At 38.5% G+C, this 133,029-nt stretch overlaps 6 protein-coding genes and 1 long non-coding RNA gene across 9 annotated transcripts; 2 read left to right on the top strand and 5 right to left on the bottom strand.

Moving 5' to 3' along the window:
• Positions 1-10,560: 10,560 nt before the first annotated feature.
• Positions 10,561-14,723, bottom strand: c19orf25.L (chromosome 19 open reading frame 25 L homeolog). 2 transcript variants are annotated; one of them, XM_041581379.1, is made up of 3 exons: positions 14,593-14,723; positions 11,991-12,157; positions 10,561-11,894 (listed from the first exon to the last, which is right to left on the bottom strand). In XM_041581379.1, the coding sequence occupies exons 2-3, from the start codon at positions 12,118-12,120 to the stop codon at positions 11,704-11,706; spliced, it is 321 nt and encodes a 106-aa protein (XP_041437313.1). In that variant the 5' UTR covers positions 12,121-12,157; positions 14,593-14,723; the 3' UTR covers positions 10,561-11,703.
• A 14,042-nt stretch (positions 14,724-28,765) lies between these two features.
• reep6.L (receptor accessory protein 6 L homeolog) lies at positions 28,766-36,069 on the bottom strand. 2 transcript variants are annotated; one of them, XM_018248251.2, is made up of 6 exons: positions 35,849-36,069; positions 34,244-34,337; positions 33,942-34,080; positions 31,520-31,688; positions 31,365-31,438; positions 28,766-29,170 (listed from the first exon to the last, which is right to left on the bottom strand). In XM_018248251.2, exons 1-6 carry the CDS (start codon positions 35,961-35,963, stop codon positions 29,153-29,155), a joined length of 609 nt encoding a protein of 202 aa, XP_018103740.1. In that variant the 5' UTR covers positions 35,964-36,069; the 3' UTR covers positions 28,766-29,152. The 2 variants fall into 2 exon arrangements, with proteins under 2 accessions (XP_018103740.1, NP_001088158.1); NM_001094689.1 differs by lacking the exon at positions 31,365-31,438 and having other exon boundaries at positions 28,776-29,170; positions 35,849-35,971.
• A 1-nt stretch (position 36,070) lies between these two features.
• On the top strand, positions 36,071-66,961 carry pcsk4.L (proprotein convertase subtilisin/kexin type 4 L homeolog). Its single transcript, NM_001095554.1, is given in 18 exon segments — positions 36,071-36,130; positions 38,114-38,384; positions 39,588-39,692; positions 44,300-44,395; positions 45,369-45,497; positions 46,407-46,483; positions 53,635-53,723; positions 53,976-54,148; positions 55,017-55,229; positions 58,928-59,028; positions 60,042-60,145; positions 64,266-64,303; positions 64,306-64,313; positions 64,315-64,383; positions 64,658-64,837; positions 64,912-65,036; positions 65,963-66,082; positions 66,284-66,961. Coding segments are annotated over 17 exon segments (2,280 nt in total). The 5' UTR covers positions 36,071-36,130; positions 38,114-38,201; the 3' UTR covers positions 66,754-66,961.
• Positions 57,767-64,758, bottom strand: LOC108712461. Its single transcript, XR_001934983.2, has 3 exons — positions 64,629-64,758; positions 64,050-64,098; positions 57,767-59,624 (listed from the first exon to the last, which is right to left on the bottom strand). It is a non-coding gene; the product is annotated as an uncharacterized LOC108712461 (long non-coding RNA).
• Positions 66,962-69,596: 2,635 nt separating the features above from the next.
• LOC121393362 lies at positions 69,597-73,905 on the top strand. The gene is made up of 2 exons (XM_041561704.1): positions 69,597-70,889; positions 73,267-73,905. The coding sequence occupies exons 1-2, from the start codon at positions 69,994-69,996 to the stop codon at positions 73,268-73,270; spliced, it is 900 nt and encodes a 299-aa protein (XP_041417638.1). The 5' UTR covers positions 69,597-69,993; the 3' UTR covers positions 73,271-73,905.
• Positions 73,906-79,508: 5,603 nt separating this feature from the next.
• Positions 79,509-96,265, bottom strand: XB5962940.L (provisional ortholog of CTD small phosphatase like 2 L homeolog). The gene is made up of 11 exons (XM_018254662.2): positions 95,954-96,265; positions 93,153-93,249; positions 91,516-91,653; positions 90,713-90,791; positions 90,194-90,305; positions 89,583-89,669; positions 87,877-87,939; positions 81,965-82,044; positions 80,892-81,018; positions 80,715-80,810; positions 79,509-79,758 (listed from the first exon to the last, which is right to left on the bottom strand). The coding sequence occupies exons 1-11, from the start codon at positions 96,071-96,073 to the stop codon at positions 79,696-79,698; spliced, it is 1,062 nt and encodes a 353-aa protein (XP_018110151.1). The 5' UTR covers positions 96,074-96,265; the 3' UTR covers positions 79,509-79,695.
• An 11,527-nt stretch (positions 96,266-107,792) lies between these two features.
• On the bottom strand, positions 107,793-129,682 carry LOC108719882 (ADAMTS-like protein 5). Its single transcript, XM_041561695.1, has 12 exons — positions 129,469-129,682; positions 126,981-127,047; positions 122,005-122,132; positions 119,463-119,523; positions 118,271-118,379; positions 117,985-118,112; positions 116,033-116,156; positions 111,338-111,421; positions 110,734-110,897; positions 109,898-110,108; positions 109,364-109,435; positions 107,793-108,413 (listed from the first exon to the last, which is right to left on the bottom strand). Exons 1-12 carry the CDS (start codon positions 129,483-129,485, stop codon positions 108,106-108,108), a joined length of 1,473 nt encoding a protein of 490 aa, XP_041417629.1. The 5' UTR covers positions 129,486-129,682; the 3' UTR covers positions 107,793-108,105.
• Between the last annotated feature and the right edge of the window lie 3,347 nt (positions 129,683-133,029).

Here is a 133,029-nt window from a genome sequence, read left to right as displayed (position 1 = left end):
TTTTCCGCACTAAGTCTGCATTTTCCAGTGTTGTTTTTCACTTAAAAATTCAAATGTCATTTGAGTTAATTGTATGTATTAAATGTAAAAAGTAATAAAATCCACCATTTATGAAACAGTAGTTTTATGATTTAATAGGAAATACAACTGCCAGCTGCATACACTCCGCAAGAGACCCTATGCCCAACACATAACAATAAAAAAGTTAATATGGTGATGCAAAACACAATCCAAAGGTAAATATGGTGATTTCATAAAGAAATATAATTTCATTCTTGTGCATGCACAGTGCAGTCCACTTGGCTCGTAGATTGCAAAGTGCATGCCATAAAATCTTGAATAATTCATTACAAGTAATTATGCACCATAGGAACTAAGTAGGTTTTAAGCAACAAAGGAAAATCCCCCCCCCACCCTTCTTTTGCCCCTTAAAAATATTGCTTACAAAAACATTGTTGACAAAACCAAGGTTTATTGTAAACAGATATAGGGACTAACTACCTAAGTGGGGCTAAAACTTTGCTGTACAGAGCAAGCCATGTGCTGCCAGTCTGCTACTCTCTTGAAGGGCGCACATAGCAAATCAGTATATACAATGAACACTGTGTTTTTTTTTATTAGTGTACCAAGCAGCCATACAGAATGAGAATCTCAAATATGATAAGAAGAGGGTTGTCTGCCTGGGTCAGTGATCCATATTTAAAAGCAGCAAAGAGGCAGAAGAGGAAGGCAAATAATTGAAAAAATATAAAAAATAAATAAATATGAAGACCATTTGCAAAGTTAATAGGGCATTCTGTAACCCTAGATTTAATATTTGGTAACACACCCTTTGGAAAAAATGACTAAAATCCAGCACTTCCTATAGCAATGAATGAGCTTTCTACATCTCTCTACTGTAGAATTACTCTAGTTCTTCCAGATTTGAAAAATGCCTTCTCACAACTCATTGCTATCTACCTCACAACAGTTCATCAGTTTGCTGCAGACACCTCCTCCACCACCAGTCAATTAAAACCCTTATTTTGTTTCCATCTTACTTTTATTCTAGATCCCTTGCATAGACTTATGTTTGGGTTTGCACATGCCCACAAAAGCACTGTACAAAAACAAGGTAAGCAACAGGAACGTCAGATGGTGTTGCAACGTTCGTCCGACACGACTGTCGGATCCAGACGCTGCATGCTGCTTCTGCATCCGATAGTCGTGTTGCGTCGGATGAACTCTGCAACACCATCTGACATTTGTATTTCTTACCTTGTTTTCCGTTGCATCCGACTTGACACCTGCATTTTGGCTCAGCGTGTCGAATCCGGCAGAATCGCGTGGAAAACATTTGTCTAGTTCTACCCCATGAAATACAAATGTCGGATGGTGTCGCAGAGTTCATCCGACGCAACACGACCGTCGTATGCAGACGCAGCATGCAGCGTCTGCATCCGACGGTTGTGTTGCGTCGGTCGAACGCTGCGGCACCATCTGAAGTCCCTGTTGCTTACCTTGTTTTCCGTCGCATCCAACTCGACGCCTGCGGTTTGGCGCAGCGCGTCGGATCCGGCACAAATGCACAGGAATCGTCCATGTAGTTGTACCCTTAGATCTTCAAACACACAGGTCCATTGTATCCTGGATATTCAGTCTATGAGGATAAAAAATACATATTTACACTGTGCAACTGTAAATGTGATGTGCTAAAATGAAAGAGACAAACTGCCTTTTTTTATTAGTGTGCTAAGGTGATATTGAGTTGAATTAAAAAATCCATAGGTAGTGGGATAAATACAAATGTTGTATTGCTTGCTATATCTTGTTTGGTACTATCAATTTTCACTAGTCTTATACCCTAGGACTTTTTGGTCAGCTTGTAGATATGCCTTCACTTGTCTTGCCTGCTCTAATATTTACTAAGGAAAATGTATTAAAGTTAACTATAAATATGATAGCAAGCAAAAAACTATCATTTGTACTCTGCCTACCAATTATGAAAAGGGCTTTCGGTTTTAAACCTCATTTGGTCACATGCAACCCTTACTGTGCAGTCTCTTAAAGGAACAGTTCAGTGTAAAAATAAAAACTTGATGAATAGATAAAAAATGTTTCTAATATAGTTAGTTATCCAAAGATGTAATTTATAAAGGCTGGAGTAACCTGATGTCTAATAGAACAGAACCCAACTTCCTGCTTTTCAGCTCTCTAACTCTGAGTTAGTCAGCGACTTGAAGGGGGGCCACATGGGACATAACTGTTCAGTGAGTTTGCAATTGATCCTTGCATTCAGCTCAGATTCAAAAGCAACAGGTATGACCCATTTGGCCCCCCTCAAGTCTCTGATTGGTTACTGCCTAGTAACCAGGTTCACTCTAGTCTAGTCCATTTACTAAGGGTCGAAGTGCATTTTCAAATTCAAAAACTTCGAATTTCAAAGTAATTTTTGGGTACTTCGACCATCGAATATTCCAAAATTCGATTTGAATTCAAAAACTTTGACTTCGAAAATCGAAGTACTGTGCCTTTAAAAAACTGACATTCGACACTTTGCCACCTTAAACCTGCCGAATTGCTGTTTAGCCTATGGGGGACCTCCTTTTAACTTTGGCTAAGTTTTGAGTAGTCTAAGTATTTTTTTGTAAAATCGTTTGAATCATTCGATTCGAACGATTTAATCGATCGAACGTTTTTTACTTCGATCGAAAACGCCCCTTTTCGATCAAGCAAATACTTTGACTATCAAGTATCAGATGGTCGATGGACCCTTAGTAAATGTGCCCCAAAGTGTTAAGTAGGTGCTAAAAACCAAAATCATAATAAAAAAGTGATATACAGCAGTAAGTAACTGATGTGAGAAGGCAATGTGAGCCTTGTCACAAGCAGTTTTGGACTAGCCATTCCAAGAAACATTTGTCTGTGATAGATGTTGGAATGCCTTTTGGAATCTGAATTGCAGAATCTAACAGGACAGCTTACAACATTGAGGGGCACTGCAAGCCTGGGGAGATTAGGTTGCTCACTGAGCATTGGCTGGGACAGTGGGGGTGGTAATACAACCACTGGAGTAAATGAGGGAGAGAGGTTTGTTAAATAAACAAAAATGGCATGTATGTAGGGTTGCCATCTGGCCGGTATTTTACCGGCCTGGCCGGTAAAAATGATGGCTGATCCCAATCTTATTAATAGGGAAAAAAGATAAATATATAGGAAGGCCGGTATTTTTTTCAGAAAAGGTGGCAACCCTACATGTATGTCAGCTCCTAAGGAGTAAGTATTCAAAAACCAAAAAATGTGTCACCATGCAGTCTCATCACAAAAAACTGAAAATAGATGAAGACCCACAAATAGTAAATGCAGTAGCAAAGGTAGTTGTAAAATGTAAAAAGATATTTATTAGGACATGTGTAATCCAACGTGTTTCATGCTAAAAGGGGACCAACTCATAGGGGTTGTGGCAGTTAAAAGGGGAAGTAGGGGACCGAATGGTAAGTGGGTAGGGCCACACCAACAAATTTGCTATTTTGAGTGAGGATGTTGGGTAAGATAGCTCTGATCTGGCATGTATAATGCCAATTAACTCTCAGAGCACCCTGGGGGCAGATGCTCCAGTACATGAGATAGACTTCAGGTTGATAAAACCAGGTTTCCACAATTTCTTGTTTGGGAGCCATCAAACAATGAGGGCTGACCACTGTCTTTGTTGATGATTTTCAATTTTGCTGGAAACAGGAGGTAGAATTTGTAGCTTGAGGCAAATATAGATTTACAAATCGGTAACTGATGCTGAAAAGTCCTAAAACAGCACGATGCAGCAAGTTTCATAAGTCTTTGGTCTTTCTGTAAGCTAATATTAGGGATGCACCAAATCCAGAATTCAGTTCGGGATTCGGCCTTTTTCAGCAGGATTCGGATTCGCCGAATCCTTCTGCCCAGCCGAACCGAATTTGCATATGCATATTAGGGTCCGGGAGGAAAATCACGTGACTTTTTGTCACAAAACAAGGAAGTAAAACATTTTTCCTCTTCCCACCCCTAATTTGCATATGCAAATTATGATTCAGATTTGGTTCAGTATTCGGCCGAATCTTTCATGAAGGATTCGGGGGTTAGGCCGAATAAAAAATAGTGGATTCGGTGCATCCCTAGTTAATATGTTCATCTAGTCCGCATAGTTTAGGAGTTTGAATATACAGTAACTTGTCTTGGTGTTCTGATGGAGGTCCGACTCTGGCAAAATGTTCTATATGAAAAGGAAGGTCTGCTGTGACCATTTTAAGCAACTCAGAAAGTTTCTGTTTTAATATCAGTTCTAGATCTTTGCTGTGTACTGATTTCAGAATGTCCACTATTCCAAGGTTGTTTCACCTGTTCCAGTTTTATAACTAATCCAGTTGTTGTGTTTCTATAGCTGTGTGACCCTTATCTAGCTAATCCTCTACTCGAGCTTGGTGCAACAGCGGAGAACTTGGGTTTTATTTCAGCTGACCTTTGGGGCAACATGGAATATCGGCCCAAGTATTTTTCCATGCCTGTCTGGGTGGAGTGTAGGAAAGTACTTGGTTTTGTGTTGAGCATGCAGAGCGGATTCTCTTTTGCCTTTGGTTCAAAGTTATGCCATATGTGGCAATAGTTTAGGGCATTATATTAGCGGTATAAGCCAAAATAGTTTCCTTTGCTTGGTCAAGATTACATGATGTCAAGATGGTTGTTGTTATATAGGAGGAGGGGTCTCTTTGTTGGTATCTATGGGCTATGTTCTCAGTATGTTGGTATCTATGGGCTAAATTCCACACAAGATGTTGTGTCTTAGATCTGGTCTTGCCATGCAACATCTGGTCTTGCCATGCAACACCACAAGATTTGCTTTTGATTAAAATATTATCATTGCTGCCTTGCATGTTTTATCACATTGCATTGCAGCACAATTGGAAATAGTGAAGGTCTTTATCATGCAGCATCATTTAAACATGAAAAAGGCTCCTGGAAAAATTGCCCTCACTTGTCTAACCTTTCAGGATTTGTCTTTCAGGATCATGTCACAACTTGGGGGGAAGCCGGGTGTTGGTATTACCTTCTTTACCCTCTATTATACTTGGGCAAAACTCAACCCAAATGCAAATTTGTTAGTGTTTAATGGCAAGTGAGCTTTAGAGCATGATTATAAGGCCATCGAGTAGGACAGCCCCCTGAAAGACCTAAATATCCCCAATAAGATGACAGCTAATTTCGATGGGCTTATATAAATAAAGGTGCATAAAATTGTTTAATAGTTCACACACTAGTTATAAAAGGTAAGTCATCATAGCTCTGTTCTCAAACTAGCCTTGGTCACTAGTACTCTATTTTTGAAAATTATTTTCTTTATCTCTATCTATACTAATAAAAATTACATTGTACTTGAACAGTCAGAAGAAGGCAAATAATTCAAAAACAATAAAAAATAAGGAAGACCAATTGAAAAGTTGCTTAAAACTGGCCATTTTATAACATACTAAAAGTTAACTTAAAGATGAACCACCCTCTAATGCTTTTTATTTCATAGATTCAATTATTTTGATTACTCAAGGTATGCCAAGCCAAATCACGGAAATATCTTTTATCTGAAATCCCTCAGGTCCTAAGAATTTTGCACAATAGACCTCATGCTTGTGTTGATACAGTACTATAATTATTCAACTTACTTTGCAATAAACAGCTATGCAAAGGGGACAGCTAGTACATGTTAAGGGGCAGATTTATCAAGGGTCGAAGTGAGGGAATTTTCGAAGTAAAAAAATTCAAAATTCAAGGTAATTTCTTGGATACTTCAATCATCAAATAGGATACTACGACTTCGAATTTACTTAATCGAAGTACTGCCTCTTTAAAAAAACTTTGACTTCAATAGTTCGCCAAACTAAACCTGCTGAAGTGCTATTTTAGTCTATGGGGACCTTCTAAACCATTTTTCAAAGTCTTTACTCATCGAAGTAAAATCGTTCAATCGTGCTCTAAAATCGTTCGATTCGAACAATTTAATCGTTCGTTCCAACGATTGTACTTTGATCGTTCGATGGCCAAATTCGGTGAAAAATCCTTCGACTACGATATTCGAAGTATTTTAATTCGATGGTCGAATTTCGAAGTATTTTTTACTTCGAAATTCGACCCTTGATAAATCTGCCCCTAAGTGTATAGTGACAAGAGGTCACTGTCCACTGGCATAAATCTATTCAAACATACAATAAAAAGTATTTATGAATAAATATATATTTTTTGCCAGTAATGGGACTATCAAAACACAATCATAGCTAAATTTGTGCTACATGATATCCTAAATATATATATAGACAAATACAAGAGGTCCTCAATCCATTATCAATATATTTAAGACAGAGACATTTTGTGCATACTGCTACTAAAAAAAATGCCTTACCTAACAAAACAGGGATTGTTTGTCCATATATTGCAATATATTTAAGATGGCCAACTACGTCACATCCCATATCTGGCCAGTCCTACACTCAACTATCATCTGATTCATTAAGAATTCTATTGCTTCATTTTTTAGTAGCAGTATGCACAAAATGTCTCTGTCTTAAATATATTGATAATGGGTTGAGTGCAGAGGACTCTTGTATTTGTCTATATGTATTTTGTGGTCACAGCCTCATTGCACCCCCGCCTAATGTTTTTAAAAAATAGTGGTGAGCACAACTTTTCTTTGTTATATATATATATATATATATATATATATATATATATATATATATATATATATATATATATATATATATATATATTGTGACTTATACTATTATGACTGTAGTGGCCTCTGAAAAATACCAGGATTTTAATGTTTTGACTGCTGTATAGGTTTAAACAGAAATGGTAACAATTAAGTACATGTAGGGTACAATATATCAAAAAACAAGTTTGTTTTTTTCACGATTCGAGAAATAACTAATTAAAAAAAATCACTAGTATGAATATTCTTTGTAACCTCATATTCAGGGGCGATCCTGGCCCCTTCACCGCCTGAGGTAGCAGCAGTTGCTGCTGCCCCCCCTCCCCTGGAAATTCGCTCTTAAAGTACCAGGAGCAGCATTTTTGCTGCCCCTGGTACCTAGTGGGGCGCTGCCGCCTGAGGCGACAGCCTCAACCCGCCTCATTGTCGAAGCACCCCTGCTCGTATTGCACCATTTATTAAAGAATAAAACCATGGAAAGTCACCAGATAAAACTCAGCAAGTAAAAGCAGGCGAGGTTGTATAGAATATCCAAGAAAACACTGTAACAGCAGGGTTATACCCTTGCGTATTTATTCTACAAACGTGCAACGTTTCGGGGTCAGACCCCTTTGTATAGAAGTCAATAGGAATGTTCTCTGACAACTTTATTTATTTTCCCAATTTATTAATTCATGCGAGATTTTCAGCCTCATTGAAAATTAATATGATAATGAGATTCTTACTGGCATGCGACTTTTTTCTGCAAAAAATGAGTGGAAATATTTTGTCGTGTTTTTTTCTTATATAAGCCATCATTCCAGAAAAAAAATTACACGAGTTTTGTTGGCGTTTTATTTAGTCGTCTGCGTTTTTTTTTCTTTCTCAAACTCATATTTTGATAAATCTGCCCCATATGTCTTATACATATGCCAATATACAGTCTGTATTAATACTATAGAGAGAGAGAGAGAGAGAGAGAGAGAGAGAGAGAGAGAGAGAGAGAGAGAGAGAGAGAGAGAGAGAGACAAGTAACGTTTTATTTATAGCACCTACTTAAAGGGTATGTAAAGACAAAAAAATAAAATCCCATTTTTACTTTCTTTAAAGGGGTGGTTCACCATTAAGGTAACTTTTAGCGTGTTATAAAATGGCCAATTCTAAGCAACCTTTCAATTGGTTTTCATTATTTATTTTTTATAGTTATTTGCCTTTTTCTTCTGACTTTTTGCAGATTTCAAATGGGCATCGCTGACCCCTTCTAAGAAACAAATGCTCTGTAAGGCTACAAATGTATTGTTATTGCTACTTTTTATTACTCATCTTTCTATTTAGGCCTCTCCTATTCATGTCAGTCTCTTATTCAAATCATTGCATGGCTGCTAGGGTAATTTGGACCCTAGCAAATAGATTAAAATGCAAAATTGAAGAGCCGCTGAATAAAAAGCTAAATAACTCAAGAACTATTAATAATAAAAAATTAAAACCAATTGCAAACTGTCATAGAATATCACTCTACATCATACTAAAGGTAATCTCAAAGGTGAACAACCCCTTTAATCAAAAAGAAACATATCACCAATATACTTTAATTAAAAAATGTGTATGGTTTTTACAAGAAACCTGACTGTATGCAGTGAAATTCTGCCTTTAATTACTGCTGTGGATAGGAATTGTCAGACAAATCCTAACTGCTCTGCAGGGAAACAATCATACTTATAAACAGCAGGGGGGGCCCCGTCTTACTTCCCAGCCATGCAGAACTCAAGCAGCTTTGTTTGTTTCCCTGTAGAGCAGTCGATTTTATTTGCTGTTTTGATCATTTATGACAACCCCTAAGCAGCCCAGACCACACTGAGCATGTGCACAGTCTTGGTCTTGCAAAGATGTTTACAAAACGGTGACCACCTGTGGCTAACTTTGAAAGCAGAAATCATTTGTTTGATTAGCTTGTGGTGCAGTAAGTTCATGTTTATGTTTAGTATACAAAATACAGCATTTCTATCATTATTCTATTTTAGACATTACTTCCCCTTTAAATAATGTTCTGTATCCAAGATATGAGCCAAAGGAGTAGATAACTGTTATATGTGCATGAAGTGTACTTTACAGACATATGTGTGTCCCCTTTCAATTAGGTGGGGTAGTTATGCTGGGTTCCCCTTTTATTTTATTTATTGCATTTCAGCAGACTACCAGGTGGAGTAGCAGGAACCAATGGGTTTGGCAAATATGGTGAAAAGGACAATTCATGGAACAGCAGAAATATATATTATTATATACTGTATAATAACTTAAACTATCTCTCTTTTTTGTTTATACTGTGTTATAATTATTTGGAGGAAACGGCACAGTGGTCATAAGAAACACCTTGCGTACACTGCAAATGTTATGATGTGCCCATATTCTCAAAAGACCAGTAACATAAAAAAAATGTAAAAAAAAAAATGTTTCTACTTAATGGAAAAAAACACCAAGACACTTAACTTAAAATGAGCAAAGTCTTTATTTAAGAAATGACTTACCAATTCTCCACTTGTGCTCCTCTTCAGAAACGGCAACAGGGTGACGATCCATCGTGTGGCGCTCAATTTTTCCTCCCTGCCTTCAATAGGAGATAGCCAGAGAGAAGAAATCGATCGATGTACGATGGATCGTCGCCCTGTAGCAAAACAGTCAGGTTTAGGAAATTCAAGTGACAATTACTTACAAATGCAGAACTATAAGCGAAAAACAATCAACATGACCTATAGGTAACTTTTAGTGTAGATTAATTTTTTGAAAAATGTTTTCAGTGTCAGTATCACTTTTACTGACAGCAGAAATTGAACCTTGTATTACATCTGCCATACAATCGACTTTGCATGCTACTTATAATTTTGCCATAAAGTATTTACCCAGTGTTTTTACCTTACCTATCTGACTCCCTTTGATCGCTTATGAGGGGGCTGCCATACTTGTGCAGCAGGAGTCTATTAGCATTAGAAACTCTAACTAAGTTGTGAAGGGACACTCAGGTTGACAAAACAGTCAGGTTTAGGAACTTTAACTAACAATTACTTACAAATACAAACCTCTCAGCAAAAAACAACAGAATGACCTATAGGTAACTTTTAATGTACATTCATATTTTAAAAAGTATTTTTTTAGTGTCAGTATCACTTTAGGTCTGAGTAGCCACATGGGACATTTTGTTGCCCAGGTAAGAGGCAAATTCCATAGGCTACTTTGACATTGCCACTGATAGAAGCTTTCACTCTTGAAAATGCTCACTGCTACATAATTCCTGCAATAATATGATTATATTGCAGGCCTCAGAGGCGTTACAAGGTTAACCTATGTTCACTAGCATTTTGCCTCAAACCTGAAAAACTGCACGGCTGACAAAATCCCTGCTGTTAACTTGCCCTACAGTATCACTTTTTTGGTGTTTTTTTTCTCTGCCCTAGAATATGTGCAATGTGGTTCTTTTATTGCACTTTAATATAAAGGTATATTCTGCTTAGTCTAGAATCTATGACAACCTGAAGTTGCAAAGGACATAAATATAGTCCCTTGGTACAAAAAATGTTCTTATCCACAAGTATAAAAATGGCAGTAACATTTTCCCAAAGCATCCTACAACCACAAACTATCACAAGGTTTGTTTGGCCTAATGGTTTTGGAATACTATCACTACTTGGCAAGCCTATCATCAAATGGATCATTCAGTTTCTGGATTTCTAAGATGTGCAGGCTCATGTCCTTCCAATGGACCAAAGAAGATGAGTAAGACCAAATACTTCAGGACAATGGGGATCTGATTTATATTCTATTATGTGACCACTAGTGCTCTAGAAACAATAAGATATGTATGAATCACAATATAGCCAATCTCTATTTATTTAAAAATGATTTTTTAAATAATGGAACATGCTTCTATAAGTGGCCATGAAAGAAATAGCAACAGTACAAAAAAACATCCACAGTTGCAAAGTCAGTGATGGTTTCTCAGTTTCATGCTATTCAGAAGTTTCTTTTGAAAGTACTTGCAATCAAAGTTAAGACTAGTCAGAAAACGTAGTATTAGGGGTCTCTGTGATTCATCTATTCCCACATAAATTGGCACAACTTTAACAGCCTCTTGGTCTACAAAGTTCACTAGATTCCATTCAGAGACACGCTCGAACCAAGGGTCATGTAGGGAGGTAGCTGACACAATAAGGAATGATATTCGGCTGGACTGGATGACACGAGTTGTCCCAGTAATTGCCTGTGTCCCAGCAATTTTGTCACGGTGCTCATCATAGCCATTGTAGTTATTCTGCTCTAACGTGCTGATTATGTTAGTGGCCACATGTGCATCATTTAAGCAATACCACAAGGAGAAGTCATATAAGTATCGAGTGGCACACATGTCTGAGACCTAAATATAAATTATTGTGTATTCCACAGCATTGTCTTTTTAGTATAGGCAATGTTCCTATTCCTTTGCTTTGCATGTTTCAGAGCAATGGCCAATGAAGTATCAAAATTGAGTATAAAGTATATGGGTCCGAACAAATGTCCAATGTCAAGCAAAACTTTACTTAAAACTTGAAGAGAACATGAAGAATGCTAATACCACCTACTGATAAGTCTTTCCAAAAATCACTTTTTTTCAGTCAAAAGCAGAGATCCAGCAATTTAATTATGGTACTCATTGTGGTCAATGTAGTGAATCTGCACTCATATGTTGCTATCCGAGGTGACCAAATGTGCATTACCTAAAGATTAGTAAAGAAAATAGTCATATAAGCAAACAGAGGCACATATCTGAAACTAAAATGTAACATGCATCACACAGCAGTTTGTTAGCATGACCAATGACCCAGTCCCCTCAGTCTGCAAGTTTCAAATTATTGGCAATCATCAAAGGTATATTTGCAATGCAAGGCCAAACCAAATGCCAAGCAAAAATGAAAAAAATAACCAACATCCACCTATATATATTTTCCCAAAAACTTTGTGGAACTTTCCCTGGAGATATTTCACATGGTTGCTTCTCTCAAATTCTCAATGTCTTCTTCCAGTTTTTCCCCTGCACACTTCAACGCAACAGATTTTGTCTTCAATTGGATTAGAATTTCCTTTAGTTTGTTGTTCATATCCACATAATTACAGCTCTGACCATATTGCTTCTCCCTCTCACATACGGTAGCATTATTAGAAAGCAAGGAATCTGTAAGACAAATATGTTTTTAAGAAAAAAAAAAGGGGGGGGGGGCTGACTGAATCATCACCACAGATACTTTGGAAATAAACCAGCACTATTTACCATCACTGAAGTCGCAGATAAACACTGGGTCAGAAGCTAGAGCCCCATGGACATCTTGTAGAATTTGCTCAATGCTGGGTGGCTCGGGTCGGGTGGGTAGGACAATTCGCTTCTTGGTTCTGGAGGTCATAACCAAAAATGCTCACAGATGAAAGAAAGTTTATTACCTACATGAAAATGAAATAGCAATTTATATATGAAAACAAATATTGGCTCTCTTTTTGTTTGTATTTCATGATAATTATTCATAAAATATGCTTGCTTTTGAGAGGGACCGAGGAATAAATCATTTTTCGGGAGGGAGACCTGCAGCTGCCCCTATGAATATAGCACTGCCTACATCTGTAAGTGCTGTAATGAGGGGTTACTATTAAAGGCTGAGGTAGGCACCCACTCTTTCAATATTCCGACTCCTGCTAGGTGTATACAGATAGAGACAACAACACAACTGACTGCTCTTAATGGTTCACCAAATATTCAAACCTCAGCCTAGATCACTGCTAAGAAAAACCTGGAGGCAATTCATAAATGTATGAAGGTAATAGCAGCTGTTAGTTGATCAAAACTTGCAATAATAATAGCAATTGATGTAATAGTCTAGCTGTTTCAGGTTAAAAATGACTGTTCATCCAAAACAGCAGGTTAATCTACAACAGGGGTCAGCAACCTTTACTATCAAAAGAGCCATTTTGCCCCTCTCCCACTAAAGAAAAATAGTCTGGAGCCGCAAAACATAACACAGCTTATAAACTTTTTTTTTTAATTTTAACTGTTACAACAACAGAATACAACAAACAGAAGTGCATTGTGTATATGCAGGGCTACTTTGAAATAAATTAAACACTGAATAGCCCTATTAAATGCTGGTGTTCTCATCTGTTTAATGTGACTTCTGTTTCTGAAGCTCCATGCTGATCGTCTCTCTTTTGTCTTGAGTGTGTGACCGCGGTAAGGACCATGATGAATCATCTTGCTGTGGCTCAGTCTTGCCACTCCTGGGACTTCTATACAGCCCTTGCACCTGCTGGCGGCTTCTTGAGTGTGCTTACTGCAAGGGCTGTAAATACGACCTGACAGGCAAAGCCGCATGACTGAGCCGCAGCAAGCAGGATGAAGAGCCGCATGAGGCTCTGGAGCCGCAGGTTACCTACCCCTGATCTACAATATCAGTAGTAACCCCCTTCTTAGCTTTAGTGTAACCGCTATTGCATAGAAGAACTGCTGTTAAGAGCCAAACACTGCCACCAGAATAAATCTAGATCCTGTTTGTCCCTCACTTAAAACCTCCAGGACCTGACAGTCAAATGACACCATGTGAACAGACAGGAGCAGGCCAATGTCAAAACAGTGTGTGAGACACATGGTGAGTGGTTAGCGTACACCTAGATCGAGACAAGGAGAGTTTCTAATGGCTTATTTCCAATGCTGATATGGTGGTGCTTGCAGAAAGCAATGTGAGAAAAGTGAGAGTTGCTGAAATAGGCTGGCTAACACACTCCCTACAAACGGTTCCACGTAATATTTCAATATTCATATATGAATAAGTCATTGCCTTGACTTGGTATGGTACAACCCAAGAGTGGTGGGGGGTTGTGGTGTGGTCCACCCTACCCACGTAAAGTGGTAAAGACCGGCAAACTGCTTGATACCAAGGGGGGAAAATCTACTGTTACCACTTAACACCGAGGGGGGATAGACTTGATTCTGGAGGTATGCAATGTTCTATTTCAAAATGAAAAATGTAGCAATCGGCACAAGTGACGATTCAGTCTCCCCAGTGCAGGGCTCCCATCTCTTAAAGGAAAACTATAACCCTCAAACAATGTAGGTCTCTATAAAAACATATTGCATAAAACTTATCTAAACTGTGTTTTTGTGTCTCAAAATTGTTAAAAAATATCTTATTTGCACCTGTTAGCTGTTCTGGGCTCTCTGCTAAAAGCCAATTAAGTGAGAAACTTTGTTTCTTTTTCTGGCTGTTCAATGCAGAGAAAAGAGGGACTTTCCAGTACAAATGAGCAACTGCGGGTTGAACAGTCAAAAGAGGGACTGTCCCTCCGAAAAAGGGACAGTTGGGAGGAATGGTAAAAGGACAATATATACTTAAATATATATACCAGTCTGGGAAGATTCATTAATATGCCACTCAATTTGATATAATCTGTTGCTCAAATATTTATTTTGGAGATATAGTTTTCCTTTAATAAGCAATTAACCAAAAATGAAAGAGAAAAATGCTGTACTACCTAAGAGGGTGACAGATTGTGCCACTTGATGCATGGAGGGGGGGGGGGTTAGGTGATAGAATATACCAATATACAAAAAAAAGCACACACCAAAAAAAAAAACTCCACAAACAATAAAAATAATCAAAACGTCTCGTATCAACACCAAGGCAAAAGAACACCCCTACCTACAGGAGATATTGCATATCCATTACTATGTCGACCATTACTATGTCGAGACAGCACCTAGGCAGTCGGCACGAATAACTTAAATGCAACATTACATTAACATTTCCCTGAAGAAATAGAAAAGTCACATACAAAGTATTAGAGACATTAGTAAGTCATAACATACTTATCAATCACAAATGATGTACCGGCAGAGCAGGAGACACATTAACTGGATGTCACCACTTTACAGTATCCCCCACAACTAGAGCTTCGTCAGGAGTGACATCATCAGCAAGTGACCTGCATAACGAGGCACACTGAGTAGTAAGGCCAAATCCCATTGGTTATAACATACGTCAATCATTAGTTGGTTACGTCTTAAATCCTTGAAGCACAAACGTAATGTAAATGCGACCTCTAGTGGCCAAAATATGTAATTTGTAATATGTAAATAATACGTCTTTTCAACAGTCATGTGTGAAATAATAGTTCTGTATTTACGTTAGTTTATTTTACAATGTGCATACATAGGTTTTTCATCCCACCATGCAAGTTTGGACTTTTTGGGCCAGAATTACTTGTAGTAGCTAGCTGTGACAGGAAGTTAGCATTAAACAAAATGTCACTCTTATCACTGGTGTATTTCTGTTTAGGTCTGAGGTTAGTATAAGACATTGCATTAACACCATGGGTTCCCTATAGCCTTTTCACTTTACAATGATAACCCTAAGTGACCAATACCCAGCATTAGTGAATGTATGACAGGATATATTTTTGTTATTCTTAACAAAAACTATTGTGGTAGAACTATACAGTATGGGGGTTATTTATCAAAGGTTGATTTGTGTTTTTCCCAAAACATTTGAGTTTTTTTTAGGGTAGTTTCAATCTTTCGGGATTAAAAAAACTTGAATTTTTCTTGATTTATAATGCCCCGAAGCTGCAAAATGCTCGAATTAGAAAATACTCCAGCAAAAACCTGTCAAGGTCATGTAGAAGTCAATGGCAGAGGTCCCTTAAACCATCTGAAGATGTTTGTAGCCTTCATGATTTTCAGGGGTTTTTCAGTGGTTTGCGCTTGAAAACTCTATAAATTCAAATTATTCAAGGTTTTTTTTTTTGCCGATAACTTGATCCCCCCCATTGTTTTTACATTTGAGTTTTTCATAAAAAAACATACAGTGACACAGTGCTGGTGCCCGGTCAGCATTTTGTATAAGGTGTGAACAGGTGAACTATTTGGCCAGTTTCAGTTTGGGTCTCAGGTGTGAACAGTATGTGGCTTTAGTGTGTGAGCAATAGAGGTGTCACAAGTGTAATCAATGCAGGAGTATATAGTCTGAATTTGAGGTGTAAACAATGCAGGGGCCAGTTAATCTTTGTACTGATACATTTTAAATCTTGCACATGGTAAACAGACACAGCGGGCATACTTTCATGTGGAGGGCCACGCAAGGGGGGGGGGTCACAGGCCGCCATTTGGACAGCACGTCTCTACAGGGCCAGGTTGGCTGGATGCCTAAGGCAACCCTGCTGGCAACCCCCCCCCCCGTGTGCGCATACGCTCAACCGCAACAAAGGGGAGACCGACGGAGGGGAGGGATGAAGGGGTGAGCGATGGAGGGGAGAGTAGGAGGGTGACAGGAGGGAGGGGAGAACGAAAGAGGGAGTGGAGAGCGATGGAGGGGTGGGTGACAGAGGGAAGGAAGGGAAGTAAGACTAAGAGGCGCGAACACGGACTAGACAGAAGAGGTAGCTGCCCAGCGCCCCCCTTTCATTTCATCCTAGGCAGCTGCCTCTTCTGCCTACCCCTAGTTCTGGTGGACAACCCCTTTAAGAGAACCAGCCATCACAACATTATCTGTCAGGGACATTTCTCATCCTCTGTCCTCACATTGAAGAATCACCTATGCTGCTTCAGATGAAAGTTCTGTTCCTCTATTCTAAAGGGTTGGCCTCTGGTGCAGTGATCCTCTTTATGGTAAAAAAAAAAACCCGCTAATGTACTTGTAACTAGTAATCATGTCCCCTCACAAGCATCTTTTTTACATATAGAACAACTCCAACCATCTACTATCATAATTTAAATCTTCCGTTCCCTTAACCAGTTTAGTTGCACGTCTTGTTAGCTGCACTTTCTCCAGCTACTTTATATTCTTAAGGACTGGATCTTAAAACTGCACTGCATACTCCAGGTGAGGCCTTACCAGAGACTTATAAAGAGACAAAATTATGTTTTCATCCCATGAGTTTATGTCCTTTATTTAATGCAAGACAGTACTTTATTTGCTTTAGTAGCCACAGAATGACACTACCTGGAATTAGTATTGTAAAGGTTACACCGCACACCTGGAATTTTACTCACTTTATCTGCTTTAGTGGTGCTGGTTATCCTTCGGCCTGACGTGGCCTTCCAATGGCAGCAGTTTCAATTATGGATCCGCACACACCAATTTTCTGCAGTTTTCTTTTATTTGTGTTCACCACCAATATCAACGTTTCGGGGGGTACAACCTCCCTTCGTCAGGATATACATTCAAGTGTGACAAAAAACATCTTTATAGGCTTAGCTCCGCCTACATTGTTACATGTGATCTAATTAACATTTTACTTTGTTTTCCCATTTAATTTAAAAATTCTCATAGTGCATAGATATTTAGGTAGTTTTATCCTATAAAAAAAAATTTTTCTTTTATATAAAACCATAAAATATTAAATACTTCATATGTGATTGTGATTTCCCTTGATTCATTATAACCCTACAATTTACACCCATACCCTTTGTCTTCAGACAACAGTTCCTTAAAGTCAGTGAATCATTTTCTACCTTTGTTGATAATATTATTTTCTCTCTATCCCCTGACTGTTCATATCTGTGGAAAAACAGAGAGATGGAGAGTTGTGACAGTAAGTGAAAAGTGACCGTAAAATCTTGAGAATAAACATATTTTGGGAATATATACTTAGGAAGATGTATATTATAATCATAAAAAACAAGCCAAACTGAAATTTTCATTGAGACCCTTTGGTGTTAGCGTTTTGAGTTGCCATATCCAAAAGGCTTCACGTCTTAAAAGATTCCTTTTAAAATCATTGCCTTTATCCTTTTGCACCACTTCTAAAATTTGCCACCTTAGCTGCGATACGTTGTGTTTCATTTCGAAGAAATGTTTTGCTAATAGTGTCTCTTTCTTTTATTTCTCTTTTTCCTTCTCTTTTACCCCATCTGTTTCTGGTTTAAAGTTTCTTATGACACTTTTATGTTCATACATTCTTAATTTGAAAGATCTAGATGTTTGGCCCACATATCCTAATCCGCAGGGGCATTTTAATAAATAGATTACACCTTCCGTGTCACATGTGGAAAAGGATTTAAGTTTTATATCATGTCCTAAGCTCGGGTGTTTACATATATCTCCTTTGATCACCCCGCTGCAGTGTCCACAATTGTGACAAGGAAAGGTTCCATTTTTATTGGAATATGTGGATTAGGATATGTGGGCCAAACATCTAGATCTTTCAAATTAAGAATGTATGAACATAAAAGTGTCATAAGAAATTTTAAACCAGAAACAGATGGGGTAAAAGAGAAGGAAAAAGAGAAATATAAGAAAGAGACACTATTAGCAAAACATTTCTTCGAAATGAAACACAACGTATCGCAGCTAAGGTGGCAAATTTTAGAAGTGGTGCAAAAGGATAAAGGCAATGATTTTAAAAGGAATCTTTTAAGACGTGAAGCCTTTTGGATATGGCAACTCAAAACGCTAACACCAAAGGGTCTCAATGAAAATTTCAGTTTGGCTTGTTTTTTATGATTATAATATACATCTTCCTAAGTATATATTCCCAAAATATGTTTATTCTCAAGATTTTACGGTCACTTTTCACTTACTGTCACAACTCTCCATCTCTCTGTTTTTCCACAGATATGAACAGTCAGGGGATAGAGAGAAAATAATATTATCAACAAAGGTAGAAAATGATTCACTGACTTTAAGGAACTGTTGTCTGAAGACAAAGGGTATGGGTGTAAATTGTAGGGTTATAATGAATCAAGGGAAATCACAATCACATATTAAGTATTTAATATTTTATTGTTTTATATAAAAGAAATTTTTTTTTTTATAGGATAAAACTACCTAAATATCTATGCACTATGAGAATTTTTAAATTAAATGGGAAAACAAAGTAAAATGTTAATTAGATCACATGTAACAATGTAGGCGGAGCTAAGCCTATAAAGATGTTTTTTGTCACACTTGAATGTATATCCTGACGAAGGGAGGTTGTACCCCCCGAAACGTTGATATTGGTGGTGAACACAAATAAAAGAAAACTGCAGAAAATTGGTGTGTGAGGATCCATAATTGAAACTACTACCTGGAATTAGGCAATTTATTTACTAAAGTCCCCAGATCCTTCTCAAATAAGGGAACCCCCAACACACTGCCATGTAGTGTATAACTCACATTTATATTGTTTTCTGCATGTTGATAAGTGCCACTTATTTAAGTGGCACTTATCAACTCTGAACCTTTTTGCAGTTTGCTGCCCAGTATTCCAATGTAGTCAAATCACTCAAGGTGGCAGCATCCTGCGTGCAATTTATAGTTCTGCACAATTTACTTATAATCTTATGTTGCAATACTATATTGTTGCTACTTTAAATTCTTTCAACTGGAAGTGCTCAGTTTTTTATTTTTTAAAGTCCTGTTAACCTGGCCACATTGTTAGGGCTCTTACACATGAGCTTTTTGGGCTCTGCTCCCCTGCGTTCCCTTTCAACCCATTCAACCACAGGGGAGTGCAGGCCAAGACACACTCAATTCTTCTGTATGGGCACATCCTCAAGAGGACGCATGTAAGCGCTGAACACAGGTGGAACACCATGTTATTATACATGTGACTTGGTTGGTGAATTATGTTAAGCCACAGTGTTGGCCAGTTTTTAGAGGTTTACTTTTCCAAGTTACAGATTTGAATAAAATGCAAAGGGCAAAACCTGTTCCTATGTTGAGGTGGATTAAAGAAAGGTTTCAACCTTGGCCTATGGCTAACACAAGTATTCTGGGCTTTCATACCTTTACACTGCAGAATTCTTTAAGTAGAACAATACAATACACCTTCCTAGCTTTATTGACATTACACCAGCTAGGTGAGGCAACAGCTATTTGTGCTCTGACAAAGGTATTCACAATAAATTCCATGTTTCATTTTCTGTATAGCAAAATCAAAAAAGTACTATTATGGAAAGTATTAAGTGCCTTGTACCTGGCATTTCACTTTTGCACCTCTTAGTTTATATGAAATCTGTTTGCTGACAGTATTTGATCAAAGGTCAATTAATGTTGCAAAGAGATAAAAACATTCATGACATGTTTTTATTGTTGCAAATATCTTTGTGAACCATGATGTAACACAAATAGTTTTCAGCTACACCCAGACTGTCAAATGTCAAGAAAGCACTGTACTTAGAAAAATGCTTTGTAAATACATTGCCTTTTGTCCTGCTTTTAAAATGCATTGATAGGCATGGCATCCTCCCTTCAGTGCACATATGGACAGATTTTGTAATTAAAATGCATACTTCTGCGCCACAGTCCATCCCAGAGGATGACATACATGTCAATGTATTCTAAGACATAAGAAAACACAACACTAGCCTGTGAGCTAGCCCCAAACCCTTTCATTAGCCATGAGAAGAGGTATAGATAGTTAAGCCCCCATAGTAATCTACAACTTTGAAAAGAAAAGAATCTACAACACTAGTACTCTGAGGCAAGTATCAGCACTGAAGATTTTTTACCCTATGGTATATAAAAGGTAACATGGACTAAACACGGGTTTACATATGCTGATGTCAGCATATATCTCACGGGTGGAAAAAATACCTATATGCTTTGATGTGGCCTGTAATGCAGAATCCCCAAACTATACATTTTTGTACCGAAATAATATACGCACTGACAGGTGGATGCTATACCTTATAGTGCTTCTGCAACACAAAGCTGACAGGAGGTTTCTTTTCTGGTGTAAAAATGTTGTGTGTACCATTACCCTTATATACACACATACACACACACAGCAGAGTTTATAGCAGAGTGTTTCTTTACATTTTTCTTGCAAAATCAGCTTTGTGATAGAGTCCTGCAGTGGGTCGGGTACCCGCGGGTTACCAGCAAAAACCTGCGGTACCCTGTGGGTACCTGTGTGCAGGTATAGACGCGGGTTGGCGGTTCTGCGGGTTGGGCCGCGGGTCTTCTCAATAGCGATTTTTACTCCTTTTTTCTGATCACGTCTACTTCCGATGATGTCACTTCCAGTTTACAATGACATCACTTCCTTTTTTACTTCTTTTTTCCTGATCACACCTACTTCCGATGATGTCACATCCGGTTTACACTCTTTTCTAGCCCAAGGCAAACAGCCCTTTAGCAGCGAAGATCTGTGCCACTGAGGATTCCCTTATCAGGGTTGGATGTGAGAATCGTAAGAGCAAGAAGGCGCAGGTTCAGGTTGGGCACGTGTTCTAGACAAAGGCAACATTTTGCGTGTTAAGGGTGGGTACGGGTTGATTTTTCTTGACCCGCACATCACTAATGTGCAGTGCTATGGACAACTTAAACAAGACAAAATCCTGTGGACAATGTTGGATGATATCTCATGGAAAAATTTTAATGGATGAATGTCTGCTGAAGCCCTGGGGTGGTACAGAAAGTTCAGAATATAAAATACATTTTTAGCCATATTAATTTTTAGGCTTTTGTTTTTCTAACTCGTCTGGTGTGACAAGTGAAGAGTGAAGTAGTGTAGTATCAGCTTTGGTCATTTAGTTAAAAGATGCAGTAAGTATACTGCTGAGGCTAATAAGAATCTGTTCAGAGCAAGACAACATTTTCTCCATCTGACTTCATGGTTTAAAATAACACCATTGTGCCTTCCTTACTGGGCATGTCTTGGAGGTATGAGCAGACAGCAATTTTGCAACTTGGTAATAGATAGATAGATCGATTAGAGCTCAGCTTCTGTTGCAAATAGACTACAAGTTTGGGCCAAGTCTTATTAACAGGGAGGGGATTGAAGAGAGAATACTGCCAGCAAAGTTAATGGAAACAACTATATAAATGCTCTGCATGACAACTTCATGTCACATATTGTTAAGGGCCAAACCAGAAACCATACTATACATTGATTATGTATATTGATAATATATCGTTGTTAAAGGGGCGGTTCACCTTTAAGGTAACTTTTAGCATGTTATAGAACAGCCAATTCTAAGCAACTTTCTAATTGGCTTTCATTATTTATTTTTAATAGTTATTTGCCTTTTTTCGTCTGACTCTCTGCAGCTTTCAAATGGGCGTCACTGACCCCTTCTAAAAAGCAAATGCTCTGTAAGGCTACAAATGTATTGTTATTGCTACTTTTTTTTAATTGTCTTTCTATTCAGGCCCACTCATATTCATATTCCAGTCTCTTGTTCAAATTGATGCATGGTTGCTAGGGTAATGTGGATCCTAGCTACCGGATTGCTTAAAATGCTAATTGAAGAGCTGAATAAAAAGCTAATTAACTCAAAAAATTTAAATAATAAAAAATGAAACCAATTGCCAATTAGCTCAGAATATCACTCTCTACATCACACTAAAAGTTATCTCAAAGGTGAAAAACCCCTTAAAGAAGCCCCGAGTCCTGATAGAGTTCACCCCAGGGTACTTACAGAATTTTGTTTATCTTTAGCCAGACTTTCTTCAGGTATGGTCCATTGGATTGGGGAAAATCAAATATTATTCCAACATTTAAAAAGGGATTACATTCTCAGCCTGGAAGTTACTGTAAAGCTGGCCATACATACAGAGATCGTCTCGTTTGGGAAGCAGATCTCTCCCCAATATACACACCTTGAGGTGGGCCGTATCAGGCTGATCCGATCGTTGGGCTCTAGAGAATATGGGAGGATCGAGGACCACATCAACAAACCTGCACCATCAGGGAAGCCCGTCAGAGTGCCCCATAAATTGCTGACTTAATATGTCGGCTGCTTATATCTGCCTGTGTATGGGTACCTTGAAGGAGAAAAAAAAAACCTTGTTTTTTTTTTTTAAACTTGTTTTTATTTAAGTAACTTTACATAATAGTTATACAGTTACGACTATACATTAGGTTTCTGTATTGTTCCACTAACATTATGTATCTACTTTTTTAAAACATCATCATAACAATAATAACAATGTAAACTTGCAGCTCAAGTGACAACGTCCATGAGACCCTATTGAGGGTTCTGTGGATAGGAGGCCATTAACCTGTTAGTTAGGCAACTCCTGGGGGGGGGGCACGGCTTGGTTCTCGTTGATCTGGTACTTGGTCTCTGAGGTATCGGGACGATTCCATGGCTAACGGTTGTTCTGTCACTATCGCTGTATTATAACAGGTGGTGTATCTAAATGTATGTACTGTAAGGTGTCTGATTTGTTGTGGTAAGGATTCTATGTATTTTGTCCAGTTCTTAAAAAAACTTTGTTGTGTTTTGTTCCTTTCTAATTGTGGCTTCCAACCAATCCATATGGAAGAGGTAGTGTAGCTTTTGTTTTACTATCATTATGGTGGGAGGTTCTTTATTTAGTCAATGTTATTTAGTACTGTTTTCCGGGCAGCCGCTGCCAGTCTTCCAATGTTTCTTGTCTGATTTTGTTAACTGTGTAAAAGTTATGTCATTGCTAAACAGTGCCCATTCTAATTGTACCTGAAGAGGTTTTCCAGTCACCCCAGCACCATATTCTGCTACATCCTTCCAGAACTTTTGGGGTTTGGCATCTGAGGCAGCTATCAGAGGGCAAATTTCCCATTTTGTATCTCCTAATTGGAGTTAGATAAGAATTATGAAGTATTTGTAGAGCCATTTCCTAATATCTACTGACCGGTTGTAGCCTCATCACATTTGTGTGTTGTTTTAAAATTTAGTGAAGTGTGGTGTTTGGAATGTTTGTCGTCCATGCAAAGCCCGGCCTCTGGTCGTTTTCTATGTCAATTAATGTTCTGATTGTTTGATAGATTTGCGAAGTGGCTTTATCACTTGTCAGGTATTGTTTTGATTGTTCTTGTTACAAAATGGAGAAGTTGGAGAGTTAGGAATAGATGTTGTGTCATGAATGGGAATTTGTCCATCAATTGTTCCTGAGAATATACTGTGTAGTTGTCTATCATGCTATTTTCCCAAACCTTTGTATTAGCTGTAAGATTATGGGTATTTCTTTTTTAGGTTGGTGGAGAAAAAGCAAGCCACTTTCAGCTTTGTTTGACCTGTTTGTATCCCTTGTATTTGGTGATTTTTAAGTATGTGTCCTTGGCGTGTACCTCTATGAATTTGGAATCTGAGTTGGTGTTATTTATTGTTAAAAATGTACTGGGTGCTAAATATAGATTTTTAAAGAGGTTTAGCATATGTATGCCAAAGTGCTGGAATTTAAGTAACCGACGTAGTCTGCCATTATTTTGTTTAGAATTTTTAGTTCTTGATTTAAGAGTGAAATTGGTCTATATGATTTCGGATCAGTATAGTCTCTGCCATCTTTTGGTATTAATATGATTCTGGCCACATTTGCCTCATGCCAGAGTGGGTTTCCCTGTAAGGTGTCTGTGTATATAGTGTTTAGAATCAGTGTTATTTCTGGCAGTAGAAGTTTATACAATTCTGCTATGAGTCTGTCTGGTCCTGGTGTTTTCCCATTTTTTAAGTGCTTATTTGTATCTGATATTTCTGTTATAGGTGCATCCAGGATTTTGCAGTCTTGGACTGACAGTTTGGTGAGGTTAGCTTCCTGCAGGAATTTCAGACCATCACCTGGATTGTCTGCCGGGGCTTCATAAAGTTTTTTAAAATGTTCAGCTAATATGTTTCTCAGTTCCATCCTTCAACCGTTTTAAGTTTTTGTATGTAGGTGGTTCTTGTTTGTTTTTTTGCAGTGTATGCCAAAAGTTTTCCAGACCTGTTACCATACCTATAAAACTGATTTGCTGTGTGGCTTAGCGTATTGTAAGCCCTTTCAGTCAATAAAGCATCAAAAAGTGTTTTTGTCCCTTTTTATTTATTTTTGTCCCCTTTTGTGTTTGTTTTTTTAAATGTTTTATAATTTTCTGTTTATTGATTTTGTAGGAGTTTGTATTTTTCATTATATGATTTTTTTTTGTTTAATTAGGTATGAGATTATCTGCCCCCTTAGTACCGGTTTTGCCACTGCCCATAGCAGTTGTGGATTATCCCAGTGGTCAATGTTATCGTCTATATAATTTGCCCAACTAGTTTTAAGAAACAATTGAAAATCTTCGTTGGTGCTCAGATAAGCCAGAAATCTCCAGTTGTACGAACTTAACTGGGGTTTTTTCAACGTTAAACTTGCCTAAATTGGGGCATGGTCAGAAACATCTATGTTTCCTATTTTGATCTTAGTCAATGTCGGTAAGATCGCCTGTGAGACAAATATGTAGTCTAATCTCGAATGTGTTTTGTGTACTCGTGAGTAGAATGTGTAATCTTTGGTGATTGGGTGTATATGTCTATAGGTGTCATACAGTTGTAAGGTTTCACACAGTGTGTGTAAAGGTCTTGCTCTGTTTTGTGATTGAATAGTAGATTTACCTAACTTGTCCATGAAATCGTCCCAAACCACGTTGACGTCTCCTCCCAAGATAATGTTCTCCGCCCCCCAGGAGCTTACCTTCTGTAAGACAGTCATAAATAAATGTTTATTTTCATTGTTTGGTGCATATATGTTTACTATTGTATAAACTGTGCCATACAGGTCAAGATCTATAATTAGGAGACGGCCATTTTTGTCTTTGTAAGTTCTTAGAATGGAGCATTGAAGGTATCTGCTAATCAGTATTGCTACTCATCTTGATTTTGTATTGTTGGATGAATCAACTACTATTTGTAACCATTTACTTTTCAATGTTTGTTTGTCTTTTCTACGCCAGTGGGTCTCTTGTAACAGAATTATCTGGGCTTTTTCCCTTTAACCCACTCCTTTTTATGATGATTAACAATAGAGGTTTTTATGTTTGTGTGGACTGACCCGTCCCAGCGAGCAGGCCAGTATCCATGATATTTATCTATATAGGGTCTGTGTATGATTAGTGTCTTGCTTAGGTGTCTCATATCTGAGGCCATCTGAGCTGCTGCAAATAATTGGATTAAGAAAGAAAAACATGTCACATAACATATTAACATTTGTTACTCAAGGAAAGGGTAAAGATTAGAAGGAAAGAGAGAAGGAAAAAGGGTAGGAAGAAAAGAAGGGTAAGGAAAAGAAAAAAGGAGTCCGCGAATATCTCTTTCTATTGCCCTATCTGGTAGTTTCTTTTTAAGCGTTTTACTTATGGTAGGAAAACCTGAATTAGGGATATGGTCCGCTTACAGAGGTTTACCAAATGTCCCAGGTTTGAAAGAAGATGAAGAAGAAAAAGAAAGGGTCAGCACCATACTGAGTGTGGTAAATATAGGCCAAGGAGTTATGAATAGTTCAGGTTGAGTCCTTGTCTTTGGTTTTTCCTTCATAGTATTCCTTGGCTTTCGCCGGGGTTTCAAAGAAGAAAGTTTTCCCATTATCTTTTTCCACAATCTTTAGTTTTGCTGGAAATAATAGGGAGAAACGATATCCCGAGCTGAAAAGGGTGGACCAGACTGGCGAGAATTCTTTTCTTTTTGCTGTGACAGAAGCTGAAGCTCAATTTCTCGCCTCTTATAGGGTATTTATGTGGTATCATATTGTAGTGCTACTTAGCTATCTGAGCACTAGGTAGGTTGTGGGTTGATCATATTTATTTTAATATCTGGTAGACGTTCTCTCTGTTATATCACCGCCCTGTGATCCTTTTTTGCCTTTTATTTATTTTTCCAGCTGTTCAGAGTATACGTCTAGCTGAGTTTATCAGTCAAGTCTGATCAGACCTTTCACTCTGCTGTTGTTCTGAGAGAATAAGGCCAGACTGCAGGTCAGGCGTGCCTGTTATAAATGTTTTTCCAGAGTTGGGATGTAAGGGAGAGTATCCCTGGATACTGTTTATTTTGTGACCCCACCGCCCGTTATATTGCGAAATTTATATAGGCACTGCGCTACCTCTGTTATCTCCCGCCCTCTCATGACCGGCTGTAATTTTTGGCCTTTCTGAGTGTATTTTTTCTACTCACCGGCCTTGTATCTGCTGAGTTAACGGCCTGACCCGGGTCTGCGCGCGTGTTGTCTTTATAAGATGGATAGTGTCTGCGCGACCTTTTGCAGGATGGCTGGGATTTATAGCGATGTTTGCCGATGTGACTGCGCTGATCAGTTTTTGCCCTTCGTCGAGGCATCCAGGCTTAGTGGCAGTTCGGCTGAAGTACCTCGATCTAGTGAGATATTCGTCACTGTTATGGTATCGTTTTGCCTGCTTTACTGCAATCTGGTCTGGGCCCGTAGTGAAGCGTTCGGGCTGTCTTCCTGGGCTGCAGGTAGGGGATGAGCTCGATGCTGGTATCTATCGTTTCCCCCTCTTTATCCTGCCACTTAGGAGCTTTCTCAATGCTGTTTTTTCGTTTATGGAGCTCTTTGATGGTGCTCGATTACGGCTCTGTGTCGGGAGCTCTGCTAAAATGCGGCCATCTTTGGGTCCGCCCCCGGAAGTCTCCCACAAACTATATATATATCTATATATATATATGCCTATATATATATATCTATATATATATATGCCTATATATATATATCTATATATATGCCTATATCTATGCCTATATCTATCTATGCCTATATCTATCTATCTATCTATCTATCTATCTCTCTCTCTCTCTCTCTCATAAAAAAAAAAAACCCTAGCCTAGCTGCTACATCGGGCAAATGCCCCTAACTTAGTAATTAGTAATAGTACTTAGTAATAGGGATGGGCGAATTTGACCCATTTCGTTTCGCCAAAAATTCGCCCCCGACGAAATGTCACTGACGCCCATTTAAGTCTATGGGCGTCAAGAAAATGTCATGTGGCAAATTTTTTTCCCACACAACGCCATACAAGTCTACGGGCCTCAATTCTGCAGCGAAACAAAGTGAAAAAATTCGCCCATCCCTACTTAGTAAAGTTTCACTAATTCAACTTTTTCGGGATAAAAAAAAAACAACTTGGAATTGTTCAAGATTTATTATGACAATCCGAAAATACTCCAGCTAAAACCTGTTGAGGTCATGTAGAAGTCAACGGCAGAGGTCCCTTAAACCATTTGAAGATATTTTAGCCGACGTGATTTTCCGTGGTTTGCGTTTGAAATCAATGCGAGTCTTTTTTTGCCGATAACTTTATCAATTCGAGTTTTTTACCCAATTGCATGGATTCAAGTTTTTGATGTTCGGGTTTTTTCATATATAAGCAAACATTGTGAGTTTATTAGAGGTAGATAAAACTTCACAAACTTGACCTTTGATAAATAACCCCTTAAAAGTTCATTTAAAGGTGAACAACCCCTTTAAGGATCATGCAGAGAGGGTGGTTGACAATAAAACATTTTTTACTTGGAAAGGGGTTCTTAGTGGGGTGCTGCAGAGTTCTATATTGTGCACAATTTTACACACAAAACTATTCAGACCAATGAATTCCATCCAGGATGTGGCATCCTTGCAGGGAGATCTGGACAAACTGGCAGACATGACAGATGAGAGTCAGTGTTTATAAATTTAAGATTACACACAAAAAAATCCAAATTACTTATAGCTTTAAGGTGATAGCACAAGCATAGGTTTTCCCACAGGAGATTTACATTATTGTGAATGGTAAAGCATTTTCAGGAGATTAGTCTGGGCTATTACTCTAAAAATGTTTTACCACCCGCAATAATGTAAATCACCAGTGGGAAACCATACTCGTTGCTTTGTTTCTCCAAAAAAGCTTCACGTTTCCTCATGAGGCAACTAGACATTGTTTCAAGAAAGGGTTGGTTGCCTTGTTAGAAAATACCAGGATACGTAAATCACAGAGTTGATCTAGAGACTGGCTCGATTGCCCTCTTCGGACTCAGGAAGGAAATTTTTAACCCCTCTAAAACATATTGGAAAGCCTGCAGTTTTTTTTGCCTTCTTTTGAATCAACTACCAGTTTGGCAGGTTTTTTTCAACCTCAACTACTTCACCATGTTTTGATTGTGTTTTCAGAGAGACACATTTATATAACAAAGTGAACCAAATTTCACTTATCTGTTCTGACAAAATACTTCCTTTGAGAAGTAGGAAAATGTTAGTCCTAACTCAACTGCAAATACCAAGGAAATTAAACAAAGCACAACCTTAACCAGAGAGGAGTAATCCATTCACTGACGCACTCAAATATATACATTAATACATTACGGTCATTAGATCACAGTAAGAACATTTCTACTTTTATTGCCATGGCAAATTAACCAGTTCACAAACTAGTTCTGAATTTATGTGTTTCAAAATTTGTTGCTGCTTTGCTTGTTTTACAGAGGTAATAAATAAAGATCAGAACAAGTGCTGCTGTAGACTTGGAAATAAATAGGTGCTGTCTAAGAAAAGATTAACTTGATGCTTAACCTACAGCTTGCACATATGTACAATGTAAAAGAACAGTAGGAGTGGGTTAAAGTTTTGCAGAAATCCCGCTGCAGACTTTGGACTGAATAATGACAGATTTAGAAAGTGGATAACATCATTGTTACACTTGGGAACACGGTGTAGAGAGCAGAGTGCAATCATTTCAACTTTTCATTCTCCAAAGACTGGGTTACTGCTCCTTTGATTGCTGAGGGAGAAAACAAAAACATTTTAGAAATACACACTAGGTTACAGATAAATGTATGACAGGATTGCCATTTTTTTCCCCTGCAGGCAGGATCCCCACAAATCCCTGTGGGTGTAATCCCACAATCACTGTGCACAGGTCATAATGGATGAGTGTGTCTGAGAAAGCTGGTTGGAGGAGGACAAAAGCAGTAAGACACCGAACAGTGTATAAAAGACTAAGCAGATTATTTTTAAAAATGAAAAACATTCTTAAAGGGAACATATCAAAGTAACAAAAAAATATATCAATGTTATATATCAATATATATTAAATATAACATTTTGTATTTTATATATTTTTTCATATCATAAATTTAGATCAAGAATGCAGTTTATATGGTCTATTTAGAAGAGCAAGAAGAATTTCACCGGCACACAGGAATTGTAGTAGCAGGGCAAGCCCTTGCAATTTTATTATGCAGTATGCTTGACAAAGGGGCGTGACCCCGAAACGTTGCACTACTGCATAATAAAATTGCAAGGGCTTGCCCTGCTACTACAATTCCTGTGTGCCGGTGAAATTCTTCTTACCCTTGTTGTGAGGCTGCCGATTCCTCTATCACTGGGCACCAGGATAAGAACCTTTGGGAGTGTGTGGTGTGCGGCTTCTCCATATTCTATTGGACTATTTAGAAGAGCAACATCCATGAGCATGTATTTTTGTGCTAAAAGATGCAACAATTACAAGAAATGTGGAGTTTAATCTTGTAGTAAAAAAAAAAAAAAAAAAAAAAAAAAAATGTATCTGGTATTTGGATAGGTGAAGTAATCTTTTTTTTTTTGGGAGATGTATTTCATTCTTTTTTCTCTGGTTAACATTGTGGAGAGAAAGCAGCTTGGGGGTTTAATGGAATCTTTTAAATTGAGTATAGAGAAAAGAAGAGGGAGTATGGAGGAAGTCCAGTTAAATGAAAGGAGAAGGGCGGAGAGTGGATAGTGAAAGGTCAAAAAGTGATGGGGAGAGGGAGTAAAGTGCATAATGAGATCTACAAAGGGCACACAGAAAAGCATGTTTCAGCATGCTCCCCTCTCAGAACTGATAATTTTGCAAAAGATATCCATGGTTAGTTCGATCTGCATTATGTCCCCCAAAGGTATTCTGTGTATTGTGCTTGATTAAAATGGTTTATTTGATTTTTAGTTTATTTTTCTGTAGTAAAACAAACTCTTCCTATGAAGCAAACTGGGGCCTTATTTTTTGGCTACTGCAGTATTTAGCACAACACACACAGCCACATTTTGGAAAATATTTGATGATAGATTCCCTTTAAGAAATGCACAAGTTGAATATAACAGACTAACAGAAAAACTATTTAGTGGTTGCAGATTTTCTTTCATAAAACGAGTGCAACTACCTAACGCATGAGGTGTAAGGGATATGAACACCCAGAATCAGTAACTAAGATGTGCCAGCAGTGCTAGGGAAGGGAGCTCAGCTTGTGTCAACAATTCACACAGAATTTCTTCTAATATATTTTAAATTTAAAAAAAAAGCAAAGAGTTTATAGGAACAAATGTGAGGCAGTTTAAGATTTATTGAATTGCTCTGATCTTTCCATTAATTTTGAAGTAATACACAAAACACCACACCAGCTGTGCATTGTTCCAGAAGTCTTCTCTTCCCTAAAATATCCTACAGTAGGAAAAAAGTACCCAGCTCTAATCATTGTATGCATTATGTGATGTGGTGAAATATGCATATAGAAGCTTGAATACCCTTGGTGCTATAGGCAAAATGCCTGTCTGAAACCATGTCAGAACCATCATTGAGTATTGAAACCTGTTGTGGTTTTTAAGCATTCCCTTATAACTAATTAAAATAAGAAAATGTGATATTTTTCCCCACTGTACCTCTGATTGTTCTAGGATAAACGAGATGGATAGCTTCTGTAATGTTACAATTTAATACAGTAAAACAAAACAAAAACATTGGCTATTACCCTGGTCTCCCAAAACACTGCCAATTGTCATTTACTTGTAGAGCACAATTAACCTATAATCTTGACTCTTTATATATAAAATCCTATACAAAAGCGCACCTAATTTGAACCCTTTGAAAACTATGCTCCTTTCAGCAACACAGACTGTGAAACACAATAAACCACTATAAACCCAAGCTGAGCTCTCCTCCTGTCACTAGTTTGGTTACATACAGAGGTGCTGGGGAGAGCTTGTTGGCCTCCCTCACGTGCCAGGAGAGTTCTGCTGCTGGTCAGGGTATGCAGGACTGTGGCATTAATACAAGAAGAGAGAGAATGTGAAATAAAGGACCCTAGGATACCAAAACAGCAAGCAGTAGAATCTGTACCTCCTCTAGTGACTGATTCAGCCGTGTTTAGCGCCTGTCCTCCAAGGTCACTAACAACACTGTCCACTGTTCGATGGTGCTTCAGGAAGAATGGACGGATGAATCGTTCATATAGAATCTGAGAGCCATTCCATGAAAATGGAGCCATACACCAAACTAAGAAGCAACACTGCAGAGAAACCCATTGATACACCAATTAGAAGATGGCAAGGCAAATTTGATGAAGATGGTGTACAATATAAATAGTCCAGTCTCTGTACAGGTATGGGATCCGTTATCCAGTTTACTCAGGACAAGGTTTTCCGGATAAGGGGTCTTTCCGTAATATGGATCTCCATTCATTAAGTGGCAGATCTGTGAAAGATTGAGTTGCGTTTTCCACAAAAATTCGAGTTTTTGAGGTTATTTTTTAAGTCAGAAATCGAGATTTATTATACCCCCGACCCTGGAAATATCTTGAATCCAAAACCTGTCGAGGTCCTGTAGAATTAAATGGCAGATGTCCCTTTAACTATTTAAAGATGTTAAAGGAAAACTATACCCCCAAACAATGTAGGTCTCTAAAAATATATTGAATAAAACAGCTCATGTCAAACCCTGCTTTGTGTAAATAAGCCATTTTCATAATAATATACTTTTTTAGTACTATGTGCCATTGGGTAATCAAATAGATTCCATCTATGAAGGTTATGTGAAATAAAGTAGTTTAAAATACTAGCCAGATGTATATTTTGCCATGGTTCTGCATTTAAATGGTCATTACAATTAGTCTGCCCCCTACAGTCCTGCACCAATCTCTTATTTCTTTAATTTGAGTATGTGACTGGCATTAAAGCTGCAATGCTTAACCCTAGTTATTAACATACAGTAAATATTGTATCTCAAAGTAAAACGGACTCCCATGCTTATATCCTTTCAGTACTTGAAGAAAAAGTTTCTTTAACACAGTTCCATGACTTTAATTTTCCCTGATTTTGCTTAATTTTTTCCGGGTCCCCTGAAAAACTTAAAATGGGGGTTCTACTGTATATATTTGGTATAGTTTATAGCTTTAGTATGCCACTTAATGTAATATAAACTGCTGCTTAAGTATTCATTTTGGGGATTTTGTTCAAAAACGTGATCATTTCGAGTGATTTTTTGCCGAAAATCAGTCAATTTGAGGTTTCGGGTTGTTAATCAGAACTCCCAGATTAAAGTTTTTTTTTTTTTAATTAGAAACCATCAGAGTTCATTCGAGTTATAAAAAAAAACTCTATAATTCAACCTTTTATAAATAACCCCCAAATCATTTAAAATCATTTAAACATTAATGAAACCCAATAGGATTGTTTTGCCTCCAATAAGGATTAATTCATTGTGACATCATAATCACCTTTGACAACTTTGCTAATAAGAGTTTCTAAAAACAGATCTTGCATCCAAATAAAGGAGCAGAAAAACAAATATTACAAGATCATAAGAGACATACTGTTGGAATGATCAGCCATTATCATAACATGTTATATGGTTAGATCTGGTACAATAGTTAGATTTCATTGTTATTATTATTTACACTCCCCAAAGCAAGGCTGGAAGCTCCAGCATAAATAAAACATTGGTATTCAATGAAAGAACCACCAAGGCAGAGAGATGAGATAAACATGGAACTTTATAGGGAAATATATGAAAATTTAATCTGCAGCTCCTCTTCATTTGCTTATTGGCTGATGTACCATTCGCTCACCTATTTGAAATTTTCAAACATATCAGATTGTCTGTAATCAGAAAGGATTACAGGATGAGTCGTCCAAACAGCTCCCCTGACCTGGCATACTGGTCCTGCAGTATGGCTGCCATACAGTGCCTGAATAAATGTATATACTGCTATAGCTTATTTTGGTAACATGGTAAACTCATAGCTCCCAACATTTTGGAAATAAAAAAAAGAGGGACAAAAAAGTTGGGGGGGCAACATTTTTTTTGACCACACCCATTTTTGTGGCCACATCCCCTAATTACCATGTTCATTTTACAAAATTTGACAGGTTATGAAAGTCTGAACATATATCTGTGTTTTTTTTCAATTACAGTTTTGCTAATGAAGGTTAATTGCCCTTTAAGCTGTGAGTCACTTTTTCCAAGGGACCTGTTATCTTATATTGTTACAATTACGTATTTGCTTATCTAGAAGTATCTTATTTTCTGCTTTGGCTGTTTTGGGCTCTCTGCCAAAAACCAAGTTAGAAACGTTGTTTCTTTTTCTGGCTGTTCAGAGAAAAACTGGACTTTCCAGTACAAATGAGGGAATGCGGGTTGAGCTGTCAAAAGCTGACTAAAAACGTGACAGTTGGGAGGTATTAAGATTTTGTATCAAAAAAAGCAATTGACAAACTCAAATGCAGGCCTACATTTTTATCACTTTGACATGTGTTTAACTCACCTTGCCCAGATAGTAAAATGGAAACCAGAAGAATAATATGTCAGAGAAAAATTCAACTACACTGAACACACCATATACCACCCAGTATGTCAGCCATATCGTGTCATCTTTTTTATCTTGGCTTTCAATAGCTTTAATCCTACAAAACAAAATGAGAGATTGCAGATTTTACATTTGTACAGTTACTTTATATCAGAAACATTTATCCAGAAGATAGAAACACTGTAATCTGCTTCCCCCTTCCCCCAGCCAGAAAAGACTCTAATCTTATTCACTGCTAAGGAATAAATCCTGATACTTACGAAATATAGGCTGGGTACACAAAGCCAATCAGATTGCAGACAAGAGAAGCCCCATAGCCAAATATAAGGTACAGCCCCAGGGAGCAGATGGATCCTAGGAGGGAAAGCATTGTAAACAGGAGAAAAGGATGAGCATGTACATAGTTGGTGAGCTCCCTGGAAAACGCTGCTCTTTATTGTGGAGGCCTATTTAACAATAGTCTCATTTTAGAGGCTCACTTTCTCTAAAACCACAGATGCCATGAAATTAATTAAAATATACGAATTTAAAAAAAAAAAAGAGAAAAAAAAAAAAGTGTTGAAATGATCTGGAAAAAAAACATACAAATCCCTCTAAAAACGCTTAAAAGTCTACCTTTTCCGACAATTCCTAGAGAAAAAAAAAAAAAGTCTGAATTTAATTCAAAATGGTCCAATGGGATCAGCGTAGCTCCAATTCACTTCCGTAGGTCCATTTTGTATTTGTTTTTCGTGGTTTTTACACTTCATAAAGCTCGGATTTTTAGTTTTACGGGAATATAGAAAAACCACACATTTTTAGAGATTTGTGGGGAAAAAAAACAATTAGATTGTTAGTAAACAGGCACCTTAGTGTTCAAAAGGTGCCATGCTGTAAACCCCCACAATCACACACAGCATAGGAAAATTATAAAGAACACCATAGAACAGATATGTACAGGTAAGCAAATGTGACAGCACACAAAGCCCAATTACTTATTAACTTAATAATGATCCTGGGATAAGAATTACCTAAGCAAATGGATTTCTATAATCGGAAGGTATGATTTTGCACCAACATAAAAGAAGGAGCCACACATGGGTGTAACTACAGAGGAAGCAGACCCTGCGGCTGCAGGGGGGCACAAGATGAAAAGGGGCCCATGAGGTCCTGATACATATAAAATTTCAATAAATATAGGTAATACAGTTCAACCTCTAGATCTTTGGGGGCCTGAATAATAATTTGGTGAAGGGCCCAGTGATATCTCGTTACACCACATAGGAGAAACTACAGAGGAAGCGGATCCTGAGGCTGCAGGAGATACAAGGGGGGCCCATGAGACCAAATAATGCTCAATTTCAACATTCATTGGTAAAACAGGACAACTTCTGGACATGGTGGAGGCACTAAAATTAATTTGCTGTGGGCCCAGTAACATCGAGTTACGCCACTTTCAAGCACATGTGAGGCACCTTAAATCATTTTGCCCAGGGTTGCTCTAAATAGATTTGATCACAATGTATTGAACTATAAGGAAAAGGAGGAAGTGCAGCGCAGGAACAAACGTCTGGGACGTTGAGCTAATACAGCCACCTAATCTAATCCCCCTGTCCGGCATTAGCAGCTGCACCCGTTCTTATTACTGGCTTAGTGTCAGCAGACTATTTGCTCGTGTATCAGTATAGCCAAATGCGCCATGCCACACGCAATCACTACACTGGAACCATTTAATCGCTCGTGAAACAAATCTCTATATAAATATCCAGGAATGTTCTACCTCCTGGGCGGGAGGGGGGGGGGCAGAACGATCCGTGACGGCTAATTGCAAGTCTACCTGTTAGACACAAAGCTTCTATTACAGCCCTTACTGACAGCTGGCTCACCCGTAGCAAGATAATACTTTTTGATGCCAGTTTTCGCCTCAGCTTTCCCCAATAATCGAGATACGAAGTTGTCTCCGTTGAGAAAGTTCTGGAGGCGCTCCTTGAACGAAGGCATGGCTACAGATCAAGGTCCAGCTACAGCAGGCAAACTGAGAAGCTGAACGTTCTAGTCAAGATGCTAAACCACCGGGTGGGGGAGGGAGTGTCACATGCCCAAAACCCAATCATATTGAAGGGCGTGTCCTCTTCAAGCAGGTGAAGGCGGTTTAGGGAACAAGTGAAGTGAGTGCGCGTTTGCTTATAGATTTTGTGAATGTAGGTTAGGTTAATGTGCTTTTATATGCAGGACTGAGGAGTTCAAAGCAAACTTCCGTGGTGCTTTTATATTTCATAACTGGTAGTCGTAATCGTAAAAGTCGAACTACTGAGCATTATTATGACGTGCTTAATACAAATGATCCCACTAACAAGCAGAGAAGGCCACAAACTTTACAGTCGTTTTAATAGTATTGGGTTTTTATATAATTACTTATATCGTTACTTGGTACTTAACCAAAATATCCCATTGCAGACTGGCTTAAATATATGTTAAAGGGGGTGGTTCACCTTTACAACTTTTTTTTAATTTAATTAATGTTTAACTTTTATTTTGTTATAGAGTAGCTAATTCTAAGCACCTTTTCAGATGGTCTTCATTATTTCTTTTTTAGAGTTTTTGAATTATTTGCCTTCTGATTCTTTTCCCCTTTCAAATCGGGGTCACTGATAGCATCTAAAAAACAAATGCTCTGTAAGGCTACAACTTTATTGTTATTGGTACTTTCTATTACTGATCTTTCTACTAAGGCCCTCTCCTATTCATATTCCAGTTTCTCATTCAAATCAAGGTGTGGTTGCTAGGGTGATTTGGACTTTAGCGACCAGACTACTGAAAGTACAAAATGGAGAGCTGCTGAAAAAAAAGCTAAAATAACAAAAAACACTAATAATATAAAATGAAAACCCACTGCAAATTGCCTCAGAATATCACTCTTTATATCATACTAAAAGTTAATTTAAAGATAAACAACTCCTTTAAGAGTTGGTGCAATAGAGGGAGCACACCCAGACTCTGCAAATTTTAGTGCCTCAGATACAGGGGACACAGTCTGAAGGCCATCTAGGAAGACATTTGGGGTGGTATTCTTCTAATTATATTAAGTTTTTGACAATATTTTATAAACCTGATGGGAATTAAGGGGCTCTTAGGGGGATTTCATAAAAGTGTCCTTAAGAGCAAGTTGTCATTAAATTGGAGTCAAATAATTGACTACACAAGAAAATCATTGGTGGTGGAATGTAGCTTCAAATATGTAATCCCATTTTCCTGCATTTGATCTTATCAATGTAAGCAAATTTGTATTAATATTGCCAAAAAATACACAATTGTTCAACTGTCATAAGTTGTAGAGATAGATTTGTGTGATTTTGAAATTGTACTCCAAATGAATAAACTTGCACTCAGATCTACAATTCAGTGTCAAAGCACAAAAATAAATGATTGAGTAAGGCTCTTGTGAATTAAGCATTGTTGAAGTGATGACTTACTTTACTCCAATTGTCTAATGTTGCGTTCCATCTGTGTTTGGTGATTGGATGCACGCTCTATATTCCCTTGTATGCTACACTGTAAAGTGGCCTTGTTTAAAGTGATTAACCAATGTTCAGCCTGACTTAAATTGTCACTGTTTTAATCAAATCGATCAAAGATCTGGTACTTTAGAAGATCATTCTGTGTAGGGCCAGCTGACATATTTCTTGCACCATGTTATAATCTAACCAAGCCATATAATTTATTCTACATCATCCCTCTACCATTGGAGAGTTTTTTCCTTTTTCCAGTTGTTGAATCAATTTATAGCATGGCTTGACAGCTTTTGTCTGTGCGACGATGCTGGAATATTTAGTTACTTATCACCTGCAATGATGTAGGCTCAGAAATACTGTATTTCTGAATTCCTATTCTGTATATTTGAATTCCTCTGACAATTGATAATGCTGTTTTTCCTCTCAAGTTATTGTTTCTGTAGACCCCTTATATTCTTCCAAGGAGGTTCCTTTCACTGAAATTTCTCTGTACATTCCAAATCATTAACTACAGTGATAATATATTGTCCGAAGACTTATTTATTCACCTAAGATTGAGGTATTGGATTTCTTCTCTGCAGGTAATACCCGCTCCTTTTCAGTAACACTTTTTCTGCTTTTATCCCATCTCTTTCCAAGTACAAGGACATTTATTGATAGCGACAGTGTGGCCAGCAGGCTGTAATTGGTCAGTTTGTGCGACTGCACTGAGACAAGTACTACTCCCATGCCAGTTTGGGTAGTGCCAAGGAAGAGCATGATCACAGGGCCCATGGTGTTTGTAATTTTCGGACTTCACTGGGCCTCTTCGATAAAGATTTACACAAATAGCTGGGCGGTACATGTTCCTGCTGGTCCTGATGAGGTGGAGAGGATTACCAAGAAGCTGGGTTTCATCAATTTAGGGCAGGTAAGAAAATACTGGCCTCTTGTATGTGTCTCTTCCAATGGTTTTATCATCAATCTATTGCAGTAGGTTGTAATATTATTGTATGCTCCATCGATCATTTCCAGGAGTTCTATTTTTGAAACTTTGACACAGATATTATAACATTTGCCAGCAGCATAATTTTTTATATGCTCCAAATAATCTAGGTTTCTAATCGAATGTTTTAGCTTTTGTTTTTATATTTTATATATGCTATAAGTGCTTTGCCTGCCTAGCTATAATGTAGGTACGGCTGAACTTCACTCTTCCTCATTTTGTGGAAACATTTATATTACATATTGTACAGGTTTGCACCCTAATTATGATGTAGCCACTGGTCAAGACAGGATCCCTGGCCCGTTCTGGTACATGGTGGGAGCAATATCCCTGGGAAAGAAGTTTTCTATGGGAGTTACTGGGCTACTCTGTATGTGCTAGGAGGGCTGTCAATAGGTTAGTTTATGCAGACAGAAATTCATTGTCACTTGGATAATTAACCAGTGCTTGAATTAATGTTAATATGTAAAAACTATGTCTTATATGATATAGGAGGTAAATAACAATTGGAAAGGGTCATTTAAAGTAATTCAATGTAAGTAAATTGTAGTGGGTAGTTAGACAAGGCTACTTTATACTCTCTGTTTCACCAATGTCACTTTCTTTCTCTCCATCTGTAACTAAGAATACATGCAATGCACCGATTTGGGGTTCATGTTATATTTATTTAGCTTTCCTTGGCTGTAGTGCAGACAAACTCATGCATCTGCAGTAGAGTAAAATCAGAAAACTTGATGTTATGTATCACATTAATTATTAGTTGCTCTTGTAGTTAGTAGATAAATAAAAGTAGGGAATCTAAAATAGGGTTTGGCCCACCCCTGACTTTGAAGAAGAGATTGATATACATTAGATCTTTTCATTAATCTTTCTTATTCCTTTACGGAATTCACATTTTTTCTTTTTTATTCATGGTATAATGTAATAGAAGTTGCAAAGTTTGCATAGGACTGGTAACCCATGACAACCAGTCAGATTTTAAACAAGTGAATACTAGATGCCAACCTCTGATCGACTGCTATAGTTAACAATACCCAGTGCAAAGTATGTGATTTTTAAAATATTACAATTACAACCATAGTTGTGGAATCCTTCATTTGAATAGTTTAATTATCTTTATTCTGACAGGTTCTGCATGGCAGTGACTTATATCATTTGCAGCACCGCAGTGTGCAGAAGAGATCCTCCAGTCTGCACAGGAGTAAAGGGATCCAACTAAAAAAGGAACCTATGGTGATTTCTAAGAGTTTTTTCTTACACTATGTATATATATTTAATAAGAGCCCTGGTGAATTTTTGTGATGTTGCCTAATATACACACATGTGTATATATATATATTTATATATATATATCTATATATATCTATATATATATAATATATATATATATATATATATATATATATAGCTATATATATATATATATATATATATATATATATATATATAATACACAAGAGCCATGAAAATCCTGTAAATTATACCCTTATAAACGGTGCTTAGGGATGTCATCGGTTATAATCAGAGCTTAGTTGTGTCATTTCTGTCACATGATTCACTGAAACCTGTGTATTCTAATAAATAAAGTACCCCCTGTTGCAAAAAATTTGGATATTAAAGATCACCTCAGAGTTCCATGGCCTGTATTAAAACATTCGTCTTCTGCCTCGTACTTTTTATGGTCATGCAATTCCTCAGTAACTTATAATATCCTTATATTTTACAAAACGGGGTACTTTATTCACTATATCATTTACAGTTAGGTCTTTTCTCTATGTCACCAGACTGTAAATTATATAATATCCAAATAACCTGTAAAAAGTACTTTGTGACATGTTTTGTTGTATGAGATAAGATCTGCAGGTTTGTTCTTAAATTGAATTTATATGTAAGTTGAAACATATACATTCACTTATTAAATGCAGCAAGACATATGTTTGTCTTAATATAATATTTATTTTTACTTTTTTGTGCATATTTATTTTTACCATTCTATGCTCTGCAGTAGGTAACAAACACCATTACACCAGAGGGGATTGCGGCAGGTGGTTTATTAAAACTAAATTCTAATAAAGGCCAAGCAAAAAAACGTATATTACGTAGCTACCTTAATCTATGTATTGTACATTATTACAGTCTTTGTTCGAATAAAAGCAAGTGATTGTTGATTAGCATGTCATGTGTGTACATGAATATCGCTATTCTTGTGTGTCTTTCCAGTCTGCTCTGTATTGTTACCTGCAATATTTTTCCTTAATAAGAGGTGACTTCCTGATATATGTTTGTGTCTATCATTGCCTACTGGTATCACTTGTTTTGTACATGTCTATTCTATATTTTTTATTTTCTATTTGTCCACTGATGCCTTAGTGTGTGAATGCTGGTATGCCTTCCTGTGTGTGAGAGTAAATATGTACTTCCTGGGTTGAAAGTGTTGATTGATCTCATTTCAGTAATTTGATTTGCTGTATACAAATAACAGCTGAATGTTTTAATGTAATGTATTAGCTTCTGACTTGCTCTTAGTGTCTCTCCCTTAAAGGAAAACTATACCCCCAAAATTAATACTTAAGCAACAGATAGTTTATATCAAATTGAATGACATATTAAAGAACCTTACCAAACTGGAATATATATTTACATAAATATTGCCCTTTTACATCTCTTGCCTTGAACCACCATTTCGTGACTCTATCTGTGCTGCCTCAGAGATCACCTGACCAGAAATACTACAACACTAACTGTAACAGGAAGAAGTGTTGAAGCAAAAGGCAGAACTCTGTCTGTTAATTGGCTCATGTGACCTTACATGTGGTTTGTATGTGTGCACAGTGAATCTTACGATCTCAGGGGGCGGCCCTTATTTTTTAAAATGGCAATTTTCTATTTATGATTACCCAATGGCACATACTACTAAAAAAGTATATTATTATGATAATGGTTCATTTACATGAAGCAAGGTTTTACTTATGAGCTGTTTTACTCAGTATCTTTTAATAGAGACCTACATTGTTTGGGGGGTATAGTTTTCCTTTAAAAGATACATGGCTAAATGATGGTGCTATTAAAGGGGTGGTTTACCTAACTTTTAATATAGAAAGTCTAAACAACTTTTCAAGTGTGCTTCATTTTTTTAATAGTTTTTGAATAATTTGTCCTCCTTCTTCTGACTTTTTTTCAGCTTTCAAATGGGGGTCACTGACCCCGTCTAAAACAAATGCTTTGTAAGGCTGCTGATTTATTGTTACTTTTTATTACTAATTTTATTACTCATTTCTTTATTCCTTCTTTCCTGTTCATATTCCAGTTTCTTATTCAAATCAATGAATGGATTACTGGTAATATAGATCTTCGCAACCATATTGCAAACTGAAGAGCTGCTGAATAAAAAGCTAAATAACTTAAAAACCAAAATTGTCTCAGAATATCACTCACTGTCTCATACTAAAAGCTAATTTAAAGGTGAACAACCTATTTAATACTTTATTTGATTAACAGTCCTATGCTAACTGAACATGTACCTTTCCTTTCCCTAGAGTGATAACTCCTTCATTCTGGCATTTTCAGGTGGCAGCTAAAATAATCGTAGCATCATAGTAAAATTCTTTATTTCCTGAAGTGTTTTAGTTACCGCTGATTTGCTGAGCTATATCTAGGTAACAGATAATGTGCTGTGCCATTCATGGTCTGTGCTGTACTTAAAGGGATACTGTCATGGGAAAAAAAATTTTTTTTCAAAATGAATGGGGCTAGACATATTGTCAATTTCCCAGCTTCCCCAAGTCATGTGACTTGTGCTGTGATAAACTTCAATCACTCTTTACTGCTGTATAGCAAGTTGGAGTGATATCACCCCCCTCCCTTTCCCCCCCAGCAGCCAAACAAAAGAAGAATGGGAAGGTAACGAGATAGCCGCTCCCTAACACAAGATAACAACTGCCTGGTAGATCTAAGAACAACACTCAATAAAAACTCATGTCCCACTGAGACACATTCAGTTACATTGAGAAGGAAAAACAGCAGCCCGCCAGAAAGCATTTCTCTCCTAAGGTGCAGGCACAAGTCACATGACCAAGGGCAGCTGGGAAATTGACAAAATGTCTAGCCCCGTGTCAGATTTCAAAATTGAATTTAAAAAAATCTGTTTGCTCTTTTGAGAAATGGATTTCAGTGCAGAAGTCTGCTGGAGTAGCACTATTAACTGAAGCGTTTTGAAAAAAAACATGTTTTCTGATGACAGGATCCCTTTAAGTAATAGACACCTTTTCGAATTCAAGTTATAGCTGAAATGGTTTATTATATCCTATATTTAGGTATGTTTACAAGCTTGGGGTGGGAGATTAAAATGTCTTCCTTTCCAGGCTACAGACTGCATGTTTTAGGTGCTGAACACAAACTTGCTCTGGCTTGTCATGTGATTTATGCCTTGCTGTAGGACATTGATCCCCAACTAGTGGCTCAAGATCAACATGTTGCTCACCAACCCCTTGGATGCTGCTTCCAGTGGCCTAAAAGCAGTTGCTTCTTTTTTAATTCTTGGCTTGGAGGCAAGTTTTGGTTGCATAAAAACCAGATGTACTGCCAAACAGAGCCTTCTGTAGGCTGCCAGTCCACATAGTAGCTACCACCAATCACTTTATTTTGCACCACCCAGAAACATTTTATGCATGCATTCCTCCCCAACTCTTTTTACATCTGAATGTGGCTCACGGGTAAAAAAAGGTTGGAGACACCTGATGCAGAAGGTCATGGGTTGTCACCTAAATGGCAAATGTGTAGTAAGGTAAAGGGGATATACACATTTTGGTGTAGTGGTATAATCTCCATGTGAAACCATTGTTTCTGAGTAGTTACACAAGATAAGTGGATGAATATGGCTTGCTTACAACCTCAGCAGATTAAGCAGTCTATAAAGATATTGCCAGTCCAAAAAATCTTGCAGCCTTTTAGCTAACTGACCTGTCTGTGCCTTTCATGTACTTTGACATGGCATGTGATATTACATGTTTGGCAAAAATGTTTTTTGAAAAACACACATTAACACAGGTTAAAACAGACCACTGGACATTTCTTTTACATCTGCTATCGCATTTTTTGCCACAGTTTCCTTGTGCTGGTGATAGCTCTTTCAGGTTATTCTCACAGGGTACAATGCAAGGAGATTTTGGGCATTTTTACACCCAAAAAATGTATTGTTAAACTATGACATAAAGAGTTTTAGGCACTTAGGTCTTCAGAGTTGACACAGGAGCTAACCATCTTGACATTTTTTTTTGAATGTCAGTGACTATGCACATTCTCATTGCGCCCTGGACAGCTATTTAATAAGCTTAGTTTTATCTCAAATCATCAAGCAGTAAAATAGGTTTGCCTGTCAAATAAGGTGATGCTACAGGACTGATTATAACATTCTGATGCTAATTACATTTGTTTGTTAGCTTGAGGAGGTGTAAACTGATTTTTTTTCTGTTGTCATTAAAGGTGGCCATAGATACAAAGATCCACTCGTTTGGCAACATCGCCAAACGACCGGATCTTTCCCCGATATGCAATTAACAAGCATGGCTATATCGGGTGTAATCTGATTGTTCAGCCGTATGGCCGAACGATCCGATTACGATGTGCCCTGGGTTCCGGCGGGATCGGTCGGGTCAAAATCAAACCTGACCGATCGACCAAACGACCAATCTCGGCCGGACGAAACATGTCGGCACACGCCACACACGATCCGAAAATCGTACGAATCCTCGATTCGTACGATAGGATCCGTGTGTCTATGGCCACCTTAAGTTTTTTGCACAGCTGAGATGTAAGATTAACCTTGCTTTGTTTCGCTTCAGGTTCACTGGTTTCAACAGCAGACTATTAAGCAACGGTATAAAAGACAATTCAAAATGGTGCCCACAGACCCTTGTTTTACGAAGCAGTGGTACCTGGTATGATGTTTTACTTACATTATAGATCTATGGTCGATGAGACAGTCCCCTATAAATGTGTGGCAGTAGTTATTATGAATCTTGCTAGGACCAACATCCTTCTTTTAATTTTGGAGAAAATAGAGAGAATTTTAGCATTTATCAGTTTGAGGTAGGCATGGAGCTTTCATAATTCATTTCATGCATTCATTCATATTTATTCTTTACATTTCTTAAGATATATTGATGGGAATTGGGAATGTAATTAAAGATGCAAAACAAAAATGTATAAATAAGAATACAACTTTGCACTTTGCAATGTAACAGAACAGAGGTCTCGGTCACACAAATGAGCCCTATACATAACTTTAAGATACATAACTTTACATAACATAAGTATAGGGCCAATGACCCTAGAGGACTGGTATATAAAACTGAGTTGCACTGGCTTTTAAATGTCATGCTTGTTATAGAAAGTTGCCCACTAAGCATGTGAAAAAGTAAGAGTTAAAGATTCACTGTTTTACATTAAATATGGTTACATATTTTATTGTTTTTTTATACTTTAAATAAAGGCATATTCATTGGAAGCTGTGTTGGTCCCCAAACCAAGAATTGGCATGTTTTGTATATCACATGTAGAGCTTCCCATATCAAAAGGAAGCAGTATGTGGTTATTCCTGGTGTATTGCCAAATTGAAAAGTACTCATTTGCCATTCTGTGGCACTTCATTGGTTAAATTATTGCCATTTTCAACCAATATTGCAGTACTATTATGTCAACAAGGATATATTTAACAAAAATAAAGCTACCAGTACCAGTTAACATATTCCCTCAACTTGATTCTTAGAATAATGATGTACAGCCAGACCTTGGTGTTCTCACTGCTTGGAGTCAAGGATACACTGGAGCAGGAGTTGTGGTGATTGTATTAGATGATGGAAAATAAAGCTACCATTACCAGTTAACATATTCCCTCAACTTGATTCTTAGAATAATGATGTACAGCCAGACCTTGGTGTTCTCACTGCTTGGAGTCAAGGATACACTGGAGCAGGAGTTGTGGTGACTGTATTAGATGATGGAATTGAGAAAGACCACCCTGATTTGTCAGCAAATTATGTAAGATGTGTCTTATGTATTTTCTCACAGATGTACCTTTTATATACATATCACACAACTTTCCTGTGGTCAGAGGTTATATACAGGTATGGAACCTGTTATCCAGAATTATAAGGACCTGGGGTTTTCCAGATAAGTTAATTCAGTAATTTGGATCGTCATACCTTGAGTCTACAGGAAAATAATTTAAACATTAAATAAACCCAATAGGCTGGTTTTGCCTCCAATAAGGATTAATTATATCTTAGTCTGAATCAAGTACACGGTACTGTTTTATTATTACAGAGAAAAAGGTGATTATTTTTAAAAATATGGATTTAGATAAAATGGAGTCTGTGGGAGACGGCCTTTCAGTAATTTGTAGCTTTCTGGATAACAGATTCCATACCTATGTTTTATGTTTCGGCCACATACCAAATCCTCTGCACTACATGTTGTAAGTGCATGGAACAGGCAGCTCTGGGGAGTGTGAGCACAGCCTGGGAAGCTAGCGCTTATGTGCTCTCACCTGTACAGGGACTAGGTTTGCCCAATGCTGCTTGCACTTTAGCGCTAGGTGATATTTTATGATTGCTGTAGCCAATAGTGAAACAGAGGCCCTAAAGCAAAAACCTTGTCCATAGCTCTCACCTAGGCTTATACTCGAGTCAATAAGTTTTCCCAGTTTTTGTAGGTAAAATTAGTTACTTCGGCTTATACTTGGGTCGGCTTAAACTCGAGTATATATGGTAATGACATAACCTTCAGATATGTGGTTTAAAGTCATGTGATATTTGGGGTTCGCATTTTATTTAGCCAAGCTTCAGTCAAAAAAAATGATGGATTTGACATTTAGTGCATCCCTAGTGTTAGAAGTACAATATATTGTGGTCATAAAAGCAAACATTTAATTCATTTATCCCTCTTTAGGATCCAATGGCAAGTTATGATTTTAATAGTAATGATCCAGACCCACAGCCTCATTATAACCCATCTGATGAGAACCGGTTAGTTTGTATATATAAGTGTTTGTATCTGTATATATTTTGTGTAACAGTCATATCCATCAAATTATAATCAATAATGCGTGTGCTAAACTTGTGAAGGCAAAATAATTATATTACCGTTATGTAGAATGCACGTCATATATACTGTGTCTAAACAGTGTATGATTAATTGCCCGGTTACATTGTATTGTTGCCATGACTTTTCCAAAGATAGGTTGTTTTTCAAAAATTTCATGAATTGGCAGAATCAAATTCTTTGGCAAATGGAAATGCAGTCATATTATAATGGTAACTACCTTCCACCGTGCAGATAGAAGGACACACTACAGTATAAAATTCTTAATTTTATTTAGCACATGAAGTAGCAACTCATACGGAGTCTGTTTTCAAAACATAGCAATTAATAGAGCTAATTATTAATAATCCTGTACTGAAATCCATTTAAATAAAAAAATATTTTTTAAAATGTAACTTTAAAATTGAAACATCAGGCAAACTATAACTGTAATCTCCCATGATACCTACTGTCCCCTGAATTGTGCTTTAATAAGATGAAGGTTTTTTTTATTGCTGCCCTGCAAACTGATGTCATGCCTCCTCTCATTCATTTTTAGGCATAGAGCATATGTGAATTTTGACTTCTGCTGCTGTTCAGGCAAAACCGGCAGTATGTCAACTCTTCTAAAATATCAAATGCAAAGTAACATGGCTGATGCACAGACGTAACAGGTGGACACTTGCATGAGTGTTTTTTGCTCTGAGGACCACCTTTCAGTGCTCCATGGTCATCGCTGATTGTGCTTTTCAATTAATATCAGTAGTAACAAGCATTTTTACTTCTGCTGACCACTGGTTGACAAAGCTAGCAAGATAATTATTATAATGCGTTTTCAGGATGAAAATCTCCTGTTTTTGCTGAGTCAGGTAGTTTCTCCGAACATATTAAACACTGTGACAAGCTGTGGGCAAATTTAGCCCCAAGTACATTATATATAGTAAGAGATAATGGGTCCTGACACCCCCTTACCCTTCCAAAAAGGAAGTTACCTGAAGGCTTGAGTAGATTTCAAAATCCTATGGGTCACAATTACCTCATAAATCACCCACACTGCTTCCATCTGCCACTAGGAAGAATAGGGTAAAAAGCTTTTTCCTGGCCACTCCATATCAGAATTACAATTGGGAGTCTCCTCCCATCCCTGCCCATATACCAGATTGTCCCTCCCTCCACCTCTTTACAGCCTGGGTATGCCTGGGGAGCAGCTGATGATTCCTCTGAGAATGAATGCTCTTCTGCAGAAGTCCTATCCGATGCCTTGCAAGATTCGGATGAAGAGACTCTTTCCACAGAATCCTTTGACTTATCTCTTGTCTGTCCACTTATCAAAGCTGTGAGACAGACTCTTGGTGTGGAGGTAGAGGGGGAAGGGGCAAAACCCCTAAAAGTGCTACCAACTCCCTCAATAAGACGTCAGGTTATTCCCCTCTTCCAGGAAGTTTCGGAACGAAGAGGCGTGTGGATTCGGACCATCGGTAACCCTGGTATCAGTCGCAATGCTATGTCCTTCTGGATAGAATTGACAGAGCCCTTTCGGAAGGGGTTGACAAGAAGGAGATCTCTTCTAGTCTAGCTGAACTCAAGTTTGCCACAAGTTTTAATTCAGAGGAAGCTGTGGACCTAACCAGGTTGGTAGCTCATTCCATGGCTATCTATTTCGGTTGGGGCTCGTCGCACCCTTTGGCTCAGGTCTTGGTCGACAGATGTGTCATCTAAGAAGAGTCTATGTACCATTCTGTTTGAAGGCTAACGTCTTTTTGGCGCTAAACTTGACAACGTCATATCAAAGGTCTCCAGGGGAAGGACAAGGCCCACAGAATGTACTCTAGGTCAAAAGGGGAAGGTCACAAGCCTTTTTCGTGGAGGAAGGGTCGAGCAGCCTTCCTGGGAGGTGATAAGGCGAAATCTTCTCAGTTTACCAAAAAGTCCTCCAGACTCTCCATCTCCTTTGGGGGCCAGACTGACAAATTTCTACGAAAATTGGCTTTCCACCAAGTAGAGGATATCACCTAGAATTTGCTTCAATTCACCCAGAGGACCATTTTGTAGTCTCCTCTCATGCCAGAATAGGGCGCAAAATCTCTCCAGTTCCAGAGGCAGAGGGAAGGAGGGGTTTTTACTCAGTCCTATTCTCAGTCACGAAAACCTCAGGAGATTGTAGATCCATTCTGGATCTGAAATTAGTCAACAGTACCTGAAAGTCCAAAAATTCAAGATGGAGGCCATCTTTTCGGTCATCACAGCAGTACAACCAGGAGACTGGCTCCTTTCCATCGACATACAAGACGCTTACCTGCATATCCCAGTAGCAGAATCTCACCAAACACTTCCTTCGCTTCACCAATGCAGGGAAGCATTTCCAGTTTCGTTGTCTTTGGCCTTTCTACAGCCCCAAGGGTGTTTTCAAAGGTGTTAGTAACCTTGATTGTGGCTCTTCAAGCTGGAGGGCATTTCCATTCGGCACTATCTCAACGATATTCTGGTGTCAGCCAAATAGAAAAGCACCCTGCTCCATCATCGGGATCAGGTTATCAGCTTTATGGAAACACATGGGTGGCTAGTGAATTGTGAGTAGAGCCAATTTATCCCTTCCCAGTCCCTAGTCTACTTGGGATCATGGTTCAACACCCGGGAGGGGTCAGTTTCTCTTCCCGTTTCTCTACCCTCATCAGTCTGCCCTCAGGCTTTTTAGCCAAGGAACAGGTCTCAGCCAGGGATCTCATGTCCCTGATAGGCTCCATGGCATCCACCATTCCGGTCATAAAGTGGGCAAGATAGCACATGAAGCCAGCTCAGTGTCTCTTCCTGGATCATTGGAACAAGTTGGAGAAGGACTGGAACCAGTTAGTTCCTCTCTCTCGGTCCTTCAAAGACTCGATCCAGTGGTGGCTGTCTGACAGAACTCTGACAAAGGGGTTTCCATTATGCCAGTCTCAATGGAGAGTACTAGTCATATACTCGTTGACTCTGGGATGGGGAGCATATTTGGGCTCGAAGTGGGCTCATGGGAAATGGCCCTCTCGCCAAGTCAGGGTTCTATCAAACATATTGGAGATAAGTTAGCACTGCTTTCTTTCACCAGAGTTCTACAGGGGTCAGCAGTCAAACTTCTGATAATACAATTGCAGTAGCCTACATCATGAGGCAGGGTGGTACCAAGAGCAGGTCTCTACTTCAGGAGGTTCAACCAATCCTTGATTGGGCAGAGAAGAATCTCTGCTTGCTGACCGCAAATTACCTTCCGGAGATCAACAATCAAGAAGTGGATTTTTTGAGTTGCAACACTATATCAAGCCACAAATGGACCTTGAATCAGGAGGTTTTCCAGATGTTGGTGGAGAGATGGGAAGTTCCAGAGATCGAACAGTGTAGAAAGGTTACGTGCACACGCAGGCCCTTCAAACAGTTTCCGCTGGTGCACAAGGCCCAAGGTAGCCGGCACTCCCAACAATCCAATATACAGAAAAATCAGGCTGGCACACAGAGTGAATTAAACTGGGGGTCCTACCCCTGGTGTGTTTATTGCGTCACACAACGTTTCGGAGAGCGTTCCCCCTTTGTCAGGTGATACAGAGAGATACGTGCATACACAATATATAGGCAAATAAACCCACCCCCAATTGAAAAAAGATGTCCAGTGTGTCAAAAAATGTTTCAAAAAATGTTTCAAACAGTTCTCTCCAGGTGAAAGTCCCAATACTAGTAATGTTGCAAAAATGTTGCAAAAAAAATGTTACAGATCTAAATCCTTCAATTATATACAGTATCCAAATTTTAGGCACAGCTAAGCGGATCAATGTATCAGTTTCACACAATTCTATAATATAACATTTAACTATCCCTATTAATGGGGAAAAGGTTTTACCTCACCCTGGATGCAGATTCACCTTTTTTTCGAATTAATATCTGAAAAAAAAAAAAAGGAGTGGTTCATTAAACCAGCAGTAGAAATAATATAAAAACCATTTTAAATTTAATTCTTCATTTAAGCCTCTAGGGGACTGTGTCTGTAGAGTCCATATCCAAAAGCTTTAGTAATTTTTGTTTAAAGTCCTGTCCCTGTTTCTCAATCACTCTTTCCAGAATCTGCCAACGGATCTGCTCCCTATGCTTATTTTGGTAGAAATGTTTGGCTAAAGTTGTTTCCTGTTTCTTCCAGCTTTCTTCTCCAGGAAGTTTTGCCCAGCGACGAGGGGGTTGGATGCTTTTCTACAGCCTTGGTCATTCAACCTAGCCTATGACTTTCCTCCATTCGCTCTCATTCTCAAAGTCTCCTGAAGACCATTCAGGACAAGGCCAATATGATCCTGGTTGCTCCGAATTGGCCTCAAAGGCATTGGTATCTGCTGCTACTCAGACTATCGATGTGTCCTCCATGGCCTCTTCCTAGGAGAAGGTATCTGTTAAGCCAAGGTCCCCTCCTTCACCCAAACCCAGCAGCTCTGTCTCTTTAGGCTTGGAAGTTGAGTGCACGAGATTGGCAGGGTTAGGTTTACTTTAGAAAGTGGTAGAGACTCTTCTTAAGGCAAGGAAACCCTCCACTTCTTCCACCTATTACAGAATATGTGAATATGTTTCCTGACTTGGTGCTCCAAGAATGAAGATACTGAGGATGTAGGTTCTCTTGCCCAAGTATTGGGTTTCCTCCAGTTTGTAGACAAAGGCATACAGTATAGGACTCTAAAGGTCAATGCCTCAACTCTCTCGGCCTTATCAGGAAAGGCTTGGTCCGAATTACCCTTGGTTAAAAGATTTTTCAAGGTGGCCCTTAAAGTTCGTCCTCCCACAAACAAAGTGCTTTCAGCTTGGAGTCTTCACCCTCATTCTGAAGTCATTGTCCATGCCACTATTCGAGCCCCTGGAATCTGTCTCCACCTCGTACCTCACCCTCAAGATGCTGTTCTTGCTAGCCATAGCTTCAGCATGCAGGGTAGGAGAGTTGCAGGCTCTTTCTTCCTGTCCGGAACACATTTCCTACTTTCATGACAGAGTGGTTGTTAAGCCAGTGAAGTCCTTTCTCCCCAGGGTTGTCTCAACCATTCATTTAAGGAAAGAAGTGACTATACCCATTTTTTATATGGAGATGTAGAGCTCCGAGGTTCTCCAAAAGGTTGACCTGGTGCGTTGCCTGAGACGATACCTAGAGGTGTCAAATTGCTTCAGGAAATCTAATAATACGTTTGTCATCCCAGCGGGCAGTTGAAAAGGAAAGGCAACTGCAGTTTCCACCATCAGCAGATGGATGTCCAAAGCCTATCAGGCCCAAGGCAAGCAAGCTCTTGCGGGTTTGAGGGCACATTCTACGAGGGCTGTTCCAACCTTGGCAGAGGTGCCTACAACGCAGATTTGTGAGGTTGCATTGTGGTCATCAACCCTAACCTTTGTTAGACATTATCAGTTGGATTTTCCTACTTCCAGCAGTCATGCCTTGCGTCAGGGGCCCATCTGGCATTTTCCTCAGTAAACTAATTTTCAGCAGCTCAGTGTCCTGTGTTTTTTTCCCACCCAATTGGGTTGCATTGCTTGCTACATCCAATAGTAATGCTGATATGGAGTGGCCAGGAAAAGGGAGAATTGTTTTCATACTTACCGTAATTCTCCTTTCCTGGCCACTCTCCATATCAGCATTTCCCACTCCTGCAGGACTAGAACTTGGTATTAGACAAGGTACATTTAAAACTTTAGGGAGAGGGACGATCTGGTCTATGGGTGGGGATGGGAGGAGCCTCCCAATTGTAATGCTGATATGGAGAGTGGCCAGGAAAGGAAAATGATGGTAAGTATGAAAACAATTCTTCCTTGTTCTAACAACAGGGAAATAAGAATTGAATAGGTGAGGCAATAGTTGTCTGAAGGGGCTGTTTGTATAAGCACAGGATCATGCATAATAACTGTCCTCCCACACACAATTATTATAACCGAAAAAGAAAAAAAAAATGTAACATCCTTATTGTAACATTAACAGTATTCTTTTAAAAGGGACATATGGCATAACTCAACACACAGTGCAAAACATTTTTTGTCCACTGGTTGATAGATGTAACAAGCTATGGAACTTAATGTACTATCTATTTCTATTGCTGGAATAGGTAACCCTGTAATATATGTTCTCTATGTTAACACTGTATTTCATGTCTTATATGTGTTATAACCTTTTATGACATGCATTCTAAACTGGTTATATAATAATTTGTGATTCTGATTTAGGAAAAAATAGCATACCAGTTGGTCAGCAAGTAACTAGCCTGAGAACAGGGAGGCCACTAGACTGAGCCATAGAATTAAGATAATGTTTTAGCTGATGAACAGGTTTTCATTACTGTTTTTGATAAGAGGTTCTAACTTTCTGTTTTATCCTTTGCACTATGTTATGCATTTTGTACACTATAACCTAATGTTTATTAAAACATATACTATATACTTGCCACTTTTGCTATTTAATAATTCTGCTGATTCTGCTGATACACAGTATCATTTACATATGTATGGTATTGCTTGTTATGACCTTCATGATAAGTTAGTGCTCACTGGTCACTTTATGAAAGTTGTGTGTGGGGTGTGCTTGCTTCCAGAAAGGTTCTGATGGGGACCGAAATGTCATGTTAGCTGTACATGCTTCACTTGTCTGAATATCACAGTTTCTGGTAATTTAGAAGTATTGGTGTTGGGTAGGATCCAGAGCAATGGGTAGCATCTCTGCTACATAAAATTGTGAAGGAAAAATTTAAATGCCTGGGTTAGAAAAGTGCAGAATGTTTCTGCCCTGAAAAGTTTTGTTACGTGCTGGTTCAGCGCAGGTTAGATGGGCAGATGACCTGATTCTTTATAGCATTCTGCAGCACAGGGTAACACTAGTGAACAATCCAGTCCACCTGCTTCAAACTAGTGTGTAACAGAAAGCTTTTCAGGGCAGCAACTTTTATTTTGTGCTTTTCTAACCCAGGCATTCAACTTATTTTGTTTTCAGTTAATTATAATGAAATGATTATTGAGCAATAAGGTATGATGGAAAACAAGAGCTGTGTAGTGGAATATTTCTCTGTTTCTAAGGTTAAGTTTGATTGCCTCTAAATTTTTGTTATATCATTTACAGTCATGGGACTCGCTGTGCTGGAGAGGTGGCTGCAGCAGCTTTTAACAACATCTGTGGTGCAGGAATTGCATACAATTCTAGGATAGGAGGTATATATTCAGAGCTGCTTATTTTCATGCAAAAAACAGCAAAATGAACAGATGGTAAAGCTAAGATTCAGAAAATGAGATTGCTGTGTAAAATCTTAAAGGCTGCACCTGTAACCACTGCAATTGCCTGGGCCCAGGCAGAAGCAATGGTTCTGGGTGCAGGTAAGCAAGAGCATAGGGGCTGGTTCTTGGCCTGTGTTATTCTATAGTGCTTTGCGGTTCAGTAACATACTGTGTCCATATGTTCCACAGGAATACGGATGTTGGATGGAATAATTACTGATATTATTGAAGCTCAGTCTTTGAGCCTGAACCCACAACATATTCACATTTATAGTGCTAGCTGGGGGCCAGAGGACGATGGGAAGAGAGTAGATGGTCCTGGCCCACTAGCACAGGAAGCCTTTTTCTGGGGAGCTGTTAATGTGAGTTATCCTATCAAGTAAAAATAATGTTTTATAAATCTTGTATTCCTGATTTTTTTCAATGGTGTAACTATAGCAGCCAGGACTTGTCTTGGGTCCCCCTGGTCGGATATCCCCCCTTCCGATATGCTCACACACTTACCTGACATCCTCTATCCTCACAATGCAATATCCCTGGTGGCCCTGTGGCAACTCCTGCCACCCTGGTAGTCACACCACTGACCTCTCACTGCCATTTAATCCATACCCCATCATTTTGCACAATGATCCTTAGGCTTGTATTTATAAGCTTTCCAAAAAATGCTGTGCCAAACAACACAGAACAACACACCCTAAAACTGTATTAAAATTTTCTGAAAAATTCTCTTGCCCCACCAAGCACACACCCTGTGATCCACAGTGTAAATGTACGTGCAAGTTGGGGGGGGTGCAGGACTCAGGCTTGTGGGTTGCAGAGAGCCAGGCATCAGTAAGGTCAATTTTGTTTGGCAGACATATGAATAAACATTTACAAAGGTCATATAGGTCAGCAGTTTTATACTCTGAAAGTGAAAAACAGCAAAGAAAGAAGGAATGGTTCATTGGTTGTTACAATATTGAATGGAAGCCTTATTATGATTATTATCCCTGTTCTTCTTTTGGCCTTGAGTAAAGTCACAAAATATTTTTGGGACAGGGATTTGTATTTTGTATATCTGCTTGTACATAGTTTGTACCTAATGTTGCTATTGCTCCTGTTAATTTTTTCCTTTTTGTAACCTGTGTTTTGTGCACACGTGGTCAAGAAAATTATTGACATATCTTTCTACATTTCTGTCTTAACGTAGCCTTTATAATTAATTTTTTTTTCACTCATGCTGTATTTTAGGGACGTGGTGGCCTTGGCTCAATATTCGTTTGGGCTTCAGGAAATGGAGGCATGCAATATGATAACTGCAATTGTGATGGATACACCAACAGTATCTATACTCTTTCAGTGGGCAGCACCACAGAGCATGGAAATGTGCCATGGTATAGTGAGGCCTGTGCATCTACACTTACAACCACCTTCAGCAGTGGCATCAGTACAGAAAGGAAAATAGTAAGTGCATTATTTTGTCCATAAAAACAAATGAAATAAAAATGAATTAGCTCACAGAAACTGAAGATATGTACTAATAATAATAATCATGAAGACAGTAGTAAAGTTTTATTGAAAAATATATGTTAAAGTATTAATAGAATGAAAACACATAAAATAATGCTCATTTCACAACAGAGTATCACAGGTAAATTAAAAAGGTTGTCATAACCTAGTAAACAAAGGAGATTCAACAGTGAAGAGTAATACAAATGATTGTTAAATATTACTTCTACTACAGTCATATGAAAAAGTTTGGCAACCCCTCTCAACCTGCATAATAATTTACTCCACTTTCAACAAAAAATATAACAGTGGTATGTCTTTCATTTCCCAGGAACATCTGAGTACTGGGGTGTTTTCTGAACAAATATTTTTAGTCTGTTTGACTCTCCTCTGAATGAGTGACAGCATTGGATCATCAAAGCAACTCTCAAAAGATCTGAAAACAAAGATTGTTCAGTATCTTGGTTTAGGGGAAGGCTATAAAAAGCTAGAGGTTTAAACTGTCAGTTTCTGTAAGGTATGTAATCAGAAAATGGAAGGCCACAGGCACAGTTGCTGTAAAACCCAGGTCTGGAAGGCCAAGAAAATACAGGAGCAGCATATGCGGAGGATTGTGAGAATAGTTACAGACAACCCAAAGATCACCTCCAAAGACCTGCAAGAACAACTTGCTGCAGATGGTGCATCTGTACATCGTTCTAGAATTCAGTGTAATTTGTACAAAAAACATCTGTATGGCAGGGTGATGAGAAAGAAGCCCTTTCTGCACTCACACCACAAACAGAGTCTCTAGTTGTATGCAAATGCTCATTTAGACAAGCCACAGTCATTTTGGAACAAAGTGCTTTGGACTGAAAAATTGAGTTATTTGGTCATAACAAAAAGCACTTAGCATGGCGGAAGAAGAACACTGCATTCCAAAAATAACACCCGCTACCTACTGTCAAATTTGGTGGAGGTTCCATCATGCTGTGGGGTTTTGTGGCCGTCACAGTCCTCCGACTTGAATATCATGGAAAGTCTATGAGATGGTTTGAATCAGGCTGTTCATGCTCAGGAACCATCAAATTTAACTGAACTGGAGAGATTTTGTATGGATGAATGGTCAAAAATACCGCCATCCAGAATCCAGACACTCATGAAAGGCTGTAGTAGGTGTCTAGAGACAGTTACATTTGCAAAAAGAGGCTCAACTAAGTATTGATGTAATATCTCTGTTGGGGTGCCCAAATGTTTGCACCTGTCTAATTTTGTTATGATGAATATTGCATATTTTCTGTTAATCCAATAAACTTTATGTCACTGCTGAAATACTACTGTTTCCATAAGGCAAGTTATATATTAAAAGGAAGTTGCTACTTTGAAAGCTCAGCCAATGATAAACAAAACGCCAAAGAATTAAGAGGGGTTCCCAAACTTTTTCATACTACTGTATATTAGATTAAAGCACAGTGGGGCTGCCAGATCCCACCCACTGGAAGTCTGAGCCAGGCTTAACGGGGAACTATTGTGAAAATGAAAATGTAATATTAACTTCAGCATACTGAAATAAGAAACTTTTTAAATACAATCAATTGCAAATTCTGTACCATTTCTGAAATAATCAAGTTTATCTTCACCAGGACCGGAACTAGGGGTAGGCAGAAGGGGCACGTGCCTAGGGCGCAAATTTGGAGGGGCACCAGCCTCGGTACCTCTTCTGCCGGATCCCGCCTAGTTCAGACCATTGTGCCCTCAACTGTGGCAGCAATTCCTGCACTGTGGCAGACTCGCGCACCTCCACGCATGTGCACGTACATATCTTAAATGCGTGCACTGGTGCGGAGGGGGGCAACATAGTCGGCTGGGTTGGCTAGGGCGCCCAGCCAACTTAGCCCGGCACTGATCTTTACTATTCTTCTCTTAGCATCTGTTTCTCCTCATTCTGTCTTCATTTAGGAGTTGGCTGTCAGATGAATGATCCAATATATCTTATAGGGGGGGCTCCTTTTGCCTAGAAGATGTATTAGAGCTCTATTAAAATCACCAGAAATCCTGTCTGTCTACATGCAGAAGGCAGTTATTAGATTTTGTTTTTACTGGGATCTGTTATTTGAGTGAAAGCTTATTTACATTTATGGAAATCACTGGAATTTAAAGGAGAAGGAAAGCTACGGAGGTATTTTATTGCCAATAGATTAGCTGCAATAGTGCAAGCTAGAATGCTAAATTTATTCTGTAGAATGTTTTACCATACCTGACTAAAAAGCTCTAGAAGCTCTCTGTTTTTTTAAGGATAGCAGTTGCAGCATTAGCTTGCTGTCATATCAGTTCCTGCCTGAGTCTCTCCCTGTTCACTGATATCTCTGGGCTCAGATTACAGCAGAGAAGGGGGGGGGGAGAGGAGCAAACTAAGCATGCTCTGGCCTGGGGCAAGGAGGTTTAAGCTGAAGGCAAGGAAGTCTGATACCGAAGCCCATGTGTACACAACAGAAGGAAAGAAATGCAGTGTTTCTTTTGACAGGGGACTCACAGCAGCACTACTTTGAGGGTTTACTGGTATATTTCGGTGGACCTTTCTGATAAGGCTTACTTAGTTTTAACCTTTCCTTCTCCTTTAAGGAGAACCATGTTATGAGATAAGCAGGGCATTTTGACCACAAAGAGAAGCCAGAATCTAAAAGATCGCAAGAACTCCAAATAAATATATATGCAGTTGTTGCATCAAAATGTTCACTCGTCCTTTAACTTGTGAAAATCTGACTGTTCCAGTCTTTTCTGTGCCCTGGTATTAAGTGATCCTGTGGCAATGCATAAAGACCATTGTGTAGTTTGTCAGGTGTATTGATTTATAGGTAAAGTTTAGTAGAGCCAGGGTTGGCGGGGGGACTCTTATTATGAGGTGAGGTGGGCTTCATACTGCACCAGATGTATGCCATATATTCTCCCTTTAGTATCTGAAGAGTTAGGGGAAATGTGGTGAAGTCTTGAAAGCATATACCAACAGAAAATTGTTTAAATGGTATGTGTCATTATTATTATTATCATCATAATTATTGTTATTATTAGTGATGTTGTTATTATTGTTTGTTTAATAAATTACATAGTAATGTACTAATGTGATATAACACAGCAAGATTACTTTCTCCCCCCCAGAATTGTAGTAATATTAGTAATTTTCAAATGTGCATACAACTGTTAAGGAACCTGTAACTTGTACTTAAGTATGCCAAAGTTATATTTTGAAGTGGCAAAAAAAGTGATCATAGCCCTAAATTGGCTCTCTTTATGTCTGATAAAAAGACTGTATGTTCCATTTAGTGAGACTTTAGAACTACAGACATAGAGCCAAAGCATAATTTTTTTATGTAATAGAACGTATGATCAGCAGGTGTGAAGTGTGACATAGTTCCTGTGGCACAGGTTTTTCCACTGTGGGCTTTTATCCTGATTAAAAGCCAGTATGCTTAAGTACATGGATACTTGCTTTGCTGGGTGCCTGGGTATTTAGTTCCTTTTTCTAGTTCCTTTTTCTAGTCCCTTTTCTGTTGCAATCTCGTTACTCAGGCTCCACAAGATTTATTTTTTAATAATTCATAAATAATGTTTTTCATTCAATCCTCCACATCTACTACCTGTCCTCTTTGCTTTGCTATTAATCTTTTTACTTGCAGCTGACTACAGATATTCGTATGCGATGCACAGACCAACACTCTGGCACATCTGCATCGGCTCCACTTGCTGCAGGAATAATTGCTCTTGCTTTGGAAGCAAAGTAAGGTTCAGTTTGGTTTGGGAATGAAGGACACACTAATTATTTACCTATACATTATATAAAGTTAATTGATAATGATTATATGTTTATACCAACCAGTCAGAGAAAACGTTGTTTGAAAATCATTGAAAAATGGCATTGCTTTAGAAATTAGCCTTCTCAACAAGCTCACCACTCCTCTTTCAATAATATAGTATGAGACCTGTTATCCAGAATGCATGAGACCTGGGGGTTTCCAGATAAGGGACTTTTCCATATGCTCGCTATATATCTTGAGTTGAGATCAAGTACATTTTTAAAATGTGAATTATTTGATTAAAATTGAGTCTTAGGGAGATTGGCTTCCTGTAATTCTGAGCTTTCTGGTTATCTGGTTTCCAGATATTGTATCCCATACCTGTATAGGCTTTAAGACATAATAAGACAAAGAGACAGGAGAATGTACATAAGTGGCCAGGCTGCATTGTTTTCAAATTGAAAAAAAATATAGATTTAAACATACCTCCCAACTGTCCTGTTTTCAGCAGGAGAGTCCCGCTATTGACAGCTCAACCCGTAGTCCCACGTTTGTACTGAATGTCCCTACTTTCGCTGCACTGAACAGCCAGAAAAAGAAACAAAGTTTCTAACTTAATTGGCTTTTGGCAGAGAGCCCAGAACAGCCACCAGTTTCAACTAAGATACTTTGTAACAATTTTAAGATAAGCAAATAAGTAATTGTAACAATTTAGATAAGGAGGTCCCTTGGGAAAAGTTAGACTCACAGCTTAAAGGGTAATTCACCTTCATTAGCAAAACTGTAATAACTAATTAGGTTGTGTGGCCACAAAAATGGGCGTGGTAAAAAAAAATTCGAACCGATACGCGCGGCAAATGTTTTTGTCCCTCTTTTTATTTCAATAATGTTGGAATATATGTTTATATGCTTTTTTATATGAAGGCTACAGCTTCAAAACATGTGATATCATGCTTTTCCTAATTCACAAGACATTGCTTTATGATTTGATTTGCAGCCCAGCTCTTACATGGCGAGACTTGCAGCATATTGTGGTTAGAGCCTCAAACCCCAGCAACCTTAAGGCTGAGGACTGGTCAGTGAACGGTGTAGGACGGAATGGTAAGGAGGCCAATGTGAATTACAGGGCTCATTCAGTTGGACTTGGACTTATGTAGAAAAAGTGCATGAACCTCTAGATATTAGTATAATTGAATTTTGTTTTCTACACAAACACACATGGTTCCACAGATTGAAATAAAACAATGAGAGTCAATCTTTGTTCACAGGAACCAGTTCCCCATCACCCATCCCCCTTAACCCTCGCACAGGTTCCTTTATTAGTCTCTTTGCACTTAAGGGCTCTTACTCACTGGCGTTCTGACACATGTCATTAATTCAAATGGGGCTGTACTCACTCAGGCGCGTGTAGGCACCGAACGCAGGTTGAGACGCAACATGCTGCATTTTTCCTGCGTTCGGCGCCTACACGCGCCTGAGTGAGTACAGCTCCATTTAAAATAATGACATGCGTCTATTCCTGCGCTCCCCTGCGGCTGAACGCCAAAAAACGGAACGCAGGGGAGCGTAGGTCAGAACGCCAGTGAGTAAGAGCACTAACACAGGGAATCAGTCTGTGTGCCTTCTTATTATTCAGGCTGATTTTTAACCCTTTAAGTGCCAACAGAATTTCACATTTTGGTTACATGAAATGCCATTTGTTTTTTGAAAAATTTGTGCTCTCTAAATTTAGGGGCATTTTCTGAGGGGAAATCTATAGATTACCTAGGAAAAGTATACAATGTTTTTTTTTCGGGAGAAACTGAGCTAAATCTGCTGAAGTTTTCTTGTATTTCCACCTCTGGCAAAAGATTTATAGTGCTAAATACCAAAAAAAAAATGAAAAATTCCTATTCTTCACAATATATGAAAAATATTTTGTTTTATATATGAAAATCCAACTGATTTGGAAAGCCTCGTGTCTCTCGAATGTGCCAATACCATATAAGTATAGTTTTAGGGAGATTTAGGACTCCCTAAAATCCCTGCGGTATATTATAAAAATTTTGAAAGCACTAAGGCAGAAAACGACATACTTTAGATTCCAAGGCCAAAAAATCCTGAAACAGTAGGTTTACCCCAGAAAACCATATATTTTATTATATAAAATATATGTATTAAGTACGGATTCTGCTGATTCCACTAAACAAATTATGTGGCATACAGAGACCCCCAAATCCAAATAGTGCATATGAATTCTCACGTATGACACTCTGGCGACTACAGTATAAGCACCTGGTATGTGTATTATGTGCCATGAGACCGCCTTACAGTATGGAGACCCTAGAAAACCGTATATTTTCCAAAAATACACATTCTGACAAATCTAAATCATCTTTCTAATGCAAACTACCAAAACGCAAAGCTATGCTAAACATAACGCTTTAAATATAGTCACAAAGCTTACATTTTACCCCATTATATACCCCACATTTTGTAATGTACCAGCAAAAGGCATCCTAAATATGAATGTCAGGGGTGTACTGAACAGTTTGATGCCTGATATGAAAAGATCTACCAAACTAGGTGGCATACAGTGACCCCCAAAAGAAAATAGTACAAATGAATTTTCACGTATGACAAACTGACTGCTACAATACAAGCACCTGGTATGTGTATTATGCACAATAAGAAATTTCTGAAAATAGTCACAAAGCTTGCAAAAGGCATCCTCAATATGAACGCCAGGGGTCTACTAAACAGGTTGATGCCCAATATGCATAGATTTACCAAACTATGTCGCACATTGAGACCCCCAAATGGATATATAGCAGACAAAATTTCCATGGACAAAATGAAGTAACAAAGAACAGAACGAAATGATGTATATACAATTACTAAAATCCAACAAAACCACAAAAAGCAATGCTTTTTTTCCACAAACCCTTTAATGCTGTAGAACATAGAATCTACACTCTGTGCATTTCAAGAGACTTTTAGATAATACAATCTACGGTATTTAAGAGGTTAATACTTCATAGATAATATTTTCATCCTATCATCCACAGCTAGTTTATTTCTAAAAGTCCAAAAATGTCCTGTTTATGCACCTACATAAGCCCAACTGAATTATGTCATGTCAAAAAAGAGGAAATATTTTTTTGCATTGTGCATTTTAACAGAGATGGTACTTGCTGTAAGTAGTGAATATTTGAATGTTTCATATAAAATGCTGCATTTTAGAATCAAGCTCCTAGTATATTTAGGAAAGTACAACAAACAATTCATTAATGGAATACTCGGCAAGTTGGAGCGCATTCCTTAAACTAAATTAGTTAACTTTTTTGCTCATTCTTTTAGTCCAGCCAATGCAAGTAATAAAATTCATAAGAGAATGATGCATGCCTCCCTAAATATGCTATGTTTTTTCGTTTTTAAGTCCCAGTTTATTAAAAAACCAAATGCTTCTGAACTCATTTTGAATAGAGAAAGATGATCTTTTTAGGGCCAGTTTAGGATATAATTTAGGAAATAATTACCGCATATGGGTCCCACCTTGGAGTGCTCATCCTACTCGCAAGTAGATAGAGGGGATATATTATATGGGGGGCAAAGTATATATATTTTTTTCACTTTTGGAAATTTGCCCCACAGTATGAATGCATGCCCTCCCTTTTCGTGGGTTAGGGTCCCAGGGTTAAGTCGTTTACCCTCTAATTTTTGTTAAAGGAAAACTATACCCCCCAAACAATGTAGGTCTCTATTAAAAGATACTGAGTAAAACAGCTCATGTGTAAAGCCCTGCTTCATGTAAATGAACCATTATTATAATAATATACTTTTTTAGTAGTATGTGCCATTGGGTAATCATAAATAGAAAATTGCCATTTTAAAAAATACGGGCCGCCCCCAGAGATCGTAAGATTCACTGTGCACACATACAAACCACATGTTAGGTCACATGAGCCAATTAACAGACAGAGTTCTGACTTTTGCTTCCTCACTTCTTCCTGTTACAGTTAGTGTTGTAGTATTTCTGGTCAGGTGATCTCTGAGGCAGCACAGATAGAGTCACGAAATGGTGGTTCAAGTCAAGAGATGTAAAAGGGCAATATTTATGTAAATATATATTCCAGTTTGGTAAGATTCTTTAATATGTCATTCAATTTGATATAAACTATCTGTTGCTTAAGTATTCATTTTGGGGTTATAGTTTTCCTTTAACTGTGTTTTGAGAAAAAAAAAAAAACAGAAATGGTGTGCATGTCTACGTATGTATATGTATGTATGCATGTGTGTTTATGTATGTATGAGAATATATACAATATGTATGCATAAATTTACACATTTATATGCATGATATATGTATATTTATATGTGTGTGTATGTACCGTGTATATACAAAAAGATAACATTGTGGACCTGAGATGGCCCTTCTAGAAAATGTAACTGATTGTTCCTTTATTAGAAAATTTTGGAAGGAGATTGAAAATGTCTTGAATTCAAATCTACTTTCCCAAGTTACATTCTCATCTAAAACAGCTTTATTGAATAACGTTGATGGCTTGGATCTTCTATCAACGTTACGGCAGCCTAAATTTAGGCATAAGTTATATTCAATTAGATATACTGAATTAATATTAGCAGCAGCTAAGAGAGCCATTTTCAATAAATGGATTGATAGCAACCCTCCTTCTATAAAAGATGTGTCTTCTGAGTTGAAAATCCTTTGTTTTAATGAAGCAATTGATTTTACTTTTGACAACAAGAAAAATCGATCTAAATTCTGGTTTAAATGGAAATTATTTATAAGTACTTTATCTCAAATTGACAAAGAACAGTTGGACAAGATTCTATATTCTTTTTCTTAAATTTCAAAGATTTATGGAGTCTATTCTATCAATTGCAAGTCAAGCTAACCCAATTTAATTCTTATCTAGGTTTACTTTTATTACCAACTTATTACTCATTGTACTAAATTGTTATTTACAGTTATATAATACTTGAAAATGTATGTATTACTTACCTTAATTATCCTGATATGGATTTTGTTTGTCATTTTTCATTGTATTTACCTAAATTTAAAATAAAAAAGAAATAAAAAAAGAAAATGTAACTGTAGTTTATTTCTAGAGTATGCCAAGTTATGTGAGAAATCAACAGTAGGTGGAGTTGCAGTCTACTCTTATTTTTAAGAGTTGATACTGTTGTCAGTATGTGATCATTGCTTTTTCTTTTCCAGTAAGTCACTATTATGGTTATGGGCTATTGGATGCTGGACGAATGGTGGATTTGGCTCAGAAATGGCAGACTGCAGGTGTTCAGAGGAAATGTGTAGTCAAATTTCTAAACACACCCCAGTAAGGACCATATCTTTCACTTGCCATTTTTTTGTACACCCTTACTAAGATTACTAGATTTGGAGCAGAAGCTCATGGAAAACATCATGCAGAGATCCTGTTTAAAAGTAAATACGCATTATTAATGTCAATACATAAAATATTATTAAACCTGAGAAAAATAACCTGTTGAGAAATGTATTTCAGAAAACACTGCTTGTCTAATATACATATTTGTCATTTTAGTACATTGACTTATTCTTTACCTTTTATTCCTCGTGTTGATCAATCATAGGGTTCTTTCATTTAACCATGTTGTGAGACAAACTGTTGATGGCTGTGCTGGATCTTCCAACTATATCCAATCACTGGAGCATGTGCAAGCCAAAATCTCCCTTTCCTATAGCCGAAGGGGTGACCTGGAGATCTCGCTTATCAGTCCTATGGGCACTCGTTCTGTGCTGGTGGCTTTGAGGTGAGAATGTTTAGAATGTATCAAAAACCTTGCATAGCCCGCAATGCTTCCTGATATCTAATTTGTCTTTGTAGGCCATATGACACTAGCACTGAAGGGTACAAAGACTGGACCTTTATGAGTACCCATACTTGGGATGAGAAACCCCAGGGTACCTGGACCCTGACACTTGTAAACAAAGGAGACTTTACCAACACTGGTATGTAGTTGTAAGTGTCTTTTAAATGAAAACTAAGTGAAATATATTGGTACATACCATAAGGAACAAAGTAAGTGCTTATGAGGCATCTTGTGTTTTAAATACAAGAGGTCTGGTGAATCTGATACAGTCAAAAACAAGGTTCTTTTCTTTCTTTTTTCTTCTTATGAGGCATCTGACATTTTCTAGAACCTTCTGCTTTGTGTACAGTGTTAAGATAGCATGGACAGCTTTAAAATTTTGTTTATATAAATTGCGTGTTTTCCTTTCTTTACTATGGTCCAGTTGCAATATTTTTATAACCACAGTCTAAATTAGTGCAATTCAAAGATACTGACTCTAAATATTCTAAATCTACTCAGTCAAGCATTAGTGTTTTTAGTTCTTTAAAAAAAATTACATGATTTGTAGTGGTCACATAACTTATAGCATATCAGTCACATTTTATAGACTCAGGGGATAATGTATTTAAAACAGGAATATTTGCACCAGTTGTAGTAAGTTATTACAACACATTAGAAGGTGTTATACTGGTCACCTTTGAAACCAAACATGCTTGCTATAAATTCAAGACTTTGTGTCTTTTATAAAAGATAGCCCAGTTTTACCACGATTGGAGTGGTCAAATATCTGTTTATTTGGCAACCTGTCCAAACAAGTGTATCTTTTCATCCACTGACATCTTAACTCATCTGGTGGGATGATTGGTGGGGAACGTCAGGTAGAATGAAATAAATAATCTCTTTGTACTTTATATGGGAATAAAATCAAGAAATACACAGAACAAATATTTATTTAGCTCATGCTGAATATTGGCATATATTTCTGCATAAAAAGTGTCGCCAAATACGAACACATGTTAACCTGATACTGATAACCTGAATTACTTTATATGCTAAAAGGATTGTCATCTCTGTCCAATGTAGGAGTCCTGCACGACTTTACGCTTGTTCTGTATGGAACAGATGAGGATATGATGTCTAGGAGGATTGAACACTCAGTACTGAGCGAGTGTGTTACCAGAGACAAAAGTGGCAAGTGTCATGGTAAGTGAAAACGCCCGGTTTTATTTTTTATTACCTTTGTAGGATTTGTCTAGACATTGGAAATAATGGCAGTGATTTGTCTATATTAGGGAGGGACCTTTTAACCTATAAAATGAGGACTTTTTATTTGAACTGCACAGAACTACAAAGTGAGATCTTTGTAGAAACTGTTACTAATGTATTTTTTTACTTTGTCAATAGAGTGCAAGAGTTCATTTTATGTATTTGGGAACCTATGTCTGTCCTATTGTCCCCCCAAATTCTTCAAGACTTTAAAGAAAGTGCCAAGAACCAATGGAAAGCCTCAATCCAGTCATTTTGCTCTAATCTGTGCCTCCTGTCACCCATCCTGTTATATGTGTAAGGGATATTCTGCCAATGACTGCATTTCCTGTCCTTCATTCTCCACCTATGATGAAACAACAAGTTCTTGCTCACAGCCTTCCTTCCCAAGGACGCATCACAGCATTCCCAACACAAGCCATCTCCCTCAATCTGCAGTAGCAACTCTGATTGTTGGGGTAACTATCCCTTTGCTTTGTCTGTTCACACTTATCTTCTCCTGGGTTAGATTTTTTCAAACAAACCGTCCAGCTTCTCAACCACCATCTACTGTAGAAATGAACATCCTGTCTGGAATGTCTGAAGAGGGAGCAACTATTCAGGAGTAACAGAGGGAAACCGTTCATAATATCCTTTAACATAATTTAAATTGCAGTCACAGTACTGGTGCATTACAGAGTTATGTTAATTGTCCATTGTATGCTTTATAAATGAGCATTGTATGAAATGAATCGGACCCCTTTATGTATTTCAGGCAGGGGAGGATTGAGAAATGGTTAATTTGTTCAGCTATAAATAAACTTTGTTGCAATTGAATTTGTATGGATGCATGTTATTTTCAGTGACCATACAGCAGTTTACTTTAAGGAACAGGGACACCAAAAAACAAAAGGGGCTTAAAGTAATGCAAATATATAATATGCTGCACTGGTATGACTGGTGTGTTTGCTTCAGAAACATTACTATACTTTACAACAAGCTGCTCTGTAGCCATGGGGGCAGCTATTTAAAACTGAAAAAGGAGATACACAGTAGATTAAAGTTCTGTAGTATACAATGGATTCTTCAAAAAGTATCTATCTACTGTGTATCCTGTATTTCAGGGGTGTCCACACTTTTTGCAACAAGGGCCAGATTTAGTGAGGTGAAAATGTGGGCTGACCATTCAGCCTGACATCCATTCCCGGGTAGCTAGCATGTGATCAGGATCATTCAATCCTGGAGATAGACACATACACGACGGAATTGGAGTCTGTTTGGACTTATTCTCTGCGCCTGATTTAGACAAGGAATCATGTAGCCGTAGCAGTAATTTGGGCACAGGATTAGTGAAATGATCGTCTATACTGCTGCGTGTGTGCTGAAGATGTTAGCAATAGACCCGTACTGGCACGTAGTGATGCACCGCTCTCACATACGTCTTTAGTTTACTGTATTGGCACGTAAGTACATCTATTGCACCTTCAGCCCTAAAGACGTATGCAAAAGCGGCACGTCAGTACGTGTCTATTGCTAACACCTTCAGGCCACAGGCAGCAGTATCGACTAACGTTTCACTAATCATGTGCCAAATATTACTGCTATGGCGGAGGGCCGGTGTAAATTTGAAAGTGGGTCGCAATTGGCACACGGGCTTGACTTTGGACATGCATGCTGTATTTGTATGGCTGCCCTCATAGCTACTTGTTTAAACTATATTTGTGTTTCTGATGCAAACACACCAGTTTTACCAGTGCATGGCAACAGTATCTTTATTACAGAAACTTTTTTGTGTAACTGTTCCTTTTATCACCAAAAATTAGAGCCGCTATCTGCATTACTTCAGCTAGCTTAAGCTTTATTAAAGGGCAACTAAAGTCTAAAATAGAATGTTAGAAATGCTGTATTTTGTATACTAAAAACATGAACTTACTGCACCAGAAGCCCAATTAAACAAATGATTTATGCTTTTAAAGTTGGTGCAGGGGGCTGTCGTCTTGTAACTTTGTTAATAAATATCTTTGCAATACCATGATTACGCACATGCTTAGAGTGGTCTGGGATAGTCTTAAATGATCAAAACAACACAGGTCAAATAATATCTACCAGAAGCCGATACAGCAAGACTGATTAACCTTTTAAATGCCACAGATCGTAGAATCTACGTTCTGTGGCAAAGGTACTTGAAATGCCACAGAACGTAGATTCTACGTTCTGCAGCACTTCCTGGTTCTCGAGCGGAGGAGCGGCTGTTAGAGCCGCTCGCTCCGTTCCTCCTCGATCCCCTGCCCCTAGGCAACGAGCAGAGCAGGGGATCGAGTGGCCCCTGGGGCGCGATCGCCCAGGGGCCCAAAAGCAGCAGCAGGCACGTGTTACTTACGTGTCCTGCTGCTGCAGCCTACACTGCGCCGTCGATCTCCGCCCCCACAGCACAGAGACAGGAACCACGTCGCAGATCTCTTCCAGGGGCTCTTCCTGATCGTCTGCAACAGTCTCCAGCGACTTTTTCAGGTTAGTGCAACAATTACACACACAAACACACCAACACACACTTATTACAGTAATACACACTTAGATTCACACTTACACACACACATACATTTTTGTGGATTGGGGGGGTCACTTACACTCACTGAAGGAGGATTGCTGGCTCCAGTGTGTCCTGGTCATTAAATGGTACTGCTGTAGATTCCCTGGAGTCTGTGTCACACTCCCGAAGTACATATATCATAGAGAAGAAAGGAATAAACAGCTTCAGGCAGTACTTAATAAACTGCAAGTGTTCATTTATTAGCAGTGTGCAACACTACATGTTTCGGGTACAAACCCTTTTTCAAGTGTAACTGGCGGAGGGCATTCTGGGATTAAAAACCCTCCCCTGATCCAGGGACCTCCCCTCAAACCACCTCCCAGTGACTGTGATACAGTGGAAATTTACAACAAAACCAAGGAGGGGGTGGGGGAAGAGAGACAAAAAAACAAAAAAGGAAAAAGGCAATTCACAAAGAATGTCCAATTAATTCAAGTCCATAGAGCCAATGTGGTGATCCTCCTGATGTGTGAAGTGTCCAAAAATTGCTATTAGTACAGTAAACAAGTCCATATCGGGAAATTGTCATGCAGACCTATCCCTTAATCCAATATTTGGAAAAAGCAAAAAAAGGAAAATACCAAGTACTGCTTGAACAAAGCCTACTTAAAAGGTTGTATTAGAAGCATGTAGACAACTTTAGGGTTAATACACTGAAAACTTTAAGTCAAACAATTTTCTATCAAACAAATTTTCTACTCACCAGCTCGATATATGAATATAACTCCTGTAATAGTAAGTTAGCCTTTGTAAGTAATAACTCATGATACTTAGACGGCAGGAGTTCCGTGAATCAAATTGTAACTAGCTGGTTCTTAAATTACCTGAAAAAAGACAGGGAAAGAATTAATTGGACATTCTTTGTGAATTGCTTTTTTCCTTTTTTGTTTTTTTGTCTCTCTTCCCCCACCCCCTCCTTGGTTTTGTTGTAAATTTCCACTGTATCACAGTCACTGGGAGGTGGTTTGAGGGGAGGTCCCTGGATCAGGGGAGGGTTTTTAATCCCAGAATGCCCTCCGCCAGTTACACTTGAAAAAGGGTTTGTACCCGAAACATGTAGTGTTGCACACTGCTAATAAATGAACACTTGCAGTTTATTAAGTACTGCCTGAAGCTGTTTATTCCTTTCTTCTCTATGATATATGTACTTCGGGAGTGTGACACAGACTCCAGGGAATCTACAGCAGTACCATTTAATGACCAGGACACACTGGAGCCAGCAATCCTCCTTCTTTGGCTATTCTGTGTATTGGCCCAGTGTTGAATCACCTGTGGTGATATGTCAACTTCTACAGCAGTGGATCCAGGAACGAAATTTTCTTCACAAGCAGTTTTTGCTTATAATAGCAAAGAAATTGACCGGATCTTAAACCAAAGTGAAGGCATTAACTTGGGTTTCGACTCAAGACCTGCTACTGAACCAGGTAAAGATTTACTTTACACTGAGAAAAAACTGCTGAACCTGAAATTACACCGCTCTGCCCTAACTGAATATGTTCGTGCAGGGATTATACCAAGGGGACTGAGGGCTGATCTCAAACCAACCCTATGCACTAATAATCCCCTAATGCAAACACGATGGCAGGAGATCTGTTACAAGTTTTCTACAGATTTAATGGTGCTGACAATTGAATGCCTAGATGTGGAAATCGAGGAAGTGAACATGCTTGTAATTTCTAAGAAACAGGCAATAAATGAACACCTTGAGAGTACCCAGGCTTCGACTTTATTCACTGAACAACAGGAAATTCTTAACAAGCTAAAAAAGGAGATTGTATCTCGGAAACAGAGAAAATACCTGAGGGATAGCCGCGACTACGAGCTGAACTGCGTCTACGAGTGGAGGGAGGAGGCGTCCAAGCAGCGTCGAGAGCGCAGAGGAGCGCCACCCATACCATGTGACCGGCGCATGCCAGTGACGCGATCGGAGCAAACAGGGAAGTACTACAGGCCACGAGGCCCAGCCCCAAGTCACGAGGAGCAGTGGGAGCCGCGTCAATCGAATCCTCGGTACTACAACCGCACACCAACGCTGCAGGAAGGAGCATCCTATAGCAGGAGTGAGGACGACTACGCTACCTCTCATTTTTTAGGAGCAGCGCACAGGGAGAAAAAAGACCCCAGGAAACCGGCACCAAGAGAACCATATCCTCGCAGAGACAGAAACCAAAAGAGGTAAATGACTTGGTCGTTAATTTATCGTGTGTTACCCTAACACCAGCAGAAACCACCTTAATTAACAAAGGTCTGGGCTTTGTACCCAACTATAAATCGGACCCTTTTGAATGGGACGTTGATTTCTTTAAATTTAATAGAATGTTGAAACTAAAAATGTTTTTTAAGGATACGGTTTCAATACCCAAAGGACTGTCAAAGAAATCAGACTTTGTACCAGATTTAAACAATGAAAGTTTAAATACATTTTCCAGAGTGGTTAACTCTGAGGTTAAAAAACTTTGGGCTAATAGGCAAGGTCAAGTTAAACTTAATCTTACTAAAAAAGAAAGGGAAGCACTTAACACCCTTAGGCTAAGGCCACACTAGGCGATAGCGCCGCGATTTGACTCGCGGCGACTTTTCGCCGCGACTTTTAAGCCGCAATTGCTGGGGAAACTTTTGCGCTGGCGTCTATGGGGAATCGCGAAAAATCGCCAGCGTAAAAACACACGCGGCAATCTTTTCTCTACTGTCGCTCGAAATTGCCTCGCTAGGCGATGTCCCAGGCCATTAAACCCCCATAGACCATGACCCCATTTGGGACATCAAGAGACTAATTGTTACCATGGTAACTGATGCTTTCTACAATGGAACAATTGATAAAAATACCCATGATTTCTTGATTAATGAATACCCCAGAACACCTGTTCTCTATATTCTACCTAAGATTCATAAAACACTTACCAATCCTCCAGGTAGACCAATTGTTTCAGGGGTAAACTCCATTTTAGAACCCATCTCAAAATTTGTCGACCAACATTTACAAAAACTCGTGCTTGACCTACCTACTTGCCTGAAGGATACAACGGAATTCCTTAAACATCTTAACAATGTTGGTAAGCTTAGCAAGGGTACTATACTGTGTAGTATAGATGTACAAAGTCTTTTTACATCTATACCACAGGACGAGGGTATTAAATGTGTTGAAGAAACATTACTGAATACCTCTTTACCCAACAGCCTGATATTCTTTTTGATTGATTGTTTGGAAATTGTACTTAAGAAAAACTATTTCAGGGTTGGTGACAAGTTCTACTGGCAGACCCAGAGTACGTCAATGGGTTCTGCAGTAGCTCCATCTTTTGCAAACCTTTTTATGTATTCCATCGAAACCCAGTTCTTTTTGAGGGAACCATTTTTACAATACATCACTAAATATTATCGTTATGTGGATGATATTTTTGTTATATGGGATGGGCCCATGGAAATTTTTGATGACATGATGGTAACTGCAAACGCAGGCCATGAGACTATCAAATTTACAACAGAATGTTCAGAAACTGAACTTAATTTTTTGGATGTCAATGTCAAAATCTGTGATGGCAATATTATTACGAATTTATATCGTAAATCCATGGACCGCAATAATCTACTTCACACTGACAGTTTCCACAATCCTAGAATCATTACAGCTATACCTAAGGGTCAGTTTTTGCGAGCAAGGAAAATTGCCTCTAATGATGTACTTTTTGAACAAGCTGCAAATGACCTTACCGAGCGTTTCAAAGTCAGGGGTTACCCTAATAAAAAGCTTGAAAAAGTGTTAAATGATGTAAGGGAGATTCCACGTGAGAGCTTATTGACACATAAACAGAGAGACCAAGGTCCACAGAAACTAACTTTTGTGAGCAAATTTGGGAATTATAGCCACAAAATAGAGTCTATTATGAAACAGTTCTGGCCCTTGTTACAGATGGATAAGGATTATGGCCATCTGTTTAGAGAACCTCCACGTTTTTCCTATAAAAGAGGCTCTACATTAAAAGATTTACTTAGCCCCACTGAACCCAGACAAGAAGCCCTGGAGTTGAAAAACAAACTAGGGACCTTCCCCTGCTACAACTGCAACTGTTGCACATCAATTATAAAAGGCCCTAACATTCACCATCCCACCAAAGGTACAGAAATTCCCTTAAAAAATTTTGCTACCTGTAGTAGTACCCACGTTGTCTATACATTGAAATGCCTTTGCGGTATGATGTACATTGGTAAAACCATTAGGTCCGTGAACACACGGATCAAAGAACATAAAAACACAATCAGAAATTTTGCACTAGATACGTACACTGACACTTCAGTATCAAGACATTTCTCTGAGGCTAAGCACCATGTGAGTCAGTTGAAATGGAAAGTACTAGAAGTTGTTAAAAGACCACAGAGAGGAGGCAATTGGGATAAGTTATTGCTTCAAAGAGAAGCATGGTGGATAGAAAAAATGGACTCCATCAAACCGTTAGGTATGAATGACTTTAACAGCCTTAAATGTTTCCTCTAAAATGACCTGTATACCCTGTTAAACACCAATTAATGACTATCTTTCCCTGTCTTTTTTCAGGTAATTTAAGAACCAGCTAGTTACAATTTGATTCACGGAACTCCTGCCGTCTAAGTATCATGAGTTATTACTTACAAAGGCTAACTTACTATTACAGGAGTTATATTCATATATCGAGCTGGTGAGTAGAAAATTTGTTTGATAGAAAATTGTTTGACTTAAAGTTTTCAGTGTATTAACCCTAAAGTTGTCTACATGCTTCTAATACAACCTTTTAAGTAGGCTTTGTTCAAGCAGTACTTGGTATTTTCCTTTTTTTGCTTTTTCCAAATATTGGATTAAGGGATAGGTCTGCATGACAATTTCCCGATATGGACTTGTTTACTGTACTAATAGCAATTTTTGGACACTTCACACATCAGGAGGATCACCACATTGGCTCTATGGACTTGAATTAATTGGACATTCTTTGTGAATTGCCTTTTTCCTTTTTTGTTTTTTTGTCTCTCTTCCCCCACCCCCTCCTTGGTTTTGTTGTAAATTTCCACTGTATCACAGTCACTGGGAGGTGGTTTGAGGGGAGGTCCCTGGATCAGGGGAGGGTTTTTAATCCCAGAATGCCCTCCGCCAGTTACACTTGAAAAAGGGTTTGTACCCGAAACATGTAGTGTTGCACACTGCTAATAAATGAACACTTGCAGTTTATTAAGTACTGCCTGAAGCTGTTTATTCCTTTCTTCTCTATGATATATGCACTTACACTCACTGCACTTACACACACGTGCACACGCACACACGCGCACATAACATGTAATTTACCATTTGTACACACGCACATACATGGCATTGTGGCTTTTTTTTTTTTTCTTATCGCATCGTCTCTTTTTTTGGCTGAAAAAAATGTTTTATTGCCATTACGAATAGCGTATTCGCCGTACTGTGCAATACCTTTTGTATGTTATTTTGGTGATTATATTGCAATTTTGGGTATTTTGGTGCATTTTTAGCCATTTTATTGAATTTTTAGCCATTTTATTGCATTTTCAGCTCTGCATATATTGTGTTCACTTGTTTCTAGCCGTATAACCTGTTTGGCACATCTAAAATATTCAAACTGTGATTCTGACGGCCGATAACACTAGTCTGGAAAAAAAACATTTATTTTTGTGGTTTTATTGGATTTTTTTGCATTTCACTCTTTACTGCCTTATTTTGTTTTGCCTTGTAAATTTTATCTACTATATATCCATTTGGGGGTCTCTGTGTGCCACATAGTTTGGTATATCTATACATATTGGGCATCAAAGTGTTCAGTAGACCCCTGGCATTCATATTTAGGATGTTTTATGCTGATACGTTACGAAATGTGGGGCATATCATGGGGTAAAATTCAAGCTTTCTGACAATTTTCAGAAATTTGATAAAAACCGTTATGTTCAGCATTGCTTTGCAGTTTGGCAGTTTGCAGTAGAAACACTTATTTACCCATATTGGATTCGTCAGAATATGTACTTTCTGAAAATATATGGTTTTCTGGGGTCTCTGTACTGTTAGGGGGGTCTAATGTCGCATAATACACACACCAGGTGCTTATATTGCAGCAGCCAGCGCGTCAGCTGTGAAAATGTATATACACTATTGTCATTTGGTGGTCTCTGTGCGCCACATAGTTTGGTATATCTATGCATATTGGGCATCAAACTGTTCAGTAGACCCCTGGCGTTCATATTTAGGATGTTTTATGCTGATACGTTACGAAATGTGGGGCATATAATGGGTTAAAATTCAATCTTTCTGACGATTTTCAAAAATTTGATAAAAACCGTTATGTTCAGCATTGATTTGCAGTTTGGCAGTTTGCAGTAGAAACACATATTTACCCATATTGGATTCGTCAGAATGTGTACTTTCTGAAAATATATGGTTTTCTGGGGTCTCTGTACTGTTAGGGGGGTCTAATGTCGCATAATACACACACCAGGTGCTTATATTGCAGCAGCCAGCGCGTCAGCCGTGAAAATGTATATACACTATTTTAATTTGGGGGTCTCTGTGCGCCACATAGTTTGGTATATCTATGCATATTGGGCATCAAAGTGTTCAGTAGACCCCTGGCGTTCATACTTTAGGATGTTTATGCTGATAAGTTACAAAATGTGGGGCATATAATGGGGTAAAATTCAAGCTTTGTGACGATTTTCAGAAATTTGATAAAAACCGTTACGTTCAGCATTGATTTGCAGTTTGGCAGTTTGCAGTAGAAACACTTATTTACCCATATTGGATTCGTCAGAATGTGTACTTTCTGAAAATATATGGTTTTCTGGGGTCTCTGTACTGTTAGGGGGGTCTAATGTTTGCATAATACACACACCATGTGCTTATATTGCAGCAGCCAGCGCATCAGCCGTGAAAATGTATATACACTATTGTCATTTGGGGGTCTCTGTGCGCCACATAGTTTGGTATATCTATGCATACTGGGCATCAAAGTGTTCAGTAGACACCTGGCGTTCATATTTAGGATGTTTTATGCTGATAAGTTACGAAATGTGGGGCATATAATGGGGTAAAATTCAAGCTTTGTGACGATTTTCAGAAATTTGATAAAAACCGTTATGTTCAGCATTGCTTTGCAGTTTGGCAGTTTGCAGTAGAAACACTTATTTACCCATATTGGATTCGTCAGAATGTGTACTTTCTGAAAATATATGGTTTTCTGGGGTCTCTGTACTGTTAGGTGGTCTAATGTCGCATAATACACACACCGGGTGGTTATATTGCAGCAGCCAGCGCGTCAGCCGTGAAAATGTCTATACATATTGTCATTTGGGGGTCTCTGTGCACCACATAGTTTGGTATATCTATGCATATTGGGCATCAAACTGTTTAGTAGACCCCTATGTTTATATTTAGGATGCTTTATGCTGGTAATGATACATGGACAATACGATGCTGGAAAGTTGAAGCTTTGAGGCAATTTCCAGATATTTCACCAAAACCGCCAAATTTGGCAAAGCCTTGCGACTCAGTAGTTTGGAGCAGAAAGGCATGGGTACCCATTTTAGATTCTGTAGAATGTGTTCTTTCCAAAAATATATGGGGTTGGGGGGTAAACATATATTTCTGTGTTTTTACCCCACAAAAATGCAGTCAATGTGTTGATTTTTCATTAGCTGAAGTTACCCACAGGACAATTTGTATGTGCTAACTTCATTTTGGGGCCTCTAAATGCCATATACTTTGGTAAACATATGAACAATGGCCACCAAAATGTTCAGAGGAACCCTGGCAATCATATTTAGGGTGCTTTTTCTTAGTACGTAATGACACATGGGTGATATGGTGCTGGGAAGTTGAAGCTTTGAGGCAATTTTCAGATATTTCACCAAAACCGACAACTTTGGGAAAGCCTTGCGACTCAGTAGTTTGGAGCAATAAGGCATGGGTACCCATTTTAGATTCTGTAGAATGTGTACTTTCCAAAAATGTATGGGTTTGGGGGGTAAACATATATTTCTGTGCTTTTACCCCACAAAAATGCAGTCAATGTGTTGATCTTTCATTAGCTGAAGTTACCCACAGGACTATTTGTATGCGCTAACTTCATTTTGGGGCCTCTAAATGCCAGATACTTTGGTAAACCTATGAACAATGGCCACCAAACTGTTCGGAGGAACCCTGGCAATCATATTTAGGGTGCTTTTTCTTGGTGCATAACGATACATGGGTGATATGATGCTGAGAAGTTGAAGCTTTGAGGCAATTTTCAGATATTTCATCAAAACCGACAATTGTGAGAAAGCCTTGCGACTCAGTAGTTTGGAGCAGAAAGGCATGGGTACCCATTTTAGATTCGGTAGAATGTGTACTTTCCAAAAATATATGGGTTTTGGGGGGTAAACATATATTTCTGTGTTTTTACCCCACAAAAATGCAGTCAATGTGTTGATTTTTCATTAGCTGAAGTTACCCACGGGACTGTTTGTATGCGCTAACTTCATTTTGGGGCCTCTAAATGCCAGATACTTTGGTAAACTTATGAACAATGGCCACCAAAATGTTCAGAGGAACCCTGGCAATCATATTTAGGGTGCTTTTTCATAGTACATAATGACACATGGGTGATATGGTGCTGGGAAGTTGAAGCTTTGAGGCAATTTTCAGATATTTCACCAAAACCGACAACTTTGGGAAAGCCTGGCGACTCAGTAGTTTGGAGCAATAAGGCATGGGTACCCATTTTAGATTCTGTAGAATGTGTACTTTCCAAAAATGTATGGGTTTGGGGGGTAAACATATTTCTGTGTTTTTACCCCACAAAAATGCAGTCAATGTGTTGATCTTTCATTAGCTGAAGTTACCCACAGGACTATTTGTATGCACTAACTTCATTTTGGGGCCTCTAAATGCCAGATACTTTGGTAAACCTATGAACAATGGCCACCAAACTGTTCGGAGAACCCTGGCAATCATATTTAGGGTGCTTTTTCTTGGTGCATAATGATACATGGGTGATATGGTGCTGAGAAGTTGAAGCTTTGAGGCAATTTTCAGATATTTCACCAAAACCGACAATTGTGGGAAAGCCTTGCGACTCAGTAGTTTGGAGCAGAAAGGCATGGGTTCCCATTTTAGATTCTGTAGAATGTGTACTTTCCAAAAATATATGGGTTTTGGGGGGTAAACATATATTTCTGTGTTTTTACCCCACAAAAATGCAGTCAATGTGTTGATTTTTCATTAGCTGAAGTTACCCACGGGACTGTTTGTATGCGCTAACTTCATTTTGGGGCCTCTAAATGCCAGATACTTTGGTAAACTTATGAACAATGGCCACCAAAATGTTCAGAGGAACCCTGGCAATCATATTTAGGGTGCTTTTTCTTAGTACGTAATGACACATGGGTGATATGGTGCTGGGAAGTTGAAGCTTTGAGGCAATTTTCAGATATTTCACCAAAACCGACAACTTTGGGAAAGCCTTGCGACTCAGTAGTTTGGAGCAGAAAGGCATGGGTACCCATTTTAGATTCAGTAGAATGTGTACTTTCCAAAAATATATGGGTTTGGGGGGTAAACATATATTTCTGTGTTTTTACCCCACAAAAATGCAGTCAATGTGTTGATTTTTCATTAGATGAAGTTACCCACAGGACTATTTGTATGCGCTAACTTCATTTTGAGGCCTCTAAATGCCAGATACTTTGGTAAACCTATGCATAATGGATATCAAACTGTTCAGTGGACCCCTGGCAATCATATTTCAGGTGCTTTTTCTTGGTACCTAATACAGTTTGGGATATGCGGAGCAGCAAAATAAAACCTTTGAAATGATTTTTCAGAATTTTGAATTTTTTTTTGAAAAACTGCTATGTTCAGACAAGCTTTTATGTTTGGTAGTTGGGAGTAGAGAGACATAGTTACCCATTTTGTAATCGGCAGAATGTGTACTTGAAAAATGTATGGTTTTCTGGGGTAAACCTACGGTTTCAGGATTTTTTGCCTTGGAATCTAAAGCATGCCGTTTTCTGCCTTAGTGCTTTCAAAATTCGGTAATATACTGCCGGGAGTTTTTGCTGTACAGAAATCCTAAATCTCCCTAAAACTATACATATCTGGTATTGGCACGTTCGAGAGACATAAGGCTTTCCAAATCAGTTGGATTTTCATCCCTAAAATGAAATATTTTTCTGATATAAATTGATATACGATGAAAAATGGTAATTTTTCATTTTTTTTTGGTATTTAGCACTATAAATTTTTTTGCACAGGTGGAAATACATGAAAACTCAGGCAGATTTAGAAAGCTCAGTTTCTACCGAAAAAAACAATGTATAGTTTTCCTAGGTAAACTATAGGTTTCCCCTCAGAAAATGCCCCTAAAGTGAGAGAGCACAAAATGTTTCAAAAACGGCTGGCATTTCGCGTAACCAAAATGTGAAATTCTGCTGGCACTTAAAGGGTTAATAATCAGAATATACAGACTGCATTGGGTCTGTGGATACAAATCTAGTCAGGTTTCCTATAAAAATACACATTTTTTAATTAAATTATATTGGAGATAGGTTTCTTTTTTCATTAAAGTAAAAATGGGATATATTAAAGTTGCTGCCCATCATCTTCAAGTTTGGTGTATTATAGGGGCCCTAACCTGCACAAGGCTTTAGCAAATGTGCTAAACTGGGGTAATTAAATTAGGATGATCAGATATACAGTATTTAAAACAACCTTTAATACCTGCAAAATTCAAATTATTATATACTCAACTAGCACAGGTAATAATGAGCACAAAATATGTATTTATGTAGACTGGATTTATGGACTTTATTGAATAAAAAAAATTGTGTGCAGAAAACATTTTGTTGTACTTCACAACCATCCCCAGCCTGAGCAAAAAAATAAAATATAAGCTTATGCAAACAAGGCAGCTGCTCCACATCCAGGTTCTGCTTCAAATCCACTTTACTGCAGGTTTTTGTCTTAAGTTCAGTCTTCAGCAACCAAATCTTTGATTTTGAACTGGTGGGAGATTACAAGACGTACATCATCCTGTAAAAAAACACATTTATTTTTTCATTCCGCCTCATTGGGACTAGTTGTAGCAGGAATAATCAAAAGCTTAAACTATGTAAAGTCCAGTGTTGTGGAAATTATTCACTCAGTTGTGTGCTGAACATCTCTTAGAGATAAAATTTGCTTGTCTGGAAGAGGAACTACCCTGAAAATTTAAAATAATCTTTCATCATGGAAACAAGAAATTCTTTGGTTGCATCAACAGTTTAGTTGCATCAAATAAGACATGCAGCAAATCAAATAGTTGAGATTTTAGGGGGGGGTGTGTATGTCAAATACTCTTTTGACCTGTTAAACAGAATGCTTGGGGTTTTCCAGATAAGGTATGGAGATCCAAATGATAGAAATATCCCTTAAGTCTGCTAAAAATTATTTAAACCCAATAAGATTAATTAAATATTAGATTAATACAAGGTAGTTTTTTTTACTGCAAATGAGAAAAAGGAAAATTATTTTGCACTTTTTAAATTATTTGATTAAAACTGAGTGTATGGAGACAACCTTCCTGTAATTCAGAACTTTCTGGATAACAGGTTTCTGGAAAACCAATCCTATACCTGTTCACCAGTGGAGGGGCCTTTCCTAAATGGCTGATTTTTCTTTTTTTACGGTTAGGGAACATTTTAATGATGTGTTTTGCTAGTGCCAATAAAATTGCATTCAATATATTGCTTTCCATTACTATAATCAGTTTTGACTGAAAAATACCCTCAAACTCAAATTTGACATGGAAAAACCAACGCAACCTTTGATAAATAACCCCCTAGTGTACTGTAACATACACCTGCAATTAGCCTGCCTACTGCCTTAAATTTTGTGAGAGTGCTAGCCATAGCTTTAGGCTAAACTTCACTGGTAGTTTCTATAAAATTCAAAGCTTCATATAAAAATAAATTAGAAGGTGGCATTATAATAGGCCATATTAACATTACCACAATTGACATTTCCTCCAAAGTTGGAATCAGGGAGAGCAGCCCTCTGTCTTTCTTGCTACCTTTCCAGCTTTGTATGGGTATCCTGTTCGAAAGCTAAGCCAATAAACATGAATTGGTTATCCAAGAGTGTGCATTCCCATGCATAACAAGTGTAATATCCTTTTAAACACTCACATTGTAAGGAATGATATGAGGGGCAGTGTCCAATGCAACAGTCTTAGCCAAGTCCCTTTGTAGAATACCTAGGTCCTTCACATAATGGCCTTCGACACAGACACACTGATCCTGAAAGAGTCTATGCCTGGTATAGCAGAGGATGAGATGCATTTGAGTGCCAGGCAAAAATTCCATGATCAAGAAATATATATATATATACATATACATATATACACACACACACATATATACATATATACATATATACATATATACACACACACACACATATATACATATATACATATATACACACACACACATATATATACATATATACATATATACACACACACACATATATACATATATACATATATACATATATACATATATACATATATACATATATACATATATACACACACATATACACACACATATACATATATACATATATACATATATACATATATACATATATACATATATACATATATACATATATACATATATACATATATACATATATACATATATACATATATACATATATACATATATACATACATACATATATACATACATATATACATATATACATACATATATACATATATACATATATACATACATACATACATATACATACATATACATACATATACATACATATACATACATATACATACATATACATACATATACATACATACACATACATACACATACATACACATACATATACATACATATACATATATATATATATATATATATACACATACATATATACATACATACATATATATATATACACATATATACACACACACACATAACAGAGCACTATATATTTAAAAAATAAGGCACATATAAATCAGTTAACACACGTTGCTATGCAGTGCAACACATTTGCACTGTGCACCAGTAAACACCAAGAAAGAAATTTAAAGTTTACAGACAAGTAAAATAACCTTTAGCACGTATTATACATCACATAAGGTTTTCAAGTCTGTATTTCTGTGTCCAGGAAAGCTGGCCACTCTGCATATAGAACAGTAATTCAAACAAATTAGAATTAAAATCACCTAATAAGTTTTTTATGAGGATCCAGTATGTCTAAGATCTTTTCGGCATATTCCTTCTTCGCCGTTGTAAAAACAAATATCTGCATGTAGGAAAAAATATTAGGAATTTCATTTTTGTATGCAGGGTAGTAATAATGAAGAATAATGTCCTGCAAGGATAAGTAATGCAAGGAGGAGTGTGGCAAACCAGTTCTCTTGGTCAAAAACAAAGTAAAACATTCCCTCTCTTCTCCAAGGTTTGCCATGACCATTGTATTCACATTTACTAAAGCAAATGTGGTTCTTTATAAAAATTAATTCATGCACATACTTATTTTGATGTGCAATTATTCTCTGCGGGGCTTCATCCATATAAAAAAAGGAAAAATAAAAGACATCCCCTAATGATGCAAGGCGCTTAATCGATAAGTCACTTAATAAATGCGAGTAAAATCATATACAGTCCAATGTTTAGTTTATTTGTGCACTAGTTCCAGGGCTCAGATTTGTGGGAAGGTAACAAAGGCCAGGGCCTAGCGTGGCAGTAGTTTAGGGATGACATACCACATAGCTGCATCCACATTGGTTCTGAAGCACTGGGGAAATGCAGGAGATTTGACATTTAAATTTCCCATGCACCAATCCTTGTGTTCTTGACCTGAAGAGAATTTTCGCATGTGCACATGTCAAGGGGAGGGTAGTGGGGGCGGGCCTAGGGGGCACCCAATGAGTAAATCTGGTCCTTAATCCAACCACTTTCTGCTGGTGAAAAGGTAGAATTTTTTTCTACTTACCTTAATTTCTATTTCCAAGTCACTGTCATGGCAGCATTCACCAACATGGGTTATCCCCTCCCCTTTTGGTCATTGGACAGGAACAGAAAACCTCCTCTACAAAGCCTTTGCCCTCCCCCTCTCCACTGTCTTCGTATCCAGCATCTGAAGGGTGGGCAGTTGGTGAATGCTGCCATGACAGTGACTTGGAAATAGAAATTACGGTAAGTAGAAAAAATTTCTACCTTTGCCAAGTCACCATGGCAGCAATTCACCAACATGGGATCTACCAAGCAAAAGAAGGGAGGGACACATTGTCTGCTGCATAATTTCATTTTTTAATGGATTCATTAATGAACAACAGATTGAAGGATTTTCCTCCCAAATCTAGCTTCTTGGGACTGTAACACATCCAACTTATAATGCCGAACAAAGGTTGAGGCTGATGTCCATCTAGCCGCCTTACAGATCACCTCTGGTGGGGCCCTGGCTTCTACCGCCCAGGATGTAGCAACAGCCCTGGTTGAGTGAGCTTTAAGGTCTCTGGGAATCTCCCTGCCAGTCAACTGGTAAGCTGTCACGATGCAATTAATTATCCATCGACTAATCGTAGATTTAGACAGAGCTTGACCCTTCTTTGGGCCTCTTGGAATCAGAAAGAGTGTCTGATTTGCGCCAATTCTTTGTTTGCTCCAAATAGTGAGAGATTGCTCGCACTAAATCTAGTGTATGCCATTGCTCTTCACGTTTCGTTTTTGGCTCGGGACAAAAAGAGGGTAAGACCACCTCCAGATGCATGTGGAACTGAGAGATCACTTTCGGAAGGAATCCAAACGAAGATCTCATCACCACTTTGTCGTGGAAGATTACGGTGTCTGGCTCCTTTGCTGAGCGGGCATGGATCTCCTTTACCCTACATGCTGAGGTGACTGCCACCAGGAACAGTACTTTTAAGGTTGCATGCCAATCTGAAGCTTTTTCTATTGGCTCGAATGGTGAACCCATCAAAACTTTCAATATCACTGGCAACTTCCAAGGAGGGACAAGCGGCTTTACATATGGACGAAACCTCTTCAACGCCGCAAAAAATCTTACAACCAAAGAATCTTCAGCCCAGGTTTTACCATTCAAAGCTGACAAGGCTGATATCTGGCCTCTTAATGTACTATTACTCAGGCCCTTCTCGTATCCAGAGAAAAGGAAATCCACTATGTGGCATGGCTTTGGATGTATATGCTCAAACCCTTTGGACTGAGCAAACTGCACGAATCGATCCCACACTCGATAATATTGTGATGAGGTAGAAGTCTTTCTGGACTCTGAAGGGTCACTAGGTCTCCTCTAACCCCCTTCTCATACAACCTCTGCCTCTCAATTTCCACACCGTCAAGGACAGGTGTGCCACCTCTTCGCAGAACACAGGACCCTGTGACAACAGATCCTGTTTGACTGGCACTCTCCACAGTTTCTCTATCGCCAACTGACGCAACAGCGAAAACCAAGGCCTTCTGGGCCAATGGGGGATTACCGCTATCACTACGGCACCCTCCTGATCTATCTTTTTCAAAACTCTCCAGAGCATAGGAAATGGAGGAAAGACATAGGAGAACATCTTGCTCCAATCCTGCAACAGAGCATCCACCGCTGTGGCTGACGGGCAGGCTCTTCTGGAAAAGAAACTGACATTTCTGGTTCAAATTTGTTGCCATCAAATCGACCTCTGGTCTTCCAAATCTCTGAGTTATTTGGTGGAAAACTGCAGAGTTGAGACTCCACTCCCCAGGAGCTAGGACGTTGCGGCTTAGATAATTTGCCTGCAAATTCTGGACCCCGGGCACATGAAAGGCTACTAGTCCTGCTAGATTTTGTTCTGCCCAGAACATTATTGGAGCCAACTCTTATTAGGCTGGGACTTCTGGTTAAAAAAAAACCCCCCTGTTACGGAATACAGCCTGGGTAGGCACTCCAACAATCCATATGACCGAAGGACAGGAAAAAAAAAAACAGTGGAGAGGGCAGAGGCTCTGTAGAGGAGGTTTTCTGTTCCTGTCCAATGACCAAAAGGGTAGGGGATAACCCCTGTTGGTGAATTGCTGCCATGGTGACTTGGGAAATTTCAACTTACCACACTGCTTTTCTCTAAGCCCCCTCTTAATATCTGAAACTTTGCAGAATGTGAAAGAGGTAGTTCACCTATAAGTTAACTTTTGGTATGCTATAGAATGGCCAATTCTAAGCAACTTTTCAATTGGTCTTTATTTTATATAGATTTAATTATTTGCCTTCTTCTGATCCTTTCCAGCATTCCAAAGGGGGTCACTGACCCCCATCTAAAAACAAATGCTCTAAGGCTAAGGATTTAGTGTTATTGCTACTTTTATTAATTATCTCTATATTCAGACCCTCCCCTATTCATATTCCACTGTCTTATTCAGAGCAATTCATGGTTGCTCAGGTAATTTGGACCCTAGCAATCAGATTGCTGAAATAGCAAACTATTACTCTACATCATCATACTAAGAGTAATTGAAAGGTGAACAACCACTTTAAAGGAATTGTTCAGTGTAAAAATAAAAACTAGGTAAATAAATAGGCTGTGCAAAATAAAAAAAAATGTTTCTAATATAGTTAGCCAAAAAATGTATAAAGGCTGGGGTGACTGGATGTATAACATCATAGCCAGAACACTGCTTCCTTCTTTGCAGCTCTCTTGGTTTCCACTGATTGGTTACCAGGCAGTAACCAATCAGTGACTTGAGGAGGGTCATATGGGTCATAACTGTTGCTTTTGAATCGGAGCTGCATGCCAATGATTAGTTGCAAACTCAGTGAACAGTTATGTCCCATATGGCCCCCCTTAAAGTTGCTGACTTAATCTGGCCATAGATGTTGAGATTTTTAAAAGATCCGATCCTCGTGAGACCACGATTTTCTCGGAACGATCGTACGAATTGTCCATCAACTAAAAAGACCAATTTGCCATGAAAACAAGGGTAGCTGCCGGCTTGGCCCTGCAAACATTGATAGATTGCACTGGGACCGACAGATTTTTTTAACCTGGCCGATCAATTTCCTGACAGATGTTGGCCGAAAAACCGTAAGATGTACGATCGTTTGAATACCACTAACTGCACGATAATTTCGAAAGATTGGTTGGACTTCGCTAAAATCGGTTGTACGGCAAGAAGAATCGTCGCAACTATGGGGAGCATAACTCAGAGAGCTGAAAAGCAGGAAGTAGTGTTTTACCCAGTTTTTACACTTAACTGTTCCTTTAAGGATATTGGGTTATAAAATATCTGTACTTGTGTCACTAGTAATGGAAGATTGGGCTAGTTGACAGTGGGCTGGCTAGCAACACTGGATGGAAATGGATGCTACCTTTGTCAGCAGTAGCTGCATTTGTGAGAAGAGTTGACTTGAGTGGCAAAGTTGCTTATTTAAAAGTTGACTATGTACAGGTATGGGGCTTGTTACCCAGAATGCTTGGGACCTGGGGTTTTCCAGATAATGAATCTTTCTGTAATTTGTAACTTAAAGGGATACTGTCATGGGAAAAAAAATTTTTTTCAAAATGAATCAGTTAATAGTGCTGCTCCAGCAGAATTCTGCACTGAAATCCATTTCTCAAAAGAGCAAACAGATTTTTTTATATTCAATTTTGAAATCTGACATGGGGCTAGACATTTTGTCAATTTCCCAGCTGCCCCATGTCATGTGACTTGTGCTCTGATAAACTTCAATCACTCTTTACTGCTGTACTGCAAGTTGGAGTGATTATCACCCCCTCCCTTTTCCCCCCAGCAGCCAAACAAAAGAACAATGGGAAGGTAACCAGATAACAGCTCCCTAACACAAGATAACAGCTGCCTGGTAGATCTAAGAACAACACTCAATCATAAAAACCCATGTCCCACTGAGACTCCTTCAGTTACATTGAGAAGGAGAAACAGCAGCCTGCCAAAAAGCATTACTCTCCTGAAGTGCAGGCACAAGTCACATGACATGGGGCAGCTGGGAAATTGACAAAATGTCTAGCCCCGTGTCAGATTTCAAAATTGAATATAAAAAAATCTGTTTGCTCTTTTGAGAAATGGATTTCAGTGCAGAACTCTGCTGGAGCAGCACTATTAACTGATTCATTTTGAAAAAAAATTTTTTTCCCATGACAGTATCCCTTTAATGCCTTAAGTTTGTTAAAGGTTTGGTCATAAAGACATACAGTATGCCAAGACTACTTGTTTATGGAAGCATCTAATCATCAGCCAAAAGTTTAGTTGGTATTTCAGTGGGTCAAGTCTTACCGATCAGAACAAACATGATAAGTTGATGGTTTAGAAGTAGCCATGGGTCTGAGTTTTTAAAAGGAGATATCCTTATAAGGTGGTTCAGAAAGACTTTGATAAGTCTAGAAAAATGGATAAGAACATGCTGTTGTATGGATCATACTAGGAAATAAGTTTATTGCCATCCCTTTAATTCACAGGGACAGTGGGACTACATAGGTTATTGGGATAGTAATTCAGTTTAACATTGAAGGAGTTGTTTGGAGCCTTTCCAACTAGTGATGGGTGAATTTATTCGACAAGCGCAAATTCGCAACGAATTCCCGCGATTCGCTTCCGGCAAATACATTTGTGAAACTGCTGCAAAAATTCGCTGGCGTCCAAAAAAATTAATGTGCGCTGGCGTCCAAAAACGAGATGCCGGCGTCAAAAAAGATGCCGGCGGCATTTTGTTAATTTTTCACCTTTTCATGGGAAATTCTCACATTTTTCAGTAAAACGTGACAAATTCACCCATCACTAATTCCAACTCAACTGAAGGGGTGAAAAATCGGTGATGGATTACGACCATCAAGATTAATTTTGTATAAATATTCGCTAATGTATGCTCTAGGGTTGTATGTAAGCAAATCTAGTTACAGAAATGTCACACATATTGTTGGCAGTGGAACCAACTGAAGGCTAACTGATTTTTCTTCTACTGGATTTAAAATTCAATAAGGGTCCTGTGTAATGCTTAGATTTCACTTGTTGTGAAAATTACACACAAATTGCTTTCCTGATCTAAAACAATTTCAAGACCAAACCAGCACCCAGCCTAAGTATATCCATGAATCAATCAGCATAAAGGCTAAGCAAAATTTAATCTGCTTACCTCGTACACTTTACAAAGAGTCTCAAGGAATTCTATAGCATGAGGTCGAAGCTTCACATAAACCTGAAAAAAAATGTTAAGTTACCTTTGAGGCATTTCTTTAAATCTATGGGGAGTAATGTCAAGATTTAAAAAGCAAAACATACTTTACAGAAATAAATTGCCATTAGTCCTGCAAGCCCCTCTATAGACTGTTAAAGGGATATTGTCATGGGAAAAAAAAAATTCAAAATGAATCAGTTAATAGTGCTGTTCCAGCAGAATTCTGCGCTGAAATCCATTTCTCAAAAGAGCAAACAGATTTTTTTATATTTAATTTTAAAATCTAACATGGGGCTAGACATTTTGTCAATTTCCCTGAATGTGTCTCAGTGGGACATTGGTTTTTACTATTGAGTGCTGTTCTTAGATCTACCAGGCAGCTGTTATCTTGTGTTAGGGAGCTGCTATCTGGTTACCTTCCCATTGTTCTTTTGTTTGGCTGCTGGGGGGGAAAAAGGGGAGGGGGGTGATATCACTAATTTGCAGTACAGCAGTAAAGAGTGATTGAAGTTTATCAGAGCACAAGTCACATTACTTGGGGCAGCTGGAAAATTGACAATATGTCTAGCCCCATGTCAGATCTCAAAATTGAATATAAAAAAAATCTGTTTGCTCTTTTGAGAAATGGATTTCAGTGCAGAATTCTGCTGGAGCAGCACTATAACTGATTCATTTTGAAAAAAAGATTTTTCCCATGACAGTATCCCTTTAAACAAATAAGGCCTAAGTGAGAACTTTTGTTTTTTAACCACACATAGGCCTCCCCCAGGGAGAACAGAACAACTGAAATTACAATTTTAGTAAGGAGCATCTGCAAACATTGTTCTATACATTTTACATTGCTGGCACTGAAGTTGTAACCAGAACAAATGGATGGCAATATATCAGTTATTTGTAGTAGAAGTATCAGAAGCTGCCAGCATGTGAAGGGATAAAAAGAGTATAATCACACTTAACCAGATTCAAAAGATGTCTTTACAGCTGCTCTTGACCAACCACATGATTTATGTGGCCTAATCTATTGGAGACTACACATTTAGTTTGCATGGCAGTTCACCAATACAGAAAGAAATAGATCCGCTGCAAAATAAAAAAGATTTTCTAATATAGTTTGCTAAAAATGTAATCTGTAAAGGCTGGAGTGAAAGGATGTCTACCATAACAGAACTTCTTGCTTTACAGCTCTCTTATTATGCGACTTGAAGGGAGAGGCCACATGATGAGTTTGCTTTTGTAACGGACCTGCATGCTAAGGCAAAAGCAAATGGTTATGACCCATATGCCCCCCCCAAGTCACCAAAGGGTTACTTACCATTATCAAGAGAGTTGCATATCAGGAAGTTGGGTTCTGGCTATTATGTTAAGACATTTGCTCACTCCAGCCTTTATAGATTACATTGGCTAACTAAACAACATTAAAAACATTTTTTTATTTTGCACAGCCTATTTACCTAGTTTTTATTTTTACACTAAACAATTCCTTTAAATATTTTAACTACAATGCAAGCCCCTTTTCCAACCATTAATTTTAATGATCCCATTTAATTATTTTGTTGGGCATCGATGTACAAACAGATGTTAAAAAAATCAAAAGCATTTCCCAGTATTAATAAAAAATATCTGAAAAATATGAAATATCTGAAGAATGATCTATTATAACAGACCTTGTAATAGTTGTCCTGAAATGGGATAAGAAATGTGAAATCTGCACCACTGAGAGGGAGGAGTGAGCTATCAATTAGGATTTCATCCTGCAGAAGAAAAGAAGATGACAAGAATAAACTTTCAAGGGTAGTTTTCAGTCAAAAACTTTTCTAAATAAAAAAAAATAGCATTTTTCAGGGTTTTGTTAATAAAAATTATGCGAGGTTTATTAAACCCTGTAGCTGGAAATAGTTGAATCTGAAAATACTCCAACTAAAACCTGTTGAGGTCATGTAAAAGTTAATGGCAGAGGTCCCTTGAACCATTTGAAGATGTTAATAATCTTCATTATGTTCGGGTTTTCGGTGAAAAAGTAATCAAAATGCTATCTTCCTTCACCACAATATTAACTGTAGGCTCTTCAATTTGCAAATAAGCCTTCCATACATGCCATAATTCCAAAAAGAAACTGCCCACACAACAAAGGCATAGGAGGTTTGTTTTGCAGAGGAGGAAAGAATTCAACAGGCACTTGTAAACCTCTAGTTTGGTAGTGCCCGAGACACTCAATAGTCCTGAAAAGTTTGACAGCCAGAGCACTCACTGCCGTTCATAAAAATTTCTGATCTACCAAGTCCAGGACGAGTGTGCTTTCTGGAGCACTGCGAGTTTTAAATGGAATATCCTTCATTTTCTGTCGCTGGTCACATGGTGTTTGTTGGATATTGCAGATAAATTTGTATCTAAAAAAGAAATCCAAAAGAAAAATAAGGCCCTGACTTCACCATTAATGAGAGGATAACCAAAATACTACTGGAGCCGAGCATGCAAAGGTAATGCGGGGGGAGGGGGAAATGACAAATACTTAGACTACACAGAACGGATATGAGAGAGTTTTTTTTTAAATTATTCTTTTATTGAATTACAAGGGTAATTGCTGGCCTCCAAATTACTGTGCAACACCTAGTAGTATAAGAATCAAGGTTTAGTAACTCACTGTCAATTTAATGTTCAACATTGCATCATTTGGTCTGATCCTTTATGGTGTTTGTGCAGGGTCAGCATATAATTACTCTCATGATATCCAGAGGGTTTACTGGGTTGGCGAACATTGGCTCAGATTTGTTAAAAAATAAATAAATGTACTCACGGGTTAAAATCCTCTCTGGTTTTGTCAACAGGAATATGACTGAAATACAGGCGGTTTTTGGTAGGAGCACTGCAGTCATCTGCATATGAAGGAACAGTCTGACTTATGGCAATCAGAACTTAGGAACAAGCATATTTTTGCATCTGATAATTTCAGCTATTACTATATTTTTGTATAAACAGGTCCTAGCCCAATTCATATGTTCAGCACATTGTTACTGGGGACACACAAACAGGGGTGGATCTCTATTCAGCACACCCTTAGGTTAAGGACACATGGGCTGGTGCCTTGGCTTTTGAGAAGATGATTCACTCATATTTGCTCCCTCATGTGCCATGTGTCTATGTGCCAACAGGCATGGGAGACACACAACAAATATAGGCTCATAAATGAATATTCAAAAAAAAAAAAAAAACGTACAAAGGTGTGTAGTGAAATCTGCACACAGGGTGACACTGGGCAGAGTGACGTGAATGGGAAGTTATTGGTTTTTTACATCTAGAGTGACTGGCAACTATGCAGCCTGAACAGCATCAAAAAAAAATCCTAGGCCTTCATGGCCTGCCTAAAAATCTGGACCCTTTCAGCAGAGCTCTCTGCCATGTATCCCTTGCTAAGCAAAGGAACATTACAATAAAGCCATGTGCACACCTATAGTGACACGCAAGACCTAGGAGCAGGCAGGGACAATATTGGTGGGGTGGCCTGTTCTAATGGGCCTCTCAAACCTTCTAGCACAATCAAATACATTCTTCACTTTCTTTTAATAGAGAAAAAAGCCAACTTGAATAAAAGGCAATGACCTGAGTCTTCCTCCTGAGTGGAGAGGTAGGTGAGCACTGGAGTGTAGATGCTGGACACAAGATCCTGTTTTCCAGGAAAGGGATCATCAAATTGAAAATGAACTCTCACTGATCGCTCTCTCATTGGGGTCCGTAGATCTGTAGAAGTTGAAGACAGTGAATTGAATTTTCTCTGCCAGAGTATTTACACGGCAAAAGCATTCTTAGTGACACTAACCTTAAAGAAATACTGTCATGGGAAAAAAAAATGTTTTTTTCAAAATAAATCAGTTATTAGTGCTGCTCCAGCAGAATTCTGCACTGAAATCCATTTCTCAAAAGAGCAAACAGATTTTTTTATATTCAATTTTGAAATCTGACATGGGGCTAGACAAATTGTCAATTTCCCAGCTGCCCCAAGTCATGTGCTCTGATAAACTTCAATCACTCTTTACTGCTGTACTGCAAGTTGGAGTGATATCACCCTCCTCCCCTTTCCCCCCCAGCAGCCAAACAAAAGAACAATGGGATGGTAACAAGATAGCAGCTCCCTATCACAAGATAATAACAGCTGCCTGGTAGATCTAAGAAAAGCACTCAATAGTAAAAACCCATTTCCCACTGAGACACATTCAGTTACATTGAGAAGGAAAAACAGCAGCCTGCCAGAAAGCATTTCTCTCCTAAAGTGCAGACACAAGTCACATGACTGGGGGCAGCTGGGAAATTGACAAAATGTCTAGCCCCATGTCAGATTTCAAAATTGAATATAAAAAAAAATCTGTTTGCTCTTTTTGAGAAATGGATTTCAGTGCAGTAGTCTGCTGGAGTAGCACTATTAACTGATGCATTTTGAAAAAAACATGTTTTCCGATGACAGGATCCCTTTAATGTCAAGAGTTTGGAGCAGGAATAAAACCCCACTTATACAAGTATATAAGTATATTTGTTTAGAATATTTTTTATCAAAAGTGTAACCAACCCTTTTAAACCCTTTTGTAGAGCATTAAAAAAAAAAAAAAAAAAAAAAAAAAGTGTTGCTCAGTGCCCCTTTCTCACCACATCAGAAAACTGACCAATATTTTCCAAAAAATAAAGCCTAACTACAGAAGTAGGCTAACAATGTTGTACATTATGTGTTGGGCTTTTATACCAGCCCAAGGCAACCACAACCCTTTAGCAGAGACGATATGTGCCTCCAAATATGCCCCAGTAGCTCCCCATCATCTTTTCTGCCAATTCACTGCACATGCTCTGTGCTACTGTTACTGAGCTTAGGGACCGACACACAGTATACTGTATATACAAAATAGAAATGTCAATATAAGGCTGATTAGTACGTAGCTTCTCAAAAGCTGCTCAGAGCCCACTGAGCATGTAAGTGTCCCAGACATTTTCCAAGATGACGACCCCCTGTGACAAGTTTGAAGTACTGGATAGTTGTTGCTATTGAGATGCTGAAACTTTAGGCAGGTGAAATAAGTTCAGTATATAAAATATGCCATTTTTTAGCCATAATTCATTTTTAAAAAATTCTGAGTATATATTTTTTTAGACTATATTTTTTTCAAAACCATGACTGGAATAAAATCCCCATTTAAAGTACCAGTGCCTGGGTTGTATTCATTGTTTAAAAGAGAAACAGTATAGAAGAATACCTTCCTCATCTGGAGAATTCAAGCAGGTGCTTGTCTGCCGTGTCGTTGTCTTCTTTCCAAAGGTTCCTGCTGGTGTACAGGGAGATTTTGGCTGCACCTGTTCAGAGAAATTACTATACAAGTTTCATTATTCCAAGTAAAGATTACGTTCTACCACAATGCTCTATGGCAATGCTGTCCAACTTCTATGGTAACGAGGGCCGGAATTTTTCCAAGATACATTGTGGAGGGCCGATAACGGAAGCCAGTGTTAGCCACTCCCTGTCTTTAGACCACACCTACTTTAAACCACACCCATGTTACCAAAAAACCAAATGGTTGGTGCTCACTGCAGGGATCAGGGCAGGAACTAGGGGTAGGCAGCTGTCTAGGGCACCATCATTGAGGGGTGCACTTTTTTCAGCGTTTATTTAATTTGTTTCAGTAATCATGGTCACCCATATGTTTGCTGTTGCTGCTGGGCGCTGGCACAGGTACATAAATACTTGGGGGCAATATAATGTAATCAAATTTATTTTTGGCTGCTGCTGACACAGGTAAAGATTGGGGGCAATATGATGGCTGCAGGAGGGCTGTATGATGGATGGCTGCTGAGCTTGCTTGCACAGGTACAGGGGCAGTAATATAAATGAAAAAGTGTTTTATATTTTCTTGCTTTCTTTATTTAAAAACCATCATGGTAAGGAGGGAAATGGTAATGCAGGTCAGGGGGCACTGATTGAAGCTCTTGCCTAGGGTGCCAAACTACCTTGTGCCTGCCCTGGCAAGGATGTCACTCATATGTGAAAAAAGCCAAGTCATATTAAGACATACCCTTAAATCCATATGCCTCCTCCTCCCCTGTGTATAATACAGTACCCCATCATATGATTAAACACTTTAGGGGGCACTAACAATAATTTTCAAATGCTAACAGACCCCCAGAACAAATACCAAAGATTGGCAAACACAGGGAGCATATGGAAGGCAGAACAGAGCAGGAGACCGGAATCAAGACCACTCTAAAACGTACTACATACAGTGACACAGTGCTGGTGCCCCATTAGCATTTTATATAAAGTGTGAACAGATGAACAATGTGGGCAGTTTCAGTCTGGGTCCACAGGTGTGAACAGTACAGGCCTTTAGGGGATTGAACAATAGAGGTGTCACAAGTGTGAACAATGCAGGGGATTCGTTTGAATTTGAGGTTTAAACAATGCAGAGGTCAATTAATCTTTGTAGTGATACCTTTTAAAGATTACATATGGTAAGCAAACACAGCAGGCAGACTTTGATGTGGAGGGCCACATGAGGGGGGGGCCCGCGGGCCGCCAGTTGGACAGCCCTGCTCTATGGTGTTTAGGAGTGTTACAGCAAGAAGAGTTGCCAGATCTGTCATTCTTTAGATTTTCATCTAACAAATTTAGGGGGTTATTTATACAAAAAAAAAAAAAAAAAACACGAATATGAATAAGAAAATGTCAAAATCCTCAAAACTTGCATACACTAAAGGAAAAAACCCTGAAAACCTGTGCCATATAGCCTTTTTCAATTTCTTCCATTACTACAAAGCAGCTTGTTGATATGAACTATTGTAGTGTATCTGAAGAAGACATCAGTTTTACCAATGCAGAGCAACAGTCCATGATATTTTCTTTTCATTACTTTATAACACTGTTATAAAGGTTACTGTTCCTTTAATAAGTTAAAGGAAACAAATCTGTAAAAAAGTTTGCAGCAAAGAAAGTTTTTACAATTATACGACAACTTACTCTACACTGCCGTGCCAGTTTTTAGATGGCAAAGTTTGGCATTAGTCTTTACATTTTTCATGTTTTTTTATGTTAGTAAGTCCAATACACGATTGTTAGCATTAAAAAGTTTGATTTGGGGAAATTTAAAAAAAAAAAAAAAAAAAAAAAAAGGTAATAAATCAGCCCCTTAAAGTACCTTAGACCACCTCTAGAGAGTCAAATCAACTAGCGAAATGAAAGTCAACCAATTGAAGTTTATGATGCATGATATTGCAATCATATACTTTTAAATTTATTTATTTATTTTTTTAAGACAAATACTGCCTGCAATATTGGTCTAAAATCTTGGAATAATAGCTACTATTAAATTTTAGCTAACTTCGTATTTAAAAACAAAATAAAACACATAAAAACAGGAATTTGGCCTGCAAGGGTTTTCTGCTACCCCTGGGAACATCATTAAAAGGAGAAATCAGCTCCACGGTGTGGCACTGCGCGCGACAACTTTTTTGACCCTCTTTTTATTTTCAAAATGTTGGGAGGTATGGGTAAACATGAGGAAGGTTATCAGATCATATTAAAAGACAGAACTTTTTTCTAGAAAGATCAGCCAATTCTAATTAAAATGCAGTCAGTGAAAATTAACAGCTTATCAGTCTAGCAACCAAGCTTTCCCCCATAAACAGAAAAACAAAGGGGTAGGGTAGCCATACTTTTCCTTTGAGGATTACTTTGCAAATGCACACATACAAGCATGGCAGCATTATACAAGTTTTCCAAATTATCACTGCATTAAGGGTAAAGTATAGAGTTTTAGGGTTAACAAAGAAACCATAAAGCTGAGCATGCCTTACCATTAATGCATTACCCTGCAGCACGCGTTCAGTCCTTAATCAAAATAGTTTGTTGGCAGTACATATTCTATTTGCCAATAGTATTTATTTTAACATTCATCCTCACTACATACAAAGCAGAGTCTTTGTTTACTGCTACACAAAAAGGCAGAAACAATTTCATAGGAAAAGTCCTAGGTTCGATCTAAAAGCAAGTAACAAGCAGACTCACCCTCTTTGGTATGCGGGCTGCAGACCGTGGTGTTTTGGCACTATTACCCTCCGATTTCTTTCTAGGTGTATGCAGATCCTTCAAGGATAAAGTTGGGATTTTACGTGACCTCAGAATCATTTTCTAATTGAATCAAGGGATTAATTATGACAATATCAAACAAAACAGAAGCAGTTCTCCTTTATAAACTGTTGCCAAGACAATACAGTTTGAGTAACATCTGCTGAGAATTTTGTCTGAATTCAGTAGAACTGCTGTGAGCCAGTATCAGATTGTGCATTCCAATGTTACACTATAGCAGCTGTGGCACCTGGCTGGTCAGAATTTAAAGATCTGTTGGAACACAGGTGCACCAATCAAACTGAGTGATTAACTCACCTGAGCACCCAGGGAATTTATTCTACTTAAAGCTTTACAGAGGGGAATTCATAAAAAAACTCATAACAGCCAATCAACAATTAGTTCTGCAACAAGACAAATCATAGCTTAATTGGAAATGTACTTTTCAGGTACTTCTCTCTTTGCCTTCTTTTACATACTAACTACTAATTCTGCAGGAGAGGTTATGTATTATGTATTCAAACATGGCGAATTCCACTTTTGCACACTGTTGCTATATGTGTGTCCAGCATACCAAATAGAATATATTTCTGGCAACCTCATTTTAAAATAGTTTTTGGACTGACTGGTAACAATGTAGCATATCATATTACATGTCTCAAAGGGCAAGTAACAAAGTGTCATTGAAAATGATTTTCAAATATTATTGCAAATGGTTTCAGTGTGCAGTGCAGTATTCCAATTCAAACTGCTGTGATCATATTAATTGTATATTGCCTATATCTGCAAGGTTCCCACTAAATACATCTCATTGTTTGTTTGCTCCAGGCCTGTGTCAAAATATGTGTATCTGTGGGCCCCACAGCAAAAAACCTGCTTTACCAATATATGTTGAAAATGCTCATTAATTAGGGCCTTATGTGGCCCCCCTATACCTCCTGTGCCCCCCTGTAGTTATGCCTCTGGATGTTATAGTGGCTGTTATGTGAAAACCATTATACAAAAATAAAAGCAAAAGAGCCTTAAACTGATCAGTTCGATTTGCGTGGTAGCCAGACAAGAGCATCTTCCCCAATATGCCTACCTAATCCAATTGTTGGGCCTAGGATCAAACCACATCTGCTACCCAGCGTGTAAAAGGGTACAATGTAAATATTTAAGTAATGGTTAATACATATTTTCAGGTTGGCTACTAGGGAGCCAGACAATAACAGTTGTAAGGGAAAGACCCCAGTGGGTGGAGAATAGTAAGTTATATAAGGGAAGGTTTCAGGAAGTGATTCTAGAGTGTGTCATCGAAGCAACATGAGCAGAGGGCACTGCAGCAGTAAAGTCATCTCCCTGGAAGAGGTACTGAGCCTAGGTAGTGTGAGGCCTAGTGGTGTAAAAGCACCCTCTAGGGAATGTAAGTGAGAGAGAGGTAACTAGCATGGGCAGCTGTGGCCCCAACTATAAGTGAGTGGGCATAGTGTTCTCAGTCGGAATCCTACCAGCCAGGGTTTAAAGGGGTTGTTCACCTTTAAATGAACTGTTAGTATGATGTAGAGAGTTATATTCTGAGACAATTTGCAATTGGTTTTCATTTTTTATTATTTGTATTTTCTTTAGTTATTTAGCTATTTATTCAGCAGCTATCCAGTTTGCAATTTGAATAATCTGGTTGGTAGGGTCCAAATTCCTGTAGCAACCATTCATTGATTTGAATAAGACTGGAATATGAATAGGAGAGGCATGAATAGAAATATGAGTGAGAAAAAGTAGCAATTACAATATATTTGTAGCCTTACATTTGTAGCCTTAATGGGGGGGGGGGTCAATGACCCCTTAGAAGGGGTCATTGACCCCCCATTTGAAAGCTGGAAATAGTCAGAAGAAAAAGGCAAATAATTTAAGAACTATAAAAAATAAAGGCCAGTTGAAAAAAGTTGTTTAGAATGAGCCATTCTATAACATAATGTACACTTAAAGGTGAACCACCCCTTTAAGTGGAAAGGCTAGATCTGGATTGAGCCGGCCAGGGCCCAAGATGGGTGCCTGTGAGTGTGTGTCCCCCCTGGCAGTGTGCTGTTACGGGCAATGTTCTGCAAAAGGCTGGGAGATTGAGCCCTGTGAATGTGCTACTGTTCCGTTGAAGGCCATGACAAATAAAGAGAACATGATTGAACTACAACTCTCTGCATTGTGTGTTTCACTGAAGGTTTCCCACACACTAAAGGTCGGGGTACATTAAGGGTTCACATCGGGTTATGGCACAGGAAATATTTGCCCCCCCCCCCTTAGAGGCACGGTCTTCAATCTTAACAACTCTTTTGAAAGGTCAGTTAGGGTTAGATTTAAGATTAATGCTTATTTCACATCCTGAACAGAAGATAGCACCAGGGAGCACCCTGTTAATCAAATCCAAATGTGCTACACGTATGAAGCTGCTCCTGTTAGCATTCAACCAAATGTTTCTGTGTGTAGAACGGAGCACCACTTTCACATCCTGGACTGTCAAAATCTCTTCAGTCCAGGTGACACTGATAGGCAGGGCAGGACTTTCATCAGTGGGGTAATCTGGGTATCCAAGAGGAATAACAGTAGTTGCCCCTGGTGTACAGAACTGTTAGTTTGAGTGATATAGTTTGCACTTTCTTCTGTCTATATAAACACTGAATATGATTTCTAGATGCAGCATCAGCAGATAAACAAGCTGGCAACAGTGTATTGTTTAAAAAATATAGTAAATATTTTGAAACAATACACTGTCGCCAGCTTGTTTAGCTGCTGGTGCTGCATCTAGCAATCATATTCAGTGTTAAAACATTTCCCAAACTCTATCAAGCAGCATCTCTGAATACATTTGGCTTGCAGCTTCTGCTGTGAACATCTGTTTAGGAGTGAGCAAAGTACAATGTGCAAAAGAGGTTTCCTGGGACTGCTAAATGTAGGGGTTTACTGGCAAGCAGCTGGTGATCACTGTGATGTTAGTGTATATATTGGTTGGTTCTGTTTAAACATACATGTGCACTTTTTATTAAACATCATTCCCATGAGGTTACACCAGTATTTTAGATAATCACTTTATGCTGTCAGTGTCCCTCACCTGTGGATTTTACATTTCTGCTTGCAGAGCTGTTTTGTAATGCAGCAATTGCTGGAGAGACATTGGGCTGGATTTATTAAAAATTAAACTGGGAATTCCTGATGGATTCCTAATAGTTTGAAATTTATCTCAGTTATTTACACTTTCCTGACAGCAAACTTTTCAACTGATAATTACAATTACCTTAAAAAAGACTTTGATAAATCGCCCAATTCGTTTGGATGAGCAGATGTTTATTCAGTTCAGCAACCCAGTTCTTCCCTTTAAATTAGATTAAAGGATTCCTCTTAAGGTGGCCGTAGACATAGCAATTATGATCTTTCCTAGAAAAGATTGTTTCAGCACACACGTCTAGAGCTGAATTGTCAGATATACAGGTAGAAATAATAGCCTGTATCTGACGATTCAGCACTAACAACGGTGATGTTCTGTTCAGGTGCTTTCAAAGGTGCCTGATAAAAAAAATTTCCAGCCAGCCTGATCAATGAGCCAACTGATATCCAAGTCTTCTGCTGAATTTGGTCCCACCATACACACTCTGGATATTGTACGAAAATTTGTTTTGTATGATATTATCGCTGTCTATGGCCACCTCACCTCTGTTTCAAGTTGATGGTGGTACTGTACATAAAGCAATAAATATAAGGAGGTAAGTACATATTTTATATAACTGTAAATATCCAATTTGATCAGGGGGTGGCATCAGAACTTAAGTTTGGACTGTTGTTATGACTTCCTTGCAAGTTCAAAAGCTTTTGTGGAACTGTTAAAAAAGGTGCAAAGTTTGCCCAGGTGTAGTAACCCATAGCAAACTGTTCAATTAGGAGACCAGTATATTATATCTGCTGGTTGCCTGCTAAATGTAACTACAACTATATCAAACTTTGCAACCTTTATTACATTTTTACCTAAGAACATATATGATGGAACTGGTTTAGAGGAGGAGCCTCTTTATGTTTCTTTATATTTTAGTGGGCATTTGTCATTGATATTGATTGTTGGAGCTTGTCTCAGAGGTGAGAGAAAGTTAGACTGAACAGTATTGACAACTCTGTTTTTGTTGAGGAGGTGGTAAGGGGTAGTGAACCCATAGGGAAGCCACAAAGGGATATAGCTTTTAGAGGTTAGGTTCGTTCTGGGAACCTGAGGTGCTACAGGAAAGGCAGCAAAGCAATTCAGCAGTGTTTCAACTCTGAAGAGTTTACAGGGGGATAGCATCTGTCTATGATATTGTCCCCTCAATAGCTTTGCCAGCTTTTCCCTGGGCTATAGTCAACAACAGAGATGAACTGATAAAGAGAGAAAAAAACGCTGTGAGTGGACAGAGAGAGTAAGGCTCAACTCCCAACTAGCAATACTGACACGTTCCTATAAAAATCATAGCAACATGTCCATATCAAAGAGAGGCTGCACGAGGAAAATATTCAGCATGCAGCACCTCCTTGATACAGACACGTTCCTATGATTTTTATTGGATTGTGTCAGTATTGCTTTATGTATATTATCGAATGGCTGATTATACTTTTTCACTATTTGCCTTCATCTTAATAATTACAGCTTTCAAGTGGGGGTCACTGACCCCATCTAAAGAACAAATACTCTGTAAGGCTGCAAATGTATTGTTATTGCTACTTTGTATTACTCATCTTTCTATTCAGGCCCTCTACAATCCTGGCACGCCCAAATACCTCTCAAGATGAACAGAGGTAGTTGCTCCCATGGGGACACATGCTGGATCCTTTCACTACCCTCCCACAGGTAAACTCACCCGGGGCTCACACAGAGCTGGAACAGGCATCCACAGCGATTAAATCCTCAGACCACTCCTGGGTGTGAGTACTCACAAGCATCCTTTCAAATTCCCATCCGCACAACTCCCAGCACTATTCACAGTGTGAGCACACAAAAGTCCTCTTTACTAAACTCCAAGCTCTAAACCCTGCATGGATGAGCTTACCAGGAATTTGGGGCCATACCCCAAACCCTACAGGGGCTCTCTCAAGTTCTTCCAGGACCCTACATCTTTGCAGCAGTTCTTGTTCACTCTGTTCTCAGTGTAAGTGAACTCCCAAGCCTGAACACATGGCTCTAGCTATATGAAGCAGTTACGCACCAGTGACACCTTCTGGCCAAATCCGGTATCTGCCAGGGCACGCTGCATTGGGCAAAAGCACTCATTCCCCCCTCCTTTCAATTTAGGTCCAACCCGTAGCTGGCCAAGCAGGGGATTTTCCACCATGTGGTACTTTTAGGACCACAGGGAAAATTAGGCCTATGGATCCTTACATTTATCTATATTTATGTTTACCAATAATATTTTCAATTTGTGATTTTTTGATGTTTGTGAGAATAGTTTAGCTATTACTTACCTAAAACCCTGGGCCAGTGCTCCTATCAGCACAAAACTGCACCGGCCCAGGGTTCTTCCAGCTAGCAGCACAAATCAATCCTCTTTCGGCTTCTTCTTTCTTCTCGCGGCTGTGCATGCACAGTTGAGCGAAAACCGAACTTTAACTAAAAAGTCGCCTAATTCTTTCTACTGCGCATGTGTCTGCCCTGGAAATTTGAAGAAAAAAGAAGCCGGAAGAGGATCGCTCCATGGTGCTTGCTGGTAGAATCCCAGGCCGGTGCAGTTTTCTGCTGATAGGAGCACCGGCCCTGGCTTTCAGGTAAGTGTATACAATCACTTGGGGGGTGCCTAAAATTTGGAACCCCAAGTTCAAGAAGACTTTCCTTCTCCTTTAAAGCTTACACAAGGTAAGTCACAGCAGACTTTCATGTGTGTGTGTAGGGGGGGGACACACAAGGGACAGCACTGCTATAGAGGAAGCAGACCACAGGGTCTGGGTCCCCCTGTTCCCTGGCCCATTTCTGACCCAGGTGTCAGTGGGCCCTCCTGCTTCTAACCATTTGTGATATTATTTATTTGGATTTCCAAAGGTACTGTATATTATGCTGGGGCTTCTGTAAATCAAATTATATCACATGTTGGGGGATGCTGGATTAACTTGCTAGTCATAGTCCTATAGAAAAGATCACCATTCTATATTTTGGGACATTGCTGGTAGTCCAAGTAAGATTGTATATTAGGGATTGTTGTGTTATTATATGATGGGATTTACGGACAGTCAAAGGTTATTTCTATGCTGGGATTGCTGAGAGTCATAGCACTAGTGGTTGTATAACCATGACACAATGGCTATAGATAAGGCAGAAAGCAGTTGGGAATGTTGCTTAGCAGAGGAAGCTCCCATTGTTGTATCATCAATTTAAGTGCGTTCACTAGGAGTTGGGTTGCTTTGCTGGGGGTTAAATGGAACCTTTCACCCAGACATAAAAAGTGGTATAATAAAAGTGCTTTTCAAATTATTGGGGCTGTCAATCATATATTATCTGCTTTAGGCATAGAGGCGGGACAGACAATTACTTTTACTTTCCTGCTTCACTTCCTAGATGTCACTGCAGTCTCCCCGTGCATGGTCATGGGTATCAGGTGCCCAATTTTGGTATATAAACAAAACATTGGCATAGTGCAAAGCTTGCCTTAAGAACAGGGTTCACAAAATGGTGCCTGGCTGCTCGATGTGTTAGTGAATTCCAAGACCAACATAAATTGCATATAAATAATTATATAATTTAAGTAAAGTTTATTATGCTTGACTAACATCATAAAATGGGATTTTAACAATTTCTTAGGGTAATAGGTCCCATTTAAGGTGCAATTTTATTGTGGGTTTGCTAGAAGACACAGCTCTGTTCAGTGTGCTACAATACCTGATCCACAATTCACACTAAGGAATGATTAGCCAATGCATAAACACAAGCAAAATCAGCTGATTTTGGACAGGGATTTTTAACAAAGACTGTTACATTGTGACTTTTTATTATATTTATTTTAGCTCTTTGCAAATTTTATTACATTCCCACCTCTACACTCTGTTTTCATTCATCAGGTGATGAAGAGCATATTCACTTCTAACCCTCTTCGCTCCCTTGTCCCATATAGAGTAACATTATCCCATACAACTAAACTATGGGGAAAAACTACACTGATATTTTACTAAAAGGAGAGGATGACAAATTGTATCAAATTACCTTTGCATTAGTGAAAATTCATGCCTTTTCACCAGGTGAAATTTCTCCAGTGTGAACATTTTACAAAGAGCACAAGAACAACTTCTGGCCAAGAGAAATTTTTCAACATTACAAAACTACCATAATAAAGACAGAGCAGCCACTTTGCATCTCATTATCAATTGTCAGCTCCTCCATGCTAATATCCCATATACATCTTTTCCTTATGGCGAGAATTTTCCCCTCTGTAACTGTATGTGGGAAATAAACTGGTTAATTTTCATAGAGACTGTATACCAAGAGAAAATTCACCACATTACTCTTGCAGCAGTGTGCAATTTATAGTAAATATGAGAAAATATTGAGGCAAATTTTAGCAGGCTTAGACAAGGAGAAAAATCACACATTTTAGAAAATAAGTCTCTGTGTAAACTAACAGACACTAAAATATTCATACATTTTACCACCTGCATTGTACTCCACTATGTGACTGTCAGCCCACCTGCACCATCCTTTAGAGAGACTCCTTCCCTTTAGATCCTCCATTTAGCTCCACATGCATCTTCCTAGTCCTCCATCTCTTCCAAAAGAGAGGCACTGCAATGAACAATTTCAACCAGGGAAGGGATCCAGCGCTCCTCCATAATGTTGTGGACATCCGCACTATTTGCACAGTATGCACCTTTGTAATATGTAACTATTTTATATTAAAGGGAATCTGTCGTCATTTTAAAAAATATATTTTTTTTGCATTTTTATAAAAAACACACATCCATAAACACTGTCTGGCAAATAAAATCTTAATCCACAAATCCATGCATAAGATATTTTAGTTTGTATTTTGTCATGGGGGCTTCCATTTCTGCTCATTACACATTCATCCTGTGCTGCTCTAACAGCAGGCACAGCATTACCTGTGTGCTTGGAGGCAGCCACTCTGTAACGAAAAGCCAGGTCGAACTACGACATGAGAATCTAGCTGTACACTCCCCCTCCCCTCTCTGCCCATGCATGTGATATTTGGAGGAGAGAGGTCACATGGTTTGCAGGGAAGGAATTACTTTCACTTTCCTACGTTCTGCTCTACAGCTGCAGTAGCAGCCCCTCCTCCCACAGACACTATCAAAGCTCCTGCTGTTCTGTAAGTTTGATCTCTGCATTCCTTTGGAGGGGGGAACTTTCTCTCCTTGCTGCCTTCCTAGTTAGTTTTACTGGTTACTAGATGAGCTAAAGGAGCTGTGAGTTCCCTCTGCTATCCACCTCACACACACTGCGCTCCTTTCCTGCCTGCAATACTTCTTTTTTCATTAACTACTTACTGCCTCCTTTCTCCTGAGCTATTTTAACCCTTCCTAGACTTCCTCCTAAGTTTTCCTGGTTTTCAAGTATGTCCTCCTTATTTTATCCTTTTTTTCTATTCCCTGTCATCAGTCCTGGGAGTGTACTCCTGTGTTTCTGCCATTCATTTTTGTGTAAACAAATATAATAAACTATCTATATAAAATATTTTTAATTATTTTTGAAACGTAAGTGGGGGCAGTGATCACAGGACTATCTTATTTCAGTCCTTCTGAAGTGGTGTCAGTGGGAGCTTATCTTGATACCTGCCTATTGTTCAATTGACAGGCTCAGCAGACAAGGCTCGATTTACATTACAGCAGCTTGTAGGAGGGAGGGGTAATGACATCACTCCAACTTGCAGTGCAGCAGTAAAGTGTGACTGAAGTTTATCAGAGCACAAGTCACATGACCTGAGGGCAGCTGGGAAATGTCAAAATGTCTAGCCCCATAGCAAATTTTAAAATTAGATATAAAAAAATCCATTTCTTGTTTTGAAAAACGGATTTCAAGTAGTAGCACTATTAACTGATACATTTTGTAAAAAACATGTTTTTCCATGACAGTATCCCTTTAAGAAGACAACAACTGTCCATGAATGTCAATTGGAGTACTCATCTTGGTTGTTATCTTTTCACAGTTGTTATCCTTTCAATGGACACACTGTGTGCTAGAGCATTGTCATCCTTGCACTACCCAGGATTATGCCAGGGCCAATTTAATAAACAGGCAAAATGGTGTTTTGTCTTGAGCCCTTGGCACATGCCATTTCATTAGTGCCATGGCCCAGGCACTGCATCGCTATCAAGTGCAAGGCACTGTCTTTTTGCAGTATTTTAGAGCTTTTCAAATATCTTTAATTAAAAAGAAAGAATGAAAAAGAATACTGGTTTCGAATAATATACATACGTGAGTGTTTGAGAAAGGAAATATGAGCTGAAATTAAATGGGTGATTCACTTTTCATTTAACTTTTAGTATGTTATAGAATGGCCATTTCTAAGCAATTTTTTAATTTTTTTATAGTTTTTGAATTATTTGTCTCTTTCTTCAGATTCTTTCCAGCTTTCAAATGGGGGTCACTGACCCCATCAAAAAAACAAATGCTCTGTAAGGCTACTTATGTTTTGTTATTGTTACATTTATTACTCATCTTTCTATTCAGGCCTCTCCTATACATAACCCAGTCTCTTTTTCAATCAGTGCATGGTTGCTAGGGTAATTTGGAATAAAAAATAAAATAAAAAGCTAAATAACTCAAATAATAGAAAATGAAAACCAACTGCAAATCAGAATATCTCTCTATATCATACTAACAGTTCATTTAAAGGTGAACAACCCCTTTAAAGAGTAAGAGAAAAGAAGAAATAACATGGAGAGCAGCAGAGAAGAGGGTAAGAAAAAAGTGAAGAATATAGACAAAGACAAAAGGCAAAAAGAAGGGAAAGAAAAATTGCAAATTGCGAAGGTTAAAGGAGAAGGAAAGCTACGGAGGCATTTTATTGCCAATAGATTAGCTGCAATAGTGCAAGCTAGAATGCTATATTTATTCTGTAGAATGTTTTACCATACCTGAGTAAAAAGCTCTAGAAACTCTCTGTTTGTTTAGGATAGGAGCTGCAGTATTAATGTGGTGTGACATCACTTCCTGCCTGAGTCTCTCCCTGCTCTGGGCTCAGATTACAGTAGAGAAGGGAGGGGGATGGGGAAGAGGAGCAAACTGAGCATGCTCTTGCCCAGGGCAATGAGGTTTAAGCTGAAGGCAGGAAGTCTGATACAGAAGCCCATGTGTACACAACAGAGGGAAAGAAATACAGTGTTTCTTTTGACAGGGGACTCAGAGCAGCACTACTTTGGGGATTTACTGGTGTAGTTAAATGGAGCTTTCTGATAAGGCTTACTTAGTTTTAACCTTTCCTTCTCCTTTAAGAGCAGAAAAAAGGGGGAAGAATTTAGTAGGTTCTTGTTGTCTTTGGTCCTATTTGCGCCTCCACCTAATGGTTTAAATTTGTTTAATGTTGAGCACAGTTTTCCCTTTTTTGCTATAGTTTATACAGGAGCAGTGGCCAGCTCCATGTTGTTCCTCCCATCAACTCCCAGCTACAGTCAGATGATCCCAGTGGTGGTGGCCAATAAAATGAGTAACCATTTGGGAGTCATAACAGTGGAAAGTAGTACTTCAGGTAACTTGTAATCCCCGATGTATGATGAAGCAGTAGAATTGTAAATTAACCAGATGAAAGTCAGTGTTGGACTGGCCATACTGGGGATGCTATGACGTAATTGTTCAGCTTTAATATATTGCAATATATGGACAAGCAATTACTGTTTTGTTTAACAGGGGCGGGAGCATTTTTTAGCAGATTAATGTCTCAATGCCTTTAATATATTGATAAAGTATTAGTGCAGAGGACCTCTTGTCTTTGAGAGTTGAGGGGGTGTTGTGTAAGGTGAGCAGTTAGGAAAGGCTGCCTGGCATGGCACACATGAATCAGACATCCCCTAGATTTATTCCCTTGATTTTGCCCCTACATTTTATTTCCATAGTCTGTTCCGTGAGTTTAGGGATATATTTATCAAAGGGTGAAACAGAGCTTACCGCCAGAGACCATTTTCAAAGCTTTCCATTCACTTATATAGGAGATATAGGAGCATATTTATCAGTAGTTGAAAGTGAGGGTTCACTCTTTTATAACTACGTCCCAAAATATCCCATATAAATGAACAGACGGCTACAATTCCATTGTGCAAACTGAGGCAAACTCTATTTCAAATTTTGATAAACATGGACTTGTCAAAACGAATGACCAACTTAAAAAAATCTTAAGGCAAACTTCCTGTTAAAAAGCATTATGCCGGGTACAAACTACAGAAATGTTCAACAGTGTTCATGGTGAATTTGCCTGTAAGAGAAAGAGCCGGTAACTATATTATATGTCCAATTTAAATAGTTTCAAAATCAGACACATTTGACAGTCTTCTTCAGTCATATTCACAGTTTTCCCAATTGGATAAATGGAAATTTTAGCCCTATATAGACACAGTTTCCTTATGTTCCATAAAGATGGGTTGGTCCAACTCATCAAGTCAGAGCAAAGACATATTTAACTTGGAGAGAGACACTTAAAACTTTATTTGATCTTATAGTGCGAAGAGTCTCATTCGATTTTTATTTAAAGGAATGTGGGACATACCTAGGCAGACTGCCTGTTTATTTAAATTCAGCCTGATGTTTATTCTGCAAACATAGCTTACCTCTTGAAGGAATTTTCAGTATCTGGTCAGCAAGATGTTTGGCAGGTAATTCACTGATGTTTTGGAGGATTTATTTTATGCTATGGGGGCAAGCTTAAATGCACTTCGGACAGTAGTGGTTTGGCATATTTCTATATGTGCTGTCCCTTTATTTTTCTGATATTTTAACACTATTGCTTTGCAGAGTCCCAGATATGTTTTTGGACAGATGCAGCCAATAATCAGCCTTCAGAAATATTAAAGAAACTAACAGCTGAACTAACCTAGATTTTGCTGGAATATTGATCCAAGTTTCCTCTCCAGCTGCACCTTCTATAACAATGAGATTATTTTCGAAGGCCTCAGGGTGTACTTGTACAAAAAGTGTTCACATGCTGCAGCCTCTGGTCCTCCTGTGGGGACCAGGGTTTAACAAAGCTGGTCGCAGAGAGCAGGATTCTGTTTAGAGTATACTCATGGTTCACATGTTTTGAGGCCATCATAATATATTCATGTCTATCCACTAAATAAGGACAGTCACATGTATTGGACACCCAGATATATTCACGGTACATGATTGGAAACTTGTTTTTATAAGCATGTTTTACTTGGATGTCATAGCGTGTCTCTTGTCCGATTAGCCTTCTTCCCAAAACCTTGGCATGGATCGCTGCACAAATGGTAAATACAAGTCCAACATTATTTCTGTTCCATGGGAAAAGATGGGCTTTTAGGCTATAAAAGCTTTTTCTTTGGCATGGTTATTTAGACTTATTAAAAAAATAAAGAAAAAAAGGCATTTTTGGAATATGTTGGACCACTAATACTTATAATGCTCTCCATAAATATCTCCTATTCTATCCCTACTATGATTACTTTCAAAGATAATCAAATGTGTAGAAATAAAATATATTAGCTCACTGTATTTTTCTACTGCCCCTTGTATAGCTGTAGATGCAACTTAGTTTGGAATTACTGCAACTGCTTTCATATAAACGTGGATGCGAGTGCTCATAATAACAAAGAACTCATCGATCCTTTGACTTCCACAATGTGTTAGAACACTACAATTGAGTGAGTTTCAACTTCCACCATTGCCCTGGAACTGTGTGAAACAGCAACTCTGCATTGGTTTAAGTGGAAACCTGACATTTTGCATTTTATGAATAATATTGCATAATTGGAAGTCAATGGATGCAAGATCTCTGTGTCCTTGCACTTACAAGTAGAAGCAAGTAGCCAAAATATTACAATAGCATAAGAACTTACATACACAAGGCCTCAGCCGGTACTAGGCCCAATCCACCTTGTCCTCTACAAATACAACCATGCATAGAGTAGCCATTTGGTTTCCTCCACATGGCATCTGGCACTTTTGCAATTTTCATAGAAATTAATTTTTTAGTTTTGTTTTCATACAGGTGACCAGTAGAAGTTACCTGCTGGTTGTTATGGATTACTAGACCTGCTGTAAACTTAGTGACTTTAGCTACATTACCTAGTTTGGCTGAAAAAAGTGTCATTAAGCATTACAACGGCTAAGGAAGAACAGATATGAAATGTGAGGGGTAAAGTATTTAAAGACTATAACTCTAGGAATTGCTTTATTCTTATTCTTACCAAAATCACTTTGACAGTACTGCTTTATCCTCTGTGATTTTCCCTTTGGAGTTTTACACCTTCTACATCGTCCTTCAAGAAAAAAAGTAGAAAAAGAGTTGAAAATGAAAGTTTGAATGTTATTCCAAATATTTTACTAGTTTTGAGCGAAATTCATAATACAGTCTGGGTTGCAAACTCTCAACTGGAAAAGTGCTTAGCAAACCACATTTAGGGGGAATAGGTTTCACTTTTAACGTAAATGAACAGCAAGAGTTGAAGCATGTGTATAGCAGGTTAAACAGTTCATGCCAGCTAATCTGAATACTTGTGATTTGCCTTTACATGAAAGGGAAAATTGCACAGGTAAATTATGTGTGTTATGCAATCTATTTAGGTTTGACACTTTTCCCTACTGATAACTTCTGGCAGGGGTCAGGGTAATGGCATCACTGGGGTGGGGCAGTGATGTTGTAGGGACGGGGGGGGGGGGTGTCTGCAGGGCTGGGTATAATCAGACCCAAGTTGGAAAATGGGAAACACATAAGTATTTACCTTTTCTGGAAACAGTAAGCACCTGCTTATCTTGCAGTGTTCCTAAATGACTTTCCCCATTTCTGGAGGCAGTTTTATTTACCCACGAGCTCAAATCCTCATGTTCTGAATGTTGCCAGCTCAACTGGGGCTCCCTTTTGTAATTATCGTAAAGATCCTTTGGTAGCCAGAATTCATATGTAATCCCTGGATTATTTTCTTGGAAGAGAACCTGCCAAATAAAAACACAATGTGGTAGACGTTAAAAGCACACAAAAAACGTAAACAGAATGTACAAGCAAGCAAACTGAACTGCCACCATTTTAGTAGGCCTATGTAATAACCCTCCCTCTAAAGCTGGCCATAGATGCAAAGATCCGATTGTTCGAATCATCGTACGATCGGAATTCCTCATCTCCCAACCTGCCACTAACCATTAAGATCAAAGTCTTACCAGTCAGATCAAATAAAGTAGTTAAAGAACAGATCAGCCAATGTTCTGCCCCTGACAGCAATCATACGATATCTATGTCTGACAAATCTAGTGATAGTCTCCCACTGAAAATCGTACGATCGGCAATACACAACAGAAATTTTCTAACCTGTCCGATCGACCAAACGACCGATCTCCGCCGGATGAAAAATGTCGGGACTCTCCATACATGGTCTGAAAATCGTACGAATCCTCGATTCGTATGATCGGATCTTTGCGTCTATGGCTGGCTTAAGGCCCAGAACAAAGAAATTAAATCTAAATTATTTTGCCTAGTGTAGAAAATAATGTTACAATCTAACACCCTATACAGCAGAATAGTTGTAAAAATGCAAAATGTTCTTCAGCCAACTGGGGGTCTTACCTGCACATAAAGATCCTCATTTGTAGGACCATCTGCTTCCAAAACCTCATGACTTTCTGAATTCCGAATGTAATGAACTTCTGTTCCTGCTGCTTTGTATTTTCCTGGCCAAGAAACCACCCAGTCGCCATTAATTACAAAGTGGCCACTTGAATCCATCAAGGCTAAAAGACAGAATGTAAAGAACAAACTTATAGATTTTTGATGTTATCACTAAAGCTCCCATCACTGCTTCATTGTTTAAACTATTAAGGCTTGTAGGGAACTGTAGTTGTGTAATAGTTGGTGGTTAAAAATTAAATTTACAACCCTGATTTTATGTTTCCCAGGGGATGACATCAAAACATCCTAAATTCTGGTAAAATGTCAAATCTGGAAAAAAAACACGCCACTTACCTGCATGGGACTGTGAAAAAATGGTTCAAATTCCAGGAAAACGTTAAATCCGGATTAATAAAATTGGGGTTCTACTGTATTCACAACATTTATTTGAAGTTCAGCTACTTTAATAGTATCATGTTAAATAAATGTTTGTTACAAAGATCAATGCTTTTCTTTTTACTTTCAAAATGAATGAAAAAATTGTATGACTGGCAAATTTTACCTAATATGTTGCGGCTTTGATCTGTCACTTTAATTTGTGAAGCACCAGCAGGTATTCTTGTCACATTTTTGTATCCGAAGTAACCTAAATGTATAAATGAGTAACATATAAGCAAGTGCAGTGTAAAAAAGGGTATAAATAAGGATGTAGAGCATAGGGATCATTAATATCTGCAAGTGTGATGAGCAAAGTCCAATTTCAAGTTCAATCTCTGTGTTTTCCCCCACAATGCAGCATTTTCCTCCCAGAATTCCAGCCTTACTACAAGCACAAAGTGGCATTGAATGTAATGCAATTTGGCTCTTTGGTAAAAATCAACACAATTGTGCATGTGCTTTGCTACAAATCAGGGTTGAATATTTTGTCCGTCTGCCATCATTTCTGGTGTTCAACATGCGAATGATGTGTGCACCCTATTCGTTTGGCACAACTGTAATGCGTCTTTTAACACAAAGCGCTGTGAGAACTCTGGAGCTACTGTTTGGTCAGGAGGCGATGGTAGCTCAAGGGCTAAATTAATTTAGACCCTGGCATTTCAGTTATACAGAGGCCCAATCAGCCCACACAGAGGCCCAAACAACCCCTACCAGCCCACTAAATACTGACTTTCTATGGCTCCTTATATCAGCCCCTCTGGCATTTGCCAGAACCCACAGATTGCCAGTCCGGGCCTGCTTTTAATGAAAATAGTTTTACGTGCAACTTACTGCGGGGAAAGGTGCAAGTTGCCCAGTGTGCTGGCAGATGTAATTGAGCCCTTATATTTGTTAAATAGGGTTTCTTACAGAGGACTGAACAGACTAATTTAACAGTACAAAAAATACTTCACATGTCAATGTCAAATGTTTAGTTAATTTAAAGGAGAATTAAACCCCTGTCAAAACTCCAGCCCCCTCAACTGGCTTCCCGCCCTGCTACCTCTCCGCCCAGTTTGTTTCATTCAAATGCAGGGTTGGACTGGGCTGGAAGGACACCAGGAAAAAATCCTGTGAGCTCAACTGACCCAGGACCACTCCCTACTCTGATCTTGAACTTTTGGAGCTTCTCCCCTAACAAGATAGCTGCAAGTAGAGGTTTATGGCACGGGGGTGGAAGGTAGGTGTAGACTGGGGTAACAGCCCAGTCCAACACTGTTCAAATGTGTTCCTACATATTACTTTAAAATATTTACAGATATAGCAATATATTCCTAATTGTATACTATAAGTGGCATTATTTTGCTTGAAAAAAGATTTGTCTATAACCTTAACATTTTTTTTCCAGTGAAACCTGCCTGAAGTCTGGTATATTCAGAGAAAGGCACCAAAAGCTGTCTCCAGTTTGCCCCATTGGAAGAAACTCAATCCCACGTCCAATTTCATACTTACTACTTCATAAAAAGTTAAAAAAAAGTTTAATATGATCTGTACCTCATGCCATGCCTATTACTGCTTAAAATGCCATTTTCCAGAATGTAATCTTCAATGTTATCTTTTAACAAAGCTTCAAATAACTTGCCGACCACAGATGTCCAAATTATGATCCTATAATTGGCAGGCAATCATAATCCCTTTTTAAACACCTAAATTTAATTGGTTTTCTCTAAGAAATTGATTCTATACCAGAAAGGGAGTCTGAGAAAATCAGAAATAGTGGCCTGACTGAACCTGAACTAATCTCTCTAAGTACTCTGTTATGTTTTTTATGAGGCCCAGAGCCTTGTATCCATTCTTTGTCAAACCATTTAAGTACCATATCCTGTGTCAGCCACAGACAACATTTTGAGCTGAGCCATCTGTACTATTACAGAGTATTTTCTCTACTGTATATATAGAGGAAAAATAAATGATTATGCACATTTGCTATTTAAGAGTTCCCTACTTTCGTTTATAATAAATTATACAGTCAGTACATTTTCTCTTTTTAGATATTGACCATATTATCTTTCTTGCATTTATGCACAAAACATCTTATAAGGCTTATTCAACTGGTGGCTAAGGGGCTACGTGCAACACTCCATATAATTTAATGGCTCCCCGACATTTTCATATACTTACAGTCAATTACATTTCATAATTCAGTGGTGTCAAGTGTTTATGTAAGTTGGTTCTCCCCTTATTGGTATAGGGCAGTGGATTATAAAAATACTCTCATCTGCACTTGTGCTATTTAGCACCTATACCCCTCAAACAATGTAGGTCTCTATAAAAATATATTGCATAAAACAGCTCATATGTAAAACCCTGCTTCATGTAAATAAATCATTTTCATAATAATATACTTTTTAAGTAGTATGTGCCATTGGTTAATCCTAAATAGAAAAATGCCATTTTAAAAAATAAGGACCACCCCTTGGGATGCTAGGATTCATGGTGCACACAAACAAACCATATATGTTAGGTCACATGAGCCAATTTACAGACAGATTTCTGTCTTTTGCTTCCACACATCTTCCTTTACAGTTAGAGTTGTAGTATTTCTGGTCAGGTGATCTCTGAGGCATAGGGTTGCCTTTTAATAAAATTTCCACCGGTCGGTGGAAAACAAAGGGACGGGCCTTCATCAAAGGGCGGGTTGTGCCGTCAAAGGGGGTGGAGCCACGGCACGTGATTGGCCAGAAGCCGGCAAAAAGGTGAGTTTTGACCAGACTGGGGGCAGGCCACAGCTTTTGTTAGGTGTATTACAAATTTACTGGCAGCTACGTTGCCGGTAAATTTGTAATACCGGCCCCGGCCTTGGCAGGTGTTTTACCGGCTAGGCGGGTAAAATGCCGGGTGGCAACCCTACTGAGGCAGCACACAGACCATCACAAAATGGTGGTTCAAGGCAAGAGATGTAAAAGGGCAATATTTACTTAAGGGCAATATTTACTTAAATATTTATACCAGTTTGGTAAGATTATTTAATATGTCACTTAATTTGATATAAACTATCTTCTGCTTAAGTATACATTTTGGGGGTACAGTTTTCCATTAAATGAAACCTTCTGTCCCTAAAATAAATTAAAATAACTAGAGAAAACTTGACATGAACATTAATAATTCCTGTTGTTAAATTTTCTTTAAATACCACTTTTAAGCAAACTTTTCTGTAATAATTAAAATAGAAAAGAATTAGTTATTTTGGGTTTCCACAGTAACTTTGAGGATGGTATTACAGTGCACTCCACTTTGGATTTTAGTCTCTAACACTACAGTCACATAACTTTGTGTTGCACCTATGAAAATGAATTCAGAGTTCGAAGGTAAGGTAAGAGAGAAGTAATCCCATTTATTGCAGCGAGCTGAAAGACAACAGGAACATTCACTTAATCCTGCACATGGGAATCTGTACATCAGGTAAAAGTTCCTACCTCAGCTGTGCTCATTAGTTCCCTCTGCAGTAGCAGAGCAGGAAGTGTTCCTGGGAAAAATATAGCCTTGCAGGAAACAAATTAAGCTGAACTTGTTCTATTGCACAAATTATTAGGGGGGACTTAATGACTTTATACCTCTCACATTTGTCCATTTGTGGATCCCCCTTTACATACTGCACCAGCCAGTGGTTGGCACTGAACTAGGATCAAGGTTCTTGGGGGGGGGGGTGAAATGGGAATTGTGGGCAGGTGTCATGGATTAGGATTCAGAGAGCAGACCCTGTGCCCCAGGGTCTGTTTCCTAAATCCTATTCTTCTATTGGAAGAGCAAGGACTGAATTTGCAAACAATGTTTGTTTGGCAAAATCTGTTATTTTACTATTTACATATGGCATTCAAAATTATTTGGATCTCCAGTTTGAAAGACAAAAATGTGTTCCTTATGTTTTACAGTTTTAAGACCCATCAGTACTTTAAGGAACAGTTCAGTGTAAACATTAAACTGGGTAAATGGATAGGCTTGCAAAATAAAAAATGTTTCTAATATAGTTAGTTAGCCAAAAATGTAATCTATAAAGTCTGGTGTGAACAGATGTCTAACATAATAGCCAGAACAATACAATCAGTGACTTGAGGTCATGTAGGGTTACCACCTGTTCGGATTTGACCCGGGCCGCCCAGTTTTCAGAAGTGCTGCCCAGCTCAAGACAGTCTGCCTCGTTTCTCCCTTGATTGACATGTTGATCAGCCAAACGCTGATCGCTGCATCATAGCCCCATCCTGGTGACATCACTCTGCCTGCAACATCACTGGCCCGACCCCTCTGACATAATGGCCCGCCCTCTGCACGGATCATGGGCCATGGAAAGGTGGCAACCCTACCTGTGGCCCCCCTTCAAGTTGCTGACTAACTAAAAGGGTAGAGAGTTGCAAAGGAGGAAGTTGTGATCTCGCTATTACAGTATGCTAGACATCCATTCACTGCAGCCCTATAGATTGCATTTTTGACAAACTAACTACTGTATATTAGAAACATTTTTTTCTTTTCTTAAACATCTTATTAATCCAGTTTCAATTTTATACTGAACTAAACTGGATGGGAATGTTGGCTATTCGAAATAGAAGCATACAAGGCACTGACCCAATAGTATTCTACATTACAATATGTGTTCTATGTTGGTCTGATAACTACGATCCACCGAAGCTTCGGTAACACTAAGCAGACAAATATAAGAATATTCAGAACTGCAAAAATCAATTTCACAAAATTGTTGTTCTTTCTCCTATGATATCAGTGATAAAAGCTAACCCAGTTTGATAGTTTTGTGTATTTCATACATTTCTAAATGGAGAGTTGTTACCTGAAGAGGGGAAAGGGGCCAGGTAAACATTCTGTATGAAAACACAGGCATTTTGTTGCCCTTGACACTTTCCACATGATTCATTGGAGACCTCAGATGTAAAGATCCCATCGCAGTCTGCTTTCTGGAAGAAAAACATGACAGAAATGCAATATGCTTATATTTTATGTTTACAGTACAGCATGGTAACAGACACTGTAGGAAGTTTAGGTAACCTAGGCAGGCATTTTGTCCGTGATACTTAAACTGATGTTCCACTTAAAGCTCGTCAGAATGATGAAGTAACTATTGTTTTCGTTTTTTTTATTTTACCAATACTATGCTTTTTATGGTATAATATTACAGTTTAATGTGACAATGGGGCAAAATGCACCTTTGCCGTGGGACCTCCATTCTGTTTCTGCAAGCATTCATCATTATTGATATGATAATTAAGAGGCTTAGGCTGGTCTAGTACACTGGCAGGATCTAAGTTTAATATGCATGCTTTGACTGCCATCCTTGTCAGGTGGCAGTTACTTGTGTGTTTTGACCAATGCTACTGATCAGTAGTCCATATGAAGCAGGGGCCTAATTAGTCATGAAAGCTTGCATTTTATACTTACTACTTAGCCTATAAAAGGTATAACCTACTAGATATGCTGCTTTATTCTTATGACAGACTTACAGTATGTATTCTGGGCAGATCAGAGTTTGTAGATGTCATATACTACTTGCAGGCCAGGGTGCAAAGTACAAATGAAGGGTACAATATGCCATATATTTGCACTTTGTGTCCTGGACTTCAGGTAGAAAATTTGCCTCAGGTCTCTGCATTCCAAATTGGAACATCCTATTTACAGGACAAGGAAAGCCCAATTCATAGAGATTTTTTTCCCCAGGCCAGTGTTCCTTTCCTGAAAAAACTGCACCAGCCAAACCACACCAACTGGCCATGAAACACCAACAGCTGGCCTGTCTCTTGCAGGTGTCCCACACTAACCAAATGTGCACATTTTTCACCTTTGCACATGCACAAGCCTAATTCTTTCCATGGACGTCCATGGACGTCTGAGAGACAGAGATAAGATGGCCACATGGCATCTTTCCCTGGGTTGGTACAGTTTTCTTCTTAAAAGGTACATTAGCCGGGGGAAAAAATGTAGCAAGTTAAATTTTAAAATGTTTATGGTCAAATGTTTTTAGTAGCCTTAAGCCATGGTGCTCAACTTGCTCCATATCTGAAAAACCATAGGTGCCGACCATAAAGACTGTAGTCAGGGTGGCCATTACAGGCACCCTTTCTTGGGCACAATCATTGTTGGAATTAATATTAATATTCACTTTTTTATGGTTTGGAATTTAGAAGGGACACAAAATGGTACTGAACCCAAGAAGCAAATGTTGGATTTTGAAGGCAGCCCTGTCCTAAAGGACCAGTAGCATCAAATTTTTTTTTAAAAAAAATTGTTTGTATAGAACGAAAAAAAACCCCACCAAGACATGTGTAACTTTAAAATCGCAAAGTCTTTATTAAAAAAACAACTTACCGAAACTCCGCTTGCACTCCTCTCCTCTTCAGAAAAGGCATCAGGGCGACGATCCATTGTGCGTCGCTTGCTTTCTCCTTCCTGCCTGCTATAGGAGATAGCCAGGAAGGAGAAATTGAGCGCTACATGATGGATAGTCGCCCTGTTGGTTTTTCTGAAGAGGAGCACAAGCGGAGTTTCAGTAAGTTATTTTTTAATAAAGACTTTGCAACATATGTCTTGGTGGGGTTTTTTTTGCGTTCTATACAAACTAATTTTTTATTTTTTTTTTAAAAAAATTTACTTTATTGGTCCTTTAAGTTCTGAAACAGATAGAACACAAAAGACGTTTTACTCCTGCCCCGCTCAATAACAAGATTTTCACAAAAGCTGGTGTCCGTGCTTGAAATGTTGTAAGGTTATTGAAATTATAAAAATAATTACCAGGCACTGGCCATTGATACAGGTGCCATTAGAGTCAGGCCCACAGCTTGTTCCATCTAACACTCGTCCAAAGGTGTAATAAAAGTTCTGTCCGACAGCCAAGCAGTTCAGATGACAAGCAGTGGGTGCTAAAAACACATTTCAGAAAGGTCCATAATGTAATTTTTTGCCAAAGGCATAAAGATTGTTTTAGAAGATGATCATTTAGGAGAAGGATAAGAAATCTTGCATTTATCTTGACAGTAAAGCATAAGCTATCATCCCCATGAATACAACATGTAGTTACCTCCATAAAATGGTACCCACTTGTACCCCCGTTTACTGCCAGGAATGGGTCTGTAATTGTGCAGAGCACACTGCAGATCCCTGAAGGGTAAAGCATCTTCTGGGCACATCTGTTAGCAAAGAGAAATACTGTATGTATAATAAATTCGATTCATCGGCAGCTGATCAAAAACAGTTAAACAGTTATGTGGAAGCTTATAGCGTTTATAGGTCCCTAGAGTACTGGCAAACATAGAGGGGCAAATTCACTAAGATCCGAAGTTGCGCCAGCGCCAGCTTCGCCGCGCTTCGCCAGGCTTAGTTTCGTCAGCGCTACGCAAATTCACTAAAATGCGAAGTTGCACTCAGGGAGGCGAATGGTAGCGAAGTTGTGTTAGCGTTAATTCGTCAAGCAAAGCGAAGTTACGCTAGCGATGCCTAATTTGCATACGGCGCCAATTTAAAGTACAATGGACCTATATGTAGCAGCAAATACATTACACTACGCAAGCCTTGTAAAGCTTCATAAAATAAGTTGAGTTGTTATTTTGCCCTATACATGTGCCCACTGTATAGTTTAGGTGCCATATGTTAGGAAATGTAGGGGGGAAGGAGGGTACCCCCAAAAAAATGTATGATCTTTTTCAGCCTATCACCCTTAAAAAATTAAAAGACGCCAGGAGTTTTTGGGAAAAAAAATTCTACTTTTTTTGAAGCAAGCCCTATCTACTCTATTGCACTTTGCCTGGTCTGGGGTGGCGAAGGCAAGTCTGGCGCAAGAGGTAACATTCAGTAAAATGCGCAAGTTAGTGAATTAGCGTAGTTACGTTGTCCCTTCGCCATAGCACAACTTTGCCTGGCATAAGGGTGCGAAGTAGCGCTAGAGTAGGTCCACTTGGCTAGCGAATTTACGACAGCGCCCATTAGTAAATTGGCGAAGTAACGAAATTACGTCACGCTGGTGAATTTGCACTAGCGTTAGGCGCTTCGCGCTTTAGTGAATTTGTAGTCTGTGAAACACCCCATCCAAGAAGGTAATTACTTATTGTCTCACTTCCAATTCAAACATTCTCCTAATGATCATAATAAGGTACTTTGTTGTGGTGTGGGTATTAGGTTCCAACCCAAATATTCTCTGAATGTTCATAATAAGACATTTTGTGGTGTGGCCATTAAATCCTGAAAATTAACTATAACAGAAGGATGTAACTTACCTCTGACTGACAGCTTCTGTACTGTCGCTGTTCTCCTGCACACCTGTCTATTCTAGTGACCCTGTCAGATAATTGAGGGAAATCAGTAAGTACCTTATGTACAGTAACTCAAAAAATACATGGGCCATTTTACAGGAAATTTTTGCAAAATTATTCTCCAATACAGGAAAACCAAATCAGATGACATAAGAATCCATCTTTAAAATAGATTTCAAAAGATATACAGCGCTACCTGTAGGTAAGGGAACATGGAGTATTTTGTTTGCTGGTACTTGTAGTAGTGATCAAAGGCATACTACAGTTATTGCTGAAAACATAACAAAACATAAACACAGGTGCAGAGCAACAGAAAGCACTTCACATTAATATCAATGGGAAGTAATCCATTTTAAGGGATTCTGTAATTTTATGGTGTAGTTTTAATTACTAAAATACAATGTGTATATTGCAAATAATTCATTTTACCATTTAAAATTTTATCCTTGAACTAGTAAATGTTTTTTAGTTGTAATATTGGTGTGTAGGTTATCATGTCAGGCCATAGTGCCTGATCCTGTGCTTTCAGAAAGAGCCAGCACTTCACAATGGAACTGCTTTAACTGAAGCAGTAGTGTCCTGGCTTGGGTATTTTACTATTAATTGGTATTATCATTCTATCACTAGGTGGGGAGCATGGTAACATTTTGCAGGTATCAGGGAGCTGTTATCTTGGTACCTTCCCATTGTTCTACTGATAGGTTGCTGGGGGCAGGACCACCATTAGAAATCACGGGGCCCCGCACAACAAAATTTTTGGGGCCCCCATGGGCCCCTCCCATGCTAAAAAAGGTAACCCCCCCCACAAGTTATAAAAAAGCTATTGGTGGCCAGGTCCCCCCTATAAGTTAAAAAAGAAAACATTGGCGCCAGGGCCCTCCCATAAAAGTTTTTTTTAAAAATGCATTGGGGCCCCAAAGAATATTTTTTAAAAATACATTGGTGGCCAGGGGATTAAAAAAAAAAAACACACACACATTGGTGTTTAGTGGAATTGAACTTGTGACTTCAACTTCCCTTCCCAGACACTATTATCCACTGTTACTATAGACATCATCTCTCCCCTCCCTACTATACCTGTTATCCCACAGTCACACTCCCTTCCAAGAGAGTATTAACCCACTGTTACTATAGACACCATCTCCACTACACCACTGTGCAGATCTATGTCACGACATCTCAAATGCCCAAAAACCATCACTGTCCCTTTCATTTACCAGAAACTTGGAATCGTAATCTGTGCAAGTCAAGTAAAACCGGCAGCATTATCAGTGACGAGCCCAGAGCACAGGCAAAACTCACAGAGTTAAAAGATCTGATCCCCCCACGCTGCAGATGAGAGTTAGTGAGTAGGAGTGAGCGCAGCATCTGAGGGAGGGCGGGCGGTCATACACAAATCAATAGCCAGCCGCTGTCCTATAGGGAAGCACGTAGCAAAGGGGGCGTGCTGGAGAGGCAGCAGGTTCCCACTGACGCACTTCCTACAAACTCCAGCGTTAGTGCTGTCAAGGGGGGCCCAGCTCAAAAAGTGCAGCTCTGCCGGGCCCCCCTTCAGGCCTGGGCCCGGTACAGGAGTACCCCCTGTACCCCTCTGATGGCGGCCCTGGCTGGGGGATGGGGGGAGGGAATGGATGATTTCCTTCCAATTTGCAGTGCAGCATTAAAGAATGACTAAAGTTTATCAGAGCACAAGTCACATGACTGTGGGCACCTGGGCAACTAAAAACATATCTAGCCTGTGCCAAATTTAAAAATTATAAAACAGTTTGACCTGTTTTCCCTGACAGATCCTTTTTAAAGAGATACTGACATCAGAAAATAACCTTTTTTTATGTCCATCATAACATTATCTTTGAATACTATTCATATAATTTTGCCATAAAAGTATTTGCTTGATGCTTTTACATTACCTTTCTTAGCCCAATGTTCCTCTATGAGGGGCAGGGCCGCTCCTGCCATGAGGCATGGAGAGAACATTGCCTCAGGCAGCAGCGAGCAGCCTGTTACAAGGGGCGGCAAAAAGAGTTTTAACCTGGAAATTCAGCTTCGCTAGTGCAAAGAGCGCAATTGTGCTCCATGCACTAGCGATGCTGCCCCTTTTTGACCCGCTCCGACGCTGATGAGGGGGCTGACATATTTGTGCAGCAGTAGTCAGTTAGCATTAGAAACTCTTACTGACAGGTTAAGAAGTGATATAATCAGGTTGGCAAACAGTCAGCTTTAGGAACTTCAAGTAACAATTACTTACAAAGGCAGAGCAATCAGCAAAAAACGGTCAACATAGCCTATAGGTAACTTTTAATGTAGATTAATATTTTGAAAATACTTTTTTTGTGTCAGTATCACATTAAGGTAATAATACCCATATAAATGCAATTTTATCACTGTGATACCATACAAGGCTGTTGTAGATAACCTGGCAGATTGGCAGATGGAGTAGAGGTGGTATTCATTTTTTTTAAAAGGAATAAAATACACTTATTAACAAGAGTTACAATTTTTTTACCGTAAACACCATCGTGTCCTGACTGTAACTCCATTCCCACAGGTACTGGAACAGGAAGTCCACATGCCCCAAGCTGTCCAGCGTCCATTTAAAGGCCTAGTATTCCCATCACTCTTAGAATCCGTCACCTACTTTCAAAAAAAAGACATGATGATCTCAGTCAGATAAGAGTATGGTTGCCACCACAACTTCTTGGTTCATAAAGAGACCACGGAAATTTTCATTTATAAAAATTGTTAAAAAACTATTAAAAAAATATTGTCTTATGTATATAATAATGGCCTTTTTTTAGCTATAGAAACGCAGCAGGCAAAGGGGATTTATATAGATTACAGAAGTATAAGGGACAAATATCTGTTGTTCTCAATGAGGGGTACAATATTCTTTATAATACTACAGTGGCAATTTTGGACAAAGTAAAAACAAGAAAGACATTAAAGGGCAGATTTATTAAGGTTCGAATGGTGAATTAGAATGTTCGGATTTTTTTGTGTCAAAACTCAAAAATTTGAATTTAAAAGCACCAATTTAAATGGAAATTAGAATGTGAGATTTATCACACCTCAATAATGGAAACAGTTCTAATTCGAATATTCGCCACCTAAAACCTGTCAATGGCGGAGGTCCATTGACCCATTTGAAGATGTTAATAGCTTCCTGACATTTTTTTGGAGGAAAATTAGATTTGAGTTTCGTTCGCATTGTATTCGAATATCAATCGAATTTTCGGGTTGCTCCTACTCAACCGTATTTTAGACGTTCTAATTTTTTCATAGTAACCTTGTGAGAACATTTGAATTTATTAGAGTAAAAATAAATTCACATCAATCCAAAATGTAACCTTTGATAAATAACCCCTAAATTGTAAATATAATTTCCTCATAAGGTACCAGTACTATTAGTTTTGCCAACTCCTATCCTCTAATGCAGTGATCCCTGACCAGTGGCTCATGAGTAACATGTTGCTCACCAAGCCCTTTGGTGTTGCTCCAAGTATTTAAATATGACTCATGGGTAAAAAAAGGCTGGGTCCTCCCATGCTTTAATTGAATCATTCTCACTCTGTGACTAGCTTATACAACTTGATATTATTAGTGTATGAGCTCTGTTTTCCATATAAGTCTACACGGATATTCATGTTGTACAAATTAAATTATCAATAGGGCAGCTGCCATAGTTGCTAATCTGGCTTTTATTGTTCTTGTAAATATTTCTGGAGGATTTTTTCTAATACTTACAAGCAGTGAAAGATCAAGACCCATGGATCCCCACACTCTAGTGTAGTCAACAGTTATTTTTTACAGTCATTCAACTCTTTGATGGTGATGACAAACTCAGAAATATGGACACTGAACAGCTGTCGAGAGAAGGCATTCAAAGGATAAGAGGTTTCCTAAAGCATTAAGAGTGAGAATGGGTTGATAGCTACAAGTATCTTGGCAATACCAGATAAGAATTTGCTTCTGGCTGGAAGGAAGGGACTTTTCAGTTGACAACAGTGAGCACTCCAATGTTAAGTTGGGAAAGAAGGGTTTTATTAACTATTTCCTGCTCATTATTCAATATTGCATTTTTTTGTAATGTTTTCTTTTTAGTAAAACAAACTCAACAAAACTCCCTCAGACTGACTCAGGTTTTAAATACAGAGAGGAGTATTAACTGTTACAGTGCTACACCTCCATTCTCATTGTGCATTTTCAGGTTTACTTCTCAGTGGATAAAGTAAGTAAAAAAGGTAGAGGGTTGTTAAGGTGGAGAAGTGTACTGCACCAAAGGATTTAGCCCCCTCCATTTTGCCAAAAGACATTGCTCAGCCATGGCACATCCACTAATGCACCATTATTGCACCTACTTTATAAGTTAATACATTATTTCAAATTTGGTTGATGATATGGCCCCAGGATTTCATGAAACAGTGATTATGACAAAATGATCTTGGCATTTCATAACACAGTGTTGCCTGAATATTTTAAGACAATGTATCCCACATTTACACAAGCACTTTGTGGCACTGTGACACCATGCCCCAGAGACTCCATGTAATGCCTGCCTCTGAGCTGAAAGCTCAGTCTTGTGCTCTGGGTTTCCTTGAACTTGTTACAGCCCTACAAAGGCTGTTTGCAAGTATAGGGCTTCTCCATATAGAATAGTGACGCTGTATCTAAATTGTCAGGTGAATCACATGCTCTTTTTTGTCCAGAGGCAGACAGAGGAAAACTTCCAACATTGCATCCCCTCTGAAAAAAGCAGTGGCAAGACAGCATTCACCTGCACTTAAACCACTGTTGTTACAGAAAAATGGCATAAATCAATTGAAAATACTGGAGAAAAGCCATCTGTGGCTCTGTTGAGTAGTGTATGTATTTTGTCAATTGGAAAACGGTTATTGATTATTTACATCCAATGCTTCTGGCTAATAATCTGGGCTTCCTTGGTGGGCTTTGCTAACTTGTAGGGTCCATAATTTCTAATTGTGGCCCTGTACCACTCTACATATATGATTCGTTTTTTTACTTTTACTTTTTACTTACTCCTTACAAGTACTGTAAAAAAAAAGTGTAAAAAAAAATCTATGCTGAAAACTCCCTTATAATCAGGCCCTCTAAATATCAAAATACATTTCCTGCCTGATTCAAGCCTACAAATAAAACATTTTATGTCTACTTTTTGAAATACATTTTCATAAAAGTTAAAAATGCATTTTTCTATCCTTGGATCAGTAGGAAGAAACTCCATCAGTTGAGGTTGAGTTGAGTTGAGGAGGGATAAATGGCCCAGACATACAGACATATAACCTGGCTTGCAATCTTCAGTATGCAGCAGACTGGGTTAATAACAGGGAACTTTACTCAATGCCTTTACTAGACCAGGCCCTCATACCAAACATTTCTTTGGCTTTTCTCTTGCATTCAGAAGAAAGACAACTTCCATCTGAGGTAAAGGACAACCCATTATTTTACACAACAATCAGAGCCTGACGTGTAGCATGCCACAGACTATCTCACTGTTCATATCACCCTTTCTTCCTTTCACAGGCAACCCACAATTTCTGCATGCTTACATTGGCAACCCATTTCTTGCTTGGGCAGGGCAGGGACTTACACAGGTGAGACATTAACCCCCATATGTAATATAAGGCACTAAGTTTGCCAGGTAGCAGTAACTCATAGCATCCAATAAGATGTTTGCATTTAATCAGGTGACTGGTAACTTCTACCTGCTGATTAGTTGCTATGGGTTACTGCACCTGGGCAAACTTAGTGCCTTTTATTAAATAACCCCCTTAATGCGTACTCCCACCAATCTTTACTCCCTCTCAGATCTTAAAGAACAATACCCCTCAATAGCTTGGGATCTCTTCAAATCTACAAGCTAGGCATTATGCTTACACAGTGATTCGCATAATTCCATCACAGGCACTAGATAACCCCATTGACTGCTTATTTAGATCGACTACTACGCGACCTTCCACCTCTCCTCTTTATACATTTTAAAAGTCCCACTACTGGATAAGGATTTTGGGAGAGGTATGGGAAAATGGCTACATCAAATACCAGAAAATGTATTTACTTTACATTTTAAATCTCTATCACTCCTTAAGTCTAGTCACTTCCACATTATTGGGGGAATGTAATAAAAGTCAAGTCAAAACAATTAGCACAAATAAGAATAAAAAGTCTCATTTTGCAATGTAATACTCTTCCTTAAACTGTTATTACATTGCGAATTTTAATTGTGCATTGCGAAATTTAATTGCGCATTGCCCACTTTTAAGAAGAGCTTGAAGGTGTCGTAATCTTTTGGAGCAAACGTAACAACTTTTTCAGTAAGAAGTTTTATTATATTCACTGCGCACTGGCACTAACTATAAAATTCGCAAACCTTCTTCCACCGTTGTAAGTGGTCGCTAAACAGTTTCAGGGTTTGCAACAACTATATTAAATTCACACAAAGGCAAATTTGTTTGCACAGAGGCATAACTTTTCACATTGCAAATATTTTTTCCGTTACCGACTTTTATTACATTCCCCCATTAGTTTTTAAATATATTACATAGTGGCTACTTCTCCCCTGAGCTGCGCAAAAAAGTGGGCTGGTCTGACTCTGATGCCTGCCCAAATTGTGGGGTCCTAAAAGCAGACATCTACCACTGTCTATGGTCCTGTTCTTTGATTCAACAGTTTTGGGACACGGTCATATCCTATTGTAAATCCACATTACATATTCAGATACATCCCACACCTCTCTGGGCAATTTTAGGAGATACAACAAATATTCTAAAGGCAGATAAGAAATTAGCAAATATTCAGCAGTTAGTAGAAAAGCCATACTTCACAGTTGCATATCAAGCCTGCCCCCATCACTTGAAATGATACTTACTAAACTTGATTTTGCTTATCATATGGACTGGTTGGAAGCTACTCTTAATAGAGAACATCATGTTGCAACTTTTTTTGCCAATTGGACAAAATATGTACAAACATTACCTTGGCAGGGAGGAATCCTTTAGGAATTGAAATGTAGTAGAATATCTATAAAAGTCTCTATTTGATGCAGACTTGGGTGTTACTGGGAATAGCCCCGGGGGTGTGTTTGTGGGGGGGGGTATAACTTCTCTAATGTCTAGGGGTTTTGATGATTGCTGTGTGACCTTAACCATTGGGGTAGGTTGATGAATGTGTGCAGACCTACTCCAATTTAAATATGTAACCCCATTCATGACTGTATGGCATGTTTCAATCTGTATTGTATGTTTCTTTTTGGTGCTAAAAAACTTTTCTTAAAAAAAATGCATTTTTCAAAATTGTAAATTTCAAACAATGATATCGCTTTGTACACCCAATCTCATCTGGTACATGCATACATATAGTTAATTATATGTATAAAATATACCTTTGTATACAGAAGATTAATACATAATTTAATTGACTCACCTCTGATTTAATGTACAGTTCCTATGTTTCTATACATCTTACCTGAGTGTCACTATCAGCATGAATGGAAAATGTGATGAGGAACACAGCCAGGCTTAATATATGGAACCTGATAGGAGAAATTGCTTGATTACAACCGACATAAAATGGTCCATCGTATTTTCTCCCAGGAACGTCTTAGTTGTCTATTCCCTGATACTTTTATAATTCAATAAGCCAGAACCAGTCAACATTTCTAAACTTTTTAAAAAAAACTTGAAAATTTCTATTGGCTGGTAAGAAAACCTGGTAACAAATTATGTTGTAAAACAAAAACACATGCATTTATAAATGTTACAGATATCATTCTGTGATAGTTACTCTACATAGCAGCTGAGACTGAAAATACAAATATGCATCAAGTTCAGTTTGTTGCCCAAATAATTCCCTTGCAACTTTTGTAATAAGGCAAACATTATATTTAATATTTTGGCATGCAGGTATGGCATCTCTTATCCAGAAAGCTCCATCTCCTATAGGTCCATTATAAGAAAAAAATGATTCCTTTTTCTCTGTAATAATAAAATAGTATATTGTGCTTGAGCTTAACTAAGCTGCATAAATCTGGTTTATTCAATGTTCAAATGTTTTTTAGTAGACTTAAGCTGGCCATAGACGCAAAGATCCGATCATACGATTGGACTTTCCCATCTCCAAACCTGCCACTAACCATTCAGATCGAATAAAGTACAAAAGAACAGATCAGCCGATGTTCTGTCCCTGACAGCAATCGTACGAAAGTTATGTCCGACCAAAGCTAGTTACAGTCTCTCTCTGAAAATCGTACGATCGGCAATACATGCAGAGATATTATCGGCAGCCGACAGAAATCTTTTAACCTGTCAGATCGACCAAACGACGGATCTCCGCCAGATGAAAAATGACGGGACTCTCCACACACGGTCCAAAAATCGTACGAATCGAGGATCATATCTTTGTGTCTATGGCCAGCTTTATGTTATGATGCTCCAAATTTTGGAAGAACCCCTTATCTGGAACACCTAATTTCCCAAGATTTCCAGATTATACTGTATGTATACCTAGGAGTAAGTTAGTGTAACTGCAGTTTGTTGAACTTGCAGCAATGACAGCAAATAAGAAACTAAAATAGATTGGAAGATGTTTTTCAGCAAGAACTACAGGGTTGCATGTAGGAGATTAAGGATGTAATGCATTCCATAATGATCTAGCCCAGTTGGCTTGCTCACTGGCCACACTGCCGGCATAACTTCCATAAATAAAAACCTGAAAACAGGTATTTTTTTGAAAATATAGTACACTATACTTTTTTTGTTGCAGCTACTTATGCCCATGTCTAAAGCACAACATTTTAAGTCTGATTGTAAATGGCTTCCAGTGTGCATAAGATCCACATGCCATTTACAGGCAGCCCATGGGCATGCCATTTACTCACTCATCATTCCTCAGATAAAAGAAGGGTCCTTGTGGGTTCAGGATGCAATGGAAGTCCTGTTATTAGGTAAAAGGACAGGCCTGGACTGGCAATCTACAGCTTCTTGCAAATGCCAGAGGGACTGCTGTAAGATGCCATATACAGTTAATCTTAGTGGGCTGGTTGGGTCTGTTTGACCTCTGTGTTATTGAAATGGCACTATGCTAGTGCCTAATTTGAATCTTTGGTACAAGATTTCAATATGCCCCTGCATTTTGCTCCTGGGTGCTGCTCTCTGAGCTTTGTATTAGATAACAATTGTTCAAATGGTCAATGCACACATTTAGAACTACAACAGGGATAGGTGCAAATCATCATTATTAATATATGTAGCACCAGCAAGTTATGCAGCACTTTATATTAATTTATAACAAACTGGATCCTTGCAATAATTTTGCAAGCAAGGGTTACAAAGTAAAAATAGGCTCAGAGAACCCTGCTCACAAGATCTTACAATCAGGGCCGAACGTCAACCTGAAGCACCCCTAGACCACCTGTACCCCTGCCCCCCCCACTGATTGCACACTACCACATGCTTGCACCCCCACACACACACCGACACTCCACTCTGCTCACACTCCACCCTGCTCACACCCTACTTCCTCATCTAATCCTTGCTGTGCTGGTCGCGTTCACTGATGGCCAGCACTGGGGACTGAAAGGGCGGGAGATTCAAGCAACTGTCAAATTCTCCCACCCAGTCCCCAGTTCAGATACAGCCAGCAGCATGCCACACGCATATTTTTGCCACCTTAAGCTTGGGCCTTTGTGGCCTGCCCACAAATCCTGGCCTGCTTACAATCTTGAAAAGTGAACGGCACAATAAGGGGTATCATGTTGTGCCCCTCAATTGGAATTACTCCTTAGTAAATTAGCCTTAGAATGTAAGCTGGCCCACTATAATATGGCCTGAAAGAGACAGATAATAAGAAAAAGGAACTATAATATATAGTGCATATAACCCACTGGATAGAGCTTAGAAAACATTCCCTGCAATATGCCTGAAAATCTAAATCAAAGTCAACCTGGCGAACTTACCAATTCTGCAGCCACATAGTAGATTTGTAATAGCCTCATGGACAGATGTAGGGAAAACATATGACCAGTTCTTTCCTCCCAGAATCAGATACCTTTAAAATGTCATTCTTGGGAATTCACTTATTCCCTCTAATGTGCCTTAATTAGGATCATGTCATTTGTAAGGTCCAGGTGGAGAAACATCAGCTTCCTATTCAGATCTGGCACGTCAACTGCTTCTCTGCTCTCAGATAGTAATAGCAGAGAAAGCTTGGGCCAGCCCTTTGCTATGTCCAGATCCCAGGGTTTGGAAGCATTTAGAAATGTCCCTCCCACTGCCCTTAGCTTATAATATTACAGCAAAACCTAACATTAAGAAAGCTTGCTATCTTAGTACTTTTATTGTTTAGGTGGAACATTTTCTTTTCATATCTTCTAGATTCCACAGCAATAATGTGACAAGTAAATTAAAACAGCTTGATGCACTTGATTCTACTTAAAGAAATATATGTAACATTCAAAGACTTTGGTGAGACAGCTGCTGTTTATGAAGGGGTTGTTTACCTTTAAACCAACTTTTAGTATTACATAGACATTGATATTTAGAGACAATTTGCAATTGGTTTTCATGTTTTATTTTACAGTGGTTTTTCAGTTATTTAGATTTGTGTTCATCAGCTCTCCAGTTAGAACTCTCCTATGCTATCTGGTTGCTAGGGTCTTGTTTACACTAGCAACCAGACAGCGGTTTGAACAAGAGACTGGAATAAGAATAGGATAGGGGCTGAGCAGAAAGATAAGAGATAAAAAGTAACAATAATAGTAAAAATGTATGCTCACTGAGCCCCCATTTGAAAGCTAGAAAGGTGTAGAAGAGGAAGACAAATATAATCTATAAAAAAAAAAATAATGCAAACCAATTGTAAAGGTGCTATAGTACATTCTACAACATATGAAAAGTTAACTTAAATGTGAATAACCCCTTTAATTATAAACTGAAACACTTTATGCTATTTTATGGGGTGTGCAGTATGCATCCCTATAGTGCCTCCAAAACAAGCAGTACAGACTTGATATTAATATTTATTAAAGGGCCCTAACATATTGTCCAATATATAGTGAATAAAGTACCCCCTCTTGTAAAATATAAGGATATTATAACTTACCGAGGAGTTTCATGACCATATAAAAACACGAGGCCGAAGGCCGAGTGTTTTTATACAGGTCATGGAACTCCGAGGTAACTTATAATATCCTCATATTTTACAACTGGGGGTACTTTATTTATTATAATACACAAATTTTAGTGAGTCATGTGACAGAAATTACATCACTACTCACCGTTTATAACTGATGACATCACTACTCACCGTTTATAAGGATATAATTTACAAGATATTCATGGCTTTTGTGTATTATAAATAAATAATGTACCCCCTGTTGCAAAATATGAGGAACTTAGAAGTCACCTTGGAGTTCCATAACCTGTATAAAAACACAGCCTTCGGCCTCATGCTTTTATGTGGTCATGGAATTTCTCAGTAACTTATAATATCCTTATATTCTACAAGAGGGGGTACTTTATTTACTCTACACTCTATTGTATTGACTATAATTGGGTTTGTTATTAAAGCAGACAATTTACAGTAGTAGATGATCATTTTTCTGTGTGTCTTTTTAGAAACAATTTGCAAACTTCTCCAGGTGGCTGAACTAGCTAAACCAGATCTGTAATAAAATCCCATATAAATTAAACTCTAGAAAGCCTTGCATTTCTAGTTATTAGAAAATATGTAGAGCATAGTAAGAGTTACATAATCTCAGCATAGCCTTCTTGCTTTTATGAAAATCTATATTGGTTTAAATTAAAAACACAGAAGGCCTTATTAACTAACAAGGGACTTGAATATCAAATGCATGGGGCAATGGGGAAAGGGGGTGGAAACAATCTTTTTGCTGAGGGGGCCTAGACGCAGGAAGTTATGTAGTATTTCAGAAAAGCTATAGCCAATGTTCAATAGTTTTCTAAGGGTTTTTTACTAACCTCGAAAATGCGCCTGCGACGGCTTTGCTAACATCGCAACACTTCGCCAGGCATAGATTCGCCACGACAACGCTGATTCACTAAAATCTGAAACTGCATCCAGGGCGTCGAACACTGGTGAAGTTGCACTAGGGTTACTGCAGCAAGCAAAGCGAAGTTGCACTAGTGTTGCCTAATTTGCATTCGGGGGAAGTTAAAGTACAATACACTACACAAGCCCGGGAAACCTTAATAAAATAAAATAGAGTTGTTATATTGCCCTACACATGAGCCCAGTGTATAGTTTATGTGCCATATGTTAGGAAATGTAGGGGGGAAGGAGGGAACCCAAAAGAAATTTACAATCTTTTTCAGCTTATCACCCTGTAAAAAGTAAAAGACGCCAGCGTTTTTTGGGACTTGGAAAACTTTTTTTTGAGTAACTCCTATCTACTTTATTGCACTTCGCCTGGTCTGAGGTGGCAAAGGCAAGTCAGGCGCAAGAGGTAACGTTCAGTAAAATCCGCATCTTAGAGAAACTTACATCCATTCGCAAGAGCGAAAATTCGCCTGACGTTAGAGTGCAAAGTAGGGCTAGAGTCTATCTCCTTCGCTAGCAAATTTATGCCAGCGCCCGTTAGTAAATCGGGGAAGTTCCAAAATGATTTTCGCCAGCGTTAGTCACTTCGCTCTTTAGTAAATTTGCCTCAAAGATTTTATTTGATGCAGTCAGTATCAATACAGATCCAATCTACCTTTCTGGAATAACTTTCTAGGAAGATCAATCTAAAATGGATAAAATTTGAACAATTCATTATGGAAATTATGTTTTGTATGGACAAGGATCAACTTAATAGTTCATTGGCACCTATGTGTTTATATATGTTTTGGTATTCTTATACAAGAACTGTAATCCATGAATCCCTTGCATTTTTTTTATACCTCTCCTATAAATAATATACATAATTTTAAAAACTTTTAAGATGGTGTTTGTGTTGGGCAATGTTTAATTGATCCACCAAGCCAATAGTTAAATATTTTTATAATACATATTTAGTGCTTATAATAGCTAAAATAAAAATAACAAGTAATAAAAGAAACCAGTGTTTTTCCTTTTGTTGCTGAAAAGGACCACATGCAATATATTGCATTTTATGTAGACTCCTAAATTGAGTTTTTATCTTTTTTTCCTAGAAGCACAAATGTAGCCTACACCATAGATGCAATACTTTGTCAAGAACTACAGAGCGGGAGGCCCAGGTCTGCTTCCTCTATATAGTGAGCCTGTGGGTAACCCGTGATGCAAAATGACTATGAAGATTTTCATTCATCCAGGTCATGGTATATCTAGTATAGGTCAATCTAAAAACACTGGATTTGCTGAGTAATCAATGAAGACGTTTCATTACTCATCCGAGCAGTTTCTTCAGTTCAGTGGGAAGTTTTTGTCATATAAACTCTTCCACTAATCCATTTACAATGGCACATTGTAACTCTTCAAAGAGGTGACATCTGAAGAAATTCACAGAGGTGTTGATTCTGTGTAGTTACTGTGATAG

The sequence above is a fragment of the Xenopus laevis genome, chromosome 1L (genome assembly GCF_017654675.1).
Source record: "Xenopus laevis strain J_2021 chromosome 1L, Xenopus_laevis_v10.1, whole genome shotgun sequence".
NCBI classification, from domain to species: domain Eukaryota; kingdom Metazoa; phylum Chordata; class Amphibia; order Anura; family Pipidae; genus Xenopus; species Xenopus laevis.
Note: the sequence above shows the minus strand (reverse complement) of the source record. Positions and strands in the feature narration are given on the sequence as shown.

Bases quoted from the DNA above. Each gene is read 5' to 3' on its own strand.
- LOC121393362 (XM_041561704.1), top strand. From the start codon at position 69,994: ATGTCAACTTCTACAGCAGTGGATCCAGGAACGAAATTTTCTTCACAA.
- c19orf25.L (XM_041581379.1), bottom strand. From the start codon at position 12,120: ATGACCTCCAGAACCAAGAAGCGAATTGTCCTACCCACCCGACCCGAG. The intron at 11,895-11,990 runs GTAAATAGTGCT...TTTGTCTTACAG, and splicing joins TATCTGCGACTTCAGTGATG to ATTCCTTGCTTTCTAATAAT.
- LOC108719882 (XM_041561695.1), bottom strand. The intron at 119,524-122,004 runs GTAAAAAAATTG...ATTATCTGACAG, and splicing joins AGGACACGATGGTGTTTACG to GGTCACTAGAATAGACAGGT. The intron at 118,113-118,270 runs GTAACTACATGT...ATGTGTTTTTAG, and splicing joins GTGGGTACCATTTTATGGAG to CACCCACTGCTTGTCATCTG.
- XB5962940.L (XM_018254662.2), bottom strand. From the start codon at position 96,073: ATGATTCTGAGGTCACGTAAAATCCCAACTTTATCCTTGAAGGATCTG. The intron at 89,670-90,193 runs GTAGATCAGAAA...TTTCTTCTGCAG, and splicing joins GCACACTCGTCCTGGACTTG to GATGAAATCCTAATTGATAG. The intron at 81,019-81,964 runs GTGATTTTAATT...CTGCTATACCAG, and splicing joins CCTCATAAAAAACTTATTAG to GCATAGACTCTTTCAGGATC.
- reep6.L (XM_018248251.2), bottom strand. From the start codon at position 35,963: ATGCCTTCGTTCAAGGAGCGCCTCCAGAACTTTCTCAACGGAGACAAC. The intron at 34,081-34,243 runs GTAAGTATCAGG...TTTGTTTTGTAG, and splicing joins GTGTACCCAGCCTATATTTC to GATTAAAGCTATTGAAAGCC. The intron at 31,439-31,519 runs GTACAGATTCTA...TTAATGCCACAG, and splicing joins TGAATCAGTCACTAGAGGAG to TCCTGCATACCCTGACCAGC.